Below are 144179 nucleotides of genomic sequence, written 5' to 3'. Positions count from 1 at the left end.
GCCCATTATGGTCATCCAGTCTGACCTGCTGCATCATACAGGGCAGGGGGTTTCACCTGGTTGGCATGAGCAGCCACTATATGGCCCTTGTTTGGCACATAATGAGAAGCAGCGTATAGATGGTTACTGAGTACCACATCCGACGAAGTGGGTATTCACCCACGAAAGCTCATGCTGCAAAACGTCTGTTAGTCTATAAGGTGCCACAGGATTCTTTGCTGCTTTTGCAGATCCAGACTAACATGGCTACCCCTCTGATACCTGAGTACCTAGAGAGTATCATGGAGATGCAGCAAGGACAATGATCTAAGCAGTGCCTACTCTATGCATTCTTTTTTATGTATTATTCATATGGGCAAATCCTGTCCTAACGATACCACTTTACATTAGAATAGATACTTATCCTGTTAATTCTACATGGCAAAAGTAGTTACATTATTTATGTGCAATGACGTGTGACTAGTGTGCTACATTGACTTCAAAGGCCTTGCATTGGCATGAATTTTTGCAGCAAGGGAATTTCATCCTCTTGTGTACAAATATTTGCAAAACAACCCCAGGATTTTACATTTGTTACCACTGGTGTTCACTTGTGCTCATCTTTCCTTCACACAAGGCTTTTCACTAGAAAACTCATCCAATCAGAGAACAGAAAGAATACCATGTGACCTACCTGACCCATCACAGCCAACCAACAGAGCTTGAATACAGAGAGAGATCCTCCAAATCAATCTAGAGAATTAAGTAAAATTAGTCAAATGATTTAAAGCAACAAGTACATTTTGTTGTCCTTTGTTCAGTCACTCCATTCTCTCATTAAACATGCCTTTGATCTGCTGCCATCTGAAAGTTTGTGCTGTTTCCTTGTTTCTTCCCAAGATCCAAGGAGAAGGGAGGTTGCTGAGATTTGACATTTTGTCACTCTGCAGACGGACAAAGAGCTCTCAAGTGGTTTTCAATTTCTTTCAACGGGAAACCAGCATTGCTTGGTGCACCCGGCTTTGCTTTGTTCCAAAGGTCTGTGCCATGACTGCATGGCTTTTACATGCACAAAGTCTTCTATGTCCTTCTCATTGTTTCCAGAACTGAACGTGAAAAAGGACAGAATTGGCACCATAAATAATTAACTCAAAGTGTAATACTGTAATGAAAGGCCTGTAATCTTCTCTCAGGAACACACGTTTTGTCTTTGAACAGACCTTCTATCTGAAGGACAGCTCAGGCAAACCAGAAGCAGTAATGAGTAGCTACCATCATTAGTACTTTCATTTTCATCAGTGGGACTCTACGCTTCTCACTCCCCACCTGAATGACGAGTCTCGGAGCTGGGCCCAGTTGTTCCACAGAAGCCCATCTCGATTCAGCTGTGAAAACGGAATATGGAGAAGCACAAGCTTCACTGAGTGTGACCATTAGAGCCAGATTTTGTTTTTGTTGAGAAACGCCGATCTGGCAGAACCAAAGCTGTTTGAAACAGGACTGGTTTGGACAAATCTCCAGGCTCAAAACGATGTGTGGGGTGGGGAGGGGTGTAAATAAAGGGGATGGGAGTGACATTGCCACATGGTGTCTGCGGCGGCAGTCCTGTGACACAATGGGGTGCACACCTGCCTGCCTGCTGACTGCGTCTGGATTTTGTTGTCACCCTTGCAGCACTGCGTCTCAGAATGAGGAGCTGCCAATAAGGGGTCCCACTTTCAAATATGCAGCCAAGTGCATTCAGCTCCTGCCAGGAAAAGGACAGTCCTTCTGCAGGGGGCCCAGTCCTGAGTGAAACCAGTGGGAGGGGAAGTTCTCCCCCTGTGCTAGGATCAGGTACAGTTCTCTATTTGCAGCTATCAAATGCACAAATTGTCATTTCCAGGGGAGTGAGTTTGTAGGCTCATTCTAGAGAAAGTCAAAAGTATCAACCTTTCCTCCAATAAACACAGCTTTCTGTGGTCCAAAGCAATGAGACAAATCCCTTTCTCTCCCTCCTGCACTCCTCAGGACAAAACCGTGAACCATCATGAATTTACCCCATCTGGAATTTCATTGTTGTCACAGCCAGAAATGGCCTTTCATCCCAAACTAAATGAGAAAGGCAAAGCAATACGCTGCTGAGAAATAGAGTATATTATAAAGGGCATGTTGATGTGACCCTACTGTGTGCCTATATGATCATGTAATTATCATATCATTTGCTTTACCAATGTATCTAAGCCACAGCTTTTGCTTAATAACTGCAAATAGATCCCAGCTAAGTATAGTTCAGTTTATTCTGCTGAGCCTCCAACATTGCTGTCCTTCTCTCTGCTCAGCCAACTAGAGCAAGGAAGAGCAACTGCTGTGATCATTTTTCTATTCCAGCCTCTTCTGGTTTATTTTGTAGGAACAAAGCAATGCAATGAAGCAAGCAGACAGTGATTTACTTAACCCCATGTTTGGAGGTACTGAATCTCCCGTGGATATCCTTGTCCGTCTTTGCTGCTGCCACATGTTTCCTGACAACTGTGTGCCCTGGAGCAATATCAGAAAGTCTAAATTGCCATTGATTTGCTCCCTGTTTTCTCATTCCTTGTGCTGTCTTTGAAATATGCTACATTTTATCCCTGTGAATCACAGAATCATGATAGTTAGGAGGGAGCAAGAGTGTGATGTTATCCAATCTACCCCCTGTCCTCAAGCTTCCTGGGGGTGGATCGGGTTGGGGTGGAAGAGAAGAAGGAAAAGTGTTGTTCTTGGTGGTTTTGGAAGAGCTTTACATGGGCGTCATTCTCTATTAATGTTGTTTGTATTTTTAACAACAGAATAGGTCCCAAATTTCAGGATAATCCATTTAGCCATTCAAATAGAGAAATTAATATAATCTGTAGTAAACTCTCATCCAGCTCAGACTGGAAGATCTGCAGTGACATGCTATCCACCAGTCCTTGTGGACTGATAGCTAGCCAGATTATTAAATGGGCACCACTCCATTAACGTCAGTGGTGTTTCAGCCATTTACAGTAGCTTAGAATTTGGACATTTTCCTCTGCCATCCCACACAGATTTTTTTTGGGGGGGGGGTTAATACTTATTTTCATCTTATCCTTGCTATTGAATAAGAACAATTTCCATCCCACAGCATCCCGTCAGGTAGTTTTGTGCCAGAATTGTATCCATACCATTTTGAGATGAAAACAGGAGACAGACTTGCTGAAAGTTTCTGGGTAAGGGTAAAAGGGGTGAAAAACAAAGGTGATGTCATGGTAGGGGTTTACTACAGACCACCTAACCCGGAAGAAGAGGCGGATGAGGCTTTTTTTAAACAACTAACAAAATCATCCAAAGCACAGGACTTGGTGGTGTTGGGGGACTTCAACTACTCAGACATCTCTTGGGAAAATAACACAGCAGGGCAAAGATTATCCAATAAGTTCTTGGAATGTATTGGAGACATTTTTTTATTTCAGAAGGTGGAGAAAGCTACTGGGGGGAGGCTGTTCTAGATTTGATTTTGACAAATAGGGAGGAACTGGTTGAGAATTTGAAAGTGGAAGGCAGGTTGGGTGAAAGTGATCATGAAATGATGAGTTCATGATTCTAAGGAATGGAAGGAGGAAGAACAGCAAAATAAAGACAATGGATTTCAAGAAGGCAGATTTTAGCAAACTCAGGGAGTTGGTAGGTAAGATCCCATGGGAAACAAATCTAAGGGGAAAAACAATTGAAGACAGTTGGCAGTTTTTCAAAGAGACAGACATTATTAGGGGCACAAGAGCAAACTATCCCACTATGTAGGAAAGATAGGAAGTATGGCAAGAGACCACCCTGGAGTAACCAGGAGATTTTCAATGATCTAAAATTCAAAAAAGAGTCCTACAAAAAGTGGAAACTAGGTCATATAACAAAGGATGAATATAAACAAATAACACAAGTATGTAGAGACAAAATTAGAAAGGCCAAGGCACAAAACAAGATCAAACTAGCTAGAGACATAAAGGGGAACAAGAAACCATTCTACAAATATATTAGAAGCAAGAGGAAGACCAAGGACAGGGTAGGCCTGTTACTCAATGAGGGGGGGAAACAATAACAGAAAATGTGAAAATGGCAGAGGTGCTTAATGACTTCTTTGCTTCGGTTTTCACCAAAAAGGTTGGTGGTGATTGGACGTCTAACATAGTGAATACCAGTGAAAATGAGGTAGGATCAGAAGACACTAAAATGGGGAAATAACAAGTTAGAAATTACTTAGACAAATTAGATGTCTTCAAGTCACCAAGGCCTGATGAAATGCATCCTAGAATACTCAAAGAGCTGACTGAGGAGATATCTGAGCCATTAGCGATTATCTCTGAAAAGTCATGGAAGATGGGAGAGATTCAAGAAGACTGGAAAAGGACAAATCTAGTGCCCATCTATGAAAAGGGAAATAAGGGCAACCCAGGGGTATTACAGACCAGTCAGCTTAACTTCAGTACCTGGAAAGGTAATGGAGCAAATAATTAAGCAATCAGTTTGCAAACATCTAGAAGATAAGGTGATAAGTAACAGTCAGCATGGATTTGTCAAGAACTGATTAGGCCTCGACTGGAATATTGTGTCCAGTTCCAGGCGCCACATTCCAGGAAGGATGTAGACAAATTGGAGAAAGTCAAGAAGACCAACAAAAATGATTAAAGGTCTAGAAAACATGACTGCTGGGGGAAGACTGAAAAAATTCTGTTTATTTAGTCTGGAAAAGAGAAGACTGAGGGGAGATATAACAGTTTTCAAGTCCATAAAAGGTTATTACAAAGAGGAGGGAGAAAAATTATTTTTCTTAACATCTGAGGACAGGACAAGAAGCAATGGGCTTAAATTATAGCCAAGGAGGTTTAGGTTGGACATTAGGAAAAACTTCCTAACTGTCAGGGTGGTGAAGCACTGGAATAAATTGCCTAGGGAGGTTGTGGAATCTCCATCATTGGGGATTTTTAAGAGCAGGTTGGACAAACGGATGGTCACTTAGTTCTGCCTGGAGTGCAGGGGACTGGACTAGATGACCTCTTGAGGTCCCTTCCAGTTCTATCATTTTCCCAGGCTGCATGAGTCTGGTGTTATTAGAAGCAGAGTCCTTCAGCACTATAGCTATTACTACGGAGAGCTGAGCACCTTACTGGATCTTGCTTTTGGGGTGACATTTTCAAAAATGGTCAGCAGTTATGGGCCCCTAGCCTGGAAATCTTTGAAAAATGACATATGATGACTGACGATCCTGAGTGGGGGTGTATGGAAATTGCCACGTACTCTCAACAGAGTGCTATGTGCTCCTTCTTGATATGGTGATGTGTCGTAGCCTGGCTCCCTTTGCAGCTAATATTTAATATCAGAGCCAATGTATTACAGTGATAGGAATTCGGAGGGTGTTACCAAGCTTACATCATCCCCATCTCTGCTGGTGCAGCTCATCTATCAGCCTTCCAAACAACTGAGAAAATACCAGTGCAAAACTAATAAATAAAACATTCCCAAACCTAGATGTATTTGGCTGATTGTAAAATGAGTCCCTCCAGGGTAGCTCTCCGGTTCACTGGAAGTGAATGTTTGTCTGAAATCATGGCTAACTGTTGCAGTGTGCTGGTTTATGGCCTGTTACAGGAATATTGCTCTTCTTATTGTATAAATGGATTTGGCCACATTCCACTCTGGTATGTTTACAGCTGCTGGTCTGGATGTCTGCACAGCCTCTGAGGGAAGAAGGAGGGAAATACGAATGAAATAGGAAAAAAAAATGTCAGGCTGGAATTTTTATAGACTGAGGACAAAATGCTGAGGCCTTTTAAACTCCGTGAGGTGGAGAAGGATGTGGTGGTAACTGAAAACATGAGGCCAGAGGGTTAGAACAGAATTCAGCTCTTGTTAGCAGCAGGCAGATCTAGCACCGTGTTTGGCTGTTGTATTGATGTTGAAGGAATACATGATCCCAAAGAGTTAAAGGTGTTAGCATGACCCTGCTTAAACAGTTTTAAACAAAGTTTGGGGTTTGGAACACAGAGACCTTAGCCTGCTTAGTACCATGGCAAACACATTATTAATATTTTAAAGTTTATTAAAGACCAAGAAAAGAAGGAAACAAACTATTTGAAGTGTAAAGTATTAAGTAAGGCTTTTATGTTAACATTTGTTGCTCCCTTTTTTCTTTAATTTTAGTCAGTTTTTAGAAAGACTCTGACAGTGTTTTAAATGATATTAAAGATGGCACTAACCATTCTTTTTGGGGAAAAGAGAAAAAGTTCTTTGAAATGGGCTGGATCTGTTGTTGCTAAAGATTGATCCATTTCCCAGGAGACAAAGCAAGGCGAACACACACAAACGAGGAAAACAAAAGAACAGAGACAGAAAATGCAGCTTCTGGCTTTGGCATTGACTCAGTGGCAGCCTCACTGTTGGAGACACACACACGCAGCACACAATCTTGTCTGCAACTGAGATCTGGCAAGGTGTGCCAGCACTGGGCTGTTTAGAACATTGCTGTGTGTGACAGAGCTTCACCGGGAGTAGATCAGCATCACTCCACTGAATTCAAAGGGGAGACTTGATTTACACCAATGGAAAATCTGGCCCCAGGAGGCTTTGGCTGGGTAAACTGCTCTCAGCAATGAGCAGATTAGAACTCGCTACCGGAATTAGGTATTAACATTGCTGCCCCCTTGAAACCTATGGTGATTTTCCAGCAAAAAGAAAATGCTGACTCTGTCAGTGCTGCCTGGTACATATTTTTCCCACACCAGCTTGATGGGCTTTTGGGGCAGCAACCAGAAAGGAACTCATGGGAACCAGCCCTTTGGAGTGGGTCTGGGAGCACTGGGGAGGTACTGGATCTGTGCAGAAGTGCCTTCCGCAAATGTCCTGATGTTGTTCACTGGAGGCCTCCTACACGGAGGACTGCCCAAGACTAATGCTGCTTAGATTTCAAGGCCTGTGGGGAATCATGGCACATGGAGGCAGCTTTGCCAAAAGATAGAATAAACCAGATTAACATTGGAGAGTGGGTGCTAGATAGAGCTGGGTGAGCAATGTTTCAGTATTGCTCCCTCTAGAAACCAAAGTCCTAAGTTAAAAGTAAAGAGCAATACTCCCAGGTGGAATCACTATGTGATATACTGACCCATACTCTGCAGCTCAAATCATTAAGCAATATACTCCCCAAAACTCCCCAGTTGGAATCACTAAGCAATACCAACCAGCTGGACTCACTAAGCGATAGACTCACCAATACTTACCATTTGGAGAACAAGTACTAGACAAAGCAATCAGCTGCTCTCTGATTTAAACTGACTGAAATCAATTGTTGTAGGAGGAGAGAGTGGTCAACCATGTTAAAGCCCTTTGACAGGTCAATAAATATTGCACCTGTCAAGAGACTTTAATCCACACAGCAGGAAATGTTTCCAACAATGTATTTGTTTTTCAAGTGAATAGTGTGTGAGATGCTTGGACGGAGTGTACCAGTACCAGGGCCGGCTCCAGACCCCAGCGCGCCAAGCAGGTGCGTGGGGCGGCATTGTCCTGGCAGGGCGGCATTTGGCTCCGGCGGACCTTCCGCAGTCATGCCTGCGGGAGCTCCACCGGAGCCGCGGGACCACGGGATGGTCCGCAGGCACTTCTGCCCCGGCCGCGGGACCGGGGAAGGGCGGCGCGAGCGGCGCAGTGCGCCGCCCTGCTTGGGACGGCGGAATTTCTAGAGCCACCCCTGACCAGTACTATGTACTCCATCCACCCCGCAGCCTATACATCACAGAGCTCTGACCTTCAGCAAACTGCTAATCAAGTCACAGGCTCCACACACACATCTCTTCATGCCCTTCAGTGCTGGCCTACAGCACCCTTTCTTTTCTAGTTCTAGGCTCTCTGCACAACTCTGCCAATGCACCACTCACTGCATCTCCATATTCCAGTACTGAGGCCCCTGTTCTCCAGTGTTGATAAAGCACCGGACTCCTGCACTGCACATGTAAGGGAGACCTCCCTTGTGCAAACCTGGCTTTCTTTTTTTCTTGGAGGTAAGAAACCTTTTCAGCTTGGAAATGTGGCAAAGCCTTCGCTCAGCTCTTCCTGGCAAGTGCAATCGAAGCAGGAGTTCAGGTCTCTGGAGTGAGTGCTGACAAATGCACTGTTCCTCCGTGAAAACAGGCTGGGATCAGCAGCTCCTGGGAACCACCTGCTTCCCCATGCATCCCAAAGTCAGATCTGCTGCCCCTTCTCCAGACTGTGTCCATACATTGAAAACAAAACAAAAGGGAAAGGAAAGGACTGATCTTCACTCTATCACATTAACTTTACAAGTCATGGTGAGGCAGACGTGATTCCTCATAGCTGGGAACAGTCATTTGGTGGAGAAATAAATTTTCTCCAGGGATCACAATTTGACTTAGAAATCAGTTGAGTACCTACTGGTCAGTCACATTCAATTTCCACTCCACATTCATCTTCTTAGTCCTGGTTTTTAGGCGGCAGTCTCCTGAGATGCCTGTAAATACTATTTCCATTTCCCCTTCTCCTAGGGAGCCGGTTTGAAAGAGAGCCTGGCTCAGCCAAGCTTTAAAGAAAAGCAGTGAGTGGTTCTGATGAGCCCCTCTGAGAGATCCATCAGGTTCCCTGTCATGGAGGAGAAAGATGCAGTTCCAGAACAAACCAATACAGGGATTTCATGCACAGTCAGTTCCTGGGCAGGCCTCACAGGTGCCACCTTTCTTGTCTTCCCTCCATGTTCTCTACAGCATATCTGGTGCACAGCCGACTCCCACTGCCCAAGGCAGAGCAGTTCATTGCCAAGTGAGATTTGCTTGGATGAGCAGCCGGTTGGGGGTGGCGAGCAGATTGCTCGGTGCGCCATTCACATTGCTTCATGTATTTCACATCCTTAGATACTCATCACTCACGCTTCAATCTCTGTATGGGACAAAGCCAGCAAGCCCCCAAAATGTGGCCTAGTGAAAGCCTGACATGAGGCTAAGATAAATGTGAGTTCTGTGATTGCGCCTTTCAGTTAATAGTATCTCTACAGTATAAACAGATCTAAAAATACAGAGAGAATTTCATTATGGTAAGTTTATTAAAAATATACAGACAGGTCACTCCTGGCAGAACTCTGAGCTGGTCAGAGCCTGTGAGATCAGATCACGTCACCCTCAGTAGAACCACCACTGGATCTTAAATCAACATGGCACTTGCAACCCTGCTAATCCCATTCACACGCACTTCCTGAGCCTTCATTTTAATAAATCACAGCCGAATAGCAATGCTCATGTTTCAAGAAAACATCTCAAATCATTTATATGCTCTTTCACCTCCTTCTCCATTTCCCATTTTCCCTCCTCATACTCTCCCTGGGAGTGGCTGTATTAAGCAAACCCAAATTTGGAAGCCACTGGTCCAGAGAGACCATTTTAGGGAGGAGAATGATTTTGCTTGGACTTTTAGCTTTGTCTTTTTGTCCCTGCAAAGGAGATATGTAGTGCTTATGGACCCAATCCTGGACCTCTACGTCAATCAGTCTAGCTTTTGAACGAGCTGTACCAAACAAGGGCTGGGAAAGTACCTCTGAACATGGCCAAGTTTCTCAGCTCTGCTGAATTCTCTTCTCTTCCACCTGACACCCTCTTTTCCACCACTGGTATAAGAAAATAATTTACACTGTCAATCATTCTGTCCACCTGTAATGAAAACTTCAAGACAGGCTGCCTTTCTGGAAGACCTGATTTAGTTAAACACAAGTTATTAGGCTCGAGACAGGGGGTAACTGGGTGAAATTCTCTTGCCGGTGTTACACAAGAGGTCAGACTAGGTGATTTTATGGTCCTGTCTGACTTAAAATCTATAAACATAGGCACAAAAAGCGTATCCGTTTAGTGGACTGGATCCATTGCTCTGTTAGCCCACAGTCAGGTCTAGACCACCTAGTTGACACGAGTAGGACTGGTGAAGTCAATGCAGCTGCTTCGGTGAGTGAGGTGAGTCTTAAACTTGGCTCCTACATTTATAATCCTCATATTTGTTGGTAGAACCTTTGTTCACAAGTGCAACCTCACAATACGAGCATCAGAAGCTTTGGACGGGGATTTGTTTGGGGAGGAGAAAGCTAGAGAAAAAGCCTCCCCTCTCAGCGACAGGTGTTCTGTTCTAAAAGCTCACTAAGCTGCCATCTAGGGATGGTATTTGGCCTCTACTCCCGTTATGATTTTTGCTCTGGTGTGTATTATCATTGGGTAAATACCTTGTGACATACTGTTGCCTCGGCCTGCAGCTCACTGACCTGTGCATGCCTTCCCATCCTCTAGGAACTCCACAAATAAATCATCAGCTCCACACCCCTCGCAATGCAAGGTAAGTTCTAATGTCTTTTGACAAAAGTTTGATTGTGGATAACACAGCTAATTTAGGGCCAGATTATTCTCCTTGCTATGCACAGCAGCTCTGTTTGCTGCAATGTAGTTGTCATATTCTGCATCTGAAAATCTCTAGATTTGCATTGCCTCGATGCCTCTCATGTGGAATTAGTAGAGGACACTGCAACACAGACCTGCAAATCAGAGAGGGGAATTACTATGTCATTGCCCAGATACAGTGATATGGTGACTGGCACTCTGCAAATACTCTCTGTAAATTGTTCGCTATAAATATATCGGGGGCAAAAACACCACGGAGGGAGAAGAGCTATTTAAGCTAAAGGACAATGCTGCCACAAGAACAAATGGACTAACTAGGCCATGAATAAATGCAGGCTGAAAACGAGAAGACGTTTCTAACCATCTGACGAGTGAGGTTCCAGAACAGCCTCCCAGTATATAAGTAATGAGAGCAAACAACCTAACTACTGTAATTGTACACAGGAGCTTGATAAAATTTTGAAGTGGATTATCTGATGGGGTTCCTGTGATAGCATGGAACTGGAGTCGATGATCCAGGAAGTGGCTTCCAGTCCTATGTTCCTAAATACCCCAGATAGATGGACAGAGCAGGCCAGATGGATTTTGCATGTAGCCACTGAGTATGATAATGAACTCAACTGCAGAGGCTGCAGGTGGTTTTTTATGATTATTATAATTATTATTTCCCTCCCAAAATTGTCTTTAGCTGTTGCTCTTTCAGAATTCCTTCTCCTAAATGAATTTCTTCCATAATTCAACACTTTGCTGAGAGACTTTGCAGCTTGAAACTGCTTATTACCAGCAATTGCCTTGAAGTAGTAAAGCACTTTTGCAATGTTAGCTATTCACCAGGAGTGCACGTTCCTTAATATGAACAACGTACATAGAAAAAGGAGCCTTGCTTCTTAAGCCAAGTGCTCACGAGACACTTTGAGTGCCTCAGATGGGAACTATTATAGGCATTTACGCAGATAAACATTCTAAACCTGCATATGTATTCTCTCACAGCAGGTATAACTGTGTATTGTTCCATTAAATCCATTGGACCTTGGCCCATGTACACCAGCTGAGGATCCATCCCCCAGTCTCCATCAGTGTAAAGTCAATTTTCAAAGTGGAGGCAAGGGATGCAGCACAAAAATCACATTGACATTAGTGGAGGAAATTAAATTGCACATGCAACTCCCTTGCTGGTGCTTTTGAGGTTTATTCCAGACAATTGTGCTAAGCCTATTAATGTTAGAGTGTCTGGTTTTACTCTTCTTAGCGGGGGTTGTGTCATATCCCCTGATTCCAGGGTACATTCAGTAACACAGTACAATGAGAATGGAGAAGCACTCCATTCCTAGATCAGACTTTCCTTTTCCAGATCAGAGCTTTTACCAGGAGGCTCAGCACTTAGAAGAGTCTCCTTGAACTGGCTGCTAAGTCTGGTGTCCTTAAGCAATGATAAAACTGCCTCTTGCCTTCCAGAGATAGGAAAAGAAATGACCTTTTGTGTGTATCACCTTTTTTGGAAGTCCTAGAGCTCACAGAGTTAGCAATCAAATGTCACCACATTTAACCCATGCATAGAACAACTTCCAGCAGAGGCAACTGCAGCGTAGACCCAAGGTGATCAGCTAGGAGGAACTCACCTCCAGTGCAGCTTCTGCCTGGGGGCTCTGGCATTGCAAGTCAAGTCTCATCTGCAATAACATGCTGGACATACAGAGAAGGTGTGGTCAAGGGATGGGGCATCTCTTCTTGGTTGCATTGACTCCAACATCTGGCCACCAGCTGGCTAACACAGCACTACATACGTCTTCCCCAAAGATGTTATTTAAGTGGAAGCAAGGCTGACAGAGAGTCTATTACGTATCAGATCCGCTGATGTCTTCATGGGACTGTATGTTTTACTATACAACTAATGACGTTTGAAAAGAATAGGACACATGGAGATCTTGGATCTAAGACCCAGCAGCTCAGATGATGTACTAAAACTTTTAGTAAGAAATACTACTCAATTTAGCACATGTGCAGCATCTAGTGAACAGAAGCACCTTCTGTTGCTTCAGTTCTGAGCCCTGATGCCTTTCCTGGATGAGTTAAGAATGATCCAAAATTATATAGACAATTTGTAACATCCAGCCAGAGAGCCATAGAAATCTCAATAACAAGCTTAAATTATTTTAACATCATTAAATCACTCTGTACCCGGCCAAGCTTCCTCAAATATATTACTAAGGGTACAGAGAAAATGGACAGCCAGGTGCACTCCATGTTGCTCTCTCTCGCAATTTTATCCCCAGTCTCCTGCTGTTTGATGTTTTTTTCTTAAAGCCCCATGGTTGCCGAGAAAAGCTTGAAACCATGACACAAACATACCCTGACATCTCAGTAACCAGTAGGCCCGCCAGAGACACCCTCAATTTGTATTATTTTTTTAACTCATGATTTTAAAGCCAATCGCATTATTTGGGGAGCTTGACTTGTTATTTTTGAACCTTTGATGCAGGCAATACTGGAGAGTTGGATGGCTCAGCGCCTTGTTAAATCGAAAACAATTTTTCAATTCTAGGTTGCTGGTTTGCTGGCCTGATTCCAGCCCTGGCTAGTAGTGCGCTAATCACTACATTACCAGCTCATCTGATTATTTCCATGATTAGTTTTTGAACAAACAACTTTATTAACAGCAACCACCTTAATTTAAAAGTGTAGAGTCATTTATTCACCACTAGGTGGCAATCATACACTAATTGTATCTTACGTAAAAACATACGAACATAAGAACGGCCATAATGGATCAGACCAAAGGTCCATCTAGCCCAGTGTCCTGTCCTCTGACAGTGGCCAATGGCAGGTGCCCCAGAGGGAATGAACAGAACGGGTGATCATCTTGTATAATCTCTGCATTCTGTATCAAGGAAACACAGTATTTTAGTTTAAATACAGTTAAGCACGAGTGGAGAGACTTGATGGAGAGACATACAGGCCATTATCTCAGTAACTGCAGGAGAAAATAAATCAAGTTTTCAGGAAAAAAACAAACAAATAAGCCAAATTTGAATCAATTTTACACTACTTCATACTGATCGTCCACATTTCTTTAAGTGGTGTTTTGCCCAGAACTGAGTGTTTCACTGTCTTTTGTTGCTCCAAACAAAGCCTGACGCCCAGGAGTGAGGAAGACTGCCACCCAAATCAGCTAGCCGAATGACCTTGGCACCGAGTGGGTAATGGGTACCGTCTATTAATGCCTAAGCTCTGTGCTAGTTAACAGCTTGTGCTGCTGCCAGACTTCATAGTGGCTGGGTCAGAATTCAGTGCAGACGAGCGCAGGATGACAGCTTACATATGGCACTGAGACGGTTGTGTGGCATTTGCAGCTGCAAAAATTCCTCTGCTGACATCCTTCTTGCTTGACATGAGAGGATAATGGGACACATAATTGCACAATCTGAGCACATATTGCATAATATGAGCAACCCCTCCATCACCCCAGATAAAATGCTTTTCATGTTTGCTAAAGGCAAAGAGGCCAAATTAGGTATATTTGAAGCGTGTGTAGTTACATGTGGGCGGTTAGTACCTGCTCCTGGAAAAATCAGAAATTCCTTTTTCAAAATAATATGTTGACTGATGCTTAAAATACCTCTGGCAATTACTTCTCTCTAGTATAATTACAATCATTAAGCGTGGATAATGGTTAGCGCTGATGTTTAGAAGAATAATGTATCAGTATAGTAAAGCTTTATTTTCCACGGTATTCCTACAGTTGTGTGAGCTAGGACTTGCTGTAATGCCTTTTATGGGAGCTAGTGTAGTCTAATACTAGGGATACATGGTTAGAACTCCAGGGTTCCATGCTTGGCTTTGCCACTAACTCACTGCATGACCTTGGGTGAGTCACTTAATGACTCTGTGCCTTGGTTCTCACCTGAACAATGGGGATAATTCTGGCCCCATGAGATTGTTTTGAGTTGTAATTAATTAATGCTTGTTAAGCACTTGGAGATCTTTGGGTGAAAGGGGCAGCTGCATGAATATTCCTGTCACTTACTGACCATGGATCCAAGAAATGCCAGCTCTAATTAACAGGCAGCAAAGTTCTTGTCCTCATAGCTGATCTGTGATGGGTTTGAAAAGAACAGCCAGAGAAGCTGGTTCAAACAAAGACTCTTACAATGGCCTATTAACATTGACAGTGAAAAGCAATCTCACTGGGCCAGCGCGGAGAATTGTGGTAAGTGTTTACTTTGACTGGAAATGTTTATAGGTTGTGCTGTGAGCAGCGAGCTATGGGGATCTGGACTGACAATGGGGTGTAGAAGGAGGATGCATCACAAAAAGTGCAGATACCCAGGGGCTGAAGCCAGCAGAACTCATTCCTGCTGTCACCATAAGAGGAGCAGGTGTTAGGGAAATGCACTGTGGGTAAACCCAAGGCCTGGTGGGGGAAGAGGGCATTTCCATCAAGGGAACTGCCTTTGGTTTCTGGGCCTGGGCCACTTCTGGGTAAGCAAAGGAGCCTTAGGCAGGCACACCTGGAAGGGGGGCTGGGGTTCGCATAAAGAGACTGCTCTCTGCCGTAATCCCTCTGAGTAGAGTCAATTCTTGGTACAGAGTTGGTCCCCAGGAGCCGGGCAATAGCACCTGGCTAAAGGGAATGCTTGTGTCTAACGGCTGATCGCCTCTGTTCCAGGCCTTGTGCGCACTAAGAATATACCCAGCCCCTGCATCCCTGATTTCTCTGACAACAGGTAACCAACTTCAGGGCCTGACATCCGCTACCACTCGGCAGATGGGTGACTGTACGTGTGCGTCCTCCTCCCCAGCCCTGCAGACTCTGCCGCTGGCACGCGGAAAGGGGTCACCTGGGTGAAGGATGCCCTGGCCTGGGAGGAATAACTGCTCAGTGAGCCCTTGGGCCTCACCTCCCTTTCCTGGGGCAGACACGGCCTGCCCAACTTTCTCCAAGGCAAACCCTTTATTTCCTGATTCTATTCCAGCATCCATTATAAGAGGCCCCAAAATCCCCTGCCCTGCACTGAACAATGGCAGGGCCTGAACGCTGGGTCCATGCCCTGCCACCCCCAAGGACGCGGCTGTGGCCTGGCTTTGCAGTTTGCAGGGGTCGATGAGCACTGCCTGCCTGCCTGCAGTGCCAGGAGACTCACACTTGTTTGTGCTTTATGGGCTTGATTGCAGCAGGGGCCAGATCTTTCCCACCCCCTGCGCTTGCCTCCATCCTGGCCTGGTGGGGTGCGTCCACGGGCTGTTTCACCAAACTCTCTCTCCTGGGCCAGCAGCACAGATGTTGTACAAACAGCTGTGAAGATCCCCTCCAGGCCAGTCACATGGGGATGCTGAAGCTGGGCCATTTGTGCTGTAGTCACACTTCCTGGGCTCCCTTCTCCCCTCAGCTTATTGCTGAGGCCAAGTATCTCAGACTCCACGTGAGTCTTGCAGTGCGTCCCTGTTCTGTGCGGCAAGCGCAGCTCTCCCTGAGCACTGCACAGCATCCCCCACTCCCTCTGTAAACGTAGGGTGGCTGCTGCATTAATCTGTGTCTGTCTCTCCTGGCTCCCCACCCGCTTCCTTCTGAACCACAAGGCACCAACTTGTCAAGACAGAAGATGTTGCTTCGATGTGCTGCCCACCCGCACAGCCACGCACGCCGAGCGCTCTGCCAAGCGATGAGGCAGAGCATATGGCCCATAGATATTAAAAACTGCAAGAGGAGGAGGACTGACTGGCTCAGGGGGATTGGGAATGGGAGAAAAAGCCTTTTCCCTCTCTGGTTCTGTTTCCAACCTGGCCCAGGTAGAGAACACCGGAACGTGGCTGCCCTGGGGTGCTGTGTGCGATGCGTCCAGGGGGCCAGCTGCTGTGGGGAGAGATGGATCAGCACAAGCCAGGCACCGCTTATCTCTTTTGCTGGCGGTCTGTGCCTGGAAGCCAAAGTCGGAGGAGTAATGACTGTCTGTCCTGCAGAGACAGGGCTCTCCTGAGGCACAGAGAGGAAGGATGGTCCCAGCGGTTTGGGCACTAACCTAGCGCATGGGAAACCTGGGTTCAAGTTGCTGCTCCTCCACAGACTTCCTGTGTGACCGTGGGGGAGTCACTTAAGCCTTGTCGGCACAAACAGTGAGACTGTGGGAGGCTAGGATATGACGGTCTTCCCCCCACTGCCCGCTAGCCGACTGCAGTCTCATGCCGGCGGGCACACTGGCAACGCTAGCGCAAAGCACCTCACTGAAAGGTCAATGGGCATCCACAGACCATGGCAGGCTAGTGTGGGCCGATGGTTGCTGCAGTCTAATTGCTTGTGAAGCCAAGCCCTGTGTCTCCCCGTCTATACAGTGGGGATAACAGCACCACTCTGCCTCACGGGCGGCTGTGACGATATAGACCTTAAAGACTGAGACGTGCGCAGGTTCTGCAGTAATGGGCGTCCTAGGAGAACCTTAGATAGATCATGTACATTAGTCAGGAACGTAGCAGAAAGGCACCGGTCGTCCAAGGGATTCTTGGGCCAGTAACTGAGGCCTGTCTAGTTCTGTAGGAACTGTGGTGGCTTCAGGATTGTGATCTTTACTGGGACATAAATATGAGGCAAAAATAAAGCCGCTGATAATAAAATGGCGACACGTCTGCTGCTTTTCTCTTGCAGTTATTGATTGCCTAAGTCCATTAGAGAAGCTGTATTCTGTATGAAACACATTCAACTATAGTAGAGCACAGAACACAGCATTGCTCCAGCCATTCATCTCCAGCATCAAATTCCATAATATCTGATCTCCTGTATCGCAGAGCTCAGAATAATATTTTTCATTTGCTCTTACAGAAATGACACTCACAACAACTCAAGCTGCTAAATACGTCTCCTGGTATGATAAATAGCCAGGAATGGAATAAATTCCAGCACAGTATTTCATACTCTGAAATTTCACTTGCATATCGCTGTACAGTGCTGCCCTGATTGAGATACACAGTGTCATGTTTAGGCTCATTCTGCTAGCCTGTACACATCATCATGGTGATCAAAGCGGTCCAAAAATTAGCATCTCGTATTGCCCCTCACTTCTTCCCCATCCAACAGGGTGTTGACAAATCAGGATGTGTAATAGCCACAATATCCAGCTCCACTTTCCACGTGCCATTGGGTGTCATGTTTGGCACAGGAGAGGATAAACATTCATGTTGTTCCAACTTTTTTTTCTTTCTTCCTCTCTTTCCTTTGCTACCTCTGCATATCCAAATCACTCCAACCTTTCCTTGGTAGTAAGGAAAGACCCAGCTTTAATCTCTTTTTCTATCAGTCTGCAGGATAGAAGGTGTTCCCACCTCCATAGCCCTGCTGATCACTGGCTGAAAGTATCAGCAAGGACTGCCAGGTGAGTCAGTAAAGGGTTCTCAAAACAAATAGAGCCAGATCCTCAGCTGGTGTAAATCATTCCAGCTCCAGTGAAATCAGCCTAGCTCTGCTGACTGATTTCCACCAGCTGAGATCTGGCACATAATTTATTAGACATGTAAAATTAAAGGGAAAAGGGCTTTAGCATGCAGAGTGTCTGATGACATGGCATGGTGCACAGGAAGGTTCACTTTGCCAAGAGTTTGTGGTGCTGTGAGCATAATGGGAACAATCATACTGCAGAGCTGCAGTAAAACAGGGTAGTCTGCCTCCAACACATCTTTGCATCATTAATGAAGCAGGAATGCAACCTAATTAACATGACTGGAGCTTCTCAGAGTCACAGCATGGATTCCTGCTTTGCCCTGTGAGGGCAGCTTGGCCACAGCCACAGGCCAACAGAGTGCAGCAATTACTGAAATATCATCTCTTCACTGCATCCATGCTGCTAAATCATGCTGCTGGTCTACTACAGCATTTATCACCGTGCTTTATGGTGGGCGAGTTTATAGATTGCAACACAGCAGGCAAATGGGTCACTTCTCAGAGGGAGAACCCCCCAGAGCAGGAAAAAAACCAGATGGAAGGAATTAGTGGGATCGCAGTGTTAAGTCAACAAATGCATCTGTATCATTGGCTGACATTAGCACAGCTCTTCTTGCAGTGAAGCATACAGGAGCTTTCTAGTTTGGTTACTCAGCCTATGTTGCCACAGGCTGCAGTGTGCAGAAGGCAGATACGAAGCAAGGAAAGTTGAGAGGCAAATACAGATGCAAAAAAGCTAATCAGTCAGAATAGCACTTGCAGGTGGCCTTTAAAATTAAAAAAAAAAGTAGAAGCTTTTATCCAGAAGTTACTTGGCCATTTGATTCACATCCCTTGGGCAAACAGACACTACTGGTGCTGCAAGGAGCCATCCTTATCCGGGCAGGCAAAGCCATGCTGTGCTTTGAAAGCCGCCAGTATCATGGCACAGCTTGGGTAAAGAGTGAACCTGGGCAGATAATGTGGAACATTTTCATTGGGAAGATGCTTGTGAAATCCAAATTGCAGTGTGATCTGCCATGCTCCAATGCGGTGCTGCTTTTCTTGTGCAAACAAGCTTCAGTGTCCGGGAGGATATTTTGTTGGTGCAAGGATGGGTAGAAATGCATGAACACACATATTCCTGGGTTGATTAGTGGATTAGTACCAGAAGTGGCCCAGGCTCAGGTACCTGCTATGTACTGGCTTTAACCCTCTTCCACTAAAGCATGTTCTTACGTTCCTTTGATTTTAAAATTGAATTTTTGGGGGACCTGAGTGTTTCTTCGGTTCCACTGTGTATATGTGCTGGCCTGAGACATCCATAGATATGTAAGATATTTGGCTGACATAAAAGCTCTTAGAGGCTCTAATTCTTCAATTCTTCAGACACCAAAACTGGATGCAGCGGTTCTCATTTATCTTTCATATGAGCTATAAGCAATGCCTTCCTAGGGAAAAAAAATAAACAGCTGACGAAAAGGAGGGTCTAGGATGATGTTCAGTAACAATCTTCAGAGCAACTGATCCAAACGTTTGATTTGAACCATAGAAATTGACTTGCTACTGTGCATCCTGAGAACAATAAAGCCAGGACTCACATGGTGCATCCCTTTGTTTTCACAATAGATTAGGGATGCTGTTTGACTGTCTTTAGAATTGCCTTCCAGGATGATGAACAGGAGAGAGCACAATCAGGATCCAACACACCTTCTACACATGGATGTGTTTAGGAAACATTCTCTCTGCACATACGCAGTTCTGCTTTCTGGCTGGGCTCCACTCTCCAGACATGCTGGGTTTCCATGTATGACAGTTTGTCCTCTCAAAACACACTGGTTTTGTGCAGCTCTTTTCTAATCCCACAGAGGTAGCTGTGTTTGCAGACATTCCAACTAAAAAGGGAATTTTGTTCCTCACCTAGACATAATGATGAACCAAGAAGACATGGAGCTCAGAGGATTCTCTCAGCATCTTGGCAATGGGACAGGATCAGGAGAAACTCAGAGTGGGTTACTGAACTGTCCCTGGCACCACCTCGGATGCTCATACTCTGATTTGGCATCTGGATGCTCAAATGATCAGTGTCTCCTCAGGTGTCACCCAAATGTGGTCTGCAGTGATATCATAGGAGACAGGAACATGATGGAGCAGGGGTGTCTTGCTGTGACCCTTGGTGTGCTGTGGTTTTAATGATCTGGGCAAACAAAGATTGCATGAGCCAGTCAGAGTGTAGCTGCAAAACAGTCAAAATAGGTTCAGTCTAAAGGCAAGAAACGAAAAACACAAATCTCAGTTATTACTATCCATTTCATCCTTAATTTGCATATAATAAATATCACTTTAACTGTAAAATATACATCAACTTGCAATAAATATCCACTTTTTATGTATAATGTGTATCTAGGTTAAGCGGTTATAGAATAGATACTTATCTTATTGCATAGTTGTTTATTTAAAACATCTTTAATGATGTTCAATTAACTTGATAACCATCCTATGAAATTTTAAGTGACTTCTCTGTTTCAGGCACTTTAACCCCTCCCAAAAGGACTCTAGGGAGCGATGGAGTCCCATGTTATACAAGGGGAAGAAGACCTGATGGATTGCATGGGCTCATCCATAACAGTGGGAGCTTTGTTTGAACAGAGCATGTGCTGAAAAACAACCCGGTGAAACCCATGAGAATACTGTCAATGCGCTTGGATTGCAATGATGCTTTCAGTGCTGGCCCACCAGTGGCAGGACAGCTATGCTGTTTGCTGTGATTTACTTAATTCAGTGTCATGCTGACAGGGGACATCTGAGGCACTACAAGTGCATTGCTCAAGCATCAAGATCTCGTGACACCACATGTAACGAAGTAGCACATTGAGGTGCTTTAATTTCAGATTCAGAGGGTAGAAATACTACAGGCCGAGAGCAGAGATGTGTCCTTGACTCAAGCAGCAGCACTCAACTTTTGTACACAAGATCCCTGAGTTCAAATGTTATCACTTAGCTTTTACTTTGTAACTGGTCTATCTCTGCCACTAAAGGAGCTAATTTAATTCTGCAACATGCTTCGTTAATGTGCGGCCAAGGGAGCGCACGCAGTTCCTCCATGGTAATTGCAAAGGGGCTTATAAGGAGTAGCCTGGACTGCACTAGCATGGAACAGCTTTCGACTCCCTAGTTATGCTGTCCTCTTGCAGCTTCATGGAGATAATAGGGACCAGGACTTGGAATTTGCTGGGAAAGGCTGTGCATGGTCAAAACATTGATCTATTTACTGAACCATCTGTGTTGAACAGTGTGTGTGTGTGTGTGTGTGTGTGTGTGTTTTTCTGCAAACATTATTGACCCCGAAGTTATTTGAACCCAAAGTTCTTAGCAGAAGGGTCGGCCTGCCCTTCCGCGCCCATGCATATAATGGGACTGCTCCTTACATCGTCCTCCTTAATGTCTCCTTTAGCCTGTCTGTGCCCCTCTGTACTCAAGGTGCTGTGAGCACTTCCCTGTGCTGCTGCCCAGGTGCTTGGATGGTTAAGTTCCCACGGCTGGGCTTGTCCTGTTGAATTATTTCCATGTGTCTTTCATAGAGCCATAACTGGCCCCACTGGGTGTCAGGGAAGGCAGGGTACAAGAGAGCATTTTGTAGGGACAGTCCTGGATTAGCCAGGTGGGGAAAGGCTAAACGTCTTGATAGATCTTGTCTGCCTCTAACTGTAGCAATTTGAGAACTCTCCCTTTCAGGAAACATCAGCACCTTCCAGCCTTTGTGAGGTCTGACATGACTATAAGAACTGGACTGTTTCCCTAAGGTCCACTGCATAAAGACCATCTTCAGCTCATGCTTGTTAGTAAATGAGTTTATTTTAATTGTGTCCAGGCTTTTTTGTTGGCTTTTGTTTTAATTCGTTAGAATGACCAAAATGGTCCTATTGTTTCTGCTTGTTGACGACAGTGATGAGCCTCATTCATCAATCTGTCTGGGGTCATTATGCCTTTTGGGGATTAATGAGGCTCTTTTCCCCCCTTTTGAATAGGAGGTTATTTCTCGGTCATTCATCTGAGGAATGCACAACTCTGAAAGAAAGTAAAAACTGCTAGGAAAACAAGAAAAGATAATTTGTATGGTATTGTGTAAACTACAGATATTCAGCGAGAGCAGAAAGAAACCATTCATGAGGGGAGCTGCATAAATTACTGCAGTTCTCGGGCTGCTGCAGGATGCAGCGCACGGCTGTAATTGATGAGGCTATTAATAATCCTGCTAGAGAATGAAATTGCAGCCTTACCTTTGCCAAGTCTGGCACTGCCCATTCCACACTTTGGGTTGCTTCCGAGAGAAAGACAGTCACAAAGAAAAAGGATGCGTCATGTGGGCTTATGCCTTTAGCTTTTCAAATGCAGGCACAAAATGTGTGTATGCAGCGCTGTGTTCACTAGTCCCATGTTTTTGTTTGCTGATGGTAGTCGTGTGCAAGCAGGTTTTGACACACAAATCCTTGTGCCTATGGTATTAGTGAGCAGCTATCCAATCAGCATACAGAAGAGCCCCTGTATACATGCAAATATGGGGTGTGCGCTCACTATAGATGCAAGTCAATAAAGCTGGTCAAAACACTTACGTTTTTTCCTCCATGTAAAATTTTGAAATAAATGATTTTATTCTATTTTATTGCAGGAAATTTTTTCAATGAAACTAAATGGAATGTTTGTTTCATTTTGTTTCAAATTGAAATTCTCTCTCTCTCCTTTTTTTTGTTTCCTTGAAATAACAAATATTTTAAATTTCATTTTTTTGTTTCCTCCCCTTTTTCACCATTGGCGGCAATAGAAAAACTTGTTTCTAGAGTTTGTTTTTTTTCTCCCTTCCATTTTCCTTTTTCCCCTAATTTTCTTCAACTCCTTTTGAAATCGCCAACATTTTTCAGTTTGTGAAAACCAAAATGAAACAAAAAATTCAGTTGCACATGAAACAGAATGAAAACAAATTCTTTTACTTCATTTCCCACTGAAATCTAGGAAAAAATATTCAAAAATGACAATTTCCTATGGAATTTTTCTTTAATGAAACCACATTTTTTTGGCAGGAAAACTTTGACTGACAATTCTCAGCCGGTCTGTCAGTCAGTCAGTCTCTTGTGGCAATGCGGGCCCACAGCACTACCCCGTAGTGGAGAAGGGATGACCCATGACAAGATGAACTGCCTTTTTCTTCTTTTCTGCTTCTGTGCTGGTGAGAATGAGATCTACACTGTAAATACAGAATGAAATGGGCGACAGGGGATGGATCACTTGATTATTACCTGTTCTCTTCATTCCCTCTGGGGCACTTGGCATTGGCCACTGTCGGCAGGCAGGATACTGGGCTAGATGGACCCTTGGTCTGACCCAGTATGGCCGTTCTTGTGTTCTTATAAAATGAATGTGGAGCTTCAAGTCTGAGCTTCTTCCCCTCGCTTGCTCTCTGCTCTTGTCTCTGACTACATTGCCCCAACCCCTCTGCTCTGCCAGTGGCGCCAGCTTCCTCCACCCATCTGCCTCTCATAAACACGCAGAGCCTTGGCCCATGCTGTCCCTTACAGAAGGGAGGCCCACTCCTAATAAGGCCTCCTCCACATCCTTCCGTAAGACTCCCCTCAGCCCGGGTGCCCAAATGAAGCCGGCTTGAGGGGCAGAAGGGATCAGTTGGCATTTTCACAGCGCAGGGAGTGTGGTAACTTGATGTAGGCCAGCAGCAAAATAGTATCCGCTAGGAACAAGGAGAGGACTGTGTTCTCAAAGGGACAACTCCTTCCCTGGGCTACGCCTCAGGTGGCACCGCTACACAGGGCTCGTGCCACATCCCCGAGCTCCTCCTTAGCCTGCGAGCTCTTCAAGGCAGTGGCCAGGCCTCTCTGTGTCACTGCCGAGAGCCATCAGGAACAGGCCCTGATCCTGACCGGCCCCTTTGCACTCCCCATTTGAAGGGCCAGATTCTGTCTCCCTTACTGATGCCAAGGGGGGCCTGGATCAGTGTTCACGTCACACTCCCCGTCAGTACCCTGGGCCAGGGAAGCTAATGATCCAACCAGCGGACCAAATTCGGTGATGAATCCTAGTCATGTGCCACTTGAGGCACTTTGCGCATACACTAAGAAGACGACTGATGCAGAGGGTACGGTCCTGTCCTGACCAGTGGCCCTGGATTCCATGCAGAGGAAGGTACTAGTGCACACCAGCAAGGCTGTGTGGGAAGTTGCTGACGCCTCAGACTGTGGAGAGAGCCGCGAGTCAGAGCTGAGCCACATGTGCATTGCCACCCACACAGACACTTGTGTACATCTGTGTGGCAGTGTGTTCCAGAGAGGCAGATTGTGCCATCCATCAGCCTCTCAAAGCCAGCCAGCCATGCCTCTTACAGACATAGATCTTAGCTGTCCTGGGTGCAAGGGCGAGTTTCATTGGAGGAATGCCAGATGCACAGGTTGGCAGGCTCAAGGCCTGTCCTGATCCACATGAACGAGGCATCCTGGGGAGAGGCTGGTCAAATTCCAGCCACAGCACCCTGCCCATACGCCTCATGTCCACTCGTGGTGGCCAGAGAGAAGCTCAGTGTCCTATTGAGCCCTGGGGCTATTACCACCCAGTGGTGATGTGATAACGTGCCTAGCAGGAATGGGACTGAGCTGGATGCACATAGTTAACAACCTTAGCCTATTATTAAGTAATACCAGACAAGATGTCACAGGAGCTGGCTGCAGATGGCAAACAGCGACCCACTATAGAACTGTACCCTGGAGCACATTTCCCAAAGCTTGGCGGTCTGAGGATGCAGGGTAATGTCCAGACAATCTCTAGTTTAGAGTTAAAAAAAACAAGTGAATAGGAATTTTGTGCCTCAGCTTGTTGGCAGCACTCTGGGCTGGGTCCTGTTTCTGAAAAAATGAAATTGTGCAGCATAAGCTCTCAGAAACATACTGTAGCTGAGATCCGGCGCATACAGAGAACTCAGAATGCCTGCTGCTAGGAAGATGCTCCAGCCCCTTGATATTTAGCCAGCGAGAACTTCCAGCTGCTCACAGCCATTGGCGAAACTGCAGAGACTGGGACAGGTGTTTTCTTCCATTCAAATTACAAATATTGCATCTGCGGGCAAAGCACCACAGATTCAGGGGCTCTTTTCTGGGCAATCCAGAATCCAAGGATTTAACAGTGGGCTCTGGGCCGGTCTAACCTCTGTGATTTCAGTGGGTGCACTGAGTGCTCTCTAGGCTTCTCCCCTGGATCTTTGTTAATTCCCCCACCCCCTGGCAAAATGACTGATAATATTTTGAAACATACAGAAGAACATTAAGGGATGCAAAGCACATTGAGAATAATGGGGAAAAAATGGTTTGCTACTTTTCTCATATATTAACCTTTGATTGTGGGAATAAAATTACCACCACGAGTACAATAAGGCAAACAATAGCAGCTCCTTCATCACTCATTTCTGTAGGCTCTCAAATTATTTGCAACATCTCTGAAGAGAGTTTTTTTGTGAATATTTAAAGAATTGTGATCATAGGAACCTAAAGTCAAAACTGTTTTTTTTTTTCTCATCTTGTTTTTTTAATAGCAACATCAGAGTACTAAATATACACAGGGAAATTGTTATAGGGTCGCATATACAGTGCTTTCCAAGTACATAGCTTTGAAATACAGAAACAAATTAAAAAACACTCTTGGATAAAATAGTTCACCTGTATGGAATCACAGCCATTCAACTCCCTCTGAAAACCCATTGTCATTTATTATTAGTAATATGGCCATGATATGCCTAGAAAAGGATAGTACAACATTAAACTGACACAACGGTTTAAACCCGTTAAGACTGATACACTACGTACATGTATGTAAGTTTATGTGTGTGTGTGTGTGCATGTAGATAATGTGTGTGTGTGTAAGTGTGTGTAGCTGGGTGGGTGTATATCCACAAATGGTATATAATTTTTGCAGAAAAATAACACGAGTTATTCCATATGTAAAATTGTGGTTACCAGGTAAGATTCCTTACATTAAACATTTTTTTTGGCAAAAATGAAGATAAACTGTAAACTTTGTTGCACATGTGCTAACAAAGCAGTAATAATAATAATAATTAATAAATAAACACAAATAAAAAATAACCCCCTCGGTACCTAAAATCATCTTGATCAGAAAACTGTGCCCTTAGTGTATGTTTTGTGCAAGATATATTTTTTCCACACATATTAAGTATGTGTCTACAAATGTTGCAAATAAGAAAAAGAGTGTGTGGGAAGCATCATGTGACTTCTGCAATATAAACTGGACCCCAGTTGGGCTTTTAAAATGGGGAGGGATTTCTTACTGGTTTGCAAATCTCTTGCATATTTCATACCTGGTTCAATGAATTTTCCAACTGCATTATATATGAAGGGCATGGGTGAATTATATATATAATGTGTAGAATATTTACTGTTTGACTAATCTTTTAGCCCCATTGCATTCCTTCAGAACAAACTGCCAGTGGAAAAGAAGTAAACTGAAACAAATCTTTAAAATAATATTTCAGACTGTTTGAGCCATTTTGCCAACTGGACAGATGTGGTGGGAGAAGTGGCCACATTTTTAGGTACAAGGAGATATCCGGATATTTGTAAAGAAAGCTGCTCAATGAAGACAATTATTTTTCACTTTGACTGGAGGACAATAAAACCACATCAGCATTTACCCAAAATCTCGCCATTGCTGAAAGATGCACATCTTTCCAAGTGGTGCTAACACCAGTTGCTACCTTTTGAAAATATTGTTTGCAATAAATTAAGGAATTAAGTGTTCTCCCACTAGTGATTGGCAATGTTCTGGGTAAGCAGCCAAAAGACTGGATGCTTGTCTGAATCTGTCTGGCATGGAAATAAGGCTGGAAGTACAAGCATGAGTTGCCTTCTATTTCCAGATAACACCAGCAGATAAGAGGGCCTTGGGCCTGATCAAAAATCCTGATCTAAAGACTCCCATTGACTTCAGAGAACTTTAGAACAGGCCCCAAGTCTGAAGTTCTTCCTAAATTTTGGTTCAGTCCTTACTGGGGGAAAATCCCCACTGAAGTCCATGGGAGCTTTTTCTGAGCAAGTAAAAAGGAGGCCTCTGGTCCTTCAAACGTTGCCTGATGCAACCAGTCCCAGCTCACATCTATTACAATTGGCAGGAAAAGGCCTGGATATGGATTTGGTACAAAAAGTGAACCAAACGGTTCTGAACCTTAGAGTAAGTTCATGTTGCTAGTTTAGCTTCAGGGCAAAAGGACTGGCGGCTTCCTGGTGTATGTAACCCTCTGACTCCGACCTCTTACCTTTACTGAGAGAGCGTCACATGCACTAGGGAGAGAGTAGATTGCTGCACATTTTGGAATCCTATAGCAACTTAATTGTTGTAGTGTCTTTGTTTGTTCTTTGTCAAATAAAATGAACTGAATGGAAACTGAAAGAGGTGAACTGAAATTGTCTGGCATGACAAACACCACAGTTCTTTGTTTGAACTGCATTATCTGCAATGCACTGAGATGAAAAATCAAATGTATATTTTTAGGGATATGACACACTCAGGGTATATGATGTAATGAAATACACATACTTCTGGCTTACAACCTGTATCTTGTGTTGTGTACATATCTGGATACCACTGCAACCCATGGGTGTCTTATCTGTAATGTTGCTACGGTCTCTGAGAACTCCTGCAGACCAGCAGACAACATGGCATTCCCTACTGCAGTGCTACTGACTGGACATAATAATACTTAGCACTTACATTGTGCTAAACATGTTCAAAACAGAATACAGACAGCAGATAATTAATGCTCACAACACCCCTGCCAGGTAGATTTGGGAAGCGTTGTTATCCCCCATATTACAGGTGAAGGAAAAGAGGCAGACAGGGAGTTTAAGTGAATTGTCCCAAATCACTCAGTAAGTCTCTGGCAGAGCTGAGATTAGGACAGGAGTTTTCGACTCCCAACTCTGTGCTCATTCAGCTAGGCAGTGCTGCCTCTCTAAACCTCTTGTCCATCTATAAATTCTGTTGTGACATCACATTGGTAGTACTTTGTTATGACTTTCTGGGAACATGGGACCTGCTCCCACCAGGTGCTGAGCTCTCTCCAATCCCACTGAAATCAGCCCTATTCACTGGGTCCAGTAAGTGCTTAGAACCTAGCAGAATCAGGCCCATGGAATGTAAACTGAAAACAATTCCAGAAAGAAACATTCTAAGGTTTGCATATTATATTATATATCCCACGTATGCAGCAACAGAACTCTGTCATGGAGTTCTGCTGAAAAGCAGCCCATCCTTTCTGTTTTGAGTGTCAGCAGAACCCTTTGATGGAAGGCTAGTCTTAGTATTATACATGGTTGCTTATTGACATTTAGTGTCTATTAGTCTATTCACAATAAATATATACCCCATATTCCATAGCGTGACATTGTTGCAAAGCGTATCTCCCTTGAAATATAAGGCATATTTACAGGAGACTTGCTCTGACATTGGTTGCCTGTGAGTGGAAAAAGCTATTGCCCCAAGTAAATGTAAATAAAACTAAAATGTCCAGGATCTTCGTCCTCTCTTTTGATGTACAGGATAAGGGATTTGGTTCTGATTGCAATACAAAATACTTACTTAGGCCTGATCCTACAAACATCCACCTGAGTAAATTTTCTCACAGGAGTAAGTCCCATTAAACTCAGTGGAACTACACGCATGAGGAAAGTAATTCTATAGCATAAGCATTTGGCTCTTCATTGCTAAAGGATTTGAGGCCAGATGTTCCACTGGCGACAGCTGAAGTAGATGGAACTATGCCCCAGCCACCAGCCCCGGATGTGGCCTACGTGTTCACCAGAAAGGGGATGCATTGAAAGATGATGGCATGCTGCTGTTGTAGGATTCCCATGGAGAAATCTGGCTGAAGGCATAACGTAAATCTAAACAGAAGAATGTACCCGCTGACTCTTATCATCAGATACAGAGTGTGGGGGAACCCGTTGTCTCTAACGGAAAAAGAATTGGTAAGTATCTATTCCACACAACCACATAATTCTACTTTTTTTTTTTTGGCTTCCATTAGATACAAGGAATGAAGTCAACCTAAGTTGTTGTTTTTTAGTTGAACATATAAAAGGCCAGGTCATTAGAATTCTGCACGGTGAACCATGGTATTTGCCGTTTTGAATTCTCTGTCTCCTGCCAGGGGGTCTGCTGGCTGGTCCCTTTATTGGTTTGTTTAGCATGCATAGGGATGTGAATATTCTTTTGATAAAGTGCAAGTGCTGTTGGTCCTTACAAATAAGGGAAGTTTGTGCATGTTGTTTTGTTTTCTGTTTTGCCACTGTCTGGTCTCACAGTGACCAAATCTGTCCCTTTGCAGACTGTATGGAAGGCTTCTGAAATCGTACTTGAGTCTCCTGAGGTCCAAGGTATTCTCTCTTGTGGATGCTTAGCTAGATGCTTATCCCATGGGAGTTTGGGCCCCTGCTGCTTACCTCACATGGGATACAAAGTTCACTCCGTTCCCTACTATAGTATATTCCTGCAGTCTAGTTCAGACTAACACCATAGATGCAAAAATACATAACAATGCTTCAAACATTTTGGAATAAGGGCTTTGAAATATATTTTATGATGTCAAACTGCCATTAGGATTACATTGGAATACCCACAAGTACTACTCAGTGCAGCCAACAGATACAAATAAATAGAAGATCAATGGGTAAAGGTACAAAACACAGTCTTCATAGTTGGAAGAAGGTCAACGCTACATAAGTAAAACAAAGAAGGAAAATTCATATACTCTGTGCTGGCAAGTTTTTGAGGGCTGCACTGTTTACACTGGTAAAATACAAAAGCCCCCATATACGGAATCAACAGATTGCACCAAAGTAATCACCCCAAAATCACATTAATCGTGCAAGTTTTGGTTTAACTGCTTGCTTAAAAAGAAGTGTTGCTTATTAGGTATATCACTAATTGTGATCAGTGCCTCTACAGTCTGTTGAGTGCACTAGGTGGTGCTAAGGACTGCTTAACCCTCATTGTATGGAAGTTGTGATATGCTGACAGACTGGGGTAGGACTCTGAGGCGTGCATGCTGGGGGATCTCCGTCTCATCTCACTTAAAGGTGCTTTACTGGTGTAACTCCACTGACACCAATGGAGTCACTCCTGATTTACACCAGTGTGAGCTAGAGGAGAATGAGGCCCATATATATATAGAAATAATAATGCTGATTAGTAGAATTATTAATCAAAACAGGGTAGTCAGTTATGCTTATTAATTAAGCTCTCTGCACTACTAAAGCAATCTAGTGTATGTTTGCAGCCTCTCCTCCGTGAATGTAGTGCTTGCATCATTATGTCTGGGATGTCACACTGGATGAGCATAGCACCTCAGTGAATTTGAATGTACGAGGTAGAAGTCAGCTGTTACGTGGCCATGGGTTAACACTCCACTGGTGACTGGAGAAAGGCCTGACAGTATCTGCCCCGATGGCAGTAATGTTTTGGAGAGGTGGAAGCAAAGCACTGAATACACGTACGTTATATTTCCAAGGGAAGTTTGTTGAAGGTGCTTCAGTCCTTTGATGTGAAATTCTCCCCTGTATAGAGAACAGGAAACAAGGACTATGTACCACTTAAATCCTGCTTAATAGGCTATACATGGGACATCAGTGGTGCTCAGGGGTGAAGTTCGTTAAAAAGTAGCTCTGGGAGATCCTAGAATTACAGATCAGCAAACTTCTCCCTGCTACAATAGAAGAGTCTAACTAATCACAAAAGAGGGAGTACTTGGGGAAGTATATGTAATCTAACATGTCTGTCTAGCCTTGGAGTTGTTTGAAATAGTTAGCAGATAATGTCACACAGGAGCACAATTTACTTGTATTTTCTGAAAGATTTTGCTGAAGTCACCCATAAAATATTATTAAGGGGAAAATGTCTGATCCCCTAACTCATACTGAACAGTGCCTGACTGTGAGTAGTCTCACTGAAGTCAAGTGGTGTTTACTCAACTTCAGAGGATCAGAATCTGGCTTTCAGGCAATAAATGACCATAGTATCAGGAGAAAAGTTTTGTCATGGAATAAAAACTGATTAGGTGCTCTATGAAACATGATGCTAGGGCTGGTCCACACTAAGAAGCGGGGTCGAACTAGGGTACGCAAATTCAGCTACGTGAATAGCGTAGCTGAATTCGAAGTACCCTAGTTCGAACTACTCACCCATCCAGATGCCGCGGAATCGAAGTCCGCGGCTCCAAGGCCGACTCCGCCACCGCCGTTTGCAGTGGTGGAGTACCGGAGTCGACCGCGGCGCTTCCGGAGTTCGAAATATCGCGTCCAGATTAGACGCGATAGTTCGAACTCCGAGAAGTCGAACTCACCGTGTCGACCCGGCAGGTAAGTGTAGACTAGCCCCTAGTGTACAGCTGCAGCACACAGTGGAGAGAGGTTACTTTGGGGGTTAATATTCATAGGGAAAATGGATGCTGAGTTGATGAAGTTTGCTGATTAATTGTTTTATAAAACCTGTGAAGGACAGTGAGAAACTTAAGCTGGATGTAGACAATTAAATGTTGAGCAGCACAATGGCAGATAAAATATAACATCATGCACATTGACAAAATTCTATTATACTTCTCCTATATGTTACCAGAGTGGCTCCAGAGTGGCTGGGTCTTCTGAGAAAAAGAATTTAGGGCACGAATCAAAGTCCATCAGAGTCACTGGGAGTCTTTCCAATGTCTTCAAAGGGCTTTGAGTCAAGCCCATAAATGTTCTGGTGGAGCAGGGCAAGGAAGATTTCCTCCCAGAGCTCAGCAGCAGATTAGAAAAACACAGGTGCATTAAAAATGGAGAGAAAGGAATATAAAGACAAGCGATTGCATGAGTTACAATGTTTCACGGATGCAATGTGCACCATTGCCTAGATATGAGGAGTGTTTTCACTCTCTTCTAAAATAATTAAATGTTGAATGTAATACAGAAATTGAGTCTAGTACCTAATGTCTAAATATAGATGTAGCTCTGGATAATCCCAATGTTGAGAGAGCAATTTAGAAAGGGGATTTAGGGGCTTTGGGTTAAAAAAGCTGCTCTCAGTTACCTTGATGTACAGTAACTCCACTGACATTTATTTCATTGGTTACTCCAGGTTTACATCAGAATCACTAGAGCAGAGTTTGGTATTTTAGACAAGTCAGGTCATATTAACGATTTGTGGCGGATGCTTCAGCTAAAATGATTCAGATGCCACTATCTAAAAAATTTAGCTACAAGCCTTGGGAGTTTGATAAGTCATTTGTGAAATGGGGGATGCCCTCTTTCAGGCATGGGAGGGGGGCAGATTTTAAAGATAGGAGGAGCCTTTGAAAACTGTTTTCTAAAGTCTATCTTGAAGAGTCACCAGTTATTTGTCAAGGTGTGCACTCAACGGGACACCTGCCAATCTGTAGAAGCAATCCCTGGATAGATATCAGCAGCTGTAAGTGGGGTGGAGCTGTTCCCACGCCTCGCATTTAAAGATGACAGCCAAAACTTAACTTTGGGTTTGATCTAGCTATCCAGCATGTCCCCGCCTGCTACACTACTGCCAATTATCAGAACCCCAATCCTACTGCAAAGGTTAAAACAGCAAATTTTAGTGCATAGGTCAACATGTTCAAAATAGTTTATTACCCTTAGCAAAAAAGAATATCCCGAGAATGGACACTAAAAGGATCATGTGATACGTTATTAGAAAGTAAGAGACTGGAGCTGATTAAACAAAAGCATAATTTATCGCAAGAAATTTGCCTTTACCTTTTCTGCTGGCGGAATCCCTGTGAGCAGACTGATACATTCATTCAGTTTTATTCATTATATAAAATAATTTGAGGTCTTTTTTACTGGCTGTGTAGTTCTTTATCAGCATTTGCTATTCATGCTACAAACATAATCTAAGACCAAGGAAGTCAATAGAAGGACACCACTGACTTCAGTGGGCTTTGGATCAGGTCCAATGTTGGGTAGTTGTTGACCAAAGGAGTCACACACAATAGTTTTTCTTCTCTGATAAGATGAGAGTGGAGGCTTTTCTGGCATGAATAATCACACACAGAAATCTGAAATTCAGTCTCCAAGAGCACTCATGTCTGACTTAGAAATTCACTTTATGGCAACAAAACACCAGCAGTCGCAAGTTCACAGGAAGCAAACACCGAAGAGGCATACCCAGAGCCACAGCCACCGTGAATGCATTTAAAAATCAGACTGAATATTTGCACGCCTGTTTTGGGAAGTACTCCGCAGCTCCACCAGGGAACAAGGACTGTAAAATGCTACTTCACCCATCATCAATGCAGTGGCTTTGTGTAATATGGTGATTCATAATTTGCCATGATAAGATGAGACTGATATGAGCGAAATACAACACTGTCAACAGTGGAAGCTTCTCCTACATTTCCCCACAAACTGAGTAATGTTTAAAACTTGTCCCTGGCCAGCCCCTAGATATAACACCATAAATATACAAATAGGGGTCAGGGCACTATAAAATGGAGGAAACTTAAGAGTTGTTTTCAGGGTTTTCTTCTATGCTCCTTCTTGATACATTAATCCAAAAGGTAAAAAAAGTTCTCCGCTCAATTTCCCTGGGCAACCACTATAACACCTAAACCTGGTTTAAAGTGAGAGTAACCCTTGCTGCTGGTTTCAACTGTTCATTTCTGTGAAGCTTCTTCAGTATTTACTGTTTAATGAATGGATACAGGTGCTGATGCTGCATTCAGACTCTGCTTTTAGATTTTCAGCAGTCCAGTCCAGTCCATCTTCTCAGCCTCATATGTCTTATCATAAACTAGAAAGTACTATGGAGAGCTGATCACTTTGGTGTCTTTACAGCTGCAATGTCTAGTGACTGGGGTTGAGGAATGGAAGGGGGGAATTTGTCTCTGTTGATTTTACCACAAAGAAAATAGCATGAGGTAATTTTTGACAATCTTGGCCAGGGCACAATGGTTTACATGGAGCAGAAGCCATGCCACTTAATTAGTATCAGCTGGGGCCATTTGAAATGAAGTCTGGTTTTAAATTTACCCTCCAAACACAGAATGCTCTTGTAGCTCCTTGCTATTTCATAGCAATGCTGTTACTTGAATTCTGGGCTAAGAGCTGAAAGTATCTGAAGGGCCGTGCTCATGGGCTCTTCTACTGATTACTTGCCTGTATGGTTTAAATTTGGGGATTTTTTTTAAATTTCACAATAACTAGAATGTACTTTGTGAATTTGGCCCAGCAGCATCTATACTTTAACTATATTCAAAACACATCTCAATTCTGCTTTTGTTTCAAAACAGCCCCAAATACTATTCACCGTTCTCTTTCTTTTGAGAACTGTCAGAACCAACTGATTATATACATGAACATTGCCATACGTTTCTTCTTTAGGTCTAACAAAATCCCTTATGGGTCTTGCTAGCACTCTGGCAACTCTACAATGGATAAGAGAACTGTCACTTTAACAGAGTTTCAGTACCTTCTCAGGGAATCCTCTATAATCAATTATTTATTGGGCCTGGCAAATAATTTGTTCCCTACTGGAAATTTATTTCATATATATATAATGTGTGTGTGTGTATATATATATATATGTTTTAAAGGCAAGCTGCCAAAGTAGAAAACATCAGTTTATTTAGTTCACACTAAGAATGTTAAAGAAATCAGATTTGTAACCCATGACACAATTTTTAAAAAATGAATATTTAAGATTTTCAAAAATTGCTACAGTACAAAAAGTGTTTGTGTTTGTGTGTGTGTGTGTTTGTGTATATATATATATATTTATATCTATATGTATATATGTATATTAACCAGAAATACTGACTCTATCAGAAGTCCCCACCCCGGTTTTCTCTAATATTTCTATGTGTAATTCACTTAGCTCCAGCTTCTTGTGAAGTCTTTCAGATCAGTACATGGCACATAATGGTATTATTGGCACAGGTTCAGAATCAGAGTCCATATCCCAAACTCCAGATGTTCAGTCCTTTTCCTTTATTTCGTCTTAACTTCCTCTTTCTTCATAGGCTTCTTTGCTTGCACATTTTTTTCTCTTCTCCCATAAATGCGCGCTTTGAAAATGCAGTTTCCTACAGGTGTGTTCATTTTATAAAAATATATTTGGCACATAGAGTGCTGCTGTTTGAGTCTCCTACTGGTAAACAGAAATAGTAGGTATAGGTAACCCATTTTTTTTACAGGTTCACCAATGGAATCCTGTTAAGGATGAAAAGAAAATAAAGATTAAATTATAATGGGTAAATTTAGCCAGAGTATATTTGGGTTGGGTTTTCTTTTGGTAATGTCTCAGTCACGCATGTTTTCATGACTACTTGGCTAGCTCTTTTCCCTATATTAAAACCATCATTATTAATATTTATCCTCTTAAGACACTGGATGCTTTCATCTTTCATGAAACTTAGTACCACAATAAGATTTATGGATACAAATGAAAATGGTAATTGGTAAGTGTCCCAATGGTAATAGTTCATAGTCAAAGAATGATGTTAGGGATAGATTCTATCGCCCAGACTGGGACATTTAGTCTTACTACACAATGAATCACTAAACATCACACAGAAATGACATGCTGAGCTCCTGTGTCTGTTAAAACTGTTGCATCCAAAATGTATGCCACTTCATTTGTTTGCCTGCGGTAGCTTTTCTCTGCATACACTGCAGAGTATTAACTCACTTTCCAGTTTCATTCATACTAGACTCCTCCTGTGAAGGACAAAGTAACTTGGCTGCTAGACTCATTACTGTATGAGTAAACTGAGTCCATTAGTATCTTACCGGTTGGCTGGAAAGCTACAAAAGCCCACAGTTATGGGGAAGGGTTGCAGGGTAACAAGAGGAAGAGCACCAGGTGCTCCTCATTTAGTCGAGCTTGCTGAGCAGAAAAATCCATATTGTAAATACACAACCACACAGTCAGCTTGATGTAAATGGATAGACTAAGCCTGCTGGCCAGTAGCTAGCAAATTCTGCTGCTTTCCTGGAGCCTGGGGACCTTTACCAAAATGGGGGACCCAAAGCCCTGATGTTTGATGGAGAGCCACCATGCAGCAGCAATTACCCGACTATTAAAACACCTTAAGAAAAATCTTTTCTGATAGTTTTGCTAGTCGCACCAGAAGCAGTAAACACTGGAAGGTCTCAATAGGGATGCATATTGCCATGTGCTTTCCAACCCAACTTTACAAAACCAAGAAGTTGGGATAATGTTCTTAAAATACCCCCAGACTTTGGGGCCAGCCTCTCAACGGCAAACCAGCCCTTTTGCACTTCTCTTCTGGTCCAAAGGATCTGCAAAGCAGCTGAATCTCCCGGGCAGCCAGCTCTTAACTCTCACTTAATTCTGCACTCCCTGCCAGGAGGGGCCTGGTTAGAGGGAATGTGGGCAAAATGCTTCTGCACCAACTGTACTCAACTGATGAACAACGACTTAGGGGGCCATAGTCATTGACTATTGAGGGTACCAGGTACAGGGGCAAAACTGCAGCTAGAACCAGGGACACATAACTAGGTCCTCTGTGGCTTGGCATGTACCCAGACTGTTCTACCCAGAGAATTCCTGGCTCTTCAAACCTTGTTAATGGTCACACATCCCTAGCAGCAGTATTGCATATTTCTGTTATGAGACTGATACAGCACAATCATTGTTTTTAAATAAGCATTTCAGATTGGCTTATCTACTTAAACATCTCTTGAAAAGCTTCAGATTTGTACGGCTCACCTAAAACTTGCGTGTGTTTTGGGGGAAAGCCTTTTGCATCAGGCTGCAGCTTTCCAACAATCGTGCTGGTAGAGATGCTTCTCAAGAACAGTGGGAATGACTTAGCTGCTTAGCTGCTCTTATTTTACAGTTTTATCTCGTAAATATGTTTTCCGAAATATAATTTATTTCTGATCATCCTTGAATTCTAGACCTTTTCACATTCAGACTAAGCAGCATATTGAGTGGCTTGGCAGATGCAAAGAAGATGAGCACTAACGCGATTTTCTAAAGTTTAAATGCCCTAAAGGAATCCATAGAAAATTGGTTAAACACAAACAATAGAGATCCCACTGAAATTTCTCTTTAGCTGTTTATTTTTGTCCTTTTCTTACAGCTCGCTCACAACATAATATTCTTTAAATCTTCTATATGGAAATTGTTGCTTCTAATAATGAGCATGTTAGAGTTTGGATGTGCATGTATGTGCTGAATATATACGGTATTCATGTGTGGTTTTGCATATATGCACATATATGTGTGGGCTGTTATTTATGTCTATGTGTGAATATATGATTTGTGCTTCTCCATGCATGAGGTGACTACCTATGTATGTGTATGTGTAGACATGATGTATGCATACCTCTTCGTATAGTCTGTGGGGCATGTGCATATGTAATTTTTGCATGTAATTGAGAGTGCATATGTGTGCAAACATGACATGTAATGAGTGCATGTGTGTGTGCGTGAGTGAAATTTTCATAACACTTTAAATGCTTCAAATATGCATTTAATTTAGATTTAAGAAGACAAGATTGTATGTTAAATAAATATTACATCATAATTAAAATATATTTATAGAGGCTTAACTGCCATGTAAGAGATACATATCTCATTTAGTTATTAAACATTAATTAAATCTTCACAATTAATTGATAGTTATTGTCTTTTAGATAAGCATCTTATTAAATCAAAAGGGTCTTTCCTCTGTAATGATTACTCTGACTAAGGTGAATGGAGAGGAACAAGTCCTCAAACACCTTCCTTCTTATTAATTATTGTAGCATATAGAGGTCTGAGCATTGTGCTGGATGCTAAACAAAATCATTGTAAGAGACAATCCCTATCCCCATAGAGCTTACATCCTAAACAGACAAGCTAGACAAAGGATGTATCATCATCACGACTATTTAATAAGGGAGAACTGAGGCAAACAGAGACTTCTGTAAGATCACACTAGGCACCTGTGATAGGGCTGGGACTTGAACCCAGGTTTCTGGGAGGCCAGTCTAGTACTTTCACTGCAAGACTTGTCTTTCTTTGACTCATAGACTTTAAGGTCAGAAGGGACCATTATGATCTTCTAGTCTGACCTCCTGCACAACGCAGGCCACAGAATCTCACCCACCCACTCCTGTAACAAACCCACATGCTCACCAGCCAGATACCCATTTGGGGTCGGGAAGGAATTTTTCTCCAGGGCAGATTGGCGGGGGGCTTCACCTTCCTCTGCAGCATGAGGAATGGGTCACTTGCTGGAGGATTCTCTGCACCTTGAAGTCTTTAAACTACAAGTTGAGGACTTCAATAGCTCAGACTTGTTTGCTTCCCATGTATGTCCATCAAGCCCTGGGGATGACTGAACTCTATGGAAATACTCCTGTTGATTTCAATAAGCTTTGGATCAGGTTGCCACATCTCAGTTCTGCAGGAGAAGGACTTGTCCATACTAGGAAAGGTTTAATGTATAGCTATACTATTATAAGCTATCCCAGCAAGCTCTCCTAGTGCAGATGCAACTTAGACCAGCAAAACAAGGCTTTTGCCAGTGTGGCTTACACCGGTTCCCTGAGTAAAATAAGCTATACCTGAAAAAGCACTTTTACAGCACAGTGGGAAAAGGTAAACAGCAGGGCCCCCAAGTATCTGTCCTGGGACCAGTGCTGTTCAACATATTTACAAATGATCTGGAAAAAGCAGCAGTGACAAAGATTACAGATGATACAAAATTACTCAAGATAGTGAAGTCCAAAGTTACAAAGGGATCTCATAAAACTGGGTGACTGGGCAACAAAATGGCAGATGAAATTCAATGTTGATAAATGCAAAGTGATGCACATTGGAAAACATCATCCCAACCATACATATAAAACGATGGGGTCTAAATTAGCCGTTACCGCTCCAGAAAGATCTTGGAGTCATCGCTGATAGCTCTCTGAAAACATCTGTTCAATGTCCAGCAGCAGTTAAAAAAAACTAACACCATTTTAGGACTCATTAGGAAAGGGATCGATAAGACAGTAAATATCGTAGTGCCGTAATATAAATCCCTGGTGCACCCACACCTTGAATACCACATGCACTTCTGGTCACCCCCTACCAAAAAAGATATATTAGAATTGGAAAAAGTACAGAGAAGGGCAACAAAAATGATTAGGTGGATGGAACAGCTTCCATAGGAGGAGAGATTAAAAAGACTGAGACTGTTCTGTTTAGAAAAGAGACAACTAAAGGGGGATATGATAGAGGTCTATAAAATCATGACTGGTGTGGAGAAAGTGAATAGGGAAGTGTTGTTTACCCCTTCACATAACATAAGAACCAGGCGTCACCCAATGAAATTAATAGGCAGTAGCTTTAAAACAAACATAGGGAAATACTTCCTCACACAATGCACAGACAACCTGTGGAACTTGATGCCAGGGGATGTTGTGAAGGCCAAAAGTATAACTGGTTCAATAAGAATTAGATAAATTCATGGAGGATAGGTCCATCAATGGCAATTAGCCAAGACAGTCAAGGACACAACCCCATGCTCTGGGTGTCCCTAAACCTCTGAGTGCCAGAAGCTGGGACTGGATGACAGGGTCACTCAATAAATTGCCCTGTTCTGTTCATTCCCTCTGAAGTATCTGGGAACAGCCACTGTCAGAAGACAGGATCGTGGGCCACATGGACCACTGGTCTGACCCAGTGTGGCTATCCTTATGTTTTTACACTGGTATAACTGCGTCTAACCTACTGCTTTTGCTGGCATAATTTACACTGGTACCCTGAGCAAAATAATCTATACCAGCAAAAGCAATTTTTTGCTGGTATAACTGTGTTTATACTAGGGCTATTGCTGGTATCAAAATGTCCCCACAAATCACTGATAGTGCTGCGCTGACAAAAGCTTCTGGTGTAGAACTGACTTAGATCTCTACCTGAGTGTTAGAAACTGATTTGTCATGCAGTGGGGATGACTTCCCAATGGTTTCTCAATGACCTTTCCTTGGGACTCTGAAAGTGCTATTACTCTTAGAAGAAGATGACTGTCTGGTTGTTTTTTTAAACGCTTCCAATTTAAGCTCGCTTGTTCTTTAGTTTAAGACCACAAGCTACTGGTAGATGTCCTTGGTCAATAAGGGTTTCAGCATGCAAGGTGCTGAACAGCTTGCCATGATCCAGCAAAGCATTTAAGCATAGGTTTAACTTTAAGCACCTGAGCCATGCTGTTCTGTTCAGCACAGCCTGAGTGCTCTGCGCCTTGCAGGACTGGAGCCAAACAGCACGTTGCTGGCACAGTACATTTGTTCCGCCCTGTGTTCTCTCTGTGCCCTGGTTGCCCAAGTGCAAAATATCTCCTACAAGAGAAAGTCAAAGACTATCAAAAACTTGTTCTTAGGGAGTTGGGAGCCCAAATTATCCTTTGCACCTTCCTCATTTTTTATCTGTAACTAGAAAAAACAGGTAGTCTGTAATTTGTTTGATGTTTTTTAATGCAATCTGTTCAGGTCTCTTGCTGGAAGGGGACTACAGAAATATCAGCTTTCACCCGTGGAAAGCACTGAAGTCTTAATTAACTGGATTCTTTAGAATACTTAATCTCTTGTAACAGGTCTGTATACGCAATGCTATTATTCTTCATAAGACAAGCCTGGATATTTTATGATGACTCATTGTCTGTTAATATTAATACAAAAATGTACTGTTGTTAGGCAGAATGAGGGCATCACAGCAGCAGGCTGCAGTTTTCAAAGCAGAGAATTACTGTAAAGTGCTGCGACTTCTACCTACTCTGTGTGAAAGCTGGGAGAGTTTCAGCCCTACGATACTGCTAGCATTTTAGAATCCCCAATAGTCATTTATATAATAATAATGCTTAACACTTACATAACTCTGTACAAATGTTATTTAATTAATGCACTGTAATCTGTATGTAATATTTATATTGCATTCTGAAGGGCTCCTGTGTGCAGACTAGGCCAGCAATTGATGTGCCTTATAGAATTTTATATGATCTCATTCCATGTTGGTTAGTCAAACACAGCAGGAAGCCAGAATTCAGGACAGGAACCAGGTGAAACACCAAATTTTGATTCACAGGAGTCTGTGCAATACCATTCAGTTTCTATCTCTGAGATACTCTGAATTTCAGTTTTGAAGAAAGGCCAAGAATCAAAATGAAATTCAGTCAAATCAGCCAAGTTTTGTCTGGTTCCAGGTCAAACCCATGTAAAATCTCTGTCATTTTCAAGATGTCCACTGGAAATTGTAGTCTGTTCCAGGGTCCCCAGAAATTCCTCCTAAAGTAGCAAACCTCAGAAGGTCACAAACTTGGCCTGCGTTCCAGGTTTGTAATTGGAACTGGATGAACTATTCATCAAATTTCAAACTTTTTGGTTTGCAAATCCCCTGTGAGCAGATCACAATTACTATTCATTGTCCTAATTTATTCACATTCAGCTAATGTTTAAGGAGAACATATTTTAGCCTCTGAGTTGCTCACAATTTTTCACTGCTGGTGGTCTTTTTAGTATTCAATATCTGCTTTCAACTTTCAGTCGGAACTAGTTGTTTCACCTGATTTCAGTTAATTTACAAAAGCTCTGTGCAGACCCACCCACATGTTCTCTTCTTGGCTCTTCACCATTTCCCTCTCTAGCCACATACCCTCTCTGTGCCTCAGTTTCCAAATCTGTGAATTGGGATAATAACTACTAATCAAGAGTGCTGTGAGGTGTAATTAATTAACACTTGTAAAATACTTTGAGTTCCTCTGAGGAAAGGTACTAGAAATGTTCAGTCTGATATAATTTATATTATTCCATAAATTAAACTATAATTTAGGGTGACTTTCACCACTGGATGGTGAACAATGCCCTGTGGGTGGCCTGGGTCACGCTACAGCCAGTCCAATCCTGCATTTCTTACACACCCCAAACTCTCAGTGAAAGAGGTTTAAATGCTCTGGGAAAAGGAATGCAGGATCCAACCCCCGTATATAAATGGTTTTGCTCTCTCTAGCAAGTCTTTCCAACTCTCCTGAGATGCAGCTGGTTAAAGTCGACTTACTCAGCTTCAGGCTGCTTTGCTGGTATTATCAATTCCAGCCAAGAAGATATTCACATCTGCAGCATTTTCTCATTGCATTTTGAAGGGTCAGTCCAGTGACAGCACAGTACAATGACAAGTAATAATTCCCAAGTTAAATATCTCAAGATAGCCAATCAAATATAGCCAATGTAGCCAATCCTTGTTCTAAGGACACTTTGTCCTAGGTAGTGACGTGTGAACCTTAAAGTATTCAGTTTGGTCCAGCTAAGGTCCCAATTTTGCAGAACCTTGTGTTTGAGAGTAGCCCCACAGAGCCCAGTGGCGGCACACATGGGGCAGGGTCTCTAGCCTACATGTTGTGTGGCATTAAATCGTCACGACGCTATTGAAATGTTTTTTTAAAAAAGAGACGAGAGTCCAGAACTGTAGACTCTTGCTATCCCCACTGAATTTGGAGGGTTGGATAAAAAGGGACATGGAACTAAACCATCCTTGCTTTGAGTATTAAACACAGCAAAATTGACCTAGAGGTCAAACCCATCCTGGTTAATCCATTTGCAGTCCCCAATGCTCTCTGTGCACCTTCAGAAATATTCTGCAGCATGAGCTAACATCTGCTTTAGAAAATAAGGTGCTTGGGGCATCGCTGCATCCTGGGATTTGGAGCTTTATAATTCAACTCACATCCCCCTCATTAATGAAGCAGGGGCTTGGCCTGTTGACATTTACCTCCTACACTTCCTGGAAAGGAATTTCTGTACATGTGGGGAAAGAACTTTTCTCCATTACTGACCTGAGCCCCAGCCATGTCAGGGGGGGTGTGATAGCTTACAAGGTGTAGTGTGTTTATCATATTATCTTTCTAATGTAATGGAAAAGCCCTGCATCCGTCTGGCTCTGATTGGTACAGAGATTTTACCACAACAAAAATGAAACTCCTCCAGCCATATACCAGGTTCTTGGTTGCCATGTTCATTTTCAATTACAAAAGGAGTGTCATTTGCAGCTTTAATCAGCGTGATAATTATAGCATTGCAGACAAAGAAGAAAGACTCCGATGCGAATCTTGATAAAATATTTGCCATCTGGTATATCCCGTCCTAATCAGTGCACTTAGTTAGGTGCACATTTCACCTTGCCTGCCCAGACAAAACCATACCAAGCCACAGCAGAGACTATTAACTTTTTATTCTCTTTCCATTCTAATCTAATTATATTTCTGTGTTCAAAAACTGAGCATCATGTTAAAAAGGTTATTTCAAGTAAGTCACAGTTAGGGAAGGTTGGAAATTTCATTTAGAGTGAATATGTGATTCATTACAGCAGGGATTTGGAACTGACCAATTAATTTGCCTGAGCGCATGGCTCAAACGGGCAGTGCTGCCCTACAGTAAAATGCCACATAGTTAATCCTAATTGCTTTTCCTCCCACTGCTATCTGCAATGCCACCTTCCAAAGAAAGAAAGGGAGGAGGAAATGGCACAAGCTAAAAAAAACAACAACAAAAAAAAGAGAGAGGGAGAGATCTGCAAAACAATGTTTTTTATACTAGTTTGGGAGTATCAGCCCCCAAGCTCTGAAGACTCCCCAGACAGACTAAGTGATGGCGGACATGGTTTCCTGCAAGGTAAAGAAGGGGTTTGTCGCTACTGTTGCAGTGGAAGCACGAAAAGGTTACTTATTCCAGAATCCCAGCCATTTCAGCTCTAGATTATCGACGGACTATGCATAGAACATGTGCAGTCTCTGGAATTCCATCATGCAACAAAAAGGTTAATCACAAAAGGAGGCCATTTAATAGCACTAATGTTCACAACATTTGCTGAAAGCAAACCAGTTCTAGAGATGTTCCCGCCTGCGACTCAAAGTCTGGATCCAGAGGTGAACTTCTAAAAGGTTCAGTGTGCTCTGATCTGGGGGAGCTAAGAGTGAGAGGCCATCACTCCAGGAAATCCAGGGGTGAATGGGTCTTGAGTTCCAGTTCACGCCCACCTCTAATTCACCAAATGGAAAAGCCATTTTGGTACCAAGTCCCCCTTTTATCTTAGAAGACATTTACCATCCCCTGCAGGGGACACCTAGGTCAAGTCAAATGTTTAAAAAAAGAATCAGCTAGCTGGTAAGCGTCACACAGGGAATACAATGGTGAAAGAGACCTCGCTATGCACAGAAATGTTCATAGTTATGTGAGGTGGAGTGGTTGGAAAAAAAATGTGTAAGAGTGGTACGTACCAGGAAATAGACACATGGCGTCTGCCCTGCCCCCAGGAAGTAAAACAGACTTCGGCCAGTCAGCAGGAGATTTCAAACCATTTCTCAGACACAAAGGCCACAGGAATTAGATGCCGATCAGAAGAAGAGGGTCTGCAGCGAGCAGAAAAATGGGCTTGCGCGTGCTGGTACGTAACACACAACAAGCAAGCCTCGTCAGGCCTGCTGCCAAAATTAGCGTTTCTTTTTTTTTTTTTTTTTAAGAAGAAAAAAATTCTCTAAAATAATGCTTTGAATGGGCTTATTGGCCTTTGCCATTGAGGGTTGTACAAAGAAGATGAAATTTAATGCCATGTGTTTTCAGTGGAAATGGAAAATATTGAAATAAAGTAACTCTTAAGCCAATTAAGGATGCAAATCTGGGGGATTTTAGACAGTCCAAAGATGAGTCACTATCTCCGTGGTTTTTAAGTATTTTTTTCTCTCTCCTTTTCTCCTGAACTACTTTCCTGTTTTTCCCAGCTACAGTGCATGATTGTCGTCCCGATACTGCAATGACAAATTGAGATTGGTCACCTGGAAAAATGCAGTACATAAGGGGGACAGCTGGTTTATTGCTGGGAGAATATATGACTTTGCCATCATTAGTGACTTATAATGTGACTGCTCAGACTGAACCAGGCTTCAGAGAAAAGTGTGGAGGCCAATATATTCCAACAAAGCATTACCTTAAGACAAAAAAGCAATGAACCCTTTCCAACCAATGCTCATATACCAATGGACGGCATTAATAGCAGCGCAAACAATAGACACTGACAGTGATCAGCACCATGCAGAGACAGGACAGGAAAACAGAACAAAAATCTCCCCCTTTTGTGCCCCAGCATTGGTGGCTGGGGTTCATGTGAGAATTAACATATACATACACTCAATGAAATGGTTTGAAAATCCTTGCCAATTCTCTGCCTCCCAAGATCAGAGGAAATCCCAGAATATGACAGCTAGCAAAATTCCACGCACACACACACAAAGATATTTAAAAATATGTTTATTATAATTGTTTGCTTTTAGATTTTTGCTCTTCATGCACTTAGGATAAAGGACTTTATAATAAATATCCCTTAGAGTTCAACATGGTTATACATTTGAAGAAGGTTTTTTTTGGGGGAGGTGGGATTATTATTTTTTCACTTCCAATAAATCGTTTTCTAGCTTTGACAGCAAACATACATTTACTGTGTGGGACAATTCTGGAAAATCTCTGCACCAATCAATAGTGAAAATCCGCCTCCTAAAAAACATAAACAAAACTAACAACATACCCAGCACCCCATGCAATTAACCCTTTACTAGAAGGCTAACATTTTTAGTGTTTCTTTGTGGGTAAAGGTAACTTACCAAGTTCTCCAATCAGCCTCACTTTCCACACAGACAATAGACATATAGAAGGATGGTTCAAATCTTTAATTCCATATTCTGTCAACTCCCCCTTATTAATGTATCATTATTTCACACCAGACTAAATGGATTCATGCAGCCTATTCTTGTGTTAATCACATTGTCACTTAAATCTGAATAGTTTGCCAGATGCCACTTAAAAAAGCAGCATAGAAATTCTGGAAGATAGATTTGAGGTAAATTTCCTTGCTGGAAGTGGCAGAGGGGAGTTGAAAAATGTGTGGTACTACACAACAGCACAGTTTAACAAGATGTGTTCCAGGTGAGCCTAGCTGGCATTGCAAGGACAAAAGCAGTACTTAAAATTGCCATTTTACAAGCATTAAAAATAATCGATGGCCTATGGCTATGGGTTACATAGGCCATGAGTAATCATTTGTCCTCATTTTGAAGACGGAGAAGTTTGGTATTCCCGGTTCTACATAGTAGATGGTGCTAACCAAACCCGACTCAGCACTGGCAAATGTTTCTAACTGACTTGTTAAATCTGGGAAGGAAAATGCACATCATGGCTTAAAGAACCATTTGAATCCACTGGTGTCAATTTCCTTCACTACCTGGATTTTGTTGATATTGATTATTAATTGGAATTTCTGTTACATATCAAAATAATAACTCGAGTGTAATAGCTTAAGGAGATTTTTTTAACCCCAAATAAATTTGAATCCTCTAAATGTAAATGTGCATGAGAGATTGTAGAGTAAGAGACTGCTCAATGCCTGTCTTACCTATTTCCATTGAACGTTGTTTTATAATCACCGGGCGAGTGTAACATCTCTTCTGTATACACTGGCATTGGTGTCCTGACGCACTCATGGGAGCACTGTAGTGTTTCATTGTAGGCTGTGAATATGTCCAGGTTACTGGGCACACGGGCCGGAGTGAAGTCCGTCAAGTTCTGGCAACTCTCCTCCTGCTGATTGATTTTGCGTTGGTGGCTGTTCCGCCGTGTATTTCCACTTTGCACACAACTGGGTGTTACATTTTTTTAAAGAAAGAAAAGAAAGAAAGAAAGAAAAGAAAAAAAACACAACCCAAAATGCAACTGTGACCCTTGAGAGGAACTTACATTACCCGCCATTAATTATACATTATTTAATATTAGATTATAATTCATAAGCACTTTGGAAAGATCAGCCATAATCAAGCAATCAATTCCCTTTATTTATTTTATTTTTTATGTTTAAATTTAAATTTTAAATGTGAGCCTTTTATGCTCAGAAGAATTACTGAGATAAGTGGTGCAGCCATATTTGCAGGAAGTTAGAGCTTTCTTTGCACAAAGATTTTAAACAAGAACAATCAACTTAACCCTTTTGTGTCCTTGAAGCTGTTGTGGCAAATAATGGCAGGAACTTGGTCTGTGAGAGAAGCACTGGGACTCAGAGAACATGTACAGATACATTGGATATCACATACATTGGTTCAGTCATTGATTCTGAAGCCTCATGTAATCACACCTGACAACTCATTGGTGTGTTAGTCTACAGGGAAGATTCTCTACTTCAGCCCCTTCCACCTACTACAGCTCAGGAGTTTGACATGGGATGTTATTCTGGCTTCTAGAAACATACTGTATTTCAAGATCTATATAGGCACAAAATAGGGCACCTGCTACACAGACATTACATACCCTGGACAATTTGGAGAACCATATGTACGGTCATACAATTCAAAGATGGTGACCTAGAGAAACTTTACGCAGAACAATAGTGAAAGAAGCCAAATCCATCAGCACAATACTTAGAAGCCTAAACAGACCAGCGCAAGATCAAAATAAATGGTGGAAACTGGTGGACACCCCAGGCACCCAAAGGTGCATGAGGATAAAGAAAAGAAAGATGTACAGCCATTTGTTATTACAAATAACAATAATGGGAGGAAGGGCTAGAGAGAAAAGAGGGAGAGGGGATCCTTAAGACCGATCAGGAATATTTACATCTAGAGGTAGGCTAACCTCTAAAGTCAACGTTTCAGGATAAGCATTGGAGTGCTTTGCTCAACTCCTTTGTTTTCCCTATCCCCTAAGAAAAAGCTTCTTGTGAGACTTACAGCCTCTTTGGTTTTGGCTGAGTTAGAAATACTGAAAAATTAGCCTCCCACATGCTAGTGTCAGTATTTTTCATTGGCACAATCATTGGAGGGACTTTATCTCACCACCAGCCTTTTAACTATCCTGCCTGATGTGGTTGAAACACTCATGTATTTTTCACTCCTGGAGTGAAATCCTGACCCCACTGAAGTCAATGGTAAAGCTCAGATTGACTTGATTGAGATCAGGATTTCATCCCTGATCTCTCCCACACCCTAGTCCAGCCAAGAATAGGTGCAAGTATTTCCAGTTCCAAAAGAGCCCAGGATTGTTAGAAATAGTTCTGAAGTTTAAAAAGGACATGGGGTCATTTTCAGACTTGTGATGCCATACCTATGATAGCAACCATCGTGGCTTTCCAAGGTTTAAATATCATCATTGCAAAAGATATAATTGAGGCAAAGAACTTAGTAGAATTCAGAAAAAGATTAGGGGCTAAATTCTTTGCTGGCATAACTCCATTCCAATGGATTTACACTAACAGAGAATTTGAGTGTAGGCATTTGTATGGATAATGGGAATATTATGCTTGATATAATATTGTTTTTCTTTCAGACCATAAGAAAACAAGCTAGCTGATGCAGGTGAATAAGAAACTTTCCCTCGAGAGCACATTATTCCATAATTGTCCATTATGGGCATTCATCCAAACCATCTGCTACTGGCCACTGTTGGAGCCAAAATCCTGGACTACATGGACCCCTGGTCTGATGCTGTCTGGCTGTTCTTATGTTGTTCTAAATAAGCCTAAAGTTTCAAACTTAGTTGCTAAAGCTAGTTGCCTCAATCCTGAACAGAAATGACTTAATGTGCAAAACTGCTGAGCATTGACTTCAACAGCACATCAGATGGCTCAGCACTGCGGTAAATCAGGCCACTTTATTTAGTAAAATATGGATTTATTAAGATCCTGACTTTTTTCATGTAGGCTCGAAAATGCTAGCTATAAGTATCAAGTGGGAATTTCAAAAGTGCCTGAGGAAATTAGGCAATCAAGCCCCACTGAAAGTCAAGGGGAATTAGACACCTGTGTATGTTAGAGGCTTTTGAAAATCCCATCCACTAACTCTATAACCTAGATTCACGGCTTGCATAAGCAGGAGCAATTCCACTGATGTTAATAAAGTTATGACCACTTACACCAGTGATTGATTTGGCCCCTTGTGTACATCCAGACGTCCATCCATAATGCCCATAATGGTGATCTGTACAGTTTCCATTGATTTCTCAAACTGAAATAGACACCTGCTAAAGATAAGCAGTTCCCCATACTGCGAATTTACACAGATAATATAAACTTTGCACTGCATAGCGCAATCATTCATCTCGACGTGTTTATAAAGTGGGTAAACTACTAACCCCATTTCATACAACTGAGTCACAGCGTGGTTACATGACTTGCCCATGGTCACATAGTCAGTCTCTGGCGTGAAGGGGTTCACATCTTATCTCCCTGCCTACCACTCTTGTTACTGCACCCCATTGCCTCTCTTGGTTCCTTGGTATATACAAGGACTCAAAATACAATTTGACAAAGATTAGAGCTCATTAATAGATCACAATGCCACAAGGATTTGGGCTCTGTTTTGCTCTTGCGTAATATCTCTGAGTGAGATTTCCTGATATTTTATCTGTTATTTGAAATTATCCAAAAATGTTTTGTTTTGGCAGATTTTTTCCCCACATGGGACTGATCACAAGCAGTTCTCTCCAAGTCTTGCTATTTGACCTGTGCTAATTAGTTGAGATTGATCACATAAATCATGTAGTATTGTTTCAGTTTTCTGTTTTGAGGAGTGTAGAACACACTAGTTTGTCAGGAAAGAGAGGGGGGAAATGGCAAAAATGTTTGTTGAATGTTTTCCTGGTTTTTTTCATTGAAATATTGATGAGTTTTTGAATAATAGTTTAAAAATTAAACTGATGCTAAATTGGTTAAAAAGGGGGAGGAGGGCAAAAATCTCATGTATTCTCCTCCTTTTTCCCAGTTTTGTCATCAAAATGTGAAATTTTGATTATTTTTTCATCTATATTTTGACATCCAAAAAAGTTGGCCAGGTCTAATATGCACTTCTGTTGTGAATTTAAAATTAGCTTTCTGCAAATGCTGGCACATGAAACTCTGACATCCTCTTTCTACGAGCATCCATGCCAGGAAAACTGAATTGCAGAAAGTGGGCAGACGAGAGCCACCCGCATGTCCAAAGCAAACTCATTTATGAATTTGAGTAAATATTCTCCCAGAATGTTTTGCAGTATTTGTCCAGCTCTAAGAAATACCAGTCCCCTTCAAGAAGTCGTTGGGCACCTAGAAACAGAGGCATCCAAAATCACTAGTGATTTGAGAAATTCTTGCCTTGTAATACATATTTTAATGGCATGTGGAAGTATATATCTCTGCTACAGGGCTGACAAAAACACTTCCTCTAAGAACGTTACAAACATTTTCAACCGTTTCATTTTTGAAAGACTCTAACAATACCCAATTGTGATTTGTGTTCAAAAACATCTCAGTGGAGAAGGGGTGTATATTCTAACTACACAGGACATAAGATGAGCCTTCTCAATCCTGTTTAATAAGGGGATTCCTGATTATCAGACTTTTCAATATATTTCTAGTGTCAATATCTTATTTTATCCAATCACGTGAGGAGAATACTGGGATCACCTGCAGGAAATTACACTATATGACAGATAAGCTTTGAAGCTATTAGACAATATAGTTGCTGGGGGGGAAAAGACTACAGTAAACGAGAACTGTGTAGGAGAGAAGCAGAGTTACGCTGCATTTTTTCAGATTACCCACGAGTGCAATAGCATTATTACATCCAGAAAAACTGACCTCAAAGTGGACAATTTCTCTTGGAAAATAGGTAAAGGCAGGAATGCCTGAAGCTAAGAACTAACCTATTTTACTATATGCATAGCTGATGTTGAGGAATAAATGAGAGCAAATTAGGCTAGAGGAGCGTATGGGCACTCTAGGGGATATGGTGAATGTAAAACTGGATGCATTCAAGAGGCTCAGAAGATGCATTCAGTCCCTAGAGCTGTAGAAAAGGTCAGAAAATATAATTATTATATGCTGAGCCAGTCTTGTGTTTAAAGGAATAGCTTAGGTTCAGACAGTAACTCAGCAATAAAGTCATTCTATTCAGGGCAGGGTGCATTACCCTTGTGGGGAAACCCAGAGCAGTAGAATAAATTACTCTGACCTCGCTAGAAGATGCCACTGTTGAGCACCTGAACTAAGAGTGTGCAATATCATACTTTGCCAGTGTGAAGTCCAAGGGGTATTATGAAGTGAAGCTGAATCACTTAGCTCTGGCAATATGCAAACTTCCCGGATTTAGGGGCCTTAAAATGAGATACAGTTGTGTAGCCTGCATTTTGATATAAGACTCTGGGGGTGTGAGTGCACTGACTAGCAGTAGTCATAGACTGCCACCTCTCTTTCTCTCACCACAGTGCTTAGCTGACACATTAGTGGTGGGGGTGTTTTTTCAGGTGCCCATGTGGTGGGCACCAGCTACCCATGTGGTGGGCACCAGCTGGTTTGTTTTCCATTCTTGCAAACACGGCTTGATAGTGCAAGGTTGGGCATCATACCAAATTCTAAGTTCTAAATAAAAAGACAGACTTCAAAGAGAGTTGAGGGCCCTTCTTTGACAATCTCATCCTAAACAAAATATTTTTAATTTTTCTGCAACTCTCTGGGGCTCATTCCCATGACACCTGAGCATTTATTGATTTTTTTTTAATTCTTTGCAATTCAAAGGAATCCCTTCCCTCCCTCCTCATCCCCAGTCTACCCCTCCGCACACTCCAGCACCAGCACCAACACTCAGGCCAAGCAGATTTACAATGGTCCTTACCAATTTTTTAAAACAAGAGTTGTTATCAGAGCAGCTATGACCATGATGAGGGACACTGTGATTGTGATGATCTGATGGACTGCCAGACCTGCGAAGAAAAATCAACAGAGAGTGGAGATAGGAAACAAAAGGAATCCAGGATAATAACGAGCAAAAACCCAAACTGCAGTTGAATTACTTGGTAAAACTTCAAGCTCTGCTCAAGTCAAGACTTCCAAGCTCGGTGAAGCAGATGCAGAGCCAGCAACAAGGCTACAATTCCACCCAGGTTCTGTGGGGATGACACAAGAGTGCGAAGCCTGAGAAGGGTGTACAGGCTGGGGACCCCAAAATGGTGGCTCTGTAGCTCACTGTGTCCCTGTGTGCTTGGACCTGAGTCTGCACTGGCCACCTCTCCCTTAGCAAGCACAGCAGCTTCCCATTGCTCCTTCCACCAGTCACCTTGCTAGGGAAGGTCCCTGCAACCCTCCAGATGCTGCCCTATCTGCCGTTTAGACTCCAGGGGCTCCTGGCACTGCCGCTTCCCCGTCTTTCCTAACAGGCTCCTAGGGCTACAAGGCTCCCACGACCTCGGCTTCCCTTTCCTCCAATCACCCTTTCAGGATTTTTACTGTTGCTTCTCCAGGACCCTGCTGCTCTCGCTCTGCTCCCAGCAGCTCAAGAGATTGTGACTCACTCTGTGGTATCCCAAGCAGCTCGGAGCCCCCGCACTGCTGTCCCCCTTGTCCCTAACTGAGTGCCACTGCCTGCTCCCTGCTCCAGCACGACAGAGTGGCCTAAGCCCTGGGCTTGGCACCGCATTCATAAACGCGCAGGGCGGGGTTCTGTAATTCATGGGGAATGAAAGAGTTTATTTGATTGAAACTGACTGGCTGGGATTCAAACCCTCTAGAGATCCTGAGTCCGGCTCTGGTATGAACTACATCACAGGGAGGCTGTAGGGGTGTTTCCTGACACCAGCATGGGAGTATGACAGTATGTAATTCAGTTAGACGGGGAATATGAATGAAATTTACACGCACCACCAATCGCTGCTGCCTTCCCCCCCAAAAAACCCTAATAACCGTTGGGTGACACTGAGAAATAACCCTGTCCCTGTAAAGCCTGCTTCGTCCACTGAGGTCACCCTGAGGTCTCAGAATTCTGAGGTCTCAGAATTTGCTGCGTGTATCAACCCTTGGGGGATAACATGAGATATTAATTCTCTCCCTGCTCCTGCCAGCTCCTCTTCCCATTCCTCACAGTCCTTTAGGGCCAGATGGGGATACCTTTATTGCTGTGGAATGGGAAACAGCCCTACTGAAGTCACAGCATGAGCTGCGACTCCACAGCAGAGGATCACAGTCTGGCCCAAGTATTTTGCATAAATAATGATTTTTAATAACCTTCTTTTGATGAGGTTGGTTTAGCTGAAAAGTGCTGGACTGACCCCTTGGGCATCAAAGCCCTCCCAAGAGACTGCTAGTGCAAGGACAGTGGCCACACAATATACCTCAGCCTTGCCATGCCAGACCGAGCGAAAACGCAGCCCCATTCTATCTCCTGAGTGCCCACTGCAGCGTTAGCTCCTGACACCTATCCCCTAAAAACGAGAGCAAGACTCAGTCACTCTCCCAAATCATTTCACTCGGGGCCAGCAAGCTGCCATCAGACAGCAGCAACTTAATTTTCTGTCTTGCATTATATAAAATAATCTTTAAACCAGGCTTCTTATTTTCTATCCCCTCAACTATGTTCCTTGTCAGCCTGAATTAGGCATGAAGAACTGAAGAAACATAAAGACATATACCCTCTGGAGGAAAGAAGGAAACTTTGGTACAGCTTTGTAGCGAGAATGGGATTAACCATAGATAGTAATTACAGTACTAAGTGTTATCACTTAGAAGGTCAGATGGGCTCATTTTCTCCTAATTCACCTTACACGGGGTATAATTTTGGCTTGTGCATCATTCCTAATGAGTCGTTTGAAAACAAAAGCATCTCAGTGTACAGTAGGTTTGTGGCTTTGTGCATGTGTTACAGTTGCAATTTTGCAATGAAATGATTTTGCTGGCTGCCGCCCAAGGACGCTGTCTTTCGCAAACAGATGTTAGGACTCCAGTGAATATTATCCTGGTGTATGAGACTTGTAATAAATAAATAAATGCAAGCGTGGCACTGAAAGCAGCAAACGTATGTATGTGTACAATCCACTGGTTTGATTGTTTCCATGTCTTGAAGCTCCGTGTCAAGGGATTCCCAACCTGCTCCCTGGGAGTACATCCCACATTCAGAAAGAAGATCTCATACAATGGGCACATCTCATTGTCACCGCTTCAGCTGAAGTCACCGTACTACTATGACAATTTACCCCAGCTTCAGATCTAGCCCAAAGCATCCTCTGTTGGATTAATGAAATACTCCGAAGCAAAATTTCCCGTAGTCTGAGTTTCACGGTCTGTAGTGAAAGAGGCAGGGGGACTGACTAGTTAGGAAGGGCTTGTCTACACGTGGGAATTGATCGGCATGGTTATTGCGGAATAGGCGTGCCGGACTAGCCCCTTGTGTGAAGCGCACTAATTATTCCAGAACAGACTGTCCATAAGAGAACCTTTACCTTCTCCCCCATGCTGGCCATGTGTCAGATGCAGCCAAGGTTCTGCCTGTTCCTTGCCCCTCTCCAACCATTCTCTACTTCCCTGCTCTAGGAAGGGAATAAACAGGGGCTCTCATTCCCTTCTGTTCTGTATAGTCCGCATCACAATCTAGCCCTGTATTTATTGCTTTACCCTTTAATCAAATACAAAGCCTTCAGTTCCCCTTTAAATTCACCCCACCCCTTCCCTGTTTATCAATGTGTCTCATCAGGATTTATGACTCTCATTACTACTAGTGTGACATGGCTAGTATCTTCCCCTGTCAGAGGCTGACAGCTCCGCCTGAAAGGGACGGCCCCTACACGCACCAGCCAGGAGATGTGCTCTAGAAGCTAATTGACAGCTGAGACCCCCCTGGATGATGGCACTGATAGACCACCAAGAGAAGTCAGACACAGAGATGAGTATCTGGAGATGTTTCTATGTGCTACTGGCTTTCACCTTAACTCAGAGTTGTTGCCCGCACATATTCAAAGTCCTGCTAATTTCCCAGAAATGTCACTGAAATTTGTTTCTGACCTGAAGAAGAGTGAAAGACATGGACCAATACCTGACAGCTGAAGTCTACTGTGACATCTGTTAGTTTCCAAGCAGAGGGAAAACGCCCTTCACACGTCACTCAGGGAGAGAGATGTCACGACAGAGAACAGCCATTATGTAGCTTGTTTCCTTCCAGATTCTGCAACCCTTATTCACACTGATTAGTTCTTCCCTAGGAGGTCAATGGGATTACTCACTTACCTCACAACTGTAGAGAGCCACATTTCCAAAGGCCCCTCTGATAGATACATCCTTCTCTCTTCCACTCTTTTAGCCTGGAGACTCAAGATTACCCATGTGCACTGAAGACCCAGGATCAGATCTTCCGCTGATGTAAATAGGCATAGCTCCATAGTAGTGAATGGAAGGATGCTGATTTACGTCTGCTGAGGATCTGGCCCTCCAGATTCTGTCTATCCACATATCTGTCTGCCTCCATATTTATGCTTTGCTGATCTGAGCACCGGTGCTCCATGTACACTACTCACTATTATTTATTTTTCATAACTCAAGTTTAAACTGCAGCAGCCTCACTTTCCATCTGGCAGCCTCCTGGAGGAGGTGGACTTTTACTCAACATTGCAGTAAAGGGATAAAATATTGAAGCTGTTTATAGCATGTTGAAAACATCAGGGAGAAGTGACATCTTTTTAAGAAGTGGTGCAGACTTCTGTGCCAAGATGCATACCAAGTATAAATCAAACACTCAGAAATGTGAACTCTGGCAGTTTAATACAATAACACCAAGGTCACCTTTAACAAGCCGGATTTACCAACACTTTCACTGCCGAGTGCTTGGGTAATGATAGCTTGCAATGGACTGGATACTTCCCCCCGCCCCAAAAGTTGGTTTGTTAGATATGACAGAGCAGAAGTACCGCTTAGAACCATAGGATGCAGCCAGCTCTGGTGAGTACCCTGCTAGGACCAGGCATCTGGAAGGGAGCTGTGGCACAGAGGCCCATTGATGGTTAACTATTCTGTCAGAAAAAACAACAAGGACTCTTTGTGGTACCTTAGAGACTAACAAATTTATTTGAGCATAAGTTTTTGTGGGCTATAACCCAGTTCCTCAGATGCATGGATGAAGTGGGTTTTAGCCCACGAAAGCTTATGCCCAAATAAATTTGTGTCTGTATCAGCAAAAACAATGAAGAATCCTTGTGGCACCTCACAGACTAACCCGGCTACCCCTCTGAAACCTATACTGTCAGCAACTCTTGTCAGACCTCTTTGTTTTGAAGATACCTGGCCCCCTCAGTAACCCAGCGTGAGAGCTAGTAGGCTAATGCTTCCCCTCCTTTGAATGCAACCCTCGCATTTAGAAGAATATCTACCAAAAAGCCAGTCACATGGACGTGAATGAAACACGGGGAGTTTTTCAGGAGAAACATCCTGTAGAGTTTGCTGTTAATGCGCTGATGGTCATTGCAGCATCAACGCTTAGGAAGATATGGGTGAAAGCAAAACGATGGTGCACAAAAAGCCTTGAGCTGGAAGGAGGAACTTGGTGTCCATTAGTGCTTCTGGTGGCCGTGTCAGCAGAGGAACCTATGCTGCAGATTCAGGTTTAGACAATGCTAGGAGGAGGTTTATTCAGGCACAGTGCTCGCCAGTCCCTGCCAGAAGGAACTACCCGTACTCCCAAGGAGCCATGGCCGGGGAGGCGTGAGGGGAAGAGGTGGAAGACACAGACATGAAGATCTAAACAAGACATCACATCCAGATTCACTAACTTAACCCTGGGAGGCTGACTGAGAACAAGGGCTAGCCAGGGCCAAGTACCTACCACACACACACACACACACACACACACACACACACACACACACACACACGTAATCTCAGCCTACTCTGATCTGCAGAGCTGACGCAATGGCTATCAGCTGCGTTGGGGAAAATGTCCCTTCACAGGCGGAGATGCTTATAAGAGAAACTCCGGAAAGCTGGAAAGTTCCTAGGGTACATCAGACGAACTCATCCCCCTGTGGACACTGCAGCCATGGTCAATCTCTAGGCCATTCTTACTAGGTGCCGGTGAAGGTGACTAGGGTGTCCGACTGGTCCTACTGTTCCATTATTACTATATTAGTGCCTGGGCCCCAACTGAAATGGGGGCCGTATTGTGTTAGGTGCTGCACATACACACAGCACAAGTCAGTCCTGGCTCCGAAGGCCTGAGAGTCTAAAAGACAAAGGAGGAGAGGGGGAACAGACACCCAGAAGTGAAGCGATTTGTCCAAGGGCAGTTAATGTAGCTAGCCACAGACCCCAGTTGTCCCCGCTGCCTCTCAGTTGTTGCTGTTTAATATTCCTTATAACAAGTAAACAATTAAATTCCATTTCCAGATTTTAAGATGCCAGGACTGTCCCAGTCGCCCGCACAGCCACTTCTGGTTTCCATCAAACTTTTACTGTCAGGCATTATTATTCCAACATATTTAGTAGTTCTTTGTATTCCTCCGTGATTGCACATTGTGTCTTAATGTGGCTGAGAATCAGTTGTCATGCACATAATGAAAAATTATACGTGGAATAATGGCTGGGGACAGATGGATCAGCAAGTTATAAATCAATCAATAGGATCCCCCCCCCCCGATGCTGTATTGTTGTGGTTTGTAATAAAATCAAACCCTGCAGACTGATGTGTAACTTGATAATCCCTCTGCCTCGAGCCATTGTTTCTTTAATAGTGCACAATACAATGTACTAGTGCCATAGAGAGAAAACACATTTTAAATTAAAATTACAATTACATTAGCATCTACATATCTATATCTTGCTTCAGGGAGATGTATCTATCTATATCCATATCTAGATCTCCCTGAAGCAAGAAGAGAAGGGTTAAACTCAGCCCTGGAATGAGTAATTTTTATTAACTTCTCCTCAGGAGGGTGGAGAGGTGGGGGATGTGTTTAAATGATTGAGAAAAGGTGCATTAAAAGAGACTCGTTTTGTGAACACAAAAAATATTTTATGGGGCTCACAGACCTGCCAAATCCATGGAGCTTGCCTGGTTCTGGTAATAAAAGGTGAACAAAACGAATCACCAGAGGTGCTGAGAACGTGTGTCACCCAATCCCTACGCACCATCCCCTCAAACCAGGCCCACTCCTTCCTGTTTGAAACCATGCTCAGCGTGCCCTGCAGCTGCTCCCAGTTCGGTCTGTGCTAACCACACCGTGCTCTCTGTCCACAAGGATTGAGTCAGTCTAGGGCTGCCTGGACTGCAGGCACCAGCAACAAGTTCTCTCTGCTTGGGCGAGAGGCGCCATTCCAAACACACATTCATACATCCCCTATCTCATGCTGCAGGAGCCCTCCAAGAGCCTGAGATGACCCAGGTGCCTCTTAGCCATTCAGGGTAGAGAACCTTTCCAAGCCTGCCTCTCCTCAGGCCTGCTGTCAAGGACCTTGGGCCCTGAGGAAGTGTGAGATGTTTCTATAGAAACAACCTCCCCATACCTCACTGTCCTCTTCCCCCAGCCACCAGCGCCTGCTTGTGTTATGACCAACTCCCTTTCTTCCTCCCTGCTGATCAGGACAGTGTCTCTGCAAGAGGAAACCTTTCTCCTCTCCCTTCAGTGTGTCAGAATCTCCTGAAGAATTTGGTCATCTTCATTCTTACGCTGTTTTGTGTTTCTGGCTCTGTTCTGGTGCCAGTGACCCTCTCTTCAGGAGCATTCTCCAGAGCAGCCAGTTGTGGGGCCTGCCTCATGGCCCCATAATCCAAAGCAGTCACTCTGCACCAACGACCCACTGCAGCTCCCATAGTGCACCATCGGTTCTCAGCTGACAGGCCACCTAATGAGCAAAACTGGTGGAGTTTGGGCTTTAGTTTTCCTTCTCTTACTGACCTCAGGGTGTATGTAGGTAAAATGTCTCCTCTGCCAGCACACAGCCGGAGAAGGCTCAATCTACTCAAAGTGCTAATGCTGTGAGACAGTCAGCAGGGATTGAGAACTGGAGGAGGCGGAAACCGACTGCAGTGCTGACATTTTGAAAGCACTCAGGGATTAGCAGCTTGCTTTCCACATTGCCCCAGTCTTGTCATTTGCAGAAATATCAGATGTCAGGATTTCAGTCACCAGCTGAGACTTGCAGCATTAAAAACAATAAAAGCAAAGAGGGAGCTGGTACACAGAAAGAAACACACACTCAGCATTTGCCAGCATCTTAGGGGCATGGGAGTGAAAGACTGATGAGGAGAACTTGAAGCAGGAGTGGAATTTCAGAATGTCTTAAAAAGGGACAGGAGACCATTGGGGAGGGGGAGGAGGAGGGACGGGGCAGATGTCACTGGTGATAAAGTCATAGCTGGTGAGGGGGACAGTACATTTTATAGAGGCACAGTAAAGTGAAATGACTTCCTCATGGTCACAAAGAGTCAAGACGAGAACCAACGTCCCTTGACTCCCAGTCCTGTGCTCTAACCACTAGACAAGGCTTCCTCCCCTTAGCATCCCCACTTCTTTGTCATTAGATGATCAAACCCCACAGGGGATATTTTCGGTCTAGCTTAGCTCATGGCTCCTTCCAATGCATGTTTAGATTGGCTAGATATTTTTGGCAGGAGGCAGGGAGGTTAGATGCACAGACTCCTTTCAGCAACAAAGACTGTCACAGTCCTAAACAAAGCTAAGTGCTAGCCACAATGACTAAGAACGATCCATTTTGCTAACAACGCCTCCTCACTCTAAGCACCAAATTCAGAAAGCAGACCCCTTCCCGTTCCACCTCGACAGGAGAATGACGCACAGGCTGTTGGGTCCAGCAGCTCGGGGACCTGGCGATCAGATACAAGGCTTGTTATTAGTCAGGAGCAGCTAAAAATCATTATTGTCTGAAGAAGGTGCTCAGTGACCTATGTGAAATGGTTTGGTATCACTGTCTCACTCTAATTCCTAATGAACTGATGTCCTCAGCATGGCATCCCCAGGCAGCGACAGCTGCTCTTTCGGGAAGTCTCAGCTCTGAGGTGGAGGACAGCATGGGCCGTGGAGGACACATTTCCCTCTGCGCTCTAGAAGAGACCCTGTCCGGGGCCCGTGGAGGCCACGTTGGCAGAGAGGCAGAAGAGTGGGTCTGGGCAGCTCGCAGTGCTCTTTACATCTCCTGTGGACAAACGGGAGAGTTTGGCTTTCTGTGAGCAGCGCCTCTCTCCAGCTCTGACTCACTTCAAATTATGGGCAGTGAAATGCTCAAGAATGTACATATTTCCAATTTTCAAGGTTTTCCCCCCTTCTCAATCATGGGTGAATTGCCTCATCTCCCCCCACTCCTAACGGCAGGGGTGGCAGTTGGCCAGTGCACCAGCAAAGTCTTTGTGGTGAGAAATGGAAGAGATGGAGGTGAGACAAGGGTATTTTTTGTCCCCAAGCTCACGCATCAATTCTGCAGATGACCCATTTCTTTCATTTACTCTCAGTTACATTTCAGTTTTTCAAGCAAACTATACCACGGCTCTGCTTGTGGAGAACGGCTGCCCATCGGAGGGTCAGTGGCTCCAAAGGGTAATACACTCGCCATCTCCATCAAATGACCCTAGTTTGTAATGATGGAAAGACGACTTTCCCAGTACAAGGGGCATCTCTGCATTACCAACAGGCAAAGAGCACTCAAGCATTATTATTATTATTATTATTAATATTATATTATTCTTCATGTACTTGGTTGACTCCTATTGACATTGCTTTCCTTCATGGAGTGCTCCTCCATTCTTTGTTCCCACCGCCAACTCGCACTGAATGCAATGGGATCTGCAAGTGCTCAGCTATTAGGGAATAAAGCCATATCTGATGTGCCCCAGATAACACAACCAGGCAACAGCAGAGCTGTGAATGGGAGTCAGGAGTCCTGACTGCTAGATCGCAGTCCCAGCCAGCAGACAAGCCGCCCTCACTGCTTCTTTATCACCGAAGTAGCTGGCTCCTTTTGCTTGGTTATAAGGTGAATAACTCTTCTGCGCAGGCCCTTGCTTTTTACCAATCAGTTAGCCCTGGTGAATGACAGGCAGCAGCTATGTCAAATCATCAGGTCTAATTTACTCATAAAGTGAGACTAGGGGTGGGGAGTGAAGAGGAAACAGCGAAACCTCATCTGTGTCCGGTTAAATGCTTCCAAACAAGAGCATGGCTGGGTCCAGCTGACTATCTCCAGTGCCCCCTGAGTCCACTGTGGCTTTAATGCAGCCAGGCAGCAGGAGGAAGATAGTTATCTCAGTGTTTCATTAAAATCTCTATGGAGCAGGGAAAGTTTGGTGAAATTGCTCTGTTACTTTGAAAGGGGGAGGTAGGGAACAAGTGCAGAAGCTAAATCTCAATCGCCTTCCCATGGGGTTCTGCAGGGATTTCTGAAAGGTTTCCTGGTGGGCAATGCTATTAAGTGAAATAGCAGCCACTGTGTTTACACCGCCAGCTTCCATTTGATTAAAAACCGTAAAAGATAAAGAGACACATAAAATAAAGCCCAAGCAACAAGACATTCGATGTCTTGGCTGCACACTCGGTCAGCATCTTCAGGTGCAAATTCCTACAGGGAACCCTCATCATCTAGCAGGCCATTTACTAGCAGCAAAAAGCTGCAGAGGGACAGAGAAGGGCAGGATGCTCTTTAGGCAGGATGTCAAGATGGGCAGTCATATCAGGGCATGGATTCTGCCTGGTGGCATGGAACTTGGTCATTCATCCAGCCGTCAGAGGAATGCCAGAGGTATCGGCTCAGCAGAGCTCCTGGAAAGCAAGGGCAGAGGAGGTGAAGGGAGGGGACCTAACCCTAAATATCAACAGAGGTGTCTCGAGATCTCAAAGCTGCCATGACGACTATGGGAATGACCCACAAGGGTTTTGACTCATAGACGTGCATTGGGTCTCCGGTTTTGTGTCTGTAGGAATGAAATACGTATCTTCCCACACTGAGTTAGGGCCATTTTTGCTCAGAGAAGTACTGGAGGTTCTTGGGGAAGTTCTACACTAGAACCTACCAGCTGGAGCCATGTCTTTCTTGGCCAGTGGAATCTATTGGGAAGACATTTGGTCCATGGTTGGTGGAGACTGTCCTTGCCTCCCCCACATACCCTAACCAGAGAGATTATCTGTATCATGAGAGAAGCTTTCGAGCCAGGCCCTGACAACTGCTCATGTATTGCTCTGTCTCCAACCTTCCTTTCGTGATGGAGAAGAGGTGATGGGGCTTTCACTCTTTGACCTCTTCCAATGGGACAAGGGAGTTCCAGAAAGTCCAGCAGTAATTGAATGTCCTTGTGACATCTGGAGCGCCGGACACTCCAGTCTTAACCAAAACCCTCGGAAGTTATTGAGATCCTGTCCACTCAATGTGCCTGGATCAGGCCCTTGGGGCGCGGGTGGGCTTCTATAGCAACCTTGACTCATAAATGCCACGTAACAGTTTTGTGACAATGGAATGAAGGCAGAGTACAGAATGGGGCCCCACTAGCTACCCTAGGAGAGAGACTGGCAGGTGCAAAAGGGTCATCTATAGCAGTGGTTCTCAAACTAGTGCCGCCGCTTGTTCAGGGAAAGCCCCGTCGGGCTGGGCCAGTTTGTTTACCTGCCGCATCCACAGGTTCGGCTGATCACGGCTCCCACTGGCCGCGGTTTGCCATACCAGGCCAATGAGGGCTGCGGGAAGGGCGGCCAGCACGTCCTTTGATCCGTGCCGCTTCCCGCAGCCCCCATTGGCCTGGAGCGGCGAACCACAGCCAGTGGGAGCCGCGATCGGCCGAACCTGCGGACGCGGCAGGTAAACAAACTGGCCCGGCCCGCCAGGGGCTTTCCCTGAACAAGCAGCAGCCCTGTTCTGTACTAACCCTGCCCAGAGTATGCTCTCAATAGAGCAGGTGGTATTGCAGATCGGATGACCAAACGGACTGGCTCCCCACACCAAAGAGGCACTGTCTAATATGCCTCAATAAATGTTCATGTCGAAGCACAGATGCCACACACGTCCCAAGGTCAGAAGCAATACAAATCCTAGCAGCTGTAAAGTGCAATCAATCTAACTGTATCACACAAAATACCTGGACCTGCTCCCAGTGGGACACTGCTGCAAAAAAATAAAAAAAAGGAATGAATTCTACAAATATACTAGAACACGTTAGTGCTGGACTCTCTGAAAGGCCAGGAGCTTCGACAACAGGCCCTGCTGCAAGGTTGGGGAGTAGGGAAGAGATGGTGGAAATGCAGGTGGCTCTGCACCACTGAGGAGCTGTGACTACCCAAGCAGAAGGCACAGAGAGCAGGTTTGAAGAAGGGCTGGGTAACTTTAGATCCGTAGAATAAGAGGAGTTGCCATATGTGCTAGGATTAGAGCTGGGTGAAATTTTTCAGCCAAAACTTTTTGCAGTGAAAAATGCATATTTGGTGACACCAAAACATTTTATAAATTAATGTCTGTTTCATCAAACTATTTTGGTTGGGGGGAAAATCCGGGGAAAAAATCCAAACATTTTAATTTTTATTAAAGACACAAGCAAATCATTTCAAAATGGTCAAAATCAAAATGAAACATTTTGTCTAACACAAAACTAAAATTTGTTTTTACTTTTTAGATTTGCTATAAATTTGGGGGGAAAATATTTTTGGTTCAGCCTGAAATAATTTTTTTCCTGATTTTTTCAGAACTGCTAGTCAACCAGAAAACTCTGCTGTTCACTCTGTTCTAGCTAGGACAAATGGAAATCAAGTCTTATGTTTCAGGATACAAGATGTTCACTACAGGGCTCAGGAAGGATCCTTCCCCCCTCATGTACAACTCTGCATAGACGGGTAGGTGAATTTCAAGAGGCAGTGTAATTACGTAAGCCAGAATCCTGGCCAGGACAGCAAAGTCAATACTACAGGGCAGTGGAAATGCTGTAGTTTGATTCTCAGGGAATGGAAGCAACCATCACTTAGAGTTTTGAATCTGACAAACTTAAATCTCCAAGAGTATCTTCCCCTTCCCCATTTGCATTCTGAGCTATCCTCTTCCTGCCCCGTGTCCTGACAACACAAGATTGTTGTGTTGCTGTAGGTATGGAATTGCTGTAGGCTACCACAGCTCAGTGATGCTGTAGACTAAAGTCATGTAACTACCAATTCATAAATACAAAACTAATGCAAACCAGGTGTCAAAAACACTGCAAAGAAATAAAGATGTGACAGCACTGACTGGCATCTGCTTGTCCTTTTGGAAGGAGGAGAGGCTAATAGGGAAGGTGTACTTTCTCTTATTTGCTGAATTAGGGTGACCAGATGTCCCATTTTTAAAGGGACAATCCTGTTTTTTGGGACTTTTTCTTATATAGGCACCTATTTCCTCTCCCCCCCGCCCTTCGGCCCGTTTTTTCACAGTTGCTATCTGGTCACCCTATGCTGAATGCAGCATCCTTTCCCGCATGCCCTCAAAGCAGTACATGGTACCATGTAAAGGAAACAAAATGCAATATACAAAGCCTGATATAAGAGCTTGGGGCATTTCCTCACAGCCACAGTGGACATGGTGTGTGAGAGAGAGAAGTCCAAGGAGAGCAAATCTAGCTATAGGATCTGGGTGGAGGAAGGGAATATGGAGTGTAAAATCAATAGCTGATCAAATGAAACAACCCTTCTTTTTTTAGTGAAAGAAGTAAAATGTTTCACTCTGAATGTTAGTAGCTGTGAGTCCGTAACTTTAAATAAATAAATAAGAAAACGGAGTGCCCTCGAAATTAAACTTCTGGAGCAAAAGAAGGAAAATAATTGAAAAGGGGAATTATTGTGAGTCATGTGTATTAGTTAATCTTCTTAGCTTGCCTCTCATTTGGCTTTTCCAACTCTACCGCACATGCCAGTCCAAAGAGTGACATCTCTCACTCAGTCCAAAGAGAGACCCTTGTTAATTTGCTGTGCCCTGCACCACAAGCAGCTCTGGCTGATCAATTAGTTCTTGTGCCAAAGGGTCAATCTTATTTTACGCAGCATCAGATGTGTTCACTAGAAAGGAACCTCCATGAAGAAATGAGTCTTCAGTCAAGGCAAATGATTTAACTGCCTCATGACAACCTGAATGCTAATGAGTGAGGCAAAGCAGGTAAGGAAAATGGGACCTACTAGTTAGAGCAGCGGGGTTAGGGGGACAATGTCTGGGAATCAGGATTCCTGGATTACTTTCCCAGCTCTGGGAGAGAGTTTGTTCTATTGGTTGGAGCAGAGGCCTGGGAGTCAGGACTCATGGGTTCTATTCTTGGTTCTTGGAGGGAGCGTGGTCTAGCGATTAGAACAAGGATGAAGGCCCAAAATTCCTGGATTCTGTTCCCAGCTCTGTTGCTGACTCCCCGTGATTTAAGCTCTGTGCCTTGTTTTACCCACCTCTGAAATGGGTATAATTACATCTGTCTGACAAAACTGCTGTGAAGCTTAATTAGATAAAGTTTCTAAAGCACTTTTATACCCTTGAACAAAAAGTACTACATGCATGCTAAGTGTTGTCAGGATTTAAATGTAATGCACTGCCTAAGGGAATCATCTACAATTATTGCAAATAGCAATCCAATTCTTTTTGCTAACTTTTCAAGACAGAATGCCCTGATGCAATCGAGGGGGAATATAACAATCTATAAATTCACAAAGTCCCCGTGATGGAGACTGACAGGGGAATGTTTCCTTTTCTGGCATTACAGTACATTACTGCTCTGTTATTTGGTAAGAAGTGGTAAGAAGCATTATTTTTTTCTAGTGCTGAATAATCTTGTTGAAAATTCATCAGCACAAAGACTCAAACAACTTCCAAAGGTCTGTGCCGTGGATAAAGTTGACAGGCTTAATACATACACGTGATGCATCCTTAGCTATGTCACAAGGTGATCTGTACTGTGTGTTGTAGGGGCAGAAGCTGAAGTCTATAATAGTTACAGGAGAGTTTCCATTATTTTCTGATTCCTTGTCACTCTTACAGAAGAGTCTGATTGAAATACGGCGCATCAGTCAGAATGCTTAAATAAAGTCCAGAAATTCCTAAATTTATTATAGCTGCCTTACAAATATTTTCATTAGTAAGGAACACAATCCCGAAAGGAGGCCATGAACAAACTGATAAAATGACAGGGGAGAAATCCTGGCCCCACTCAGGTCAACAGGAGTTTTGCCAGATTTCACCCAGTATGTTTTCTTCTACATAAAGATCACATTTTCCAAACCTTACCTAATCTGCTGTGAGCTGAGCTGAGGCTGAGCTAGCTAGTATCTGGCTGGACAGTAACTAAGGACACCATGAAATCCACTTTTCATTTAAATGACGAATGGAAAAACCAGACACCGGGAAGTGGATCCCTAACAGTCATCCCAGTAAATCAGAGTTCCCAGTGCGCTAGGTGCTGAACACATACATAGTAAGAGACCTCCCTGCTCTGAACTGCTCAGTGGCTAAACAGACAAGACAGACAATCTTACCCAAGAACTTGCCCAAGGGAAACTGTGGCACTTAGAAATTGAACCCAACTCTCTTGACTTCCAATCCAGGGCCTTAACCATGAAACAATCCTTCCCCTCTAGAGCTGGTGAATAATAACAACCCCTGTTGTTATCAGTATATTTCTAATCTTATCCGAAATAATAATAATGGAACATCATCCAATGTGTCATTCTAGTCTTGCATCGTAAGGAGCCATGAATTCCCTTCTCTGGGGTCCTCCTGTACAGAGATATTATCTTTAAACAAGCCCCTTCATTTACTTATTCTTTCAGCAAAGATTGTCAGTTTGAATCTCTGCAGGCAAAGCCCCAACAGCTGAGTTGGAAATGGCAAGATATTACTCTGTACATCATCCAGTAGCCTCCAGCCAGCTGTGCACTAAACCTTGAGCCATCAGAGAGCATTATTACATAAGCAGCTCAGATATTTGCAGCAAGGTACTTCAGACTGGATTAAACTGTTTCACTCTGTGAAACAGTTTTATGTTGGCTTCAAGCATTAAGAAGAGCCATGTGACACAATCAATATTGACTTTTCAAATTTTTGCATGTGGAAACTGAAGATTTTTTGGTGAGCTTTGCTCAGCTTGGTCAAGGTCAATCTTTGGAAATTTTCCCTCAGCCAGCAGAGTTGTGCACAGGAGAGAATGAATGAATTTCCCCCCTACAGCAAAATGTACCTTTGCACAGGTTTGCCTGAAATGCAGATTTGCCATTTACTAGGCAAATAAACAGGGTTTGTTTTCACACTGAATGATAGATTTTAGTCTGTCAAAGGCTATTTTCATTTTTTGTTGAAAATGACAAAAAAATGTGAAACTGTCAAATTTTTTCTGTTCTGCAAATATAGTAAAATTAGTATTTTCCCCCACTGCTGCTGCACATATTTCCTCTAGTTCCCGTTTGTAAGTCCCATACGTTGCCCTGTACATGAACCTCATCAAAACAGAACTTGCTACTTAAACACCTCTTGAAGCTGACACCTTCCTAAACTTCAAATGATAAACTGTGATCGACTTTGATTATGCAAACCTGTCCAGAATACTTAGGGTATGACCCAAAGGCCAGTGACGTCAGTAGGAGATTTCCCATTGGTTTTGATAGGGTTTGGATCAAGCCATTAGTTTGGTAAGGAAAAGAAGTCAGATGAGAGATGGGAGGGGTATAAAATAATTAATCATGTGGCCGATCAAGGACTCCTGTGTAAACAGGAACCATATGAAAGGCATTATCTTTCTGCACATAATAATAAATAATATTTAGCTCCAATACAGCACTTTTCATTGGTACATCTCAAAGCGCTAAAAATGTTCCATTTTATAGATGGGAAAACTGAGGCACACAGCCATGAAGTGACTTTCACAAGGTCACCCAGCAGGTCAGTGGCAGAACTGGGAATATAACTCAAATTTCCTGGGTCCCAGTCCAGTACTCGAGCCATTAGGCCGTATGGTCTCTCAAAGTGTGTGACCTATGGAACTCTCTGCTGCATGATAGTACTGAGGCAAATAGCTCAGCAAAATTAAAAACAACTCACTGGAACTGTATGTGAAAAATAATGTCTGCAGTGAATCTAATTATGAAAATAATACTGGGATTATTTATCCTTATGCTTCACTTTATAAACTGATCAACAGCTTGGGTGCGGACCTGGGTTGTTTTTCTTTAATTTTTGTCATGAGGCACTTGCACAATTTTGGGTGCTATAAAATTAAGTCATTATCATCCTCCACAACACCTCCAACCCCGCCCACTTGCAATCCTTCATCCACTGGAGAATCCAAACTCAAAATGAATCTCATATTCAAGCAAGGGCTTTTGCATATCTAGGTTACTGCTGAGACCAAAGCAGAAGTGCTCAAATAGCATGAGAGAACCTATTATTGAGAGCTTCTCAGCCCACTTTTGCAGATTCAAGAGGTTTGGACAGTTTGGATACAGCAAAGCTCCCACTGAGTCAAAGATTTCACCCTGAATCTATGATGGTTGGCCCACTATTATGGATCCAGTCCAGTCCTATGAAGTGCTAAATGTCCTCATCTGTTGACTTCAAGGGGATCTGAGGATGCTCAGTATCCTTGGGAAATCATGGCCCCTACAGTAAAATGCAGAACTCCTCCTGGAACCCACCATTCCTGTCACAGTGAAGGGACACAGCACCTTGGAAAATCAAGCTTTAGTGGAAAGGATTCTCACTGTAGAGAATGGGGCTATTGTCATTAATCAGGAGAGCTGGCTGAAACTTTTCATTCATAGAGTGTTTTTTCTGATGAAAAAGGGCATTTCATAGAAACAATTTTTGTGTTGAAAACGTTCATTTTCTTTGGCATTTACTGAGTTTTAATTTAAACCTTTTTTTCCCCAGGTATTTGGGTTTTTCGATGAAAGAGCCCAAAAATTACAAAGAAAATAAACAATTTTCCATTTCAGTCAAAAATGTTCACAACCTCCCTCTTCCCACAAAAGCCCTCAATGTTTCTGAGCCAGCTCTATTAACCAGGCGTTATTTATTTCTTTGTGAAGGTTTTACTGGGAAACAAACCAGTTCAAAACACAAATCCCAAGTTTAACTTGACTCCAACTTCACAAGATCCACTTTTTTCGAAAGCAGGTGATTGCTGTGCCTGAGCTGGAGGCCTGCAATTTCTCTAGTTGCTTTCACCGCTCGGTCTCTGGGAAGCAGGATGACTATCTCCGTGTTTAATGAATACTGTTAAAGACTGACATGCAAACGGCACTGGAAGGCACTTTGTTTGCATTAGTAATTGGAAGTGTGCAGGTGGCAAGCTCAGAAGAGAGAAAGCCACTCGCCTCCTTTCGAGACAATTTGTAGCAAGCATATCACATGATGTGTCTATAGCATTTGAACATATTGTGCTGAAGTCTCTATTACTTAATAGCTGCTCAAGCATTTGTGTTCCTTTCCCTGTTATACGTGAAGGAGAACATCAGATAAGCATCGGCAGGGAGATAAATATGGTTGGAAAGTGTCACCCCCAAGACTACGGCAGTTACTTTATGAGGAAATGCTAACTCCCACTGTGGAGATGTGGCAGAGAGAGTAAATCAGTTTTCCTTCTGTATTTTCTTCACTACGCATGAAAAAAAAATAACAACATGAGATCTGAAGAGGCTAAGGGTGGTGAACTGGGTTGGGTGCTCTACAGGGCGAGAGATATTGAAGTAATTTTTTTTTTTAATAAATTAATCCTTTATTGGATGCTGGAAGGACAATATATCAAGTTTTGTGTTCAACCTATCTGAAATTAATTTTTAAATCACTGTTTCTAATAATCCTGTCTAAGCTTGACACTCAAATAAACTCCGTATTATTGTAGGGTCCTGATACTTGTTGATATATAGGATCACACTGGGTCATTATGGTTTGAATGCTTGTAAATGAGATTAGGTTCTTCTTGTAGTGTTACTCCTGAGGATGATTAGTTATTATAGGGTTTGCTTGAGAATGTAGGTTGTGCACAAGCGTCTCTCTTACTGTAGTGTTTGCTCACAAGGGCCCTAGACTCACTAGAGCTTGGTACTGAAGGTTTGCCCAGCAGTTTATTATTGTGAGGTTGTTCAGGAGTGCTGGGCTCAGACCTGTGCAACTCTTTGAAAGACTCTACAATTTAAAGAAAGCAAGCTGGTAACACTTTAAACTGCAAAGCTCCAGTGTCACCTAAGTCCTTTTTTAACGGCTACGGAAACAGGTGATCATTTAATTACATGTTAATTACTATGTAGTACATGGGCTGATAATTACATAGCATGAACCATATTATTACTGGATAAATACAGGGATATTTCTTTCTCTGATACGGCAACATAGGTCTCACAGGAAATACCTTGAGCTGTACAAAGTGCAATAACCTAATAATCACAGTGGGACTGCAAATCCTTTACCGCTTCAGGGTATTTACCAGTAAAACTGACTCAGTGACCATATAACTGGATGGTAATTACAGGAGAGGTGTGCAATGGAATTTAAAGTGTGGCCACAGAATTGGTACTCATGTTAGGGGAAGGAGGTTTAAAAGTATCAGAAGACTGGAGGGGATGCGAGCTGGTCTTTGAGCCATCTCTCAGAGGGTGTGCTCCTGAGGGTGTTCTGGAGGTTTCCACTCTTGCGTGGCCCTGGTATAGGTCTCAGCTGGGACCGGCAGTGTTATCCCAATGATGCTGATTTGTAACTCATCCAAGAGCAGGGTAAAATGCTTTCTGATCACTCTGGCCAGTGCACGGTGCCTTCATGGCAAAGAGACATCCTCTTACATCTCTGTTTTATTAGACACATTCATTATAAATAGGCAGAAAAAAAATTGCTTTCTAGAGAGCCTTAAGCATTGCTCTGCTACGTAATGAGAGCGATAATGAGTTGGGCCACAACCTCTTTCCTTCTATCTCCAAATGAAAGGATGAGGATCCTCTTTTCCTCCAGCTTCTCTCCTGTAGGATTTTGCACTGGGAACCTTTGCGAGAGTGAGATGAAGCATGTTTCAGAACCTTAGATAAGTCAGCTGTCTTTATGGCAGACTCCCCCTTTGGGTACTGGGAGGTCTTCCCCTCAAGCTGCAGGGACAAAATAAGATGTGTAATTCACCAGAGTAGTAACCACCAGTGGAGCTGCCACCATGATTCACAGGTGTCATCTCTGCCAGTATAGACAAGGCCTAAGAAGACGGGAAATTTACAAACCTAAGTCACTTGTTTCATACTGTCAGGGTCAAAACAATCACCACAGACCATGGGGCAAAGAATCGGAAATGTCAGTCATTACTCTTCCGAGGTGTCCAGCAAACGCCATTCTTGGCAAGCTTCCCATCCAGTTAGGAGCAGCTCAGACTGTGATCTGCTCATTTGGGCTTGGAATTAACTTCAGCTTCATTAGGCACTGATTTTGACAGGGATTTTAGTTTTATTTTGCTGGACTTCAGAAGAATATTACCCACACTGACTGGTAGAAAGAAGGCCCAGTATCCATTCACATGAATACCATTGCACATGCTTCCATTCAGACACGCACTCATACACATGGAGATGTAAACATACACACAACAGGCTGTGGAATCCACTCCCAAATTCCCTATACTATCTCCCACCCACAAAACAAAATGCAGTTTATGCACTAGAAGCAAAAAATAATAGTTTTTTTAAAAAAGACTACACAGAGTTAATATCACAGACTCCAGCAAAATGATGGAAGGAACCATCAAGTCAACCCAGTGTGCTGAGCCAGGATCGAGTGAACCCTGACCATCCCTGACGGGTGTTTGTCCAACCTGGTGTTAAAAACCTCCAGTGAGGCCAGAGATTGCACAACCTCCCTTGGAAGCCTGTTCCAGAGCTTAACTCCCCTGAGAGTTAGAAAGTCTTTCTTAGCAGCTAACATAAATCTCCCTTGCTGCAGATTAAGCCCATTACTTCCTGTCCTACCGTCAGTGCACATAGAGAACAACTGATCACCGTCCTCTTTCTAAGAGCCCTTGACATGACTGTTATCAGGTCTCCCTCAGTCTTCTTTTCTCAAGACTAAATCTGCCCAGCATTTTTAGCCTTTCCTTATGTGGCAGGTTTTGTAAACCTTTTATCTTTTTTGTTGCTCTCCTCTGGATTCCCTCCAATTTGTCCCCATCTTTCCGAAAGCGTGGTGCCCAGAACTGGACACCGTACCCCAGCTGAAGCCTCCAGTGCTGAGTAGAGTGGGACAATTACCTCCTGTGAATTTCATTAGCCTTTTTCCCAACTGCATCACATTACTGACTGATATTCAATTTGTGATCCACTGTAACCTCCAGACCCTTTTCAGAAGTACTAAGCACCTCGCCAGGTATTCCCCATTTTGTATCTGTGCATTTGAGTTTTCCTTCCTATGTGAAGTACTTTACATTTGTCTTTACTGAATTTCACCTTATTGATTTCAGACCAATTCTCTAATTAGCCAAGGTCATTTTGAATTATAATCCTGTCCTCCAAAGTGACTGCAACCCCTTCAAGCTTGGTGTCATCTGCAAATGTTATAGTCTCACCTCCATTAATGAACATATTGAATAGTATCAGACCCAGGACTGATCCCGGTGGGGCCCCACTAGACGCGCCCTCCCAGTTTGACAGCGAACCATCGATAGCTACTCTCTGAGTATGGCCTTTCAACCAGTTGCGCACCCTCCTTATAGTCATTTCATCTAGACCACATTTCCCTAGTTTACTTATGAGAATGTCATGCAGGGTCATGCCAAAAGCCTTCTAAAACCAAGATACATTACATCTACCGCTTCCTCCCCACCCACTAGGCCAGTTCACACCTTTCAGCTCAGTGCAGTCTGCAGTCCTTGGGACTGGCCACTAGACAGCTCAGGCCCAGTACAATTAATTTTATGAGAAAACTTATTTGGGACTAATGTTCTGCAGTGCTCTGACCATAAAAGGAAGCACGTGCAGTGGCAGTGAGCAGGAAGCAGAAGTCCTTAATTAAAAACAAAGGGGCCCCCTAGGCCTTCTTTCAAAATCATTGGTTAGGAAAACCATATTTTGCATTTTCCCAATCAAAACAGCTATGATCTGCAAGTGTTTACAGACTCTCACCAATGCCACAAGCTGAACAAACTTCTAAACAGAAGTGCCTGGCTTTATTTTGGAGGATACGGATCTTGATTTATTGTTAATGGTAGAAATGTAACAGATGCTTTGAATACCTGCTCTTTGTCAACAATGAGAGCTTTCTTCACATTTAGCACTTAAGTACTCTCAGCTCATATGTTCCAATGACTCCTGCTTCTCAGAATGAGCTGTACCTGGAGTTGTTCTTTTTCCCCAAAACTGGTTTGGGAATGTTCTTCTCAAGAACACCCTGAGTAGTTGAAGACATTTTGATGGTTAAAAAAATATTGAAAAAAGTTTAGATTGCAAAAGTGAAGTTTGTTAGCACCCCACATGCGCCAGGGAGTGGGGCTGATGATTCACTAGGGGCAGGTGCTGCCAGACTTGACGGTTGCTGGTTTGTTACAGGTTCTAAGTAACATATCTAGGGTTACATCCTGAGGTCATAACTACTTAATAAACCCACCTTGAGCTTCACGTCCCAATCCCTCAGGTTATCCTCCCACGCACAACCCACACCGTACACATGTTGCTTTCCCCATATTGTCCCAACCCCAATCTGCCCTCTGCACACCCCAAGAGCACTACAGCACCCATGTACCACGCCTGACAACTTCCAACACACACCACCTACCCTGTCCTACCACACACTGTCAAGCCCAAATCTACTACCTGTGCACTTCATCCATCCTTCTGTACATACCAGAGCCCTCCTTCTGTCTTCCCACCTCCCGCACACCCCCAAATACTCTCACACAGCAGTACCTTCTTCCACCTACATTCCACCTTCTGACCATCATACAATGTTCTTCTTCCAAAGCTACAAGACAAACCCATCACACACATCCCTCCATTTCTACCCCTACTATCCATCCCTCAAACCCTCCCTCCATACACCCCCTGCATACCTTTAGAGATACTCCCTCATCTCCTAGCTCCCTCCCACTCACAAACACACATACACCCCCTTCTATTTTCTCCTGTTTCTCTCTCCTCCTGGAGCAATTTGTTAGACAACGTAATGCACTGCACTTACCGCACCACATTAAAATGGATGTCTCTATAGAGTTCTCTTTGTAATACCCCATGCGAAAATGGCTGTCTTGCCTAATCTTATTATAATTACATCATCAGATCAGAATCACTAGGCAGTTTTATTGAAGCTGGGAGGCCAATTATTTCTAGACCAATTTTAATAGGTATGTCAGGGGGTTCTCCTGAGTGGACCCTGCCTGGATGTGGCTGACCCTGCCTGAGCTGCAGATAGGAAATCCATCGTGTGTCACGTGTCTCTCATATCCGCTTCATTCAATGTATTGTGGAAAATAAAAATTGGGGAAAGAATCCATGTGTTTGTCTGCTGATGAAGCAGACACGGAGGCTAAAAGCATAAGGTGAGGGAGATGCACCCAGTACAGATGCATTTGCTTTGTCTGTGGAAAACTACGAGAGTATGGTGTTCTTCCCCTTGACAAAGATGCTGTCACCTTCGTAACAACATGGACAACCAGGCAGGCAGGCAGTCCTGGAACACAGCTGGCACAGGATTTGTAAGTGGGCTGGCGCATCATGAAACCTCAGTGTCGCAGATGCATCAACAATGGAATATCAGCTGGTGCATAGGCTACTGAATCCTGAGCAGGAAAAAAGCAACACACAGGCCTGCTTCCCCAATGCCTTCCACCTTGTGTTGTCATTTATGTCTGTGCAAAACGAGTGCCAAGAGACTGTGAAAAGCTACCACCTCTGCGAGGGAATGCAGAATTCTGACCTGGTAGCATTTTCTATCCACTTGGCACAAGGGACACAGATCAGGGTAGGGAGAATCAGGCTCTTTGTGTTTGCAATTTTACCTCTCTTAATCACCTCTTTCCTTTCTTGATTTTGAAAATCCTATGACTATGAAATTGACCAAAATGGACCGTGAATTTGGTAGGGCCCTACTCATGCTGCATTGTCAAGCCTGAGAGACAGTGCGGTACCTGGTCCTTAAATAACTGCACGAGTCATCTCTGCTGGCCTAGGTACTGCCACTGGCATTTAACCAGTTCGTGTCTGCGCTGAGGACCTAGCAAATGAATATGCAGCCAGAGGCACCAGCCTTGCAGTACAGTGCACCCAAAAAACACAGTTGCAAACCAGAGACCAGATGCTCAGCTAACTTACCCTGGCTAAAGATCTGACTCCAGGTCTCCAGCTGGGAAGGGAAAGGGACAATGCAAGAGAGTTACCAGAGTATATGTTAATTCAGAGGATGTAGTTTGCATTTTTTAGCCTGCTTGGTAATACGTGGGTGTAAAACAATGGCCAGACCTTGTGCAGATCTAGCTCAATTAGCATGGAGTGACCAGACTTCCCGTTTGTACGTGTCCTGCATGTTACATGATGGAATTTGAATCATGCCCCTCCTGGTGGTCAGCAGACGACAATTCCATTTCCCACCAACTTTCAACCGTGGAGAGAGAAAATATTCTGACTAGCTCTCGTACCAAATGGGACCAAAGGAACCTCTCCCTGGTTGAGGCCATAGGAGCTGTGCTAAGCTTGTCTCAGCTCTCTGTCACTCTCTACATGCCAATCCAAAGATTCATTCTTTGGCTTCCGCGTCCTCTCCACTTCCTTGAGAGAGGGAGGATGGTCCAATGGTTAGCGCCTTGGATGTGGGAGACCTAGGTTCAATTCCCTGCTCTGCCAGCTTCCTGTGTGACCTTGGACAAGTCACTTAGCCTCTTTGTGCCTCGGTTCCCCATCTGTTCAATGGGGATAACAGCACTACCCGACCTCACAGGGTGTTGTGAGGATAAATGTGTGAAAGGCTGTGAAGTGCTTTGAGATCTACTGATTAAAAGTGCTGTATAAGAAAAAGGCATTACAATTATATGCTCAGTGTTTTATGTCTCTGATGATACAAAAGACACAGCAATGACATTAGTTTTCTGAAGATAAATGTGACTCCCTTCCTGATCTTCAGTGGCCTTACCTTATAAATAAAACCATATTCATGTGTTGTTATCATAGACACGTTCCATCAATGAATGTGTCATGACCCCCTTGTAGCTATCATGGACAAAAATGGTCTGTTTCCATGCTCAATCAATAACACGTGCCTACATTTCTAATTAGTACTTGCAAGCAATAGGCTCTAACTAACGCTTTGATTGAGGGGGAAAAGCAGGAGATTAGAAATGTACAAATATCAAGTTAGTTTTGCTACCTAGATAATGAGGCAGCCCAGAAATTGGAAACTGCTTAAATGAGATTGTGTTCCATGAGCTTTCTTGGAGTAGGCAGCATTCAACACAACATCCTGTACCATGGCATATAGTCTTTCCTTTCTGCATGGCTGCATGTCTCCACAGCATTCGTGGGAGATAAATATGTACCTTTCACTTCGCACTAGCAGTAACAGGATGCAAGTTTTCACTCTGTAAACAGGCTCTGTCTTTCAGATAAATACTGTGAGGAAAACTAAGCAGAAGGCAGATAACAGCCAAAACTCATGCGGTTCCCATTATTGCTGCCACGTCAGATTCAAGTGAATAGCAGTATCTCCGGTTGAGATAACAAATAATATGTGAACATGTACACAGTGCCTTTCTTCCTGAAAGATTCCTAAGAGTTTACAGACTTTACATACAAGAATCACTTCCCCCAACACTGAAATGCAGCCACTTCTAGGGTGAAGTGCAGCAGCTGTTTAACAGTCCATAGCAGTAATTTAGGGTGGAAACTAAAGAAGAATCCCACAGCCAAATGAAACCACAGGCATAAAGTTATGTTGGCAGAATTTAGTTACCCAAGTTGGAGTTTGGCCACAACACCAGCACTATCAGCTTCATTCATTTTTAAAAACACTTCTAGGCCTGATTTTCTCTAAGTTACGCTGATGCAAATCAGAAGTAACTCCACTGACATCAAAGAATTACTCCATGCCTGAAAAATTGTCAAAGGCATTTCTGCTGTAAACATCATTTTATTTCTTTGTCAATTACTTACTAACAATATGTACTTGTTTTCCAGGATAGTAAATGAGCGAAAATATACATCCTCCCACGGCATCCCCAATTCAAATACCTTGAGTTCTACACAGTTCATATGCATTATACATTATATATTACACACACACAGTATTCACGTTAAGTATCTTTGCAGAGAGCACATTTTGTAAATCTCATTTTTACTGTGCAAGAGAAAATTCACCACTCAAGAGGCAGTTGCCTGGTTTAGTTTCCTGAAATTCATAATTCTGTTTGCAGATGAATTATTACATAAACTGCTCTGAGCCCTTGCTGACAGGACAGGATTCTGCTAGACAATGCCAAAATCATCAGTGTTGTGGCGGCTGAAAAAAAGTGACCGCTCAGGGGTCTCCACGTTTTTCCGTCTGTGGATTTACACACTCAGAGGCTTCCCACGCCCCACCTCCTCTCCCCTCACATCATGTCAACACTCATCTCTCAGCCGCCCACCATGATGGAGATTTGGGGAGGTAAGGGCATACTGGGCCTACCCAACCCCCTTGTCACAGGCTTGCTGGCAGTTATCATATCGCTCCTTGCGCTGATTTCCCAGACCTGTGTCTCCCTTGCCGTTTGTTCCCAGCACTTGGCATCCAGACTCAATCAATGCTGAGTTAATAAAGAGCTCAAGAACAACAGAACAGGGTCAGGAGCAGAAGGGACTCCAGTTAACTGGCAGTTTTTGTTCCACATCTTCCCAATATTGTTAGCTCCTTGCCCCGGCCCAAATCTCTAGCTTGAGTCAAATGATGCCTTAAATTGGAGCTAGCTGTCAGGGTAGGGGGTGAAGTTCGAGCACCACTGCCACTGAGTGCAGTGTGGATGCAGCAGCTGATTTTCAACAACTCTTCTGCTGCTACTCGAATCACCCCGTGTAGCTGGAGTGCTGTTTGCTCTCGCTCGCATAGGGCAAGCGAGAGCAAACTGTTGCAGCGAAGGCAAGCCCTCTGCGGCTGCGGGAGGAAGTAGTGCCTGGGGAACCCTAGAATAGGATGGGGGGAATAACAGGTTTCTGTGCCAGAACGGCCCAGTCCAGGCTGGCAGGGACAGCAGCAAAGGTGCTGCAGTGGGAGGGTTGGGAATGCATGATACGCAGTAGGCCTTGACTAGACTAGAGATTAAAGGTGTGATGTCTGCCTGTGCTAGCTGAGTGGTGGAGTTAGAGCCTAGGGTGACCCAGTGCAGGCCAGACAAGCAACCTTACCAGTAAATCAGCGTGTCTCAGCCAGGCCCCGAAAGCATGGGCTAGCACTACGCTGGCAGCTTGATTTGCCTTGACTGACGGAAAAGGAGAGGAAGGAGAATTCAGCAAACTAAAAACGAGGCTCCTTGAAGCTTCCTTTGGTTGTTTCCTTGATTGGAAAGTGAAAGGAGAAAGGCTCCTCTGGTTGTTTAGAGAGACTTTTGCCAAGAATGGGGATCCTGGATCCTTAGAGCAACGATGCTGGGGCTTATTGTCGCAGATACATTCCTGTGCTACAGCAAGTATCACCAGGTGCCTCTTCAAATGAAATGGACAAGTTACCATTTTCTTTCTCACATGCACACAGGTGGGTGGGCCCATACACACGTGGACACAACACACACGACTGCTTTTCACATGCCAAAAACTGCTCAGCCCACAATTGCATTCATTTCACACTGTCTTGACTCCAGATCCAGCTCTTTCCAAGTTCCTTGATCTCCAGGAAAAGCTGGATCAACTGGGGAGATGAGGGACTGTCTTAAAAAGAAGTTTTGAGAAACCTCCAAGGGGGAGGAAAAAAGCCAATTGCATTTCTTGTGCCTCACACACACAAAAAAGCTCTTTTCTCCCTGGTGTTATAAGGAGGGTCCACCAAGCTGCCTTGCTGTGATAATTAATTGGCATGTAAACCCGAATCTGGCAGACACTTGTGCGGAAAGATCACAGAGGTCGTCCTAACAGCTCAGTTCAGTTCCATAAAATGCACCTCATTTAGGAAGAGCCTGAGAATGTAATAAGCTGGGTAGCTCTCGTATATATGGGACCTTCCAGCTTTCAGATCTCCTGGTAAGACAGACCAGGATGGGATTTGTTTCACTCAGCTGCGAAGTAGCAGCAACTAAAGAAATAGATTTTTTTTTATTTCTTCAGAAAAATTAGTGATAGCTTGTCAACAGCATCTCCCGCTCCCCTACAACTGGGCAATGGGCATAAAGTGCACGTGCAGCTGCCAGCTCAAACAGGCAAAAAACCTGAGTGCGTTAGTTAATAACAGTCTCCTCTCTCACCCACACACTCCTACGCTTTACTCCTGGGGGAATTCTGCACCACTGCACATGCACAGAATTTATGTCCTCCACAGATTTCTTTGTTTCACCACAGAAAAATGACTTTCTGACGGGGAAGCAAAGGGAAGCCACAAGGGTGGTCATACGACCCTCCCCAGCAGTATGTTCTGGGTGCCCAGGGCAGCCAGCAGAGAGGTAAATCACTGTGGGGCAGGAGGCAGGACTGGGGAAGACCCGGCTGGTGGCTCCTACCCTGCGCCAGGCTCAGCTGCTAGTCCGGACTGAGCTGCGGAGGACAGTACTTCCTCTTCCCCTGCACAGCATCCAGGGCCAGGTCAAACCCACCCCCAGATTTCTCCCCTGGCTGTAGGAAGCTCTGAAAACTCCCCACCCCCATGCTTCCTGCACCCATCGCTCCTCAGCTGCAGGGAGAGGGACCACTGTACAGGGAGCTGCTCCCCCATCTGCCCAACCCCTGTGCATCCAGAGCCCTCTCATACGTCAACTCTCTCCCACCGAGCCTCAGGGCCCTCACACCCAGAACCCCCCTGATGACCCCCAGTCCCTCTGTGCCTGGACCACCCCGGCGAGCCACCCACACCCAGATGCCCACCCCACTGAGCCCCAACCAGCTGCACCTGGATCCCCACCCCAGTGAGGCCCATTCCCCCAGCATTGCACCCGCCTACTGAGCCCCCCCCACCAAGCTTTATTCCCCCCCACACCCAGACCCCCCCCCAACAAGCTTTATTCCCCCTCACACCCAGACACCTCTCCTGCTGAGCCCCAACCACCTTCACCTGGACCCCACTGCAGAGTCCCATTACTGTTGCACCCAGAACCCCCCAACAAGCCCCTGTGCATCCCGATCCCCCCTGCACCCAGATCTCCCACTGAGCCCCCCGCACCCAGATTGCCCCACACAGAACCCTCTCAACCCACACTTGGATCCTGCCTTGCTGAGCCTGCCTGCCCACACCTGGTGCACCTGGCACGGAGGGGCAGAGCCCTGGGATGTTTCTGGGGCAGGCCCGGTCCCTGCGCTGTGTCAGGGTTGGGTGCAGCCTCACCACTGAGTCCCTGTTCCGGGGGGGAGGGGGAGGGGAGCTGCACAGTGATATCCCACCTCTGCCCAGCCAGTGGCCTGTGCTCTCAATGCCATTCTGGAGCCTCCACATTTATCTGACAAATAAAATTTGCAGGATTTTAAAATATTGTGCGCAGAATTTTTATTTTTTTGGCGCAGACTGCCCTCCGGAGTAACTCTTATCTAGGGCACGTTCAAGTGAACGAATTGCAACTGACTTTTGAGCAGGCCCATACTGCTCTCCTGTACACATCACATCCCTCCTTTTCCCTAGTGCAGTGCAAAAAACACCAACCAAGCAATACCTCCCCTCCGCCCACCAGCTGCAGCTAAGGATCATACATGCACAAAAATGTCAAGCTCTGGTTCTCTTGGTGAGTGTAACTGTGTCCCCTTGCTGATGTAGTCTGTGGTACTTCGCACCAAAGGATCAGAGAACTGCAGACCTCAAGAGGGCATCTGGTCTAGTCCCCTGTGCTGAGGCAGGACCAAGTAAACCTGGACCATCCCTGGCAGGTGTTTGTCTAACCTGTTCTTAAAAACCTCCAATGATGAGATTCTACAACCACAATTGGAAGCCTATTTCAGAGCTTAACCACCCTTAGAGTTAGCAAGTTTTTCCTAATATCTAACCTAAATCTCCCTTGCTGCAAATTAAGGTGATCACTTCTTGTCCTGTCTTCAGATATGTTATGGGATCAATTGTTCTCCATGTCCACTGAAGAGTGTTCTCAAGTTCCCCATCAGTCTTCTTTTCTCAAGACCAAACATTCCCAGTTTTGGTAACCTTTCTTCTCAGGTCAGGTTTTCTAAACCTTTTATCATTCTGGTAGCACTGCTCTGGACTCTCTCCAATTTCCCTAATCTTTCTTAAAATGTGGTGTCCCGAACTGGACACAGTATTCCAGCTGAGGCCTCACCTGTGCTGAGTGAAATGGGACAACTACCTCCCAGGTCTTCTATATGACACTGTTGTTAATATGCCCCAGAAAATTAGCCCTTTTTGTACCTGCATTACATTGTGGATTCACATTTCGTTTGTGATACACCGTAACCCCCAGATCCTTTTCAGCAGTACCACTGCCTAGCCAGTTATTAAGTTGATTTTTCCTTTCTAAAGTGTCGTGCTTTTCCCTTGTCTTTATTGACTTTCATCTAGTTAAATTCCATGGAATCCATGGCCATTTGCAGAGTCATAGTTCAAAAGTGCAGTGGGGTGCGGGGAGGGGGAACAGCTGAGGATGCCTGGTGTGCTGACAATGTTTAGCAGTGAGATGAAAAGGAGGGAGGACCCCCCGTGGGGAGGAGTGTGGCTGGCCGGAATCTGCACTGAGGAGGAGAATGGATGAAGGTCTGTAGCCAAACGGAAGGGGCAGCACTTCTGCTCTGGCCTGTGCAAGGTCAAGGTTAGGACCCGGCCAAGCCAACCTAACCATAGTCCTGTGAATACAGGTTTGGAGGGTCAGGCCCCACCTGTCAAACCAGGGAGCAAGTAAACACTTAGCACCGGAACAAAAGTGCCCTTCCCTGCCTGGAGGTGAATAGGGAGGAAAATGAGCTGGCTGACCAGTTAATAAAAGCACAGCTCATTTCTGGTTAACTTGAGCATGTAAGGAGCTATTTTAGGCCTTGGACAGAAGTTTCAATCAGCAGAGAATACAGCCATTATAAACCTGAAAATCAATAGACTTCCCGGTGAGCACTTAAGAGAGTTTGTCTTTCTTTCCTTTTCTTCTGTCTGCTGGACTCACCACTGCAGTATTAATGGGCTGTTCACAGGCAAATGCAAGAAGCTGGGGTAACACACTTGTAAGAAGATTAAAAGTGACAGGGACTGCTGCTTGTTGAGCTACATTGTTGCAGGGCCGCCCAGAGGTGGGGGCAATTTGCCCCAGGCCCTGGGTCCCGCAGGGGCCCCGCGAGCCCTGGCCCAGCTTTGGCGACATTTCGGCGGCGGGGGCCCTTCAGTGTTGCCGAAGATGCCCCAGGCCCCCTGAATCCTCTGGGCGGCCCTGCATTGTGGACTTGAAGGGCCAGACTCCAGCGGTTGCCAACTGGCATATCCCCACTGCAGTGAATGAAGCGGTGCTGATTTACATCAGACAAGGATCTGTATCTTTCCACTGGTGGTATCTGGAGATGCAGTGTGGGACAGAAGTGGCAGAGATTTTCCAGGCTATTCAGACCCAAGGCATTAGTGAAGCTGCTCATTCAGTTGCAATAGTAGGTATTGTTTGCAGGGGGGAGGCCACAAAGATCAGTTTGTCCCTTTCAGAAGGAAAACACCTAATCCTGTGAGTGATGTGTGAGGTACAGGACCTGTTTGTTCCTGCAGGTAGGTCACAAAACCCCACATGGAGATAAAACACTTGTGTTCAAGGTTCAATGGCTGCAACCTTATAAACGACAGCCACGCAGATCTACCCCACCTGTGCCGTGACTGCTACCCCTTTACTGAGTATCACTGCATTGTTTCCCACCCTGCTGGAAGCTCAGCTCCACACCCCCCTCCACAACCTGCCTTCAGGGTTCAAACTCCACACCCCAGGAAACGTCACCTCTTCACTCTTCTCCTCCTAGATGACATGCTATGACCTCTCCCCCTATCTGTCAACCCCTCCCCCACAACATCATCGTGCTGGCAGGTTACCAGCCCACTGCCTCCACCCCAACCTGTCAAGTTGTGATCACAAACACAGTGAATAAAACGTGTCGCTACGCAACTCAGCAGAAACATGGACACCAATCGGCTCTTCTAGCAGCAAGTTAACGGCCCAACTATAAATCCCTTCATTGTGCCCTCTGTACTCTCAATCCTTGCAGAGCGGTGGGTGGATCAGCCTTCTTCCAGGGCAGCCCAGACCAAAAGACCTGGCCCCTGCCTGTGTGTTCTGCCCCTCCCTCGGGCCTCCCTACCTTCTTCTGTTGGATCCCGGCTGATACAGGCGAGAGTTTGGGCTGGCCACATCTCCTAGTTCCATTAGATGGTCCCAGCAAACCTGCTCCAGATGAGGGAAGATGCAAGATCCAGAAAATAGGGCTGAAAAAGATCCATTAGGCCCGATGGATTTTCCCCCTGGCCAGGGCAGGTTTGAGTATGTTCCACATTTGGAAGACCACCCCTGTTTTCTCCCCCTATCAGGCATCCTCAACACAACGGCCAGTGTCCTCTCCAGGTCAGGGCTGAACTGCTTTGGCAAGGCCATCGTAGCAAACCCGCACTGCAGCTTCCCAGCTCTGCCGGCTCTGCAGCTACATTCCACAGCTCCGGCCTGTGCCTATTTAGCTGTGCTGAATTCACTTCCAAAAGGACTGGCTAAAGCTCAGGGGTTCTTGTAATTCTACAGCAGGACTCTTGGATCCCCTTAATACGCTTTGTTCCCCTCCCTCCTCACCACTGGTAACATCTCCTCCCACTGAGTCTGAAAGAGGATGCCTGACATTATCCAGTGCAAGATGTGAAAGGGCTTAGAAATGACGACTCACCCCTCGGAAGATGAAGCTGACACTGATGAATAACCAGTCACTCCACACTGTTTACGGGAGAGTGGTGGGATGTGGGTTCCACATCTAAAATGCCCAAAGCTTTTGTCTGATGGGGTCTGCTCACATTCACAGCCCAGTGCAGCTCGTCTCAGACCTCACTGACATCTCAGAGGTGGTGACCCAACTCTGGCCTATGTGTGTGAGTCACAGCGACCCAGAGGGGCTGGGTTTCAAACATACTGTGCATAGCCTATAGTGCAGCCACACTGTACGTGAATGCAGTAGAGGAAACAGCCAATATCCATTACCAGAGGATACAGGTTTCAGAGTCATAGCCGTGTTAGTCTGTATGAGCAAAAACAACAAGGATTGTGGCACCTTAGAGACCATGAGGATTCCTCGTTGTTATTGCCATTGGAGATTGTCCTCAGGGAAAAACACTGCAGGGACAGACAGGGCATTTCAACAGATGTGGAGCTACGAGTCTTGCTTTCCTCTTGCACGACGGAGTGGTGCCCCTTTGCTCTGCATTAGTGTAGTTCTGATTAAGCAGGGTGCCTCACACAGCATCCAAGGAGCAGAGACTTGCAAGCACCAGTAACTCACTATCATTGTCAAATCCACCTGCACAGTTAATACAATTTAAACCAGCCACCTCTTGAGGTAAATTTACTGTCTCCCAGTAAATTTGTCCTAACCTCATTTCTCTCACTCCTCTCTGCTGCTACTGGAGCTCCCCGGTCTGCCGCAGATCATGATGTCTTGGCAAAGCAGATCAAAGAGGCAGTTCTCTTCCAACTGCTCAGCGTTTTCTTTAAAACATATTTTAGCTTTAATTAATTCCTTTGAAGCCTTTGGCATGCGCCATCTGATTGCTCATCCAGCACCCCCTATCCTACACCCGCTTTTTGAAGATGGGGGTCATTTCTCAGTGGGGCAGCAGAATATTTCTGTTCTTATGTCGTCATTTTAAATTCTTAGTGAACTGAGTTGGGTTTCGGGATGGAGGAGGGGGTTGTGGATTCCAGCTGACAGCCCTGGAGACTGAAGCCCTCTGGGCAGTACCAAACAACGTTCGCTCCCACCCAACCCCCCCATGTGCCTCCACTGATGGAGAAAGCTCCTACGAGGGGTGATGTCCCATATACCTCAGTGATGAGCACAGGCAGACTGGACCGAGGTGGAGGATGATGCTCGGACCCAGTCAATCCTTGACCTCTTTCCCCACTCTCAACAAGGGTGCTAATTAGTACCAGCTGCAGTGTTCATCTGTGATGTGGACACCTGTCCATTAAGAATGGGACTAAGACACTGACCACTTTTCAAACAGCTATTCAGAGCAGCAGACTGCATAGAGAGCTATGCTGCCTTATGCCTTAGAAAGCACTTACAGGTTTAATTACTTTATTCTAATCATAATAAAAAAGAAAGCTTCAGAGAACTCAGCGAGCGCCAGACATGCCCAGACCAAAAAAAAAAAAAAGCCCTCTTTTTCTTTTAGCCTAGCCAATAGGAAAAGAGGATATTCAGCATTTTGCAAAAGACACGAGGTTTTGCATAGACCATCATTTCTGCTCTGTGTTAAAAGTCCCATTACAACCTTTGTGTCTGGCAACGCTATGGAATTTTAATTATTTCTTTCTTTACATGCTCTATTGTAAAATGATTATGACAGCCCCCAACCCCCAAAAGGGAGGTGTACCTTCTGAAAAGCACAATCGTAAACTATGCCTGGGTGAACACATGCCTGGAGTGCCATACACAGAACAAATTGGGGTTGCACACAGATAAACATACCTGATTTTATTTGCCTCAATGGGAAAACAAAAAGCCTTGCACAATTAAATCCACCATCCCCGACTAGCCTTTCTATTCATGTATATATTTTAAGTATATTAAACATACTCACTTTTCTATCTCTTTCCTACTTACCAGCAGAATATTTTCTATTCCACACGAGTTTACCTTAAGAGCTTGCTTTGCAGCTAGTGGCTCATAGATAAATCTTGTTTTCTGGTTTCCCTTTATTCAGTAAGGCAGGAGAGAGAGAGAATTTTTGCCTAAGAGGGTTGGTTTCAAAAGAAAAACAAACCATATATTGAATGCAGCATTTTACCTGTTGTGTCTCCTTGAGTCTAGCCTTCCAACACAAATCTGCAGGGTCTCTAAGGTAATGGTATATGGCACCAATGACATTCAGAGGACAAGAGGTGCACCTCATTACTATTGATAAAGGATGAAGGTACTGAAGCAGAGGATGGGAGCGGGCACCTGGTTTGGAAAATGCTGAGAGGCACTGTATGAAGGGAATGAGCACAGCACTCAGCGACCAGTGCAGATTCCATATTCACAGTGAGACCCTCACAGATTCGGACTAGAATAACAATTAGTAAATTAAAATCTCTGGCCAGGACCCTGCAAACACCTGGGTATATGAGCAATCTCACAACTCTCTGAGGCAGGGCCCATCTTATATATAAATAAACATTAATACTATAACAACACTGGACAGCTCCAATGGGTATATCTGAATGCAAGAGTCAGTGTTTGCAGAACTAGTATCTACACATGTATCAGTGGAGTCTACCTAATGCAAAGAAAATGAAGTATAATTTCCACAGAATAATTCTCCCTCAAAAGTATGGAAGTCTGCAAATGAACAGGGCTGGGTACGGCCACTTCACCCAGGCCCTTTCATTCTTTCTTCAGTTGCTATATTCCCACGCATGTAAATTCCCACCCAGTCCTCTGGGTTTTGAAACAATGATGTATTGTTAGCTATAGAGAGAGGTATTAATATGTGAGGTATTTAATCAGAATTAACAATCTCAAAACTAATTTAATACCAGGGTGCATTAGTACATGTCAGGGCTCCAGGCATTTTCTGTTACTGCACTACAGTCATTGAATAGAAAGACTTTTTATGAACAAAGTGGAAACCAGTTACCTTTGGATTACTGGATGTATTCAATATATTATCCCCAATACTTGAACCTGGCTGTAGCGGTCGGGTGGGCTAACATAACTATACATCACCTTTTTGTTTCCTTGATTCCCAGAGCTATTGGGGGCCAATTTGTCCCTGACCGTCATTTAGAACTGCATCTGGGCTATTCTACCCTATGTTGGCTGGTAACAGTCCCAGTGGGGCCTTTTTGCCATCCAAGGTTCTTGGGATGCAGCAGCACTTTGGCCCCAGACACACCTGGAGAGAAGGAAAGGCGATAGAGCTGTTTTTGTCAATGCTAATAAGGCATGCAGGGTTCCCCCTCTGCCAGGACAAGCTTGGTCACTTTGTAAAGGCAATTTACGGCCCTTTTGACACCAAATGTTCCAGAGGGGCTGAAATGGGAGCCAAAATCTGGCCCCCAGGGTCTTCTATACGCAGATCTTGTTCACTGGCAGGGCTATTGCTAATGTTCAACAAACACCTGCACTGCTTTAAAATAATAATAATAATAGTAAAATGCATGATGGCCGATCACAGTGGATACAGACCCATTGACAATGATATAACTGAGAGGCAGAGCACCTCTGGGGATTAATGACCAGATGGATGGATCTGATGTCCTGGGATGTAGCAACTCTTAATCCCTGAGGAAATACCAAGATTGTCCCCAAGGCCTTTGTTGTTAATACACACTGAGCAGGAAAGACCAAAGATAGTTGGTGTTGGTCCTGCTTTGAGCAGGGGGTTGGACTAGATGACCTCCTGAGGTCTCTTCCAACCCTAATCTTCTATGATTCTATGACATAGCACAGGTGCTTCTTTGGATGATGTAGTGTCAACTGCTACATTCAGAGCATTTCTAGAGAATATTAATATTCAATAACTTTGTTTAGTCATATCTTTCTGTACCATTCATCCCATAATCAACCTTAAAGTACAGGAACCACGTTTCTCTCTTACTGTGGTTAAATCTGGACTGACTCTAATGTCTGAGTATGAGCATCTACGTGTGTATGTGTGCGTGTTCGTGCCTGCGTGTTCATGTGTAGGCGCGTGCGCATGACAGAAGTGGAGGGAGAGAGACATTTTCATGAGGTAAACTGCATTCAATCCATATGAAATTGTGTGGGATTAGAACAGAGGTTTTGTTGTAGTCCAGCTGAGTTTGATTATTTGTTTGCAGCTCTGCAGTACAATCCACAGCCTTTCACATCCACCTCCTCTATTACTAAAGCGTATTTCTCTTCAGTTGAATCTTTCAGGGAGTAAACACTATAGAAATCTTTACTTTTTTGGATTTGTTGTGGAAAACAAAAGTGTTCCAGCCTTGAGAGCAAAAGTCGCTTCACTTATTCATTCCGCTTATTGCAGCACTAATGTAACAAGACTGCCAGACAATGATTTGTAATGTTCACTGAACTAGACAAAAAAGTACAGACGAGTCACATAGTCTTAATTTCTAACCATATGGTACTTCCAGGCAAAGTATAACTACTTCCATTGCCTCAGCCTCCTATAGCAGAGAGCAGCAGAATTTGAAAAATGCATGGCCTTACATATGTATGTCATTATAAAGATAGGATACTTTACTCAGTGCTTAAAGACAATTGGTTGCTGCCTTTTCATGCAGAAGTGACGGGGGATGCAGGGAGACCCCACTGCTACTGTAATGTTTCTTCTGACTTAACGCAGCTGCACCACAGCAATATTTGGTATTTCTCACACACTTTAGGAGCAAACCACCAGGGCCCGGGAAATAATTTGGGGTCCCAATGGGAAGCTGAGCAGGTGAAATTAGTAAGTACCTATATAGGGTATTTGTTTTAAAAGGGGGGGGGGTTATATTAGATGTTGGAGCAATATTTATTTTACCTAGGTTTCCTTCCCTGAGGATGCTCCATCCCAGCTCACACCCCTTAACCATCACTGGAGTTTGGAGGAAGATCTGGCCCAGACTGTGGGTATATACATAGATCCTCTTATTTATTTCATCAGTTTCCCACACTGTACTAGTTTCCATCAAACATTTACTCTCTACACCCCTTGCACCCCCACTACAATTTTAATCTTTTGTGCTCCAGTGTATGAATCATGAACCATCTCGGGGGAGGTTTTTATTTTGTTTGTGTTAGTTTAAAAAAAAAAACTAAAAACCTGCAAGCCCTTATTAGGATTTAACCTAGGAAGTGAGAAAGAGCAGAGTGGAAAGCTGCCTCCCTGTCCCCCCCATAAAAAAAAGTCTCTGAGGCAGCTGGCATATTTAATGTGGAGAAAGAAAACAAAGGGATATGCAGAGTTTAGGTTTTATTCAAGTTAGAGTGGATGGGCTAAGGTCAGAAAGGTCCTTTAGCCAGCAACAGTATTTTATTGTATTCACTTATTCAGTAAAAGAGGCCAATTAACGGAAACTCAAATCATTCTGAAAACTCCCTAATGAGAGATAGGAGCTAAAAGTTAAAAGCCAACTGGCGAGTTTCAGTCCCTTAGAAGCACAGGCTGAGCATGAGCCTTCAGGGGATTGGGACAGGATGGGAGAATTGGGAGAGGCTGGCTTGGATCTTGAATCTCTCAGCACAGGCTCCGTGAAGGCCGGGCAGGATGAAGGCCTGTTGATCTGTGCAGATCCACTAGCATTCTGTGAATCACTGTCCCCTGCAGAGCCCACAGGAACAACCTGGCGACTGTAGCCTCAAGCAGCTTTGTGGCCTGAAGAAGGGATACTCAGTTTGGCGAGGGGCACAGGATTCAGCCCTGGGCGACTAACAACCATGGATTTAAACCCCAAATGTAGGGTTCAGGAGATGCACCTTGCCCTTTCATTTGTAATTCTCATTAGAACAGCATCTAGCTCTCACAACTGAGCTGGACTGCAAAGCTGAGGTTAGGAAGCTGTTCAGACACCCACAAATGGTAAAATGCCAGCAAGAGCCACATCAGTCAGATGGCAGCAAAACTTTGTGACTGTCAGCACATCAACACGATAAAGGATGTTAGAGGCGTCACGCTGACAAGGACAACGCAGTTGGAGGAACATCCTTGAAAAGGTGTAAGCGAATTCCAGTACAAAAATAAAAATTGCAAAGCATTGTTCCATCTAGGTCCGTGCTATCTCATCCTTGAGTTTTGATTGATCTGAGCTGGAGAACAAACTATGAATAGCTATGAAGATCAAAGGGTTTTCTTTCATTAGAACATGCTTACATTTGTCTCCTTGTGTGTTGTATATTGTAGTGCCTCACTGTACAGCAGTTAAACATGCATCACACACAACTGCAGAGCCATTAGAATTCTAGGCCTACATTTATAGACGTGACTATTGATTTTAGGTGCCTCAAGTTTTGGGAGCCCAGCTTGAGATATCTGAAAGGGGTCTGATATTCAGAAAGTCTCAGTGTGCACCTGTGACAGGGTGTGCTCCTCACACCTGCCCTGAGAGAGTTGAATTAGGCCAGATGGGCCCAATCAACCAATTAAGCTGCAAATGGGGGAGATTTAGGCTGTGTAGAGGGCACTAATTAGTAGGAAGCTCATCTGTGAGGGAACAGGCAGGGCTCCTATCAAGCCAGGAGGCTGGTGATAGTGTAGGAGGCAGGAGGGAAGAAGCCTGTAGCCTCTCTCCCTGAGGTAAGGAGAAAGAAAGGGGGCAGGAGCCCCGGTGCAGAGAGTCTCTGAAAGACTCCTAGAATGAAAAAACACAGAGTGACCTGGCTGAAGGGCTGAGTCATGAAATGGCTGTACGACGTCTCTATGAGCAGGAGGAGAACAGCAACAATGGAAGAGAACAATGGGGGTGCTGAACTAGGTGGAGATAATCCCCAGAACTGCCAGAAGGAAGCCCCGCATTGGTGAGTAGAGCACCCCATGACACCACCCTTTACGGATGGGTAAATTGCAGTACTGAGTGGTCATGTTAGTTCATCAACTTAACAGACCCAGTCAGCATCTGAGCTGGGAACCGAATTCAGGAATCCTTCTAGAGGCCGGCTCCAGCTACTGTCTAATAGTGGACAACACTTCCAGACTGAACCTCCGGAGGTCAATCACCAGTACAAATTTAAGACTTTGCTACAATCACTGTGGGCACTTCTGAGCCAAACCAGGAGAGCAAATTCATTGTGGAGTCAGTGTCCTGAACAGAGCAACTCAATCAAAAGTACAATGGTGAGAAAAGCAAATAAAAACACCACCTCAATGTCCCAATCCAACATTCAACTGGATCTACTGAGATCATTTCTCTGTCATCCCAGTGGGCAGGAGAGAAATCTGCTGAAAGCCAGTTTGTTCAGCGACAATTATCAGTGGTCATTTGATAGCTCAAGTAGAAACACATTGCAATGTTCCCCTGAATAGTGATATATATCTGTCAGACGCCCTTACCAAACTGCCAGTATTACCTTCAAACTACTCAGTAAACCTTGGGCACTTCTGAAACATCATAACATTGGCTACCTGATATAAAGACCAGAGGAGAAGGCAACGACTCAGACGCAAGCTACTGACCGAGGTAATGTGCCTAGATCACAGAGCGGTGTCCCAGATACAGGACCACTGACTGGCAACACAGTTAATGAACCTTGACATTACAGGGATAATGAATGATGAGTCACATTTTAGACAAAAAAATCTATGTCATTTGTCCAGGGCGAGGAACACCCTCCTCTGACTCATTCCTCTGATATCCCAGCAGCTGAACAATACCCTGTAATACTCTGAGAGCGTTATACCATTTGTAATTAAGTCACAGCAATAAACAGGAATTTGCTCAGTGCAAATATGTGTGGAAGGCACTGATTTGATTTCAGATGCGTGTGTACAAATGTAGTTAGCTACAGATGTAAGTATTGCTAATAACAATAGGACTTGATACTATCTGCTTTGAAAACACCACACAGTTTGGAAGTAAATCTTAACATTCCATCAAATGTCTTAATATGAACTGATTAGATTTCTTGTGCTGGAGAGTGTGATTGATATTCTGTCTCTAACTGAGCCAGCTGAGGCTGACATTTCCACTGCTGTGTAGGCTGGGCTCCTTTTCACAGATATGAATAACTTCTGGAAGTTAGGAGTGACATTTTTTTCTGAAGAGCGTTTATTAGAGAAATTAATGAGGATGGAGATTGCATTATGAAACCCCATAATTCTTTCTCAGATAAGCATCTGACTTGTTGGACTACTCACCATCAATGTAATGTGAATTAATTTGCCAAGCTACATAATATTGTCCCACAGTATTACTTTAGTAATAAATAAATATAATTTGGAATAAATGGAAAACTGCTTCCCACCCATACCCTCACAGCAAATGGTGTCGGTAGAAAATAGTATATTTTCCTAAATATTACTAAATACTACAGTAATGAGTGCTGCACTGAATTTGATTAAGCTTGTGGATTTATATAGGCAATAGGCAAACTCTCTGTACTCTCCTACCAAATGTCGTACATAAAGATGATGGATCAGAGTTCTCATTTGCTTATCTAGTGTTCATTTTTTAATGCCCAATTCCTCTCCATTTTCTGCAACATTCTTACCCGACAGAAGACCTTGCCTCTAACACAACCCCAGGGTTGTTGTTATTAAAATGATTGACTTGTACTGAGGTAGCACCAAGAGTCGTGGACCAGGGCCCTCTATTGCTAGGTGCTGTGTCCCAGTACTAAGCACTAATCAGTGCTCCATGTCTGTAGCCTGACCCTATTACTAGCTTCCTCAGGGACACTAGGTAATCCAAAGTGCTGCGCTGATGGGTTGTTTTTATTTTTAATACCATACAGTGAACATGATGCTGAGGAGAATCGGGAGCACTTGAGATCCCAGGCTAATACTTACAGTGCAGTCTGATCAGAAACCAACTCTCTCAGTGAGATGTTGCAAGCCCACAGCCCCCGGCAGAGGCTAGATGGGAGACGGTGAGCCTGAATTACACTGAACAAACTAGTCACAGGGAACAGTTTAATGAAGGATTTATCCCTTGACTCTAGTAAGAAATTAGAACATAAGAACATGAGTTTTCTGTAGATTTTTTGTTTTGTTTTGCAGATTTTTTACCAATAGGTTAATTACTCACAATAACTTGGGGAATGTTGTAGGTGAACACGTTTCAGCACATGGATTGCTCAATGCGACTGTTTCATTTGTGTATTCAGAACTTGGTGTGTCTGATCACCTAAGTCAAGTGAAGTTGTTTCTACTCCTGAGGCCAAAAAGAGCTTCTAAGATGGCCTGCACACATTTATCATCAACACCTATAGGTATGTATCACAGCATGGATACTTACAGCACGTTCTCTAGCTCAGAACATTCTTGCAAACACAAACTCACTCAACAAATGTTTGTGGAGAACAAATGAGAAGAGTCCTGAATAGAAATGAAAGGAATCGGTGCCTCTCATTGAAACAAAGGTTTGTGATTTCTTTAGCAGCATTCTCCCAGCTCCAACTGCACTAAAGAAACCTTTGTGTCCAGTCTGCATGAGAAATAAGTACTATTTTAAGGCAGAAAACAATGATGGGAATGACTTCAGCAGGCGTTGCTGAATGCTTCTGTGTAATGAAAAACTGCATCTAAATTAGGGAAAGAAAAGTGAAAACCACACTCATTGTTTTCTCTGCAGTCACCGAAGCTGAAATGCTAACAATCTATGTTGTTTGCATATTGTACTGTGCCAGAGTGCCACATTAATACATTGACTATTATTACACTTTTCAAGGATTGTTAAGACTTGCATGTTGCATATAGAATCTGTCTGCAGTTCAGAGCTAGCAACCATAGTGTGTAGATGATTAGTGATATATTGTATGAAAGGGACTAGAAAGAAATATGTGAACAGCAAAATATTTTGTTGGACAAACACCCCAAAATTTGGACGCTTCTTCAGTTTGCAAAACCAGGCTGCAAATCTTGTTGGAATAGTCTTTCCTGTGAGATTTCCTGTTGCTGATTAGGCCAAAAATACTGCTATATTCCTGGGGAACCCAAGAATATAGCTGAACTGTATACTAGCTAGATACAGTATATAACATATATTCATGCTCCCAACATTCAGTCTCTGAAGGCAGAGGAAGATTGAAATACAGTAGAAAGATTAAACAAATGTTACGCAAATCACAAAAAAAGTTTGATCTGAATTTCAGGTAAAAATTCAGGTCAGTTTTTATTTTATCCAAAGCTGTTCACCCACCTTTCACTAACTGAAAATTGCTTAACTGTTTTGAAACCTGGACATTATACTATAATGTTCTCTTTAATGACTCCTTAATGATGATTGCAGCCTGGCAAAGCAAACACAGTATGAAGCCTTCGTCACACACTGCACCTTGTTTATATTGTGGCACTGGCCCACACTACAGTCTCCTCACTGGTGCCCATCATATAGGATACACCTCTGCCCTCGGCAATAGGTTCTTTGCTCTTACTCGGCCCAATCAACAGTTAAAACAAAACCCCATAAACAGACAGAAAATACCTGTAGTGTCTCCCATTATCTTAGGTGGACGGGCTTCTTTTCCATTGCTCTTGTGGCTGGTGTAGGGTTCCGTTGTGCTAATCCTGCCAGGGTTGTTCTTGTGTGTGTTAAGCCCTGGCACAGGTGATGTTGTGAACCCCTTAGACCGTACAGTGGTGGAAGTGGTGGTGGTGGTGGTGGTTGCCACAGTAGTCGTTCTGGTTTGTAAAGCAGAAGTTGTGGTGGTGCCATAATTCCCAGGGAACGTACTAGTTTCTATGGAGTCCTCTTCCCCTGTTGGGCCCCATACAATTACTTCAGGCACCGTGGTGGGCCTGCTGTCTCTGTGATCAAAATTGCTTCCTCGGAGGTGCCTTTTCCCTCTTTTCAAATGAGTCTGCTGGTCTGTACTCCTGCTGCTCCCATCTACAACAAAAGGGGCTGATTTTGCAGTAGCAGAATGCTTGGATTGCATGCTTTTATAAAGAAGGCCTGCTAACTGGTCTGTGGCTTTGTGTGGCCTTTTTGAATGATATGTTTGTATTTGCCCATGAGATCGTTCAGGATGAGAAGAAACATGGTTCCAAAAAGGGCCAGGAATCCTCAGTTGCTGTCCATTTTTAAAACTCCACAAAGGACTATGGGACAATCTATGCCAGTGAGAAGGCCTTTGCAGGAGCCTAAACCCTTGGCCTTGGGCTACAGATTCACAGATGGTGAAATCCATGGCTAGTTGAAACATGGCTATTAATATCCAAGCATGGCTTCCTACCGGGCAACCTGACCTGCGGACAGACATCGAACTGTATTAGAAAAAGAGAAAGAAAATGATTTATGTAACAGATTAGAATGCAATGTTTGTGTATCTATTAGAGTAGCATGCCAGGTTTACCCATGTTGAGAAGAAAAATCTGATAACCAGACCAGAAGAAATATAATGAAAATGACTTCTGTAGCTTCAAAAGAATAAGCCATCTGCTTTTCTACATATTAAGGGCAACATTTTCAGAAGTGACCTCAAGGTGTCTTAAGTTGAACCCCCAAAACTTGGGGCATCCAAAATCAATGTCCAGTTTGGAAATTTTGGCTTAAATATTTTTAAGTAGGGATATGAAACAGGACCCATACACTGCCATGCTTTGAATGACTCAAGAATGGATTCTACTATGAAAAGTCCTTAGCAATATGTCTAGTGTCTGCATTTCTGAACTCAGCATTCTTAGCTGAACTGTATATTAGCTAGATACAGTATATAACAGATATTCATGCTCCCAACATTCAGTCTCTTTATTCACAAACTTAAATCTAACTCGGGTGGAGTAGATGTATTTCCAGTCATGGCCAGGTTGAGAAGAAGACTCATGTTACTAATCCTGGCATAAAAGGCTTGACTTCATTAACCCAAATCTACCTCTAAGGTCCAGATCCTGCAACCAATGGTGTGCACAAACCACTGGGTTTCACTGACTTCAAGGATACTCCACACTGCTTGCATGAAACACATTGCAAATTTGGGGCTACCTTTGTAGTTATGAAGAATAAACATTTCACTTGCTGGTAAGATGTCTCCCCTGGCTTTCTGTGTAATTAATTAATTATCAATGTACAGATTCACACCAGAAGCCTTCAATAACAGTGCCTTCACAGGAGTCATTTTCATTCTCTTCCTTGCCTTTAAATATGTTGTTTATCTATAAATTCACATATTTTAATTTTTGCATCTCAAATGCAGGTTTTCCATATCAAATTATTATTTTTTCTAATTAAAACAAAAAAACTTTCCCTACATCTCTTTCCTATTTATCTACCTGGAGTGCATGCCCATTAGATGTAAGGAGATGAGATCATTAAATTAGAAGCTTAGCAGCAAGAGTTTTCCAAACTCAAAGACAGAAAATATATCAACATACAACAAATTAACTTTTTCTGAAACTTCAGGGTTGAATCCAGTAAGATGAAATTCTCTCTCTCTCTCTCTCTCACACACACACACACACACACACACACACACACACACACACACACACACACACACACACACACACACACACACACACACACACACACACACACACACACACACACACACGACTCAAATTGACTGATCCATTTTCCCTACCTGCAACGTTCTCACAAGCTCCCAAAGTAGACCTGACATTTCACGCTAATTAAATCCAATCCCAAATCCAGGCCACGAAAGCCATAAAGAAAGTAGCCCACAGGAAATGAAACCTCATTCTTCTGCACATCAGTGGTGCTGATCTTCAGGAACTGTGCTGTCAGCAATGGTGAAATTGGCATGGCAACAGTCTAGATCTGGGTATATACCTAACTTCATTCAAAATACAGATACCAATAGCTATGCCACGGACAGTCTAGCAAGAGTACCAAGCTAAATGCTGAGGCTACAGTGTGCCACTTACACAAGTACAGTTCCAATACACAGCTTTAAAACAACATAACATTATATTAATGATGAGTTTAGTTTCCTTATGGGATCACTGTTTATATCCTTCTACCTCTGTTGTCAACAGCATCTAGGAAACTGACCTAATGGGTCACTTCTCTCCTTTCTGTGATGACGTGATCCTGGAATAAGAGTCTGTGTTTCCTTTTTACACTGCACCTCCACGGGGCTGTAAAACATTTTATGAAATGAAACAGAACCAGACAGGACAGAAAAATAGATGAACTACAGCCTGCTGACTGTACACAACGAATGATCAGATCTGGCATGATCAGAGAGGTATACAGAGTTAATACAAAACAGGCTGGGGAACTGACAATATTCTAAGTGGTTTTCTATTCTTCTTAAAGTGCATGGAATGCAAATTTGTTAATCAGCTACAGGCTGAGAGTGGCTGTACTCTTGCTCTGCATGTGTAACCCAATTGTTATTAATCAGGTGCTTCAAACAGAGCAGCTATCTCCTGAGTTCATTTACCAGGCTGACCTGCTTGGCTAAGCAATGCAATACATTGTATATTACATCATTAACTACCAGTTTACATCCCTGCAGCACACCCTGTGCTCTAGATTTTATTAAGGGGTCTGGTATGTTACAGGCAATAAAGAAAGTGCAGTGGGGTGCACTTTAATTTTAATTAGTCTTTGCACATAAAATGAATAGCTGTACCTTGCATTGAACTGTCACCATAAGTCACTTTTTTATTTTGCTCTGATTTAAAATATTCAGACTTTCTTTCATATTGAAGCTAAAATTATAATCAGCACAATGTCCGAGATACACGCCCGTATCCTTTTCTCTTAAGAATCGTTGGGCCAAATCATAGATTCATAGATTCCAAGGCCAGAAAGGACCATTGTGATCTTCTACTCTAACCTCCTGTAGAACATGGGCCAGAGAACTTCTCCGGGATAATTCCTAGAGCAGATCTGTTAGAGAAACATCCCATCTTGATTTTAAAATGACCAGTGATACAAAATCCAGCATCACACATGGTGAGCACCATTAAAACTCCTGAAATCTTTAGCTGGCTTTATACAGAATTTACCCCCAGAAAGTGGGAGTTAATAGGTGCCTTTCATGCATAGATGGACTAACCCTTTCCTGCCTGACACCCTATGCAGTCATTCATGCCAGTGCAAAGCAGAGGCGAATCCCTACCATTATTTTCTGGTAACACTTTTACATCCATGTGGTGCCTGAGTAAATGAAGGTAGATAAGAATAAGACTCAGACACTCAGAAACACAGTCCACCGCCACTTTAAAAAGCTACCTCTCTATGTAGGGCCATATTTTCCAAATCACATCCTCCTCTTCTTTCTTAGAAGTCATTGTACTTGCAAACAGAGCTGGCCAAAACTTTCGTCTTCTTGAAACTTTCCAATTATTCAACAGATAAACTGAATGCCCCCAAATGAACTTTCTTTGGTTTTCCCTCATTTCACTGCCTTGTTCCTTTCACAGCTTTGTTCCATTTTCTCCTTATTTCAGCCATTGAAAATGGGGTTTGGTTTTGTAAAATGTTTGGCTTGAGATTTTTTCCTTGAAAAATCACATCTAAAAATTGTCGTGAATTTTGCTCTGCCCTCATGCTTTGCCCCCACAACTGAAACAGAAGCACAAATCTGAGTACTTGCACCTCCAAGTACCTGATCATGCCCCCTATACTCTTTTAGATCCTCAAAAAGGGAGGCTAGACGCTTCCTTCCTTGGAGCCTTACTATCATCCTTTCAAGCAACTGCAAAATTGAGAGAGACTCTCCCCTTGAATTAGAAAACAAAACAATGTCCGACACAGCACAGCATCATCTGATGGGCCAAACCATTAGGACCCCAACTAAAGGGAATGTTTTTGGGGGAAATCAATAAGAACCTCACGCGTGCCACTATGTATGAAGATGTGAGATTCCCTTGGCAATAGAGTTATCATGTAGAAAGACACTGCCCCTACACCAGCGATCTTACCACTGAATTTAAGATGAGGTACAATGAGAGTAGCAAACATAAAGAGGGGACCTGTCATAGGTAACAAAAATGAGATGATGAAATTACCATTAACCATTGCAAAATCTCTTAATATTGATTTGTTTTTAAATAAATAAATCCTCTCTCCCCATCTGGCCAGCACTGGCGAGCGGATTTCTTGTAGGAGTCATAGCAGAAATGGGTCTTGAGGAGGGTAGTGGCTTTGCAGATTGGCATAAGGAGGGCATTCCACACATAAGGGCAGCATGGAAGAAAGCATGGAGCTGTCCATGGGCATTCAAAGCTGGCACCATCCTAACTAAAAGGACAGTTAAGCTCTGGAACAGGCATGGAAGGGAGGTTGTGGAATTTCTGAGGGTCATTGGAGATTTTTAAGAACAGGTTGAACAAACACTTGTCAGGGATGGTCTAGGTTTACTTGCTCCTGCCTCAGTGCAGGGGGCAGGACTAGATGGCCTCTCCAAGCCCCTTCAGCCTGACATTTCTATGATTCTAAGAGCACTGGGAAGCAGAGGGGAGGGCATTACAACAGCTGACCAGCAGGGGTGGGCAGAATAATGAAAATGCCTCAAAGAGAGACAAGAAGCTTGGCTCTGACGCGGTGGAGAATGGGAAGTCAGAGTAGAGATTCAAAGCAGGCGGAGCGGTGTGGTTATAGCAGCACTCTGAAGTATCACTCAGTGCAACAGGAGGAGAGACAAAGGGAGCCGCCAAACCATCCAGGGGCCTTCACAGTGGCTGCTGCATTATATCAGCCCACCTCTTGGTGGCTGGACCGTTCTGCAGACTCGGAATGGCAGACGCAGCCTTCCCCACCAAGTCACTGGTGTCAGCCCAGCTCTAGCCAGCAGCAATCCAAGCGGTTATTATCTGCGGACGGTTTGGCAGAGCTAGTCAGCTCTGTCCAGCTCCTTGGAGACGTGCCCAAATCAGATTAAAAACCACAGTACAACTGGCACCAGATGCCCCCTTGCTGGAGAGAAGCCAAGGACGGAATGGGCAGGGGAGATAGCATTCCTGTCTCACACCCATACATGGCCCCTGCTGCTGACGGGAAGCCTGTTCTATAGGTCTCTAGGGGTGGCATCTTCCCCCCCCAAAACTCAGGTCAGTTTTATTGTTTTTTCTGTTTCTTTTCCATACAGGAATCTGATTCCTGACGCTCTGAGAGATTTCAGGACATGACTGCACACTCACCAGCTTTCCTCACGTTCTCTGCACTAAGCTGCAAACGCTTTGAGATGGCTAAACTCACGTTCTGATAGGAGTGTATCTCACGGCACATAATGGAGCTACTGGCCAGAGTTGTTGTTTTGTTATTAGAAAAGTTCAAATCTGTTATTTTATTCATCATACATTTTTATGGGATTTTTACCAGGGTTTGTTCTCTGGAGTCAAACATGCAGCATGGTCCCCTGCTGGATGTTCAAAGCCTAGGTTTACCATACCTGCTATGTGAAAGTAATTATATTCCAGCATAAGGGCCATTTCCCATACGCTGCATGTCAGTGGCTCAGTAGGTAACACCCCCTCTGTGCTGGTTAGAAGCCAGGAGTTCAGTTTTCCAGTGAGAACATTAAACACGGATTCACCTTAATAATATTCACAGCCCTGCTGTCATTCTAATGGCATGTCAGACTCCATTTTGGTCTTTGTCTAACTTTTTAATACGATTTGGAATTTCTCCTTGCAAGGAATGGGAGATGCAGTCTGCCTTCCTTGACAACATATCCCTCTTAGGAAGTACATTCTTATGGCATGCGCAGACAAACACACATACACAGTCACTCGCTGTTTGGCTGGTTCTCCAGAAGAAAACAGAATGGGAACGATGTGCTTTTGTTCGTAGCCTCTAAATGCTGACAGCCAAGCCCGGTCCAGCCATAATCTCATTGTGGCCACACTTCAGCTGCTGTGTTTGATCTTCCCAATGACCCATCCAAACTCTCCCTGGCTTTGGGTTCACAGCCTACAAGAATGTGGTATATTCTACACGCCTTGTTCATTTGTCACATGACCAAGCTGAAATAATAGGGCCAGGTCCTGAGCTCGTGTAAATCAGCACCGCTCCATGGACATCAACAGAGCCATGTTGATCTACATTAGCTGAGAAACTGGCCTTATATCTCCTTGTTGCTCTGTTTCTAGCAGGGCCGCCCAGGGAGGGGGTAATTTGCCTCAGTTCCCGGGCCCCCCGGGGGCCCCCATGAGAGTTTTTCGGGGCCCCTGGAATGGGGTTCTTCACTCACTCTGGGGGCCCCGGAAAACTCTCGCGGGGCCCGGGCCCCTGGAGCTTCTTCCGCTCTGGGTCTTTGGCGGCAGGGGGTCCTTCCACTCCGGGACCCACCGCCAAAGTGCCAGGTCTTTGGCAGCAATTCGGCGGCGGGGGGCCCCTGCGGCCGAAGACCCCCAGACCCCCTGAATTCTCTGGGCGGCCCTGGTTTCTAGGAACACCAGCGCATTAAAACAAAAATGCAAACTCCAGGCTCATAGTTACTGGTCTACATACATTTGGAATTTCTCCTCGCAAGGAATGGGAGATGCAGCAGACTGTTAGCTGACCCTGCTGCCTTGCCAAAATATACGTAGCAGCGTGCAATTAGCTAGCCCCGAGCACAGCCAAAATCCCAATACGAGTGTGCAGCATGCCACTCACCAGCACAACCAGCACAGCACGTTGGTGCTATCAGTAAACCAGTAAAAAGCAGTGCCAGTATGGACACAGGAACACGTAGGCAGCCCGGAGAAGGATTGCAAATGTGCGTTTGCTGTTTCAAGGAGGCTTAGCAGATATTAACATAAGAGCACAGCGGAAACCAGCCCCAACACAGCAAAAATGAACACACGGATCACATGCACAGGCTCCTTGCTTCATTCCCGGACTCAACTCTGCCCTTAGAGTATAAGCTCACCAGGGCACAGACCAGGTCTTCCTGGGGGTGGTCAGTGCCTAGCACACTCCATGCACTGCTGGAATGCAAAGACCAGGAATGCTAATAACGGCTGGCTGGCATCTGACCCTGTCCCAGTTTTATGTGGACATCCCAATTAGCCTCACTTTTTTCAGTACATTTGAGTGGGGTCAGGCCAGGGGACTTTACTCTAAATGACATTTTGCCAGCCAAGCAAACTGCCCAGTTGCCTAATGGCTCCACTCAGGCGTGGGCATTTGGGACAGGAATCTAAAGCCCCATCCCCTTGCAGGAGGGAATCTTATGTGACTCCCACTCTTCCTAGGGCTTCGCAACAGCGGAGAAGGTAAAATGTCTTTCAGAATAAATAGCAATGTGTAGGAGTTCTGGTTGTCTAGGCAACACTCCACTCCACTGTTCAGAACTAACAATGGGGGCTCTGCTGCCCGACAGAAAAGTCTGTGGCAGTCACTCCAAAAGAACAAGCGAGGTGCACTTCAGTGCCTGTGCCCCTTGGTGCTCCGCAAGAAGAGTGCTCCCTCCCGTCAGCCCTTGGTGCACCGTGTGTTAAGGGTTAGAGTGGGAGAGCAGGAGTCAGCACTCATGGGTTCTGTGCCAGATTCTGCCCCTGACCCACTATATAGCAGTGGGGAAGTCATATTCCCATTCTGTGCCTCTGCTTTCCCATCTCTACAATGGAGATGATCACATTCACTGGCTGCTCATGAGGTTTACAGGTTAACTGATGGTTGTAAATTGCTTTGAGATCCTCACTGGTTGGCTAGCACAGTAATAGGTGGCTTAGATAGAGTCATCTTGGCTATAAGGTTATTATTCATTATTAATTACCATCAATTGACATGACTTGGTTCTGTTCTGTGGGAAGGGCTCTGGGATTGGACAGCATCTCTCTGTCTACTTCAGGTATTTCTAACTCAAATTTGCATTAAACTTCCAGGGGGAACCATAGGAAAAGGTGGAACCTGGATCTGGGTAACTTTGCATCCCATTCGTAGGCGTCCCTCCCTCATAAAGCAAGCTAAAGATAGGTGTAATGCATCCACCAATAACTGCCTCCCTCCTGCTCCTCATCCTCAAAATCACAGGTTGGGATCCATGTTGTGAGTTCTCAGATTGGCCTGGAAACCCCTTTGTCAGGTGATGGTGCTCAGGATGGTGAAGAATAGAACCACTGGACCATCTCCTGCCTTTAGAGTTAGGCCACTGCTTAGCAATTTGTTAGCTACTAGGGATACTAATCCATAGTGGAAGATCTTGATAAGGTTTTGAGCATTCTCTAGGTGGCGTCCGTCTGATAATAAATACTCTTTGGATTAGCCCCAGTCTAGCTCATCCATTCTGAGACACAGGACTGCTGGAACATGCATCATTGTCAATCACACAGAAATGGCTACGCCCCCCCTCTTCAGTTATGCTGCCTACATCTTCTTCACTGATAGCAGATCGAAGCAAGAACAGTTTTAAGGAAAACATTCTCAGCAGCTGGAATAATTTATTGCCAAATACCCCAAAGGGAGGCATTTTATCCCATTAGAAAAGGGTCAATAGGCTGAAGGTACATACAGATCTCTGAGAGGCTGGTGCACTTGAAGATGCGGTTCAAGTTCTAAGTTAGGTTAAACAGTCTGATGTGCTGAGACATGCAGACTGGAATATAAGGGGATGTGCTATATGCCAAGAACAAGGCACAGTGGCAGAGCTGCGTGTGTGCGTGCATCCAGGGAAATGAAATAGCAGGGGGTGCTGCAGCCCAGGCATGAGATGCAATGGCAGGGCTTGCAGATGTGTTATCAGTGTACTGCTTGGAGTTTGCGGAAGTTCAATATTGCAATGACTTTTTCAGAGAATTCTGAATTTCAGTGAAAATAAGAAAAATATTGAACATTTGTGCAATATTTATTCCCCATTTCTCGACCAGCTATACAGCTAGCCTGAATTTTTGGAGTCTCTAAGAAAAATTTTCATCAAAATTTTGAACTTCAATTTTTAAAAAATGGGAAACAATGCCAATGACATTTTATATCATCCCCCCGACACACCATTTTTCTCACGATCAGTCCCTTGCGTTATGAGCCCTAAATTCACTCATGCTATCTAATGCGAGGCAAAGAAAGCCTTAGCTTTCCACAGGAACCCCAACTCCTTCAAACATTCACCTACTGGCTTAACTTTAAGCACAAGAGTGGTAAATATTTTCCAGATCAGGGGCTAACATGAAACATTAACAGTAACTGTCCCCAATGGCTCTGACATCGATTAAAACTGTTGCTGGAAAAGTTTAATTCCAAGAAGAGCGTATGTCAGGCTGGCTGACAGGCTTCCAGAGTACATTATCTATTGCAATACATCTTTCTTATCAAAAAATAGATTGGCTTTCTTGCTAGTTTATAATTAGTCGCAAAATTAAATTATAGTGCGTCAAAGGCACAACGTCTAGGATTAAACACTATGATAATTACAAGTCTGTTATTTATATTTTAATTAGGTTCTTTTTCTTTTAACTTGATTGTAAGAAAGAAGGTGGACTGATGGTTGGCGGGGGAGTGAAGGACTCTGGGAGAAAGTGGATGTGTGGGGAATGTGAGGTTCATGCCCAAGGCCAGGGCATGGTGGCGGCTCTGACAGGTTGGCTGCATGGCTGGGGCAGAATCTGGGGCTAGGTGGGAGACAGAAGGGTGGAGGTGGGAGACCAAGGGAGAGGGCTCAGGCATTGTTGTTCAGCACATGATTCAGAAAAGGAACTAAAGGATGAGGACAATGAAGCAAATTGCCATCCTCCCTGTACCACTGCAGAGAACAGCAATGCAATGCCCATCCACGAGGAAGACAAGGGCCAGCAACAGCAGCACCTGCAGTAAAAGTGACTTTTCCAGGGCAAGGCAAGGTGCACAGGGCCCATCCTCTGGCTACCATCACTGGTCACACATGGCTGCTGCAGAGGAGATCACGGCCAGGGTTCCTTCCGGGTCGCCCCAAGGGCACACCAGGCAGCAGCCATTCCACTATCTGGGAAAGGGTGAAGCATGTTCTCCCTACCCTATAACCAGCCACTGTTACTGCCCCAGGAATGGGGGGGGAGCAAGACCCCACTCTAGTCTGACCCCCTTTCTGGGGAGGCTAGCACCTGCAATTCCCTGCAGAGGGCTGTGTTCTCCTTGCACCTCTGAGCAGGGCCCAGAATGGGGGCACAAGGCAGCGACCTGTGGGTCTGAGAGGGAGAAAGGCTGGTAGCATTCAAGTGACTGCAGCCACCCCGTGACTGTGACTATAAAGGGCAGGGTTTGTCTCAACTACGTTAACTGAAGATACTAAGGGATGGCGTTTGGCCGTGACTGTTCTCACTGAGGAGTCATTCATTCTCAGCAATGAGGGAGTGCTTTAGCTCAGGATAGAGACACTGGGGGAATAGGGGTACCCTGGGATATCCTCCCGAGGGGGAGTCACTTTACCCCAGCATACTGATTCCAGGGGATGTTCTCTTTGTCTCCAGGATAAAGCTACTGGAGGCCAAACTCGTCCTGGTCCTGCCAAAGTAAGTGGAGTTCCCCCAGGATGGAACTGGCTCTGGGGTAGTACGTTTGACAGGGATATTCTTGCCTGAGAGCGAGATGCCCCCAGGAAGGTGCCTATCTTGCTACACTGGTTTTAGCCCCGGGCCACCAGAAGTGCGTTATTTACTAGAAGCAGCACTGCCATTGCAGGGAAGCCCCTGCCTTCTGACAGACATCCATTCCGACCGCTTCACCAGAGCAAACACAGAGCCAGGGCCCACGGGACTGAGCCGATGGGAAAATGTGGCATGTGTGAGAAGTGGTGAAAAAGCAATAGTGGGGGAAGCTTTGCTGGGAAGGCCCCTCCACCCCTAGCCCCCCTCCAGGGCATGAAGGCTGACGGTCCAGCTTTTGACGCATTCTCCTTTACCTGTCCCCTAAAGTCAGCCAAGGAGGTTCTTCTCCTCTCCTTCACACTAATCATTTCTGACATACATTTGGCAACCGTGTCGGTGAGAATCTGCCTGTAGTGTTCTGGGTCAGCTTCACCTGAGAGAGACAGAGAGGTGGGCACGGTGCCTTTGAATTGGGGGTCTGACCGCTGTGAAATGCGCCTCTATGGTCCCTCAATAGAACTAACTCCAAGCACCTCTTCTACGTGCACCAACAGCGTCTTCAGCGTGCCCTGGAATGGCCTCCAGCAGCCGACAGATAAGGGTGATCAAGCAATGGGCTGACTGGCACTACAAGCCCAACAACGGCAGGGCACAGCTGTTGGTAGCGGGCTCCACTTTCCCACACGGTGTTTGTTCCCAGTGTGGACAGGACACACCATTTACAGGAGTGTGGCAGGTAACTGTTTCGGAGCTGGGCCACAGTTCCTTCATGGGGTCCAGGGTCCCCGCTGTGCTGCACGTAAATCCATGGCACAGCCACAGGACTTACTTCCGGAATTAAGGATCATGAATAAATTCATCAGAGAACAAAATGCCTGCAGCTCAGTTCCTGGTTCCTGCAAGTGCTGAGCGGAGATTCCAGCACTCAGGTCTCTATGGGGGGGAAAAGGGGTTACATTGGCAGATTTCAGGGGCTGCCAATGCTGTCTGTTCCAAGGACCTAGAGTGGGACTGTCCTCCCAGCCAAGGTCAGCACACCCCCAAATGTAGGTGCTTAAAGCTCATCACCTAAATCTGTATTTAGGCAACTGAATAAGAGTGGCCTGTTTTCCAGCTGGGCAACCATAGCTTTTACTGCCTTCAACAGGAGCTGTGGGTACTCAGCACTAGTGAAAATCAAACCACCTGCTTAGATACCTGGTACAGCCTATTTGCCTGGCTGGTTACTCCCTGTATCAGCTTTGCTGGTATCCACTACCCGTGCAAGGAGGAAAGTTTACTCCTTCATAGATGGCTCCTTTTTCTGCCAGATCGAGCAGTAGAGCCTTAATCTTGCATTTGTGGCATCAGTGCGTTGCTATTTTTGTCATCCCAACTTCAAATTTATAACTTTGCTGCAGGATCCAAGGCAGGATGACAGGGAGGGTCCCTCTGTTTAAACATGATTGTGTTCCGTATTCTGAACACAGAGCAAGGCATTTCTGAAGAACCAAGTGCCTGGCTTTCTGCTTTAAGTGATATGTTTGAAAGTTTTCCCCAGTATGAAAGTCCCTCTTTAAATTCTTCCAAACAGAGCAATTTGCTTTGATGAAGTAGAAAGTTGGCACTTAGGAAACAATAATTTCAGGCTCTCAGCAAGCTGCACTCTTTGCTTATCTTGAAAAGTACAATGCTGTGCTTTCATGTCCAAGGCTCAAGTCTGCTGCTGCTGATGCAGCCAAACTCGGGAATTTGGGGGAGTTTGAAACAAATAATTTCAAATTGCTTCACTCCATGCTCATGCCAGGGCAATGTCATTTAGAAAACTGTGCTTTTGCTACAGCAGCTCCATGCCTTCTCTGCTGGCAAAGTTTTTTATTCCCCATCCATTCAGTGGCAAGAATGTATGTTTCCTCCCTCATCATCCAGGGTCAGGGATGGGAGAAGCAGTCCCTAAAACGTGCACCCATTTTTAAAGCTAAACTCAAACTGATGAATGCTTGAAGAGTCTTAAATGTCCTAATCTACTTTGTTCACTTTCAGGCTCTGGCCTAAACCAGAACCAGAGTTGCCAGACATTATTTGTGCTGTACCCCCTGCTGCGGTGGGAACAAGAAGTGCCAGAAAAACTCCTAGGAAAACCCGGTCAAACTAAGTTCTCAGCCCGGTTTCCAGACTCTGGAGGTTTAGAAGGTTTGGGTCAGCAGCCAACCATTTATAATGCTGCTTCAGGAAAGAAATGACCTTTTAAAGCCTATGCAGTAGCTCCCCTGGGCCAGGTTGAGGAAGCCTAGGTACCCAGAGAAGCTCTTTCCCCTGAGCTTGCTGCATCTGTAGTGGGAGCATCATTTAGCGATCGACAGCCAGGAGGCCTGGGAATTACAAGTTCTGGATTCTAGTCCTGGCTCTGAGCACCGCTAGTCACGTCACCTCCTTATGTCACATTTTCCCCATCAGTACAAACAGGGATTGTAATGAGTCCCTGCCTCAGAGGGATTGCTGTGATGCTCAGCTAATGTCCTTCAGATCCCTGAACGCTTTGAGATCTTTGGATGAGAGATGCTGTGTAAGTGCAAGGCTATTATTGCTGTTGTTGTTATTCTCTATATTCTAAATGCCCACCTATGCCCTTGACTATGTGCCATGGGTAAATGGGTAGCATAGTGGACACCAAATACAGCCCCAGGCCTCTCTCAGCCTGTCTGACAGAATCCCGAGTGAGGTGGCTTGTGCCCTGTCATTCTGAAATCTACCTCCTCGTGACAGATCGGGGTCCAGAGTTTTTGTATCAGTTTTACAATCTGACCCCCATGCACACATCCTTTAGATACAATCTTATGGATTGGAAAAGATAATGAGCAGTAAAGAAAAGTTTGTGTTTGTTTTTTTCCAAAGAAGATAATGATGCAATTTGTATTTCCTAGTACAATAATATCACCAGGGTTTCTGAACTTGGCATTGAGCGATATCCTGCAAACAGAAACCTTAAAAAACAATTTCATTCAAAACCATGAAGACAGTTGGAGTAAATTACCTCCTGTCCTGACTCGCAACATTAACTTCCTATTTTGCATTTGCATTCACATGCTCATAATAACTGCACCTTTGGCTGCTAATTTAGAAAATAGGTGCTTTCCATGTAATGAATTAGCAAGTGAACATGCAATCAGGCAACTCTTTGGCAAAAGGACAACAATCTAACTGCTTAATCAGCGGGATTCATATGGGGCTTGTTGTATTTAGTTAGTTGGTTAGTTAGCCCGGACTGCCTTTGAATTTTCCCTTTGAAAAGGAGCATTGTTCTTGCCTTAGTGGAGAGAGGATTCCTTCTTCTTCTTCAAAGGCGGATCCCATTACAAATGTTCTTTCCCTCCTTTTGATATGATCCCTGCAATATTCTAGTGGAAACTTACAGGCCTCTTGAGACTGTAACAGATCTCGGCGGATAGTCCACCCTTTGAGGAGGCCAGCTGTGGGGCTAGCGGGCAGGAGGTGGGGATACTCTGAGACTCTGCTGCCTTGGCTGCCTGTGTTCTGTGTTGTCACTGCATTCTACTCTGACCTGCCCTCTGGAGCTGCTCAGCTCTGGCCAACCATCTGCCACAGCAGAAGTCAGTCTCTGCTGCTCTCTCCTTCCAATCGACCGGCTACTTGTTGCTGCTCCAGAAGTGCTATGAAAGTCCCTTGCACAATTGCCTTTGAGATGACAGCTAGAAATAAATGGAGATTAACTGGTTAAATAGACAAGGATTCTCCAAACTGTAAATAACGTTGACCTGAAAGCAGCATTTGTAGACAGGACCCAGCAGAGCTGGCCAAACACTCTGTGAGTTCAATCCCGTATGTGGTATTGGTCCCCAAGGCGGTATCAGATTTGTCGGACATATAGAGAGTATAATGAGCTACAGCATAGCACAAAGACCCAACCTTTGCAAAGTGAAGAATGGGATGAGTTCACTTTGAGTTACAGCTGACAGCTCTGTCCATTTCTAATCCAGAAGTCATCTTCTATCTCTAGTGTGAACTGCCAACCACAAGCGTTTTATTCCAGTGCCCAGAGGAAGGATGATCTTGTGATTGAGGCACTGGACTGGGACTCGGATAGCTGGATTCAGTTCTCTGCTCTGCAGCATATTCCCCATGTGATCTTGGGCCAGTCATTCAGCCTCTCTGGGCCTCAATTTCCCCTCAGTAAAAGGGGGATAACAGTGGTTTCCTTTGCCTGTCTTCTCCATTACCACTGTGTGGTCCTCAGGGCAGGAGTGTCTCTTGTGGTGTGTTTGTATCACATTGGGTCAGTGGGTCCCTGGTCTCACATTACAATAATGCCAACCAAGTAATTCATAGTAATAAACAATCAAATCTTCCCTCTAAGAGGACAAGGGAAGATTGCCCAGCATTGCTCTTCAGTGGCCCAGCAATGTGGTGTGGATGGCAAATGTAGCACATCACAGGTAACTCTCCTTGGCTGAAGGGAAAATGCTGAGACGTGAGGCCTTGAGGAAATGGGGACAGCACCTATTCAGTCCCTGACTTTGCACTAGCTAATTTCTTTATCCCAGCTGTTTGTGCTTCTGTGACTCAGGGAGCAGGAGGTCAAAACTGTCTGAAGATGCCCTTACTGGGCAAGAAAGAGATCCTTTCAGAAAAGCTGGTATTTTGGGAAAATGCCTGTTTTCTAATTCACCGGGTGCCATGTTTTCAGGTCTATAAAATCCAGCTCTGTTTTGGGAAGTGACATTGTTTTGGAAATTATCCACTTCTGCATCACTCGGGGCAGCTTCCAATTGCTGCATGCCCAGAGTACAGCTAGTCTCTGTTGGTCTGTCTCAGCTATTTCTCACTCGGAATTGAAGGCTTAGCAGGGGCTGTGCAACAGAGCGGCTGCAAATGGCCCTGCCAGAGAGTTATCAAACACGAGCCAGTTCACTGAGACATCTTTGAATAACCTGCTGCTGGAAACTACTGAAAGCCACTGAAAACCCATGAGCAGGGCCATGGGGCAAAATCGACATCAGATCTCAGCCAGCTGCATTGTTTAGCATTCTACAGACCAAACACTGCCCTGGTGCAAGAGAGCACAACTTCTCAAAGTGAGCGGAAATGCTCAAATACCGTGGTGTTGAGCACCATAGAAGAGTAAATAAATGGAGATGCGGTCAGACCACAATGTGTCATTTATATCTCCACCCACAGAACGCAGGCTTAACTTCCTGCTCCTACACACCTCTCTCATGGAGTGTGGTTGGTTTTGGTTTTGATTTTTTACAGCATAGGATTAATGAGAGCAAATGACACAGGAGTGAGCATGAGAGAGTGCTCTGAGATTCACCAACAGCAAAGAAACTCACAAGAGAGTTGCACTCAGAAGAGGGAATAAACCAAATATACGCTTAACATTTATGATGAACAGCAAGAGGGAAATGGGAGGGGGAGAGTATTTCATATTGGGTTTGGGGTGAAATGTTCTTAGGATCTAGAAGGTCAAACACACACACACCCTCCATGTGCCTCCTGAAGTCCCTGACTATACCTAGAGGGACTCAACAAACAGAAATTAATGAAGGAATCACTTCCTACCACGTTTATATTAATCATGTGACCAACAGCAGGCCTAGGACTAGAGAAGAAGGCTCTTTTCCTTGAGGGAGATGCCTCTCAGACTAATATCCTTCCTTCATAAAGGGCTATGGGCTCCCAGCAAGATGAAGGTGGAACCCAAGGAGAGCTACTAACATCCTATGTGGTAGGGAAGGGGTTAATCCCAGCAGCTGACAAAATAAGATGCTCACTGTATGCCCACCAGACTCAAAATCCCTGATTTTGGTAATCTGTCAAAGCAATTAACTAGGATCATGGCCACAGAATGGCTTAGACAAATTGCAACACACAAATTGTCACCAGCTTGCAGGCCATTTGCAAATCCATTTCACTGAAGCCTCAAAAGCGTCACCGGAGTGTGGCTCTGTAGGGTAGGCAATGGCACAGAAATGCTCATTTGCATCCTTTTCATAGGCTACTTATTTCCCATGATAAAAGGGGCGCCCTCATTCCCATGGCGGTGGAGACACTTTGCAGGCAGCATTTGAAATGCAGAGATCTGCTGATTTTTAATGCAGAATTATACAATTAGAACTGTTCTTCCATTTCACGATTGCGTTAAGTAATGCATTGATATTGCACATAGAATCAAGGTTATGTCCTTGTTTTTGATGATTTATTAACTCAGAGCAGTTTACAGCTCCGAAGACCAAGCAAAACTGAGATAAAAATATTCCCACAAAAGCCAGACGTACAACCACTTGCTGTAACTAGAGCTGTAAAACGATGTTAGCTTCTGTTCCAGCAAAATGAGGCTTCCTCACAGCAGCCTGACTTTACTAAGGCAGATATTGTCTGTATACTAAAGAGAAAGAAGAAGCATCTTTGCCAGGACAGTTTTATTTCTTGAAATGAAGTGCAGAAAATGACTTATTATTAGAGAAATTTACAAGAATTGACTATCTTAGTGTGAAAAAAACCAGCCATGTCTCAAAGGAAGACTTTCACACTGGAAGGATGGAGAGGCGAATGTCGCTGCAGACAGCGGTTTACATGGCCTGTATTTGTCTGTGCTCCCTTTGTTGGTACTGCAGTTATCTATGTTTGTGCTGCAGCTTTTCTCTTTCCTCAGCTCAGCTTCTCTTTGTGCCAAACCCTGAAGTGTATTCGCTGTCCTGTGTTTATGAACCTACAATAGGTGGCAATTCAGCACTGTGATTTCACTGAAAGAGTGAATGGCCTAGGTAGCTGGGCTGGGAGGGAAGAAGATAGGAAGATCCTGTCCAAATACAAAGCGCAAACCCAGGAAGTAAGACTGTGGAAAACACAATAAGGGTACACTAAGGAGTCCCAGAAATTAGCAACAGAACAGAGGTGGCAGGTCACATCCCTCAGCCAGTAAAGGGTGTCTCCCTGTAGTACATTTCCTAGTGATGGGCCAGTCTAGTTTTCCATATTTCCAGTGATGAAGAATGAATTTACTTTGATATACAGTTTAGGAAAATTGTTCCTCAAAGGAAGGTCACCCTTCAATAGTGAAAGCTATCCACGAGTAGCTTAAGAGAAACACATGCATTCATGTGGCCAGACCACACAGACTTCAGACACATCCGTGTGGCGGCTAATAAGAGGGAGGAATCTGAATATTTTACTCTTCTCTGCTCTTGTCACATTCTGGATTCATTTGATTCCTCTCAGGGTTAATAGAAGCTTCAGTCCACATTGAGGGGGCTCCGTGTTGGGGGGGGCGGGGGCTCAGGGCTGGGACAGGGGGTTGGGGCGCAGGCTTACCTCTGGCGGCTCCCAGTCAGCGGCGCAGCGCAGGGGCTAAGGCAGGCTTCCTGTTTGTCCTGTCTCTATGCTGCACCCGAAAGCAGCCAGCTGGTCCGGCTCCTAGGCAGAGGAACGGCAGGTGGCTGCGCGTGCTACTCTCGCCTGCAGATTCCTGGCTAATGGGAGTGTGGAGCCGGTGGTGCTTGGGGTGGGGGCAACACGTGGAGCCCTGTGCCCACCCAGAAGCTGCTGCTGGCCACTTCCGGGGCGCAGCACGGAGCCAGGACGGTAGGGACTAGCCTGCCTTAGCCGCCAAGGTCCGGTCGAAAACTGGACACCCGGTCACCCTAATCTCTGTCAATCATCCTCCCCTGAGACGCTAATTCCACAACCCTTACTCACGTCAGTAATGCTGTACTCCCAAAAGAGTACCTCTCAAATCAACGTGACAAAGCCGGGCAGAAAAGGGCTGGTAGGGTTTATAGTCCCTTATGTTACCTGGAGTCAGATATTGTTTCATAATATGTTTACAGGTATTAGAAAACGTGGCTCTATAAACACTTGAAGCTGAGATCGGCTATGAAGTCCCCACCGCTGACATATTGAAGTATCCAGGTAAATTAAATGGGCCACATCAATACATGTTTACATGACAGAACTCAGCTTCAGGATTACCTCCTGATAAAAGCATTAGTTAACAAAATAACTTTAAAGATGTGTAAAGCTGCTTAATTTCTCCCTCTCTCCCCAGGAGCTATTAAACTGGCAACATTTGGATAGGCTGGGATTTACTGTTGGGATCCAGGAAGTGGGCGGGCAACTGCTAAAGGACCTCCCCCCAGCCTAAGGGGAGGATCCACAGGTCCATGATACCAAATAATTGCGGGGGTGAGGTCTCTATCAGTGACAGTAATCCAACACGCCCTAAGGCCTCTGGCACACACTGATGGAAATCAGAGGTAACACCACTGAAGTCAGATGAGTCACCCCAAGGCAAAATCACCATGGGAGGAGATTTAGATCCTGTGTCTGTGCCTCATAATGAACAGAGAAGAGATTTCCAAAACCAAGCAATGGTCCAGCTAAGGTTGGCTGAGGGTATGGACCTTGTTTAGCAGACATCCGAAGCCCTGCATTGCCAGTCCTCAGAGCCCAGACAACGCCATGGGGAAAGTGAAGTTCATCTCTTTACCAGAGGAATATTTTTGACCTCTCAGTGGTATGAGAAACATTTTTTCCTGCTTTGCCCTTCAGTGTGCTACAAGTCTAGGCAGACAGTGTGTGGGGAACACTAGAGAATTATGAGTTTAGCTCACAAGGGCCAGCTGCTTAATCTCTATTAATGCCATGGGCCAAATTTTTCAAAGCTGGAGGCTTAAAATTAGGTTCCTAAATTCATATTTTCAAAGTTACTGAGGCACTTGCATTGATGTCAATGGGATTTGTGGGTGCTCAGCACTTCGGGAAAATCAGACACATATCAGACCTATATCTAGGTGCTTAAATTGATCTTTAGGTGCTAACTTCAGGCACCCAGATTTGAAAATGTTGGCCGTGGCCTTGTTATTCACAAATTCCTCTACAGGACATGGGGAAATAGGTACAGGCTGGCACACACAGGGCTCAATTCTCTGCTGAGGTCTGTACCCAACGTCATTGCAGCACATAGTGCAGTCTTCATGGCTACTGACCTGCATTGACATGCCTGGGAGTGAGTGGAGAATGATTCATAGGGCACCAAGCAATAGCTGTGCACGGGCGCTGGGCTCATGTAGCACCAGATAATTAAAATTAAGGTCATTTAGGAAAATATTACCTGAGATTTGCTGTAACTAACGTGAAGAAAATGTCAGACACAGATCTCTAGGTGCTTTCACTGCTTTCATGGGATTATTTCAGGCTATGGGGTGAAAGGGAAGGGTGGTGAAACAAGGGAAGAACCACATGAAATCTACATCTGAATTCTAAGGGACGACATCTCACCACAGACACCTCCTTATAAAATCCAAGCTCAGTTATTCACAGATTGCTCTGACTTGCTGCTGCTCTAAGCAGTCTATGCCCCACCATATATACTCTAGGTCCCCCCAGGAAGATTCTTTGGGTTATAATTTCATCCTTCGGCAATCACAAGGCAGAGCTGAGAAAGCTGTAGGACTCATAGCATCAGCTTCTCTCTTTTCTGAGTGACAGGCTTCACTTCTATTGAAAGGGGTAGAAAAAGGCAATTAAAGATGCTACCAGCTGGGCCTAAAAAATAGAAGTTCTGAGGAAAAGCTACAGGAGCTGGATTTTCTTCTTGGAAATGCTGTGAGAAATTAAAAAGAAAAACGGGCCTCGAGTGGAACCCCGGATCTGACACCCAGAAAGTTCAGATTCTGTTCTGCAAAGATTCTTTCACTATGCCCAGCCCTGTAGTATCTGAGCGCCTTCCAGCAGTGTGTTACGCAGTATGACTAACATCTGTCATGTGTCACTTGTTCTCCACGGGGGAAGTGTATGCAGTGCAGTGTCGGGACCTTGTGCCTCAGGTCCTATCTCTATAATGGACCCAAACCATTCAAAGGCACCCAATATTGGGGGAAGTGTGGATCCACTTGCAAACCCGGATCCAGAGCTGATCAGCACAGCAAGGACCTGTGTCTGATTAAAGATGCTTTGTCACACCGGTGAGACTGTCCAGAGTTAAAGTACACCACCAAAAATTAAGGAAACTTGAAGGGAAGTTGTGCAAAAGTGCTCCATGCGTAGGGTAAAGGATGCCGTCACTAGGATGATGATAGAGGCAAAGAGAATGGTGTCAAAGGGATGGTGTCACTAGGATGATGATAGAGGCAAAGAGAATATGAAGAGTATATATGAAGGAAATGGCTGGTGTCTGGAGAAGGAAAACGGATTGGAGGACAAGAGCAGTGGCTGGTGAAATAGCAAGGTGGGGATAAAATAGATTTTAAAAGGTGCCAGTAAGTTCACGTGGAACACCTCTTTCTGTTCTTAAAGTCCCTAGGATCTTGCGGTAGGAGCTCAATCCCTTCAATCCTCCAACAAGGCAGCAGGGAATACGGTGGCACGCACCAGACTGTCCATTGCCCTGCACTCAGTATCACCATTTGCTCTTGTCCCAAATGAGGGATGAATGGATGTAAAATGCTGCCCATTCTGGTCTGGCAGCATTAGGTACCCCCATTGCACTGGTGCAAACAACTGTTCCTGGAGCAGGGTGGTGGAGAATCAGGCCCCCCATGTAAAGTGATCAGGAAAATACCTCATTTTTTAATGATTAGCTGGCAAATACAAGAGGAAATACAATGCATCAATGGGCACATGGGAGGGCCAGAATTTCACAGCCACAGACCCCAGAAAGAGGCTGAAGAGATTCGAGAGAGAAACAAATCGTGAGTTCTCAGGGCTACAGCTCTTCTTTTCAGCTCATCAGAGCAGCACCCTCTAGTGCAGATTGTGCCTAGCATATCTCGCCTTCCCTGGTGAACGTCCATTCTCTTAAAGACAGGGGCCATTTAAAGAAATCACTGATAGCTCCTCTCCTCTGACTCTGTTCTCTGTTGCAGTCTGCAACAATTTTGCACGCTGTCAGTGTTCCTGAAAATGCAGGCTTCCGAAGGAGTTTTCCAAACACTGCATGTATTTAATGTGCTCGGGAGGGACAGTAGGGCATTTCATCCAACTGTCTGAAATAACACTCAGTGTTTGTCCAGTCTTGACAAAGGGGTTTTGTATGAGTTGGCTGTTTAAACTAAAAACTGCACCTGTCTCTTTGATTTAACTCTTCCCCCTACGATTCTGAACCAGTAACGGCTACCAGGGAGAATCAAGGAGGGAGCTGCAGTTCAAACAGAACATTCTTGGAAATCTGTCTTAGTAATCGTTCCAAATCCACTAGAAAGCTTCTAGAAAAGTCATACTCCTTAACTCAGATTTTCAGGGTACAAAGCTCCAAAAACAAACCAAAGGGAAACGCAGTTTTCTGGTTCTGCCTCCATTGGAAGCCATTGTATTTATTAGCAAGCACCATGCCTTCACTGGGTGCAAATGTAAATATATAATTAGTAGCAGTATATCTGGCTCTTTGCATGACAGACACGCATGTATTCAAAATATCAATATGTTGGAAAGACAAAGTAGGGATCCACAACACTGAGAAAACAGATACAATTTAGTATACAGCAGAGTAACTGCAAAAGCAATAACTAAACTTCACAAATGAACGTGACCGGCACGTTTATAACGAGCTATCACATTATGTTATTGGGTAGGCTAAGGATATACTGTCTATTCACTTTATACTCCCTAATTAGCAAGCATCTAATTGAATCTGTTTGGAATCCCAAGACATGCAGCATATATGGATGTCCTTACAGGAGCTCCCATAGGATGGTGACTAGATTTTACTCTTCTTGCTGCAGCACCTTTGTCAGAAGGCCTAGCCTGCATCCAGAGAACAAAACCACAAGAGCTACTTTGATAGCCAGGCATTGGGGGTTTTCACCATTTTATACAATTGTTGCCTTTTAAAGAGTACAAGGAAAATAAAAGTTACTTAAGAACTATCCCAATAAATTGTGCAACTAAGAAAAGGCAGAGAAATTAAAATAAATAGGAAGGACTGGGGGTTGTTGTGTTTTTGTTAATTAAACCCAGGAAATGGATTTGCAAAGAGCTGAAAGCATCATATCTGTGGGATTAGAAATGACACGCAGGACATGAATCACCTCAGTGTTACCCCAGTTCAATAGCAGTGTAACCCTATTGAAACCAGGGAAGTTACACGGGCACAAAACCCAGCTAACATCCTGGTGACTCAGAACCATTGTCTGTGTCAGTTTAAGGGTCTGTTTGAAGTGTGTTTAGTGACCTCCGCTCATTTCTCAATGGGTAGGCCCACACCACACAAGCCACAACCACCGCTGCCCCCTTTTCAGGCAGACTCAGCAGAGAAAGATTGCATTAGCCTGGAAAACGTCTCTTATCCCGAGAGCGGGACTGTCCAACCCAGAGCTGTTGGCAGTGCATGTAGGGGAAGCTTCCACACTCTGTGCTTACCTCCTGTTCACACCCAGAGGGCTTAGAGAACCTCACCTAAGCATTAAAACACACAAACGTTGTGTTTTTAAAGGAAAACGACCGTGACCTATGTATTAAGCCAATACACCAAAGTGTTTAGAGATTATCTCTACTGCTATGAGGAATAAATAAAAACAGGTTACTGTAGCTTCAGGCCCAGGCAAGTACAGAATGATACTGATTTGACTGACCAGACTAAATACATATTCCCTTCAAAATTACAGGCCTGTTAATTCCCCAGACGATCAAACAGCATCTTGAGGAGCTTTTACCTCAGAGTCCCACTGTTCATCATGGCTCACAAAATATGGTGATGTTGCTTTTTCTCGGGGGATTTGGGGCACCGGATGATGAATGACAGTAAAGCAGGGCTGAGCTAGGAAGGAGCATGGTCCACTGGCCGGGGCACGCCTGAGCACGCAAAGGACCTGGGTTTTAGGCTGGTTACTACTGCATGACCCTCAACCCATTGCTTCCTCTTCGTTTCCCTTATTAGGGAATAAGGCAGATTCTAACAGCTGCCCTCTAATTCAACCAGAAGTGATGGGGCTTGATGCCCCTCCCACCTACTTCCTTTCCCCTGACTCTGGTGTTGAGTCCCTCCACCAACTAACTGCCAACCCTGGCTCACTCCCAGTATCCACCTCCCCTGCTTCTGCTCCGGGCTGTTGGGCATTATTTACTTTCTTCACACCAGTCATGATTTTATAGACCTCTATCACATCCCCCCTTAGTCATCTCTTTTCCAAACTGAAAAGTCCCAGTTTCATTAATCTCTCCTCATACAGAAGCTGTCCCATACCCCTAATCATTTTTGTTGCCCTTTTCTGAACCTTTGCCAATTCCACTATATCTTTTTTAAGAAGGGGAGACCACATCTGCACGCAGTATTCAAGATGTGGGCGTACCATGGATTTATATAGAGGTGATATATTTTCTGTCTTATTATCTTAATGATTCCCAACATTTCCAGCTCAAATAGACACATGCGTGCTACCTTTCAGTGAGCTAGTGCGCTAAACATATCAGTGAAGCCACGGTAGCATAGGCAGCAGGATAGGCTGGCTGCTGCCAAGTACAGTCCCATCAAAGACCTCCAAGTGCATACTCTGGCAGCTAGCTTGTCCTGCCCGCTGCGGCCACGCTGCAATTTTTAGCATGTTAGCGCCATCAAAGCTAGAACACATGCGTCTACTCCACATTACATCTCCAGCTCCGGTGTAGACGCACCCTCAGATTATGAACTCTTTGGAGCAGAGACCTTGTCTTCCTCTGTGTTTGTTCAGCACCAAGCCCACTGTGGGCAGTATAAACAATAATAATAATAGTAACAGTGTGATACAAGTCATACTATTGTTTCAGGGGGTTATTTTATTACATACCCTTTGTAACAAATGGTATCAAATTTGCTGTCATTGCTCCAAAGCTGAGCAATGAAATATTCATGTTTTCATCAAGAAGTTGAAAAGTAAAGTTGCCAGATTTAGTTTATTGGCATCCTTGATGCAGACACTGATCGATGTGGCTGTATGAGGAACCTGTGTTTTCCCTGTAGCCACAAATGAAATATGAGTTTTTTTCTGACAGGATTCTCTGCCTTGCTCTTGAATTTTCAGACTTTTTCCACATGTTTATCGCCTGTCTAATCAATTTACGAACCCACCAGATTTTCTGCAGAATGATCAAGCTTTTTTTATGTGACAAAATAAACAAAACAACATTTTAAAAGCTGGATAGAAATCCAGTTAGCCCTTGGAAAGGTGACAGGGGGTTGCTTTTCATAAAAGAACAGGCTAGTGAAAGGAAGACTTTTGTAACTTCTGTGGACAAAACACTTATCATCTATGCTCTAGGACACAATCCTGCACTGGCTCCCGTCATGGGACTGGATGTTCTCAAAGGGCTGTTCTATCTTGAACACTGGATCCCTGGGACCACTGGAATCTTCAGAGCTACTGACCATTTCAAAGTAAGAAGCATTATTGTATGGAACCTTAATAAATAAAAATATGATTATCGCACTAGCAATAATTGTGTAGCACTTTCAACCTGCGAGGAACTTTACAAGCATTAAATAATTAATCCTCACAACCCCATGCAAAGTAGGTGACAGAAGTATTATTCCCCTTTTACAGATGGGGAAAATGGGGTACAGAAGCTCTGTCCCAAGCCCCTAAGGAATCAATGTCAGAGCCAGGATTAGAACTCAAGAATTCCTCAAACCACTAAAATATGCATGTTACTGTATTAAATACAATTGTTTCAGGGACTCCCAGACCGCCATGACTCCAGTGACTCTTTCATTCATCTAGCCCTGGTGATGGACAATGGCCCATGGCCCTGATTCAGTAACTTTCTTGATCATGTTCCTAATTTTAAGCATGTGAACAGAACCACTGACTCCAATGGGACTGCTCACATGCTTTAAATTAGGCATGTGCTTAAGTTAGTTGCTGAAAAGCCAAAGGGTATTTCTACACAGTAAATGCTCTGGACAGGCTAGCCTGCCTGAGTTCGCTTGAATCCAGCTAATGCGGGTAACAATACTAGTGAAGACACCACAGCACAGGTGGTACAAGCCTGGCACAGACACTGGGCACATATGTCTTTGCTGCTATTATTACCCGCACTATCTGGATTCAAGCTAGCTCCAGTAGGCTAACACATATGCAACTCTTGCTGTGTAGACATACCCTAAGTCCATTGTGTAGTCACTTTTTCACAATAGCCTTACACAATCATGTACCCGCATGCGTTACTGAGGCTTAGATGGACACCTACAATAATGGGTCCTGATTCTGATCTGGTACTGGGTGCAAGTCCATTGAAATCAATGGAGTTACTCCAGATTTACACCGCTGTAACTGAGCTCAGACTCTGACCCTCTGATTTTAAAGTAGCCGGTACTTTTGCAAGCTAGTGCACAGTGCATCAAGAATTCTGAATGTCACCACAAGGAAATGAATGATGGACAAAAGGGTGGTGGCAAAAAAAGACCCAATGACAGTTGAAGAAGCAAGAGAGACTGGAACCTCTACAAACATTTACAGAACACAAAAGCAACAAGAAAAGCAAGAACATTTAAAATATCAGCGTAAGAGACTAGAAGAAAGGAAGGCATGATATCTGGTGCAGAAAGAAAGGAGAGGCGCCACAGAGAGCTAGCCAGCCAGCCCAGCAACCTGCAGTGCTGTTGTTATTTGGTAATGTCAGTTCCACAAGCTCTGTTGCAAACGGTAGCTTCTTTGATCATTGCTTCCCTGCAGCTGCTCATTACATGTCAGATGATTCTGTTCAATGCTGATGTGATCAGCGAGAACACAAGTCTCCGCACTGCCCTGGTGTCCTCCCTACTCAGAAGGCAACAGTCAAGGAGGAGGCGAAGGGGTGGGGGGAAGTTTGCCTTGTTCTTCTTAATGAATCTTCCACCTCACTGCACATCTGCTGTGATACCTGGTAATTTAGCCACTCGTGAAAACCTACATCAGCAAGGAAAGAGTCGAGTTGAATTGTTACTACATTATATGTCACTGTAGCTGCCACAGCTGGTGATGTCCAGGTCTGAGTGAGACGCTATTCAATCCAGCAAATACTTAGCACTGAGAGTAGTGCCTACCACGGTGCTTACTCCCAGTGTGGTCAGTTACTCTCAGAAGTAAGCACTACACTCAGTTGCGTTTGCAGGGTTGGGCCTTAAAATACATGGGGCCTCGGTTTTCCTCTTACCTTCACCAGTGTAAATCAGGAGTAATTCCACTGAATTCAATGGCATTACACGGGTTTAAAACCAGTTCAGGTAAAAGAGGACTCGACCCCTGCAATTTTGTCTACAGGATGTCAAGGAAGTTTCCCTTTTAGATGAAGCCAAACAGAAACTGTGCATGAAAATGATGTAATTGGAGACTTTAGCAAACCTTCCAGAGCAGGTCTCTTGCCTTCAAAAATCCATGGCCTCTCAACTCCAGTTGCTGCATCTTCATCCAAGTCATTTTTTTCTTATTAAAGAGTCCTGCCTCATTTCCTGGGCACTTCTCTCATTAAAAGGACAAATCAATTATGCACCAGAGAAATTAGGCAGGCTTTCTGAGCTGGAACAAGCAAAGTTCAGTTTAGGTGCTGAAAAAAGAGTGATAAAGATTCAGACATAGCCACTCCACCGGCTTCAAGCATGTCTGCCCTGGCGCAACAAAGCTATGGATACAATGATATGGCTACAAAACCAAGGGTTGAATATAATAATTACCATTATTATCTGTATCGCGGTAGTACTTAAGCATAGATCAAGGCCGCATTGTGCTGGGTGCTATACAAACATGTGGCAAAGACAGTCTCTTCTGTACTGAGTTTGTATCTAGCAGAAGAAACGTGGTTCATTTACTCCGAATAGAACAAGAGGCAGCAGGAACAGGGTGGACACCCTACACAATGCAATAGCTGAACTGTTTGCTAATTGTTTATTGTTTATACAGTGCTATGGGTAAGCATGGGGCTTAACCACTTTGCCACCATCCAGGCTTTCAAAATAAAATTACACAGCTGTAACGGCCGATGTTGAGAACCCTGGAAACTGCTGTGCCAGGGAGGTCCTTGTCTGTTCCAGTTTCTGCTCTAGTGTTGCTCTCATCCCTAAAAGCACAAGTTTCAATGAAAAAAAAATCTTTAAAGACTGCTGAAACTACTGACTGCTGATTGTGGCTTGTTTCTGGAGAAGTTTTATAGCTCGGTTCTATGTAATAGAAAATGAAAACAAGCTAAAAAGATGGAGAAAAACAAAATGCCGAAGACACCAAGCGCAATCCCCAGAGGAATGGCTCTGACCTCTTCACACAGAGGTCCACAACACTCCTTTAGTGTAAAGCAAGTTCTTTTTCTTCTTCTTTTTTTCCTTTTTGTGGAGAATAGAAATACTCTTTGCCAAGGCCATCTTATTACACACAGAGAAGAAGATCACAGCTACATCTTGGCAGCATGCAGACTTTTGACTGTGGCTATAATGGTTACAGTAACAGCAGGGGTGAACTTCTGCAGGATAAAGGTGAACGTGAATCATCAGAGGCATTATTTTTTGTAAGGAGCATGTTTGTGGGCACAGATGCTGTCAAGTCTAATTGCTAGTCAGATATTAGATTGAGCTGCAATTTGTTAAAAAAAAAAAGACTTTTGCAAGAAATATAAAACATTTCAAATAATTCTCTGCAAAGGAAAGTCCAAGGTCTCAATCCGGCAGACTGGTGATGATGATGAGGGGTTTCTCCTTCCTCGTTCCTTTACTTCAAGCTTTACAGTTTATTCAGTCTTGTTATTGCTTAATCTCCTCAAGCCACAGATGCAGCCTGACCTCCGCTTCTTGTAGGCATTTCTGTAGGAAAGGGTAGGCTTGCAGGCCACCATTCCTTGCCTTCCATTGCTTCACACTGCTGTGCCTGACACCCCTTTACATCTTCTCCCCCCACCCATGGGGACACATTGCACACACTGCACCATGGGGACACGTCGCACACACTGCACCACAGGGACACACTGCACCACGGGGACACACTGCACACATCACACCAAAGGGACACACTGCACCCCGGGGACACATCACACACACTGCACCCCGGGGACAAATTGCACACATTGTACCACAGGGACACACTGCATCATGGGGACACACGGCACAACAGGGACACATTGCACCATGGGAACACATTGCACCAGGGGGACACATTGCACACATTGCACCACAGGGACACATTGCACACTTGCACACATTAGTTCTAGGCATTCACGCTGGTGTCACAGTGACTTTAATAGCCATCTGGCTCTTGATTTCAGAAAGTGAAGGCAGCAGTGAAGGTGCTGTTCTTAAGGGCTCACCCCTCGTACTATTGGCTTGTGTATGCAACACAAGCTGTGTCCTGTCATAGAGTTCTTCCCCCAAGAATACTCCAAATGCACCGATCTTACACCACTTTAACTCCACTGACTTCAACAGTTACTTCTAATTTACACTGATGTGAGAGAAGAATTAGGCCCCTTGACTGGGCTCTGGTGACAGACTTCACTGTGAACTATGAGCAGGAGCCTAAAATATCCTCCCCATACATGCACTTTTATTTTGACTGTATATGTTTGGAGCAAGTTTTACAGGACAATGTGCCCTTGGCAATACTTGGCCAGAAGCGGCTATCCCCATGAGTTGAGTAACCAATAGAGACTCCTCCTGAACAAACAGTTTCAGAGAAAATGGGTGGTTGAATCTTCTCAACCCAACTTTGCCTACATGGACACATCCTATGCTGCCATTACGGGAGAATGGACTAAATAATCTAATAGGTCCCTTCCATCTCTAAATCGCTAATCTGTATCATACTGCAGTTTCTGCTACCTGAAAAACTATAGCCTCATCTTGCATTATGGCCGTCACCTCTTACATTCCCTGGGGAAAAAGAGAATAGGGGACTCACTGGAGCCTCGCAGGCCAATGTGAAACTAGTATTGAGTCAATCCCAGCCCCCTCTAAGATACAACTCCTGCTGAAGAATCCTTGGTCCGGTCTTCTGTACTTCATCACCATCACTATGAGATGCTTTCACAGAGAACAGGGCAAACTCAGCTCTTGATGGGAACAGAACTTATCTTTGCAAAAGACCGAACAATACACATGGAAGCTACCTTGTCCCCACAATTGTTTGCATCTGCAAACAATGAAGGTCCAGCTGGTTTGCAATGCTTAAGGGCCTGGACCTTTTCAGTTCAGAGAAGGATGAAAGGAAAATATAATGAATTTAATCCTTTCCTCTTAAAAGCTATTTGTGCTGCCTAGCCTCAAGGTAAAGCCCATAACAAATGTTGCCGTTCCGTTGCATCAAAACCATCAAAATTAATTTTGGCAGAGAATGTGTCACTTTGACTGGAACCCAGAATAAGTTTTGAATTTTTCATTTCATAGAACTTCAGTGCTAAAGAGAAGTACAGAGCCTCTTATAAAGTCAAGGAATAAGGCATGTAAAGCATTCCCCCATTCATTCATGAGAAAACCTATTACATGTCAACTGCTTGTAGCAAAATGAGCTTATTCCTTTTGGAGATGCAGCTTTTTGAAAATCAAAAATTCCAACAAGTGAAGTTCCAAGCAGAGAAAAAGTTTATTAAAAACACAGGAGGTTTAGCATAGGGTAAGTGACACACACGTACTCTTCAGAGATTCACAATGTGGCACCACAACTGGTCAAGTGAAAGTGATTCCAAAGGGGCAGAGGCAGATGTAAATGTCTGATCACACTGCTGAAGAAGCAGGAAATGATTATTCATTCATTTCCTGTTTGCTTCCATGGCATTAATCACTGCAGTTTCATTGGGTACTGAAGTGGATGTTCTAATCCATGTCAATTTAGCATTAATTAACACTCCATTATTTAAAGCCTTGTTTGAGGGAAAGGAGGAGGTGACATCATAACACAAGGTCTTGTGTCATTTTAAGGGACTAATTATAGGGAGGCAAACATTACACCTGGAAAAGGTGACATTGCCAATACCTGACCACATGGTGCACTAAGCCTTCCACAGCATGCACGGTCCTGTCTAGGGGCCTAAGTACAAAGCTGGGAGTTGTGAGTTCTAGTCCAAGCTCTGTCACTTATCCTAAATAATAGACATTAAAATGGCAAAACATACAGGTCTGACTATTTGCTCTTAAGCTACCCAGACATGTCTTGCTTCCTGAAGGGTGATCAACCAGTCCTTGTAACTCTTGAGTGTCACAGTTTCTAATATAGTTACTCAGCTAACCTGACATTCACATCTCTTATTTATAGAGCTATAAACCAATGCTTGAGAGTTTATCATAGCACTGTGCTTCTTAAAACCTGCTGCTGCTGTAGAAATGTGTGTTTTGCTAAAGTGCCCTATAGATGGGAGTGAATGATTGCCGAGAGATTGTGGTTAAATTCCATAAAACCGTGTTTTTATTTGAGTACAATAAAAAGACTAGAAAGTGGCTGCATTAAGTTCTGGGGCACACATCTTGGATTTTATACCATTAAAGCTTTATACATTCCAGTCCTCACTCAGGGCCTAAAACTGCCCAGTCTGGGAGCTGCACCACTGACTTCAATATGTAGGATCAAACCCTCAGTTCCCCTCTTACTTACAGTGTCTCAAACATACTCAGCCCTCCACTCTCTCTCTCTCTCACACACACACACAATCCCTCTTCCTTCCTTCCTCGCTCACTCCACGCACACCTTCTGTCACACACACAGCTACATCTGCACAAGCTCCCTTGTGTGCTCATTTCTGCCTGACTGGGGCACACTCACATACATTCACTTGCTCTTTCAACACACACACACACACACACACCCCACAAACCTTATTCCTTTTGCAAGAGGCTCTTTACTACTGACAGACAGGGCCAGATTCTGAGCTTTTTAAATCAGTTTTTACAGAGCCATTACTCAGGCAAAACTCTCTTGGAGTTTGATAGGGATTTCACTAGATTAAAGGCTGAGAAACATTTCAGTGTTTGGCCCTGCTGCCCAGCTTCGACACATACATTGCACTGACAGCATTTTGTACTGTGGGCAGTTAAAAACATGCCCAGCGGTAAATTCAATCCATACCCCTTTTCTGCCTGTGCACCACACTTCTCTTGCTGGATGTGTACAGAACCTCCTTCTTCATTACAGAAACATCTTGTAGGCCAGGGCTCCAAACAAGAGGAAACACTAAGAAATGGCATTTATGTCCTACAGCAGCAAGCACAAATTCACATGCTGTATCAAGTGAAAAGAGCACTGTATTTATAATTGTTGGTGGTATTACTCATCAGAATGTATTAGGTAGCAGCTGCTATTATAAGAAAGAATACAATGCAATTGCCGATGCAATAACATTTCCATAAAATTACAGCTTGTGAGAAAGAGCTTCAGAGCATGGGGGTTTTTAAAAAAAATTCACGTTCGTTGACTTGAAAAATAATTCCTCCCTTTGTTATTTATAAGCCACAATTCTTCAGAGATGGCACTTTTCAGATTAAAGTTGAAAATGAACATTTCTAGGAACATTTCTGCTTTATGCCCAGAGTTGGGGTGGGGTTTTTTTTAACCTAAGTTTAATGTCTTCATGATAAGTAGCAAAGAGGGGGTGGGTGCTGCATTGCTCAGGGAGATCAGCAAACACACATGGTAGCTTTTATCCTCTAACTTCAATTCAGTACAAGCCAGCATCTATTGTCAATTATTAGAGAGGAAAGATAGTCCAGTCATCGGGGCATAATCTGGAACTTCAGACACCTGGGTCCAATTTCCTGCTGTTCTAATTTCATATGGGCCATTGAGCAAGTCATTTAGACCCCGATCCTCAAAGTTATTTAGGTGTCTAACCTCCACTGATTTGAATGGAAGTTAGGAGCCTAAATACCTTTGAGGATTAGAGCCTTGGTCTCTCTGTGCCTAGGGTCTCCATCTGTAAAATGGGGACAATAGCACTGCCCTGCTTCACAGTGGTGTTGTGAGAATAAACACATTAGACTGCAAGGCACTCGGACACTGCAGTGATGGGAGCCAGCTAAATACATGAGATCAATAGATGTTCAGGTGTCCACACAAAATGTCTGCTGGGTCCCATGCAGCGTACTTGCAACCATGTCGGTCCCAGGCTATTAGAGAGACATGGTGGGAGAGGCAGTATCCTTTATTGAACCAACTGTGGGGTGAGAGGGACAAGCTTTCTGTGCAGCTCAAAAGCTTGTCTCTTATTGCCTCCCCCCAGATCCCAACAGCACCAAAACCAGAATCAAAGCTGGGAACCCGGCTGGGAGTCTGAGCCAAGAGCCAAGCACAGAAAGGGCTGTGCAAACTGAGCTCCATTCGGACTCCTACAGGGGGGTTCTCTCCAGACACAGTCAGAGGCACAGCAGGGCAGGGTGTGTAGTCTTGCCTGTGCCCTGGTGACTCCACACCTTCCACCAGCCCTAGAATTCACAAAACAACTTAAAATAAAAAAATAATATAACTGCCATGGGCAATGGAAGGAGAGGGAGTAACAGGGGCCAGATTCTGCTCTGATACACCAGAGTAAATCCAGAAAAATCAATGGAGTAGCTCCAGTTTAAACCCCTGTAGATGAGAGAAGAATTTAGTACCTGGTGTATAGACCCCTCCAGCAGCTGGCCTGAACAGCAGATCTAACTCAGGTATTTGCCCTCTCTTCACTGATTGTCAGAGAGCCCAGCCTAGGTGGGGAGGGCGGGGCTGGAGTGGAATAGGCTTTCTGCAGAGGTTATAAGAGAAACAAGCTCAGAAGCATTTCTCTGTGGCTATATGCTGGGCTGGGAGGGTGACCCTGTGCTGAGAAACAGTGTTGTCTTAATGCAGCTGAATCCTGATCTCACAGACTCTCTCTTCCCCTTCTCACCACTTGAGCTGTTGCAGGCAATGATAAGATTTGAGGTATCACTCTGGCAGAGGCCATTATCTCTATACTAGCTGGCTCTATTTCTTTTAAATGTTCCCACTGCCTGGGATCATGCTTATTTCAGGCACAATTGTGCATCCATCTCTAGCAAGCCTGGTTTCTCTCCCTCTTATTGTTGTTGCTCGGCCTCAGAAATGCTGCATCATTGAGCACTGATAGAAGGAAATGTTAAGGAAATTAATCTCCAACTCCTCCAAATTCCCCTGCATTTGGGGTTCTCCTCTGATGTCTTCATCCCACCTTTGGACATCAGGAGGCTGAAAGGGCTGGCTGGGGAAGGAACTTAAACTCTTTTTTGCCATATGCTCTCTACTCCTTATAGTAACTCACGCATCCTGAAACTTGTAACTAGCATTACAAATTCACCAAGTAACTAGCCTAAGCCAGCACCTGAGATCATTAAAATCCACAGGGAAATCACAGGCAAACCAACCACTATCTACTAATCCATCCTGTTAGCTCTGAAATGTTTTCCTTGGAAAGGGGCCTTCCAGATGAAATATTAGTCTTCAAACCCTTGAAGAAAAGGTTTTTCTTACTGCTTGGTTCAGGTGACTCTCCAGACCTCCAGTATGACACACTGCAACAACAGATCATGCTCTCCTTAGGTACCAAGGTTTCTCTTTAAATAATCTTTGAAAGAGAAGAATAGAAGGACTGAGGCTCTCCTGAAATTGCAGGATGTCTATTATTTGGAGTATAAAGGGATGTTCCCAGGGTGTTTTCTGGAGACCTGGTTCCCTGGAGTTAGAAGGGGGAACAGCCAGAACATTGAGGCAGAATTGCAGATGTCAGTGCTGGACCCAGTTGGTTGCTGCTGGGGGCGGGGAACTGGGAGGTTTAATTTAGGAATAAAACTAAGGAGTTGAGGGGAAGATATAGGTCCATTTAGTCCTGTCTCTGACAGTGGCCAGTACTGTATGCTTCAGAATAAGGGGCAAGAAACACTGCAGTAGGCAGATGTGGGATAATCTCACCCTTGGAGGTCTCATACTAACCCCTAATAGCCAGAGGCTGGTGTAAACCCTGAAGTATGAGGTGACAAGAGTCCATGGAAGGAGTAATGGAAGAAGGAGTCTGTAAGGAAGGTCCCAAAGTTTTGCTAGCAGGGCTCGAGAGTTTATGCTCCTAAACCCCCTCCATATTTACTCCTTCCTCAGCGTTCAAGGGGAAGCTGACAAAGACCTCAAGTGCCTCACTAATATGAGCTGAGGGCAAATTTCTTTCCTACTTTGTAGTTATCAAGTTCAACCCTGTGCCCAAATACTATGGTGACTGGGTACGTTAGAAACACCTTGAGAGACAGATGAGATTAAATTAAATAGCATCATTCTTCACTGCTCAATATTCAATCCCATTTTATACCCTGATACACCCACTGATACCTGTCTTCCATGTTTTCTTCATTCCCAGTAATGTGGAACCTGTTAGGCCAGAGAAGCTCTGAGCCAAGGAATTCCAAAGGGTAATCACCTTCAGGAGAAAGAAAGCCAAAAGAGACCTTTTCTTTAAAGGGTACCATGCACCTTGGTTGTCCATTGTGTTTATTTCAGAAATGTTTGTATGCTCCCTTGTGTAACGGCAACCAATGCTGCTAATATAAATTGTGTTTTCTTCCATATCACTCATTTTCACTCATTTACTTAGTAAACCTCATCAAAAAGGATCTGCTTCCTAATACTCTTGTGCACCTTAGAGAAACTGAGATGTTTATGTTGTTGGGTCAGAGATGAACTGCAAAGGGTCTGCTTGAAAACAGTTCATTCCTAGAGGGCCTGTAATACTAAAACCACACAGCTCTTTCCCTGTATTATTTAATTAAAATACTTCCCAGAATTATTGAATATATTCTGCAGGAAGAAGAATTTCTATTATTTTCTAGTTAATGATCTATCTATCTATCTATCTTAGGATTTTACAGTGCCACACATCACCATAGTGTCTGAGCACGTATCTCTTCATAGATATGTACTAACCAGCTTAAAGCCATTCCAAGAAAATGCTGGGAGGCAGGTTTTAATGCAGAATTGACTAGTGCAGATGCTGAGACCAGAGAAGAAATTGATAAAAGCTGGAAAGTAATAGAGATTCAATGCCAGGCAAAATATCAATTCAGAAAGAATCCCCCTAAAACTAAAATTAATGTTGAAGGATAAAGGTGGGTAAATCTCCCACAGTTAAGTTCAGGCAACAGAGATTGAGTTTAAACCTCTCAGCAGTCCAAATTCTATCAACATCTTTCAGAGCGAAATTAAATTAAGTGCATCCCTATCATAAGAAATGTCAGTTGTAACCATCAAGCTCTATAGCAGAGGTCAAAATAAATGAGAGTCAAAAGAAATATGCATTGCTGTTCTGACTTTTTCTTTAAAGGGACAGTTGGGTTCAGATGTTTGTCTTATAGCTATTTATAACTGGTAAGATGTCTTTAGTGCAGTAACCAGGTACTCAGCACTTTCAGACAAATCAGGCTTCATTGGGCACCCAAAACCACTGGTCACTTTTGAAAATGATCTCTCTGTGCCTCTGTGTCACCATGCATAAAATGGGAGATGTTCATCTCTGCGACTATTTAGTGTGCAGTATTGGACGTTTGGGGCCAGGTCCCATCTTCGGCAAGTCCAAAGGAAAAACAAGAAAAATCCTTCCTCCTCCATTCCCACCTCATTTTTGCTAGGCTTCTTTGAGTGTCCCTTAGGAGTGGTAGCACCCAGTTTAAGGACCCAAGAGGTGGTTGCCAAGCTGGGACTTGGAGATATTGAGGAGTCTGAATTCCACCACCTATCTTAGATTGTGGATCCATTCCCTGGGTTGGTCCTGGGCAAGATGGTTTGTTTTGTAGAGGGGGCGGGGCAGAAGGAGTTCTTTCTATAGTATCCAAACTGGACTGGTCTTTTTTTTTTTTTTAAACATAGAATATCAGGGTTGGAAGGGACCTCAGGGGGTCATCTAGTCAACCCCCTGCTCAAAGCAGGACCAATCCCCAGACAGATTTGTACCCCAGTTTCCTAAATGGCCCCCACAAGGATTGAACTCACAACTCTGGGTTTAATAGGCTATTGCTCAAACCACTGAGCTATCCCTACCCCCTTGCTTTACTGTAAACTGTTTATCATCACTCCTAACTAATTACAGTAATGCTTTCCTCCATTCTGTATGGTATCTGCACACTAGAACCGTGTCTTCCATTCTTCCAGGCTGTGCATATTTAATTCCCTTAATATTTCCTCCTAGTCAGTCTCCTATCAGCTATATTTAAAGGTGTAAGCATATTTTCATAATGCATCTCAGACATGCCCAGAGCGGCCACATATACCCTATAAAGCTGCTGAGTGAGGCAGCTCGGCTCATGTCTCTCCACTGCTTGTATACATACATAAACGCACTGGGTCACAATGAGGCCTCTTGGGCCAGACTTCAAACAGAAAAATTGAGATCAGGCATACCGTCAGCTTTCCGAGCTAATCTTTACAGCCATTTAGACTCTGCTTGCACGTTACCCTTTGAAGAAAATTTAGCAATGACTTAGTTTAAACATATGACTGTTATATAAGGCAAACTGAAACAGTACTGTGCAAAAGCCCAGAGCTGATGGGCAGCGAGTTGATCATTCTAACATCACATTTATCCATACAACAATCCAAGATATCATTTTTATGGATACGGATGAGCTACAGTGCACTCTTCCAAAAGACGGCTTGGGGAAATCTAGGATTCAGTGGGTTATTGTGTAAGCGAACGTTGGACTGGCAAGTAGCCTTTCTAGGGCCAGCATTTTAGGACAGCACTCAGGCATGTCTAATGCAGAAATCATTGCTGCTCCATGGTTCGGGCATAGGAGAGAAATGCAAGCTGGACCCCTCCCTGGAGAACACAAGGTACAATCTCTATGAAGCTCCTAGGCGCTCTCAGCCCAGGGAGCAGGCGCTCCAGAATAAAAGCCTCCAAAGCCTCTGCAGGATGAGGTTCCTGTTCAATGACTCAGCCAGCTTCCCAGCTATCACTCTCTTGAATACACACAATAAAAGGCAATACTGTGATGATTCCAATATTATTACAACAATTATTCATACCATCGGGAAGAGGGGTGTTAATATCAGCACATCTCCCTTTTTCTCATCTGTGAAATTGCTGCCTGTTACAAGGTATGAACTGCTGCATAAAAGTGCAGTTTATTCAAGTATTATTGTAGCTGATAACTATCATAGTCACTGACACTAGATGAATTTCTGTGGCAATCAATTCATCCAGCAACAGCTTGCTGGGACTCAGACACGGCATGGATTTACTAGAACTGAAAACCTCTTTAGTGGAAACCATTAACTCCCACTATTTGGTATTCACACTAGCACTGAGAATGCAAGGTTCCCATCTTTGATGGCTGGCTGCATCTATGTGAACTTGATGTGAGAAATGCACATTAACTTTTTGTTTCAGCACCAACTATAGTGCCCATAAAGTTATCGCAACACAAATATGCCGGGTTATATGCTTTTAGTGACTTGTTTTACATAACCAAAGGGAAACTGCAAGCAACGTGTTTATTTACACCACCAATAGGTTTTGATCTGAAAATGCTGTAAAGACTATGCAATATTATTTAAAATATCCCATTTCCACCCAAAGAAGGAACATTCACAGCTACAGCTAAAAGAAAATATGTGAAATTCCAATTTTGTTGGATTTATACAGACATAGCTGCAGTCCAATTTACCATAGGACAATCACATTTCTGGACATGGCACTATAGATCATGTCTCTGAGTGGGATGGGATGGATCAGGTTAGTTGCAGAGCTGGTCAGGATAACAACTATTAATGGAAGCTCTCAGTGGCTGGGGGGGAATTAGAAAATTGTTAAAAGAGGTTGAGTTTCTTGAGGATCACTCACTCTCTCTGCCCAGAAGAATTTTAGAAGTGGAAAGTTCCCATTTTAAAAAATGGAGAAGCTAAAACTGAAGACAAACTAAAGTTAAAAGTCTAGGAGTTAGTTTTGTTCCTACTTGCTTTAGGAGCACAATTGGTCTCCAAGCTGACAACTGCAGCTACAGACACTGCAGCTTTGCCCTTGGAGCAGGAGATATCAGTTTATTGGGGGCCCAGAGAAACATCCCTCTGAGTCATCAGGGCCTAGAGGGGGAGAAAGTATTGGGGTGAGCTGGGAGCTGGAAGGGTCTTTCGCTTTTTTTGATGTTGCTTCCCTAGTGGCTCTTCAAGGAAAATGAGAAAAATTACAGGGGAAAGGTCAGAAATAAAGCCAGAACATAATTAGAGTTGAAGCGGAAGCTGATGAGAAAGGCTACAGCAGCAGAAAAGGTTAGGAGTAAAGTTACTTGTTATCTCTTATTAAAAATAAAACAGAGGCAGAGAGAGAGAGAGCTGATAAGGCCAAGTGGGGACTACAGTTCCGAGGAGATGGAAATGTGTGTGGGACTCCAGAGGAATAACAAAGGAATCCCTAAAGTGATCAGGAGAGGGAAGTGATAGCCAGGGCTTTCCTGTTGACAGTTTAAGGCTTAAGCACTAAAGAACAGAGGTCTGCGATGTTTCCATGAGTATTGTCTTCTGCAAATTCCAGCATGACACCACAACCCTGCCTACTTCACTTTTGCCTTCACCTTCTAGTCAATTCAAGTTGGGAGAAGCAATGAAAAATATCTTTCATACTTGACCGAGCAGTAATTCTATAGGGTCATTGTGGACACAATTTGAATACCACAGACAAATTAAAGACCTCATCCTTGCTACTAAACAGCATCTCCCTCACTGATTGATTGTGACAGCCTGAAGATGCTTGAAGGGCTGGGATGTTACAACAGGTGCAGGAAGACAGACTTGTGGGCAGAGGGCAGGGGATGCAGTCAAAGGTGCATGATACATTTATTGGGCACCTGGCTCTTGAATTAATCACATGGCTGTCACCCTCCTAGATATAGTTGGTGGCTGTGTATATATTAACCTCATGGTAAGAAACAGAGCTCGGGGAAAATAATATAAAATATATAAAAATAAACAAACAATAAAACCTCTCCATACTCGAGAGCTTAAGCGAGAGCTTGATCAAAAGTCAGTGGACAGTTCTCTCTCTTAGGGCCTGGTCCTTAACCCAGTGAAGTCAGTGGGAAAGCCCCCATTAGCATCAAAGGGCTTTGGATCAGATGTTTAAGGTCTCTGATATCCTAAACACAGCTCCCTCAAAATTCAGTCCACACTGCCTATTTTGTTGGCCTCTCCAGGCTCAAGGCTCACCATCAACAAAAAAAAGCCCCGCTCCCCCGCTCCTAATGAGACCAGGTCTGTGCCACAGACACACAGTGACTAAGTGATGGAAAAGACCTCTTGTCTCATGTTATCAATGCCCCTGCTAAGTTAGGATTGTTCACTACCTTCATCTCAACCTGTCCATTTCAGCAGCCTCACAGCCCTGCTCCCCCGGTTTTCAATTGCAGGGTGACAGCTGCGTAGCACAATTTTATAAGTAGTTTGTACTGGTGCTATACAGCAAAGCAAACCATCATGCAAAGGGCAGCAAGCTGGAATGAGCAGAGAACTCTGTCCAGCAGACACTTGGACCCACAGCTCCCTACAGCAAGAGACTGGAAGAGGCTATGTGACTGTCCCACCAGGAAAATAAAAACATACACATTAATAACGTTCTTCCAAACAGCAGACACAGCTTATTTCTGTGACTTAAACTCTACCTTACCCATTTGACCAAAATCATAGTACAATCCTCTTTAATTTCACTTTGGCATGTCTTGCTGGGAATCATAGAGCAACGTAGTATTCTTCACTGGTCATTTTTTCTATATTGCCACTTTAAATTTAACCCCACTAAAGCACAATGAAAGTAAAGAAAAATAATTATTCTTTTAATTATTCAAACATCAGCAGAAAGAATTATGCTTTTGCTTCCTATATGCAGCATCATAGTAAGAACAAGACTTCAGCCAGATGACTTTGCAGCAGTAATAGAAATGTGTTACATAACACTTAGATTCTGTTCCCCTTGAATTGTAGTTCTTGATTAATCTAAAACTTGCACCCATCTGTCTATCTGTCTGTCTACTTACCTCCTTTCCTACCAGCAGTAATCATATGATACCTTTCACTGTACTAAAGAAACACCTGGAAGCATTGCAAGTTTTCTGATTACTGCTTCGAGAGTTCATAGAAAACAAGGGGCAGAAGGCAAAGCACTGAGCAAATTAGACACTAAATTTGATAGGGGATCAGTGAGATTGAATGAGCATTTCCATTTTGTCTGGAACAAAGCCTAGCTAGCGTCTGTATGAGTACTTCTCTGAAAGTAGACAAGCCGTCTGGATTCACACTCAATTCAAACCCAACCTCACCAAGTTCATTATTTAACTCTTTAAAAGGCCCATCATATCTGCTTTTTTTCTCCTTTGTGAAAGCACAATCTGTGTGAAAAGGCCTTTATTTAGTACAGTTCAGTGAAATAGATTTGCTAAATGTTGCCAAATATGCTCATTGGAATGTTCACTGCAACACTGCACCTTATGTCCTTCCACAGTGACAGGAAAACTCCTACATAATCCTACATCAGGTTGATACTATCTTGATACAATAAACCAACTGATGTCTGCTCTTACATAGAAACTTCCTGGAGTATTTTACAAGATTAGGATTTTACTTCTGCATTATAAAGAGTGTGCTATTAACCATTACTCTCAGACTTATACATATATCAGTCTGAGAATAACGGTTAATGCGCGCGCACACACACACACACATACATACAACCCCCAAAACAGACTACTGAGTCACATAGCTTTGCAATGAATCTCTATCATCATTCACTGGATTTGGAAAGATTTTAGCGGAGGTGGGAGCTTGCTCATAAAATCTGGTTCCTTTTCCTTTCTTTCTCTGTCCAAAGCAAGAGTCTAGAGTGCATCCCAGTGGAGAGACATAAGAAAAACACATTTGCTTTCACAGTTTCCCCCCATCACTCTACAGAGAGTATCAAAACGTTCACTCTCCAAGGAACACAAATACTTGCACACAGAAGTTAAGCCTTCAATACAGCTGGTACCACTTATCCTTAGCATGTCTGATGTTCATCAGCACTTGTAATTTATATATGTGTGTAAATACTGCATACCTATATACAGAAATCCTTTTATCAGCTTAATATCTGAATCCCAATGATTTATTTCAACGTATCACTTTAGAGGCAAGAGAGAGAATTGTTTTCTTCTTCCCTTCTTAAAAGATGATGCACAGGGAGATACTTACATGCTAGAGTTATTTTATTACACAGCTCTATTCATCCACTGTTTCCTTCTAATTAAACACACAAATACAAAAATATATCAAACAAAGATGTCTGTGTATATGCTTCCATGTGTACTTACAGACTGTTGCCTACACATTTGTACAACCTATGCAGTATATTCACGTGTATATATAGACATGGTTATTTACAAACAGATAGTTCTATAGACACACGCATTAACCAAGCGCAGTTTTTCAGTCAGCCTCACTGCAGCCATCAGCATGTTGATAAAACCTCTCTGTTTTTATATCTCTGTGTATATGCATACTTTTGTACGGACATCCTCAATGTGCTTGGAGAAGGTATTTTCTTGGTGCGTCGAGCGCGCCTATGTAGAACTACAGAATGACATGGATGCATAGATTGAAATACACTGGTTCCACATACCATCGCATGTTCATACTCAATCCCCCAATATAGGAATCTGGTCCTACTCAAGTTCCAATGATAGGGCAAACCGGATCAACACTTCGGCTGAAAAGTAACTACGGACCATGGTTGGCAGTGTCGGGTCTAATCCTTAGCTAACCCGATTTCTCTACCATGTATCGATTCACCCTCACTCCGCAAGAGAAAGTGCCCTACAGACCTTAGCCTGGCGAAAACTAAACGGAGGAAGCAAAAGGTCATTTTATCTTGTACAATCCACGCCAACCACGGGAAAAAATGTCTAAAAATGCGATCCCAGGCACCCAGCTACACAAACTCAGGAGAACCAAAAATCAACAGGGGGGGAAGTGCCCTCGCGCCGCTTACCTGATTGCTAAAAGCTGTTTTCTCCACATGGTCACGTTTCAAATATTTGAGGCTCAGATCTTCATCTCCCCGGCCATCCGCGCCGCCCCGAGGTTGCACGCCGGGTTCCCGGGCAGGGCTGCTGGCGGCGGCGGCGAGGCAGGCTACCGAGGGGCGCACTCACTCCATGGCAGCTCGCCGCCGGCTCAGCGGGCCGGACGCGTGGCGGCGGCTGGGGACCGACACATCTCTGCGGAGACTCTCGCGGCGCGGCGCGGCGCGGGGCTGGGCTGGGAGGGAGACGAGCCGGGGCGGGACGGCTGGCGAGCCCCGCTCGGGTGATGCGCCCCCGGCTCCTGCCGGCGGGCAGCGGAGAGGAGCGGAGCCCGGGGCGGTGTCTAGCCGGAGCCCCGCCTGGGGGCAGGCAGAGCTGGGGGTGTCCCGCGCCCCGTCAGGTCGCTCTCCGAAGCGCCGCAGCCCCGCGCGTCCCCCGCCAGGCACCAGCCAGCCCCAGGTGCACCCGGCGCTGCCGGCCGGCGGACAGGCTCGCCAGCTGCCTAGCCCATGGGGCGGGCTCGCCGGGCCGGGCTCGCCGGGCCGCGGCGTTGCTGGGGCAGGCGGCAGGGGCGGGAGGGTCTCGGTGCAGCCCGCGCGCTCCCCCGGCCGCTCTGCACCGCCCGCCTCCCGGGCAGCGGGTCCCAAGTCCGCGTGGGCCAGCCCCGGCTGACGTCACTCGCCCCCTCCCCCCGCCGGAGGATGCTGAACCCCGTTAGCAGCAGGAAACCCCCCCGCCGCCCCCACCGACACCCACCCGGCCTCGGGGGCGAGCTGCCTTAGGGTCTGCGCCGCTCCGCCGCGGGGCTTGCACCGGGGGGGCGTGAGGACTGGCACGGATATGCAGTGCAGTGTAGGGCATGGGTGTGCAGTGGTCTGGGGGGTGTAGGAGAGGGGGTTGCGTAGGGGATTGCAGCGCATCTGGGGGGTTGCATTACTAGGGGTGCATAGGGGCTTGCAGCGCATCTGGGGGTTGCATTACTAGGGGTGCATAGGGGAATGCAGTGGGGTTGCACTACATAGGGCTGCATGGGGGATTGCAGTGTATATGTGAGGGGGCGGGTTGCAGGGCGTGGGGGGTTATGCTGTGCGGGGTTACAAGGCAGGACACGGGGAGGGCGATTGCACTGCCTGACAGTTTATCCCGAGATCTGTGCCGTCACCGGCTCCTTTCAATCACCCTCCCTTTAGCCGTTCAGGAGCTAGGGAGGGCTGGGATTGGAGCGCGTGATAGTGTTTCCATGGCAACTGGGAGGCTTGTGGAGGAGTGGAAGTTTCCCACCTGGTCCCCAGTGCAGCAGGGGGCTGAAGGGGCTGGTTAGGAGTGAGGTGGAGGGAACTGAAGGGGGGCAGACGGACTGCCTGGGCACTGTGCTGGGGCTGCACGACTGGGAAAGGACAGAGGGATGGATGCAGGTGGGAGTCACCCTTGCAGACACATGCTCGTACTTAATTTGCACATGAACTTCTTCCTCCAGCAGTTGCCAGTGCATGATGCTTCAGAGGAGGATGAGCAGTGTGCTGAGCCAGTTGTGCATTATTGTACATAGTGCTGGACTTGTGTCTTGGCCACGTTGGCAATCACAGGACATGTGATGGCCCTCGTCCTAGCTGCATACCAGGGAATGACATTTCGGGTCATAAAATCCCTCATCCTTTTGTAATCTGCAACCACAATAATTTCCTCAATCTCCTTTTGTGGCAGTGAATTCCATAGGTGGGTAGGCACTGTTATGGTTTCATTTGCCCCCATTGGAAGCATGATAAAAGGCAGGACAGGGTTACCGGACTGACCACAGTAGTCTAATGTGGTAAGTTCCAATTTTGAAAATTGCTTCTCCAATAATCCAGAGAGATCAATAAGCAATGGCACTTCTGGTCTACGACTTCACTGGAGAAGCGGATATATTATATTGAGTACCTAGTATCTCTAGGGCACTGAAATATGCCCTGCTTCTGGTGAGGGTGATGGAACAATAGTCAGAGCACTACCACTAACCAACAGCAAGTGTTTGAACAACCATGTTTTGCATAACTGTTCAAAGCAGGTTGAGACAATGGTGGTTAAAATGCTGTATTCTTGTCTACAGTAGAGTTCAGGGAGGGGGTCTGGGGAGGGGGGGGAGAATTCACTGCTGTCAGCAGACCTGGGGAATGTTTCAGAAGAAAGGCTAGATTAGAATTCTGTGTATTTCACTAAACAACTCCCCTGCCCATGGACTTGGGAAACGTGGGTTCATTGTGCCAGGTGAGATGGTTTCCCCATCACTTCTGTTTGTCTGTCACTCTGTCCATCAGTGTAACATAAAGACCATGCTTTCTGAGTACTGCCATTGTGGCTGAAAAGCTTGTGAAACGATACTTTATTTAGTACTTCAGTGAAAGAAGGTGCATCCATGCCCTGCAGTCAAGTTTATGTATTTATTTAATTATATATAAGCTGTCATAATGTTGATTTCTTTTAATCACCTAGAGGTCAGAGGGTGTCTCCCCAAAATGAAATGTAGTGCTGTTGAAGTAACTTTCTGTTCTAGGGCACGGGAAGTGGATACATTTTTTATCTGTGCTTTGAAAGTACTGAAGACCAAGATATGCCAGCAGCTTGTAGGGGAGGAGCAGCAGACTGCTTTACTTATGGCACTTCCTCATTTAATTCAATACACTTAGAGCATGGTTGCATTGTGGGAGGGGAGATGTTCTACACAATGCTTCACAGCTTGAGTCTGTCGTACATGCAAATACCAGTGGAGTATGTAGGCTACAATATATACCACAGCTGGCTGCACAAGCAAACACAGACTCAGGTGAAAGAGATACAACAAACATCCTTTTTCGCCAAATCTTAATTTTCAATATCTGAACCTGTATGTTTGATGATGTAGTAGAGGTGCCAAGCAAATGCCACTCATTTGCCTCTCAGAGCAGCTCCAAAGAGTCCTTCTGTTCTTTCAGTCTGACAGAACAGAGCCTGGCCACTCTGCTGCAGCTGCGGGAAGCAGTTCTGGTCCAAGAGGTGGCGTTGGTATGAGCAGAAGGATATTTCCAGTGAAACAGGCTTTGGCCTTGTCTACATGGGGACACTCAGGAAAATTAATCTAAATTCACCAAAACTGTGAATGTAAAAATGCATTAAACCACATTACAGCCATGTGTGGTCGCTCATTCAGAATTAAAGTGGCCTCAATTCAGTTTGGCCACTTTAATTCTGAATGAGAATGTCTATTCTGGGATCTAATATTACACCTCTACCCCATTATAACGCCACCCGATATAACATGAATTTGGGTATAATGCAATAAAGCAGCACTCCGGAGGGGCCGGGCTGCATGCTCCGGCGGATCAAATCAAGTTCGATATAATGCGGGTTCACCTATAACGCAGTAAGATTGTTTGGCTCCCGAGGACAGCATTCTATCGAGGTAGAAGTGTATTTATTTATTTGTATGATCATAGTGCCTAGGATCCCCAGTCCTGGACTTTGACCCCATTGTGTTAGGTGCTACACAAACACAGAACAAAAAGAAATAGAAAAGGACCAAAGGACAAGATGAAATCTGCAATGTAACTGAGAAGGTGTCATTCAAAGAAGTGTCATATGTAGCAAACATTTTTTCAGACGGACAAGAGGTTACTTCCGGGGGAAGAAAACCAGTTCAGATAAAAAGAGTAACATTAATCTTCATCCAAAACCCAAAGTGAACTGAATTAAGTGTTATCTTGTATTTGAAAAAGTCCAGTGAAGTTTTATTATCTTTACTACAATTAATAAATGTCTTGCACTGACATGGGCTAACCCATATGCTTTCCTGTTACAATACCCCCCAAAGATCTCAAAGTGCTTTATAAACATCTCCGTTTTTCAGTGGGGGAAACTGAGGCACAGAGAGGGGCTATGACTTGCTTACAGTTATAAAGTGAATCAGTGGCAGCGCTGGAAACTAAGAGTCCTGGCTCCTGACATCTAGGTCTGACCACATTCCTACCAAAGCCCATGTGTCTCTGCATTTGCTAGTTCCATCCGTGACCAGAATCTGTACATACACTCTCAGGGGAGGACTCACGGCTTTGGAAATCACTCTCTTGCCCCGCCCCCTTGGTCAGGCAGAAAAACACGAAATATGACGAGACTTGCCGTAAAATTGCGAGAGCTGGCAGCTCTGTCATGCAATGCTGAAGGGAAATGTCAGAACCATCAGGATCAATGCAAGTGGAGTACAAATGGGCTGGGAAGGTGAAATCCATCAGTGACCACCAAGGGTAAGGCTGAGATCTGCAGCACTGTCCTCCTCACCCTCCAGAGACACTCCTGGGCCTCTAAGCCAATCCATGGCCTGGTAGGGATATCACAACCCCGCCACACCACTTGTGCTTAGAGACCACTTACTCCAAATAAATTTGAGGTATAAAAATAGAGCTTGAGGGCTCTCCCTGGTCTGCCCACTCCCTACACAGGAGACCCTTTCCATAGCCTGCATGTACAGCTGCTCCCCCACTGTCCTGCCCTGCAGCTCCAAGATAGGATTAAGTAGTGCCAAACTTTTTGGACTGGACTCCCAGCCCAGGCCCCAGTTTCAGGCTGTGTGTTTAAACCCTGGTTCCAATCCCTGCCCCTACTCTGCCTACCCTTCACCCAAAGTCTTGCCCAACTGATAAAAATTGTTCTTGTGGCGTCACTTTCTCTGCTATTAACTGTCATTTATTGTCCTCTGGAAAAGTCTCAGACAACATCAAAAGCTCACCACTGTCAACAGAGACTGCAACTGAGTGGAAAAACTGACTGTGGAGCAATGGAGAACATGGGTGTCGGTGGCCCAGCGTTTACTGAGCAGCTGCTCACTGCAAAGTGCAGCACTGCTATGTTCAAACTCTGCTCAGCCTGGGAGAAAGAAAAAGAGTCAAGATTTCAGAGCCTTGCCAGCCGCTCTCACAGAGATCACAGCTGCATTTGCACTTCCTGGTTCTGCCAGAGACTGGGAGAGGAAAGGTCAAAAGCCACTGTTCCCACCAGTCGCTGAACCAGTTTTCAGGTAGTGGTGGAAGTCTCCCAAATAAGCCGATTTCTCCCAAGAGTCCCAGCTCCAAGGTATAGAAAGAATCAGCCAAGTTTCCTTCAGAAATTCTCAGCTACCTGTGTATTTTTTCTTCATGTTTATCTAAAAACCAATAGATTGTTTAAACCAAAAACAAAGCTATTGGCAAATACTTCAATCATCTTAATACATGTTTGATCCTAGCCTGAAATGGCCCCTTTATTTCCAGCGGTGTTGCAGGTAGGACACAGAATTATTGCTATAACTAGGATTTTAAAGGAAACAGCCTTCTTTAGAAATGAGAACCTCCCCTTTGTGGGTTCTGTTCAATTGCTATAATAAAAGGGAACCTTTTGTCTGAATTTGGGGGCAGATTTTTCTAAGTTGCCCCCAGTTATAGATGAGAAATTGATTTGAAATTTGCAGACTTTGAACTCTCTTTGGACTCTTTCCTTAAAAGAGCAAACGGACCATTTCTCTAAATAACTCACAGTTTTACTCCAATAAAATATGCAGAGCCAAATGGCAAAATCCATATGAAAGGACCAGCAAGCAAAAGACTAATTACAAAGAACAAAACTAATTTTTCTTAAAGGGACTCTGCAGCACCAGCCATTAATTCATTAATGAACACAGCTTTCTCTCTAAGACAGAGGTGGGCAAACTATGGGCCCGCGGGACCCTCCTGCCCAGCCCCTGAGCTCCTGGCCCGGGATGCCAGCTCCCGGCCCCTACCCCGCTGTTCTCCCTCCCCCTCGCTCACTCTGCCCTGGCGCAATGCTCTGGGCTGCGGGGCTGCGAGCTCCTGGGGCAGCGCAGCTGCAGAGCCTGGCCTGACATGGTCTCTGTGCTGCACGGTGGCGACGGTGTGTCTGGCTCCAGCCAGGCGGCGCGGCTGCCTCTCTTGGTGCCGCGCCGCCAGCCACCAGTGCTCCAGCACAGTAAGGGGGCAGGGAGCAGGGGGTGGATAGAGGGCAGGGGAGTTTGGGGTGGTGGTCAGGGGGCAGGGGTGTGGATAGGGATTGGGGCGGTCAGAGGGCAGGGAACAGGGGGGTTGAATGGGTGCAGGGGTCCCGGGGGGGCAGTCAGGAAGGAGAGGGGGTTGAATGGGGCGGCAGGGGGCAGTCAGGGGCAGTCAGGGGACAGGGAGTAGGGCTGGTTGGATGGGGCACGGGTCCCGGGGGGGCCGTCAGGAATGAGAGGAGGGGTTGGATAGGGCGGCAGGGAGAAGTCAAGGGCGGAGGTTCCAGGGGCAGTCAGGGGACAGAGAGTGTGTGGGGGTGGATGGAGCAGGGATCCCAGGGGGGGCCCATCAGGGAACAAGGGGGTTGGATGGGGAAGGAGTCCTGGAGTGGGGCGGATAGGGGACGGAGGTCGGGCCACGACCCGCTCCCCTAACCGGCCCTCCATACAATTTTCAAAACCCGATGCAGCCCTCAGGCCAAAAAGTTTGCCCGCCCTTGCTCTAAGAGATCGTTGCTACCACGCGTCTCCTCCAGCTTCTGTCTAAATTAATCTCACAAACATAAAAACTTTATTTAAGCAACTGTTGTTGTTGTGACTAAAGCAAGGTAATCCAGAATTGGGGATGGCATTGTCCTTACCGGTGTCTCAGGAGTCTTAGCTCAGTGTATGACGTCACCAGCTGCCCAGCAGGAATTTCAGCCCTGCAGAGGATTTAGGCATAGAACAGTCAGCCGTGACTGCATGCCCTGGCTTACCATACGAGATGTGTCCAAACCGGGCATTCAGAGCTGAACCCCTTTGACTGTCAGATGATTTGAAATCTGAATTCCAGCTTCCGAGGCTGCCCCGAAAGTTATCTTCTGGGTTGGGTCTGGAACTGGAAGGAGCCTGTATTCAGGTGATTGAGGAGACTGCTCAAGAATAATTGTTCTCATGAGAGTTCACACATTTGGAGCAGAAACCTTGTGAGGGACAGCTGGTGAGATTTCGGCACCCTCTAATCCAAAGCTAACCGCCAGCCCTGCCATAGTTTTTAACGTCTAGCCCCCATTTAAACCTAAGTCAAAATGAAAATCACGTTATGTCCTTGCCTCATCTCAACTCTAGCCACCTCTGTGGATGGGTTACTGTTCTAACTACATAGCCACACTCACCCTCAGTGTTACACGTCCCAAATCTGGGGTCATTGCTTCTTACCAGTTCTTGCAATTCCCAGCCTTCGTGCCTCACTTTGTCTTTGATCCCTATTTAGTTTCACATCTT

At 44.5% G+C, this 144179-nt stretch overlaps 1 protein-coding gene across 3 annotated transcripts; it reads right to left on the bottom strand.

Moving 5' to 3' along the window:
• Positions 1-34617: 34617 nt before the first annotated feature.
• AJAP1 (adherens junctions associated protein 1) lies at positions 34618-137050 on the bottom strand. Of its 3 annotated transcripts, XM_039508636.1 has the most exons (6): positions 136888-137050; positions 94022-94803; positions 51536-51623; positions 46297-46539; positions 44132-44263; positions 34618-35078 (listed from the first exon to the last, which is right to left on the bottom strand). In XM_039508636.1, the coding sequence occupies exons 1-5, from the start codon at positions 136914-136916 to the stop codon at positions 44191-44193; spliced, it is 1215 nt and encodes a 404-aa protein (XP_039364570.1). In that variant the 5' UTR covers positions 136917-137050; the 3' UTR covers positions 34618-35078; positions 44132-44190. The 3 variants fall into 3 exon arrangements, with proteins under 3 accessions (XP_039364570.1, XP_039364571.1, XP_039364569.1); XM_039508637.1 differs by lacking the exon at positions 44132-44263; XM_039508635.1 differs by lacking the exons at positions 34618-35078; positions 44132-44263 and adding an exon at positions 45180-45401 and having other exon boundaries at positions 94022-94785.
• Positions 137051-144179: the final 7129 nt, after the last annotated feature.

Source organism: Mauremys reevesii, linkage group 21 (genome assembly GCF_016161935.1).
Source record: "Mauremys reevesii isolate NIE-2019 linkage group 21, ASM1616193v1, whole genome shotgun sequence".
NCBI lineage: Eukaryota > Metazoa > Chordata > Testudines > Geoemydidae > Mauremys > Mauremys reevesii.
This window is presented reverse-complemented; position numbering and strand designations above follow the sequence as displayed.

Coding starts and splice junctions, on each gene's coding strand:
- AJAP1 (XM_039508635.1), bottom strand. CDS start 136,916: ATGTGGAGAAAACAGCTTTTAGCAATCAG. Junction 94,786..136,887: donor AAACAGCTTTTAGCAATCAG/GTAAGCGGCGCG, acceptor GTCTGTCCGCAG/GTCAGGTTGCCCGGTAGGAA. Junction 51,624..94,021: donor GATAATGGGAGACACTACAG/GTATTTTCTGTC, acceptor TTTTCTTCGCAG/GTCTGGCAGTCCATCAGATC.